Source organism: Dendronephthya gigantea, unplaced genomic scaffold, assembly GCF_004324835.1.
Source record: "Dendronephthya gigantea isolate DGI-Jeju-01 unplaced genomic scaffold, DenGig_1.0 000010F, whole genome shotgun sequence".
In the NCBI taxonomy this organism is placed as follows: Eukaryota; Metazoa; Cnidaria; class Anthozoa; order Malacalcyonacea; family Nephtheidae; genus Dendronephthya; species Dendronephthya gigantea.
The window spans coordinates 939,302-1,075,681 of record NW_021163020.1 but is presented as its reverse complement, the minus strand read 5'-3'; the positions used below and the strand labels follow the sequence as shown (position 1 = coordinate 1,075,681).

Genomic DNA, 136,380 nt, shown 5'->3' with positions numbered 1-136,380 from the left:
TGTCTGAGTCAAGATTACGACGAATGCGGTCAAGAAAATATTTGCGGTGAATATGCCGATTGTCAGAACACAATCGGCAGTTACAAATGTTCATGTCATCCTGGTTTCAGGAAGTTAGAAGAAAATTCCTGCGTAGGTAAGTGTTAAATCACTTGCATGATAACACGTATACAAACTACTCAACCATCAGTTTGGCTCTATAGAAATATTAAAATGCATGTAATAAAATTTCTGTGTCTGAGTCAAGATTTTGAATTGTTTTCAGACGTGGATGAATGTGCTGCAGAAACAAGACACTGTTCCAAGAAGTCTAAGTGTATCAATACTGTTGGAAGTTACACTTGTCGATGTAATAATGGTGAAAAGTTTTGTGAGGATGAAAAATTACAAACTGAAGCACCAACAACAGAAGCAATCACGACGACTAGCAAACCACCAACAACTATCGCTGCGACAGACATTCCAGAGAGTAATCTCTTTAAATCTTTACAAATATGTTATAGAGAAGGCGACAAACATTAACCTTTGTGTTTCTTTGTATTAATTGTCTTTAGATGCACTTCGAGAGCCATGGATCTCTCATCCTAAATTGTGTATTAGTGTAAAACATTACGAAGTCATTCGAGAGATTACCACTGAAAGAGAATGCAGATGGCATTGTGAACAACAAAAGAAATGTGTGCTGATTCAATATGATACAGATTCTGGCGAATGTTGGCTTTGTCACGATCGAGAAATGAAGCCGAAGACCGGTTGTAAAAAGCCACTTGATTATTATGTCAAAGGTAAACGTTTATTCTTAAATTTTGCAATGGTCTTACTTGAAGATAAAATTGGATAAAAAATCAATGGCTGTAATTTTCTGTGTAATTTGTCCAAATCAAAGCATTGTTGCATGCTAAACACTATTTTATTTATTCTAGGTCGAAATGAGTGCGAGGGAAAGAGAGGGAAATGTCATCGTAACGCAGTATGTAAGACAAGCAAAGGTCATCGAGTTTGTCAATGTGTTTACGGCTTCAAAGGAGATGGATGGAACTGTAAAGGTATGTAATATCAAAAGTTTCGTAATATATAGTTTAGCAAGTCTTAAAACAACTACACTATACTGTCACAGATATAAACGAATGTTCATATTACGAGGACTTGTGTGGAGCCAATGCGAAGTGTGTAAACAAAATTGGAAGGTATTCTTGCAAGTGCAAACGTGGTTTTAAACGCGAGGATGGAAGATGCAAGAAAAGTACGTTATTGTTTCGCATTCAGTGTTGTGGGTATAATTTTAATTGACGAGGTCAAACATTAGTGAGACAATTGTGAACTCTTTTCAACTGTCCACGACTTTCGAGCGACTAAACTTTATCACGTACTGAATTAATGCAATTAATTTCTTACAGAAGAAAGTTCAATAATTTCTAAGCCGAAATACGACTACATTAGTCAATGGAAACGAGAACACGAGAGTAATGCGGCGACTTCTGTTTACGCTATTACAGCTTCAACTGCCATCTCAATCGTTCTTCTTCATCAGTTTTTCTCGTTATAAATGTATCACTATACTAATTCGCTCCAGAGTGAGATATAAGGTTTATGGTACATGAAAGGTATATACAAGATACTTAATAAATTACATTTGACTTTACATGGGATGCTATAAATCGTTTGGTACCATAGTTAAAAGAATATTGTTATAGTGAAGAAAATTGATTCTTAGGGTTCACAACAGCTTAATTGCTATCAGATAAGAAATCTTAATCTTTAAAATCTGTTAACTAACGCTGGGATACAATATTTGCTCAATCTTTTGACTGCAGGTCAAACATTTGTTCTTATCTCTGTTACGCCGTTTTTGTTAATTATTTTGCGCGATTTCGGTGTTTTTTTAGCTGAATTGAGTGCAAATGCGACGCAGCTGCTCAAAATTGTATTAAAGTAGTAATGAAGGTTTATTGGATCTTATTTTCATGCTAAACACCAACTGATAAAACAAGCGAGTGTTGAAAAGCACCTTTTGCCCCTACGACTGCACTCATTAGTGTTCATTGCTGCAAGTCTGGAACATTATTTGTGAAAATGGCTCAATTTTTTGGAGTGCTGTTTTTGACATTGTGTCTAGTATATTTTTCTGAAAGCGCGCCTGTCCAAGACAAGGATTTTGCGTTAGTGAGTATTCTTTTCTTCTTCTCCACTTGAGTTTCTAATATATGACTGTGATTGTTATAGGTTTTAGTAAATACACTATAAATGGATTAAAGCAAGGCAGAAAGAAGACCTGACATAGTTCTAGTTCATATTAACGATAAAAATGAGACACTTTGTCCTTCCAAATCACTCGTCATGCAGGTTGAAAGATTCACAATTAAAACCCATTCTTTTTCTTCAGAAATATCTCATGAAGTATAAATACTTGCCAATCGGCAGAGCCACTGGTGCGGACGTCGGTGAAGGAATAAAACGTTTCCAGCAATTTTTCGGCTTACCTGTCAGCGGTCTTTTAGATAAGGCAACCAAGGATCTGATGAAAAAACCTCGCTGTGGAAACGGGGATCTGGTACAAGGTATGTGTATAACTTTTTCAGGTTACTGAATCATTAATTGAACCATAAAGAGGTATTCTAGTCCAGACGTCTCGAAACTCAGGCGCTGGGCCACAGTAGATTGTGTGTCTCAGTGCAGCATTCAAGTTTTGATGATCTTTTGGAATATTTTGTAGTAAACATGAATGGCCAAACAAAGCGCTATGTCACAGCAAGTCCTTGGTCAAAAACACATCTAACGTACAGATTTATAAACCACGGTCAAGACTTGCACTGGATGAAAGTAGAAGAAATAGTTGCAGAAGCTTTTACTTTCTGGAGCAGAGTGTCTGGGCTCACTTTCTCTAAATCAGCTACAAACTCTGCTGATATAAATATCCTGTAAGTGGTGAAGAATGTCGACTGAATTGGCTGTTGAAACTGTTTAAGGACTATGTGGATTAAAACTATGGACCACCATCCCATGGCGGGTAGTGCCTGAGACGATCCATAATCCGCAATACATGATTCGACTTATTCTGAAAACACTCTTTAGATTTGGCCGTTACAATCATGGTGATTATTATCCCTTCGATGGTCCAGGTGGCACCTTGGCGCATGCGTTCTTCCCCTCAGATGGTCGAGTACATTTTGATGAAGACGAGACGTACACTCATCAGACATCTTCTGGTACTAATCTCCTGTGGGTGACTGTGCATGAGCTGGGTCATGCTTTGGGTCTTCATCATACTAATATTTATGGTGCGGTCATGTATCCGTATTACCAGGGATATAAACCAGACATGCAGCTACACGAAGATGACATCCAAGGCATTCAATCTTTGTATCGTGAGTATTCGTTGCAGTAGTAGTAGCAGTAGTCTACATTGTAGCTTGATTTCAGTAGCTTTGACTGGATCTGATCTCTTTTATTGCTTTCTTCTCAGCTCCCACTGGGCCAGTTACAGATCCACCAGCAACAAATCCGCCAGTTCCACCAAGCACCCAGAAACCTACAACTCCAGTTCGTCCACAAACTACCCAGACAGGTTCGTAAGATCTTCAAACCGTGACTATTTTAGTAAGAGTGTAAGACTGATCAGAGCGAGTTAATGTCATCTCCGGGTATGCATGGCAAGATTGAGCCCCGGTTTAGAAAAACACTGCGCATCACTTGGTGTCTTGGTTTATTCATTTTCCTCTTCTTCCAGACTGCAAGGACAGGATATCGTATTGTAGTGATCTTTTGGCGGCTGATTATTGTCGAATTTATCCCGACAATATGTCTTACTGGTGCACAAAAACCTGTGGAAGATGTAAGTAAAGTGAATGAAAACAACACTGGTTGACATGATAATATTAAGGGACGATGAACGTTTTAAGATTTTCTTTATTGATCGATCTTTTGTTCATCCGTTTCCAGGTTGATCAGTTGCATGATGGCAGTGTTTTCTGTGTATGTTGTATTAGTTATCAATGGAAGAAATTTGGGCGATAAATTCATGATATTTGTTGCAGAAGGAAAGAGATAATAAAAAGAAGTCTAAACGATATCTATTCAATAATCTATTCTTTTTTGGTGTCCTAGTTCATCTGTTGTCAGCGAATGTACATGCTACTACTATATAGTACGTGGTAGTCTATGTAGCCTATTAATTTCGTCATTAAGGTGGGAGTCGTAGGGAGGTATCAGCTTTCACCATTATGAGGAATATATTTTCGTGCAATCGTGCGATTATATTTTATGGTCGGCAGCCACTAATAAAAAACATATTTGTGGACAAAAGATTTCACTGATCAATAATCAGAAACAATCACTCTGTCAATGACGGCATTCATCAACGTATGCAAACGGGCCTAATAAAGCGTAACATACTTGAATGACAGTTCAACCATCTCACGAAAGAAATCTTTTTTTCCTGAACATTTTTGTCGTGATTCTTTATTTATATTCCGGCAAGGGGTCGTTACGTTAGTTTACTAGGACTATTGTATATTGACCTCTTCTATCACCTCTATCAAGTAAACTGTATAAGAACCTTATATCTTTCATCATCTTCAATCTCAAGTGCTTTCTGGGCACTTGAGAGTTTTTACGCTTGTTGAATTTTTTGCGCATTTGAAATTCTTGTGCTTCGATGCGTTTTGCGCACGCGTACAACAGATAAATCTGCCAAAACAATTCACGGGGGAAAATGGCCGCGACGAAATAAACGAGAATGCTTCAACGTCTGTCGTTTCGCTACGATATCCTGACCTCTTAATTGCCGCGACAATCGCACAATCCTAAAATACAGGTATAACCTACATTATTCTTTATTCCTGATGGAAAATACTTGTCATATAACGTATATGCCTGTCAACACGGTGCATATTTCTTTACGACTTAGTTCGCCTACTGTGTTGACATGCTTCGCCTGTCGACCTGTAGGTAAAGCCTGCAGCCCACGACCTGACGAGTTTGTTGTATAGATTAATGCCTCAATTTAGCTTTTTACCCGAAGCAACCGACCAAGAGCTGGTTATTAAATTATTAAACGTTTAAACTTTCATTTATACGTAAATAGCGGCATACATTTAATAATGATAATTTTTACTTTCTATTCATGGCTGCAAATGCATTGCTGTTTTAAACTTTAAAGTGTGTTTCCGAGTGTTATATTCTAAGGGCTTCTGTGAATTAAGCGTTATAGTATTACCCCAGATAATTTAATAAAATATTCTTCGCTAACACAATAAGCCGGGTTTAAAACGAGCAGAAATATTTTGTCACGATCATGTGCATGTTGTTGATATTGACTATATTTTATTGTCGTTTTGTCTATTCAAAACTCTTTTGTGATATTGCTAATTGTCAACTTGTATAAGTGTATAACACTCGTGGTTTTGTGGGGCCAAACACCTTTCGAATGTTTCAGATCTCGCTTTCATACAGCGATGTGAACCCCAAATATTTTAACTTTCCTTCTGTGTTGTTTGTGCTTATTGAATCATGGTAATAATCGCATTGAAAATCTAAATACATAAGCCATCAGATCAGATGGAACTTGCAAGAAAAAGTGTTACAGCATTCAATATATGCAAATATTGTAATGTGAAAATTTATGAACAAGAAACTGCAGCAGATCGGGCGAATGAAGCCAATAATCTTTAACCTTTCACTTAAAAATTTTTGTTTTAATTCCTTAAAACCACAATTATTTTGCCCTTTCGGCATTTACGTCTGAGGATCATTCGAAATATATTCCAAATTTTCGTGTGATGTAAAGCAAATGATTAATTGCTTTATGTAAAAGAACCTAATATCATTGAACACAAAGGTCTACGTGCAGTTAAAACAATATTTCAGGATACAGCCATATCCGATTTCACTCTTCAGTAAATGTCAATTGTATAATGTCTCATGATACGTCTATTTGCGAGCGTCAGCGATCAGATCTCGCCGTTCGCTTTCAGGTAGGTAAGATATTTCTGTTCTAATTAGCCATGAAATACGATTCGTGAAGCGATAAAACGTTTCCCGAGACTGGTGTTGTTCGAATTAATATGAAACGTTATATTTTTGTTGGTTGATGTGTTGTTTTTAGGATTTACACTTAATTCCATTGTGTACACTTGACAACTGTTAGAATGAATTTACTTGCATTTTTGACCGAATTCAACCACTTTTGATTAGTGCCAAGGATTATTACCATGGAATCGGTTAACCTCGTACACACGTGGGTTTAAAGGGAAAATTTGTGACAAATTACCGCTAATTTGTAACATTTTCCTCGTTCCATTTGTAGATTTCGTTCGAGGAAAGACTGCAGTGTTTACATATTCATTAACACTTCAGAGAAACTGAGCTCGTCAAGATGTCTATATTAGACGCTACAACCGCTCCAACTTTAAAGGGAAAGTAAGTAAAAGAGCAATTTGAACATTTGTAATTCCATATCTTATCCTTCTGTTTACAAGATATACGCCTTTTAACCTTGAACCATTCTTTGTTTGAAAACTGTTACAACATGTTCAGTGTTTTGATTTTGTTTTGAATATAATCTGGCATTTAAAGCATTTGCCAATGGTCATAAGTAATAGGATAATTGAATTAATTAAATTAAGTGCAATACATGGTACTATTGTATTGTTTGCAAATTAAGAGGGTGACAAAAATACAACACTCCTTTTATTCCAAGACTGCCTCACTTGACATCTATGAATTTGTTCCAATGTCATCAAAACATTTAAATATTTTTGGGTGGTAACGAAAAATTTGAAATCGGCATCCAACTTTTTTTCTAAAAAATATTTAAAACTATTGATTGGTCATGACCTTAAAAGAGCATCATGTTTCAGTATTTTATTGGGATTAACTAACCCAGTTGTTGAGCATTTTTTCAACAAATGATTTATTCCTTAGTATTGAAAATGAGTCTATTCCACGAGATCAGGCAGAGCAAATGCTACAAGATTTGATCAATGAAATGAGTAAGAAAATATAATCTTGATGTTTGATATAGCTGTGCTTAGACCTAATTTTTTAAGAGCTGTAGGATTGATTAGTATTGTATGTAATTTCACATGTATTTTGTTGTAGATGATCAGAATTTTGACTCGATAAAGTATGCATCATACAGAACTGGAGCCAAGCTTTCCTTTATAATGACAAAAACTAATTGTGAGTTATAACAGTGACAGCACAATGGCCCTTAATCTGGTACCATACAGCTCTTGAGTCTTGAGAAGCACATTATTTGTACTAGACCTGAAGAAGGGTGTTTAGATTTCCACTTGCAGAGAAAGAGTTTACTGACAGAATATTTGCATACCTTCTTTTAAATTTTGACAGAATTATAGTAATAACCTAGTTCAGCTGGACTGTTCTCATTTAACAAGAAAATATGCAAATATTTTGCTAGTAAACAGTTTCTTTGGAAGTGGAAATCCAGCCTAATTGATCATTTTTATTTGACAGTGAATCTTGTGGATATATACAACATGATAGAAGCATTCCGAGAGAATAATCTGCATGTATTAGATCATGAGAGTGACATTCATGAATCACGATTGGAAGCCGTACTATCAAGTATATTTTATGCATTAAATAAAAGGATACCTTCCACTACTGATATTGATGTTGAAAGATGCATTGCTCTGGTAAAACACTGGTTACTTTATGCCTATGACAGGTGTGTGGATGAAAGTAAGAAATATAAGAGATTGTGTTGGATGTGATTGAAGTTGTGTTGGCAATGATTGTGAGAATGGACTTGCAAATAAACTTAGATGGTGGTTTTGTAATATAATAGTAATTAGGATAATACCACAGCACAGTTTTGATTAACCTCATCTTTAAATAACTCCTTTCTTTCAGTGATGCAAATGATAGGATAAGAGTGTTATCTGTGAAAGCATCACTTTCAATGTTGTGCTCAGGAAGACAAGTTGATAAGTTGAGATGTGAGTTCTTCATTGCAATCAAATTACAATTCAAAATGATGTATCTTAATCCTGAACTATTTATATGCAGATGTATTTTCTCAAGTGTCAGAGCAGAATGGCAAGTTAAATTTCACCAAATTCGAAGCATACTTGAAAGAAATCTTGAAGGTACATTCAAGTTTTATTGATTGCTGAATAAAACCCGCTAGGTTGACACCATCTTTCTCTTCAACAACCAGCTTCCAGAAGCAGTTGGTGAATCTCCAACATTTGGTTTCAACGAAGATGTAGTGAATTCATTCTTTAGACCAACTGGGGTAGGTAGTAGGCTCATATACACAATGTAAAATCAGTTAAAATTGGGATGGAATTTTTCATGCTATTTGTTTTTGTAGCCTCTGAGACAGGATTCAACAACCTTAGAACATTTTCTTGACTGTATTCTGGCCAGCGATCCTCCTCCATCATTGTTATGGCTCACAGCTTTTCATAAAATTATTTATGCTTCAAGAAGTACGTTTATTTTATTTGCCTTGCCACACAAGTTATTTTCCACACCACATCTGTTTAATACTAGACAATTTTTAGTTGCTTTTGGACAATTAAGACTTGCCTTCTACAAGAGGCCTAATGTAAAGTCATATTTGTTGTACTTAAATATATTTATCTTTTTAATACAGCTAAACATGAAGTTGCTTGCAAAGTATGTAAGAAAACTTCATTCAAAGGTCTACGGTATAAATGTTTACGCTGTGTTGGCTACACTTTGTGCCAGGTAAAAGCTACTTCTATTTTCTTGAATATTTCCAAAGGTTGTTTATTAGAATTTTTTTGAATGGTGTTCATTTTAAGAATAAAATACTTGTACAATTATTATTTGATATGCATTCACTTAATACACAAGCACCACTTAAAATCTCTTTGACATCATTCCCAGGATTGTTTTTGGAGAGGCAGAGTAGCTGGAAGTCATGCAGTTGATCATGACTCAAGAGAGTATTCAACCTGGGTAAGTCAACCGTCCCTCAATGATCTATATCCCTAATGGAACATATTAATTACATTTTCTCTTCATTTTTTCTCCACCAACTTCTCCAGAGTGAAGGTGAAAAGGGAACCAGACTTTCAGCTGGTAAAGTAACAGATCCTCTACCGCCTAAGGTACCTGATTATCCAGAAGAGCCGAATCCTGATCAGACCATGGATATGACAAATATTGTGTAAGTCATTTAATATCCTTGAAATATAAATTCTCTCTCTTAAAGACTCAAGATTGTACATGTTTTATTCTTCTTTCACCAGGCCATCAATTCAGGATTACTCTACTATGAATGGTGTGTCGCATTCCACTCCAAGCTCCTCAGGCAAGCTAAGTGATCCAGACAGTGCAGACTCCAGGTTAGTGGACAGAGTTACTGTATGCCTATATAGTGATCATCATAGGAACATTGTAGTTAATAACTTGAACTTTCACCCTAATCATATCTCATGCGAAGCACTGTATCTATATAACTTAGATTTCACTATGTGGAAGGAATATTACCTCGGGTAGTTTATATAATTTGGAAAACTTCAACATTTAACTTTGATTCTTCTGCTTTTGTGGTGATTCTAGAGTGGATGATGAACATAAACTTATAGCTCGCTACGCTGCCAGGTAGGATAATTTGGATTGTTTCAGGAGATTAGAGAATAGCTGTGCGACGCAACTCCTTTTGTTACGATCCTTTCTACCGTGTTGTTGTTATATACGTAGACATTACTACACGGTAAACAGTATTCCATTTTTTTTTCTTGTTCCGTCTCTTGGAAGATTAGTAAAGAATTTCTTGATTTGATTAGATTGGCTGAGAGCACGGATGGGCCACCAAATGCGAAGAAAACCCCAGCAGAACTAAAGGAAGATCTGGAACAGAACAAAGCTAAGCGAAAAATCATCATCGACCTTCAGGCTACGAACAGGTAATCCTATTTTCCAGTACCAATAGTTGTGGTCAGGGGGGTTCCCCAATGTTCGTGCTAGGGTGTGTCAATTAGAAATCATAATCAGCAATTATAATCAAATTAGAAAATGAAAATAGAAGAAATGTGATAATTCAATCTGGTTCATGATAAGAATGTGTGAATGCGGTTTTTTGTCACTTCCAGGGAGTTACTTGAGGAGATTCGGAATCTTCGTGAAGTACGGGAGGCCGCCGCTGACCAACCAAACGGAGCAACAACGGACCCAGCACAGATGGAGGAACTAAAAGGATTACGTCAGAAGAAAGATGAGCTGGAATTACGGATGAGCGCACTACAAGAGACTAGGAAAGAGTTAATGTCGCAGCTGGAAGGATTAATGAGTATATTGAAGGTTAGTGTCGGGTATTAATGTGATTTGGAAATTAAATCTTGTGTATTTGCACTAGATATTTGAGTCTAAACAACTGCTATTTAAAGAGTATTTTCTGGATTGTGCCACGCTGTTTAAAACAGTTGCCTCTAATCAATCAGAGTTACAACGCCTCTAGGGGGTAGACTACTGGCGGAGGTAGTTAGCAACCAGTGGTTCTTAATTTTTAATTGCATTGAGTGGACAGAGTTGGCAAGAGATTCCTTTCCCAGTTAACTCGTAACTTATTAACCCATTATAATATTGCATTGTAGAGGAGACCTTTAAACGCAGAGAACAAAGTGGATTAATGGTGTTTGAATTGTATTTTATCTTTTCTGCACTCAAATCATTCTGGTGATTCCAAGATATAAGATATATAGAAACCTACAAAGTTATTCTGCACTAAAATGTCTCTGACAATCATCTATAGCCAAATTTCTTTACCATAAATACATAGGTGTGCCTTATTTCTTCTTGTCATGAAATACCCTATAAAATCCTTCGAGCTTATATCACCATTAATCAGCACTGTTCACTGTGTTTTTGTTCCTAAGTTCCCTCAGTGATTGCACATTAATCCTGATACAACACCACCATTTCTCCACATTAATCCTGGTTCAACACCATTTATCCACTGTGTTCTCTGTGTTCCAGGTCGAACATCTTTGAGTTCTGGGACAAGACGGACCCTAGTTTTGGAAGTCACAGGCGAAGATCTTATAAAAATATATAGGAAAATTATCGGCTTTCCAATTGAACTGTCTAATTATAATAATATGAGAGAGCTCAAGCCATAGTTCATGATTTCAGCTCGTAACTACTAATAGATTTTAAAAAGTTACAAAATTATTATATTAATATGTTAATATGTGGTTCATTAGTTTGTAATCGTAAATTCAAAGTGCCACATTTCTCAAGACCTCCCCTCGGAAAATTCGCGGCAAAAGCGTTTATAATTAACGAAAAATATTTCAGGAGTTACATATAGTGCTACCGTAATTATGATGTAAAAAAACGCCTGGCAATATAGCGGATATTCTGATCGTAAACCCACTTGTTTAATTGAGACTATAAGAATGTTTCGCCTAATTTTTATTTGAATATTGATGTATCTATTTTCAGGTATACTCTCTGTGTTCATGTGTTCATAAAAAGCGTTAAATGAGACTCGTTCCCAGGGTCTTTGCCCTTGTGAGAAGGTCCTGGGTACGAGCTTAGTCTTAGGGCATTATTTCACCAACAAACAGACCTTATACATTTACGCATTACCACTCAATATGTTACGCATATTATTCGTTTTAGATTCAAATATTTTAATGTATAAGTTGAATTAGTTTATTACATATAGTGTAGAGTTTATGATTATATAAAAAAGTATTTTATAGGTTCACTTTGTTTGCATTTATGTTGAGTATTCGAAAGTACAATATATTGAATTGTAATAATGGGAAAAATATTTGTTTCAGTCTTTTAAGGCCCGTTTACACTAGCGATTTCTTCTGCGATTTTCTTTTTTTGAGAGATGTGAACGAGTAATTAGTTACGAATGCTCTGATGTATAAGAGGTCTTATTTGAACATCAGTAACTATTCACTCGTTCTCGTTACCGGGGCCCGTAGTTTGATCGTTTATAATGACGTAAAGCACGAAAAGTCTGATGTTATACAAAATTCGATTGGCTCGTTTAATTGGGTTTCTAGCCACGACTTCGCTCGTCGAGTAAACGACTGTTCGAGGGTGATTATGTGGAAATTACTCAAACATCTTAACTTTTAGGCTGGCTCACCAAGGACTCGCTCTACGCCAAGTTCACCATCGACCCTCCCCAGGAACCAGGACTATAAGATACGTTCCCTGCCGAAGCAAAGATCGGGCCAATCAATGCACGGTGACAGCAAAGGTAACCCAAGTCATCAAGGAAGAAATCTTCGTAGTGATTTACTTCACGCTGCTGACAATGTCACGAACGCGATGTCGTCACTTGTGAATGAACTCACTTCAGGTGAGTTTACAGATCAGTTTATTTGAGAGAGAGGGGCCTGACTGGTAATAGGAGTTAGGTTAAGGTACCCCCTCTTTCCCTATACACTTCTCTGCAGTCTGCAGCATTGGATAAACGGACCTTAATTCGAATGAACTTCTGTTTAAACGTCAACAACAGATGTTTTTTACACGATCATATGTTATAGAAGATGACGACGATGATGACGACGATGACGATCTAAACAACAATATCAGGTCTAACGGGATGCCACCAATGATCTCCGCTGACCATACGAGCCGTCCCATCCCGGCAGAAGGGTGAACAGTTAGTATTTCTTGAAGGTATAGTGAACGGCGAAGCTAACTAATCTTTTCTATCGTCTATGTGTTTATTCTACTTTATGGATGTCGCTCTGTTAACAAACTCTTGTGTGACAAGCCTTAAAACATCAAAGCTTTGTTGAGATTTTAGACCCGTTTGAGCAAAGCAAATATTCTATATGTATGAACACGGTTATGGACAAATATAACGCTTCAGATTCGACAATCTTTAAAGCATCAAACCTTTGTTTAAATTTCAACCGTTCCCGTTTAAAGGGAAGCAAATATTGCGTCAATTAACTCGATTACGGACTGCGTATAACTTATATAAGAAGCATCAGTTCGACAAGCCATTGAAACTTCAAGATTTCGTTCAAATTTTCAACCGTGCCTGTTTCGACCGGTTACTTTCGCGGTTTGGCTTGGCTCGCTTTGGTTGAGAATAAACTACACACTGCATGTATGAGAACACTTTAGGCAAATTTTGAAAGAATCGTTTAAAAGAATTAACGTTTGAAGTTTGGCGATACATTCATACACAATGCAAACATTTGCCTAAAATTAAAAAGCGACGAGAGCTATTTGTTTCTCCAATGGAGTGCGGCTCGTTTAAACTTGTCATCTGGAATTCGCTGAAAGTTCTTTCGCTCAGCAAAATCATTTGCCTGAAGTCAGTGAAGTGGGTTTAATAAAATATATAATTTTGTTTTAACTACCTTGGTTTGTTTGGCTTACATGCAGGATGAGAACTTAGGAAATAGGCAAATGAAAATTCGATTGGTAAACACTCTATCTTGGGGGGAAAAAAGGGAAAATTCAGCAAATTTGTCCGACTACAAAAGGTGTCTAATGAAAATTTGTCTAATTGGATGCATGCTCTAATGGCTTTATTTGCTACTTCATTAATTCCTTTAAGTGCCTTCTACACCCAGTTTCAAACAATTATCCTAGCTTTTAGAGATTGTTTATACTAACTGGGCCAGCTTCGCTAACCGATCTAATATCCAAGTCACGAATCTTTCACATAAGTTCACCAGCCACCCGCGAAGTTTGTGTGCAAGCCTGCGAGGTCTGGATTGCATGTATTATGCATGTATAAACTATAGTAAATAACCGACTTCATTTCCTGACGTGGACTTTTTTATTTTCTTCAGCCTAGAGTTAATTCTTGGTCTTTGGTTTGCCAAATTCGTATGGAACTTTTATGTTACTATTAGCCATAAGGATAGGCTTGCATAGGAATATATTTTGTCTTATTTTTGTATGAGATGTCTTTTGTATCGACCGTGTATGTATATATATAGGAAATATATATATGCTTTTGTAGTATAATGCATGGTCATAAGTGGCGCAGAACTTATAGAATATGATCATTTGCATCATCTTTTCAAAACGTACATCACTTTGGCGATGTACGAAATCGAGTACTGTAGTTTTCGAAAGGATGTATTATGCAAGAGTCAGTATTTCGTAAGAAAGGCTTCGAAGTAGAATTTAGAGTTAGATAAAATATAATTTGGTTTTAATATTACTGCGTTAGATCCTTGCATTCTCACCCTTTCCTTTCTTTCCATTCCAATCCTTTAAAACTAGCGGATGAACTATTCAAACTTCATACAACTGGGATCACAGAAGGTAATGTAAAGAACCTCAGCAGAAAGGGCCCCATGCAGTAGGCGCTACATATTCTTCCTAGTTCATTTCCTATACAGATCTGATACGATAAAGATTTGTAGATCGATAACAAGCAATGATTTCGTATAATACACAGGTGTTGGTCAGTGTGCGTTGGAAGTGAAGCCTGCAAGTTGCTGATTAAAATTGCCCAAATCAATAGTTGAAGAGTTCGGGCTTCAATATTACTCTTCCTCATAAGTGGACACTTATAACTTAAAGCGAAAGGCGATATTTTAATAGCAAAATATAAGTATGAGGAAATTTTCATGAAGATATACAGCAATCCCAAGCTAGTTTGCTACTAAGTAAAATCTAAAAAGGGCAAAAAATACAAACCTGCATCCACGCGTTAGAAAATATTATGGTTTGTAGCTTGTAAATAATTGATGAAGAGCGATATTTCGTCCAATTTTTTACCAAATGAATGTTCTTGACTTCTACACAGAAAGTGTCCCAATACACGACAGGCTAGAATATCTCATGCCTTTAGTGCATTTAGCTATTTTCTATCTAAAAATATCGCTTTGAAATGCCGTCGAGATTATTTATACCTTAATGTAATTGTTTCGAGACAACTAAACAAAAATTGCCCTGTGCCTATATATTATTGCTGTATAAGTCAATTTGGATCGTCGATGTGGAATCATGCACTTATATTATCGAATTTCATGCCATAAAGAGAATAGACATTGAATATATTTGATTTGAATATATATGCTAGTCAATTTATACACTTCTATAGTTTTACTCTTATTACTTTTCTATCTTTTTTTTGAAGTCATGGCTTTTATTAATTTAGAAGCACGGAATATTTGGCAGATACAAGGTGAACTCGGATAAGCAATTAAGTCTATACGTGTTAGGCCTCGTTATATTTTGGCGTTGCATAATTGCAGTCGGTGCAATTGTTATATTTTTGCATTAAACTTTAATTGACATGTTTAACCGTTTTGCCTTCAGGAAGATTGTTTTGCCTCCTACCAAGTGCCTAATGCACTTACGTACGTTCCTCATAAATATGCTCTCGTATGAATGAATAATAGAAAACGCGTTCTTAAACACCTGTTCTTGCGGAATAGAGTATTTAAGCAGGTTCGTATATCCGTTCGTCTTCACTTGAAACGAGTTCTTTCCACGCAAGTTACGAAGGTCCACAAGAAATCGTCACAATGCATTTCACACACAGGCGTGGGATGTTAGTGGTTTTTGTTATGCTCGCTTTCACCGACGTTTTTGGAAAGATTGTCGAGAATTCCGAAAGCTCATCCCGCGAAAGACCCTGGACCGGGAAAAGAAACCTGGGACAAAACAAACCGGACAAACCAGACGGTTTTGTATTTACTGGCAAGAGAGAGCAACCCTTTTATGGAAAAAGAGAGAACAAACCTGCCCAAGTCATAACTGGCAAAAGAAACGCGGCAGCAGAAGAATTGTTATCTCTTCATTCGGATATAGAATCAGACGGTGAACAACCCTTCCATGGCAAGAGAGAGCAACCATTTTATGGGAAAAGAGGTCAGGCTGACGAACAACCATTCTATGGCAAGAGAGAGCAACCATTTTATGGGAAACGAGGTGAGGCTGACGAACAACCATTCTATGGGAAAAGGGGTCTGGCTGACGAACAACCCTTCCATGGCAAGAGAAAGCAACCATTTTATTTGGAAAGAGGTCTGGCTGACGAACAACCCTTTTATGGGAAAAGAGGTGAGGCTGACGAACAACCCTTTCATGGGAAAAGAGGTGAGGCTGACGAACAACCCTTCTATGGCAAGAGAGAGCAACCATTTTATGGGAAACGAGGATTGGTTGAAGAACAACCCTTTCATGGCAAGAGAGAGGTAGAAGATAATCAACCCTTTCATGGTTAAAGATACTTTGCTACTGAGAAATCAATCTTACCGACCGACCGTTGAGTGACTGTAAACAAACGTTTTGGCATTTAGTATAAAAATTATTAACATAGAAGTGCTTCCTGCATGCCTAATTGTATAGAACTTATGTTTTCTTCAGCTTTAAACAGTCCAAATAGTGTTGTAGAGCAATCAATGTATGCTTTCTTTTAATAAATTAAAAGCGATGTATACTGAGACTTCATATTATTCTGTCTGGTTGCTATGGGCGATAGTTTTCTTATTCTAAGGAATTAAAGGCTTTGCTCAAAATATTGGCAATTTCGTTTGCAAATTTAAGCTTGTGGTTACTTTGTCATCATAGATTCAATTCATCAATTCTCTGTCATAATAGATTAACATTTTGGCTTTCACAATAGGGCATCTACAACTAACACGTTTTTAATTTCATAGTAAATGAACATTTGTTTTCGGGGCTGCACAAAACTGCATATTTTTTATAACTGCTCGTTAGATTGATTTAGATTGTCTTTTTCTGATACGTTTTTAAAATCATTTCATATGCTGGATTTGTTGAGAGTTCAATGGTTTGAGGTTCAACTTTAGTTGACAATATTTATTGGCATTTTCTGGATTACAAAGCGAATAATTTTTATACTCTAGATTATGTCTATCTGCTATAACAAACTAAAGAATTTTATAGGCATCTTTGAATGACCTATCGCAGAAAACTTCCGAATGAAAGCCTAGGTCCATGGGGTGGCATTATCCAGTAGGTAGAAATGTAGGGTGTGATAGGATTGTCTGCTCCAAATTTGTACGAAAAGTTTAAGTTACTGCTTGCTTGGCTCGCACTCAAGATGTTTGCCAATCATAAAACGTCGATTTTTTTCTTGTGAAACTAATAATTAGCTTAATATTCAGAACCGCAAACCCGGCTTGCGAAATGCGAAGCACAATTCATTTATGTAAAAAATGTTCGTGTAGAAGTGCGAGTTTTTGACTTGTCTGTTCTTATCTATCGAGAAAAACGATGATTAAAACAGTAGTGATGTTTTCAGTCGAAAATTGATCTGTTTTACTTAAACATGAATTTGGCGTCTCCTTTTTGACCGTAATTTGAAGCACATGTCCTTTAGTAGCGTGGGGTAAATTAGTCATATTTTGTTTGCAATAAAAATTTAATTAGTTTAAATTAAATTGAATGGAAATGCGGCGAAATATCTTCGTCTGAGCTAGAATTGTCACCGAAGACTTCAAAAGTGTTGCCATAAGCACAAGCGTTCTTTGGATGGAGTTGAAATGATAGGGTTAGATTTAGTTTGCTACAAAACGATCCTCGAACGCAAACGTACCTTAATGCGTGCCTATTTTTAGTTGGCAATATTGGATCCATTGTGTTTGTATAAGATGACGTACTGAACGTGTGTGTGGAAAAAAAAAAATGGCGATTTTTTTATCGTGAAACTCGCTCCAAAAAATGGACAACGTTGAGTTCACAAAGTTGACTTCACATTGTCGAGAGCTGCCTCCGTAAGTATTCTAATTCTTTCTTTATATTTCATAATGAAATCAAGCAAGCAAAATTCTCTTGTTGAACATGGTGTTACTATTGACAACATATTTGTTTACATTTATTTGTTTGCTTTTGATTAAATATACGACAAAAATGTTTATTATAAATCGAATTGTTAGTTTCATTCTACTTGTCTTTAAATTCTAATAGAACAACTGCATGGTCAATTCTAGTATTTGCCATCCCTTGCAAACGTTTGATTAAGTACAGAACTGTAGTTTATTCTATATTTCATTATTTCTATTCTTTAATATGTGTTTAATGGAATTAGCAGCAAGGTTTAGTACCTTTTTGAAATCTACTGATGTTAGTAATATTGCTGTATTGCTATATTAATCTACCTAAATGCCAGTCTTAAAGATTGGGTGTAATATGATAAATATGTGCTTTCTAAATACAGTAATTTTGTTTGTGCTACTAATGACCTAACAATGCAGTGGTGACAATTAAACAGATTTATCTGAAAATATTTTTGGTTAGAACTTTTCTTAAAACCTATGACCAATAAATCAACACACTATATATAAATTGTATTTGGATCATGCCAGCATAAGTGAATATAAATAAAGGTGAAAATTGCTGGATAAAATACAGTATTTCACATCATGCACATATGACTAGTAGCCTCAGGTTTGTGCCTAAACTAGCAAGTGCCACATTTGTTTTTGCAGTATCCAGGAAAGAATGAACATTCACTTTTCAAAATATCTTCACACCAGAATTCATCAACACATGCTCCTAAATAGGGGGAAAATTTAAAATGAGTTTGAAAATTCTGTCTCTTTGTTAGTTTGTGGTGCTTTTGCTGTAGATCAGCAAATAGTGCAGCAGTAAAAGATGTAATTTCATCTGACAGTAACCTACCTGCATTATTTGAAGCTGTAAGAGAGGAAAACAAGTATTTTAGTAATAATAATACTTCATTAATCTGTTTTAGAGTATTACATTGATTTATCATCATTATTAACAGGGCAACCATCGTCATTATAACAATGATAACAATGATGATCTATATCACACCTCCACATATCATCCTATATATGTCACCCTATATATATCACTGTATATGAATATCATATGTTAGCCTCTGCATATACAGTTGTAAAACAGACTTACGATAAAGATAGGTGATGCCATCAATGTCATCCTGAGAAAGTGCTAGGTCTGTACTATATGGTTGATATTGCGCACGCATGATTGATTTGCTGTCTGTTGAATGACCCAAACCAAGAGCGTGCCCAATCTCATGGGCAGCAACTGACAGAAGATTGACTTCTGAGGTTGCTTGTCCAGTGGTAAACTTTTCATCCCGGTCAAAATGGATACGACCATCTTCGGGGTAAAATGCATGTGCAACTACAAAACCTGGACCGTCAAATGGTACTGAGTCTGAGTGACTACCAACGACAAATCTAAATAAATGTATTAATACCATTCACAATCTGCACATGGCTTCTTTGGACAGACAGCAAGACAATTAAAAAGGTAGATTATGATGAAAATCTTGGGAAAATATTCTTAATAAAGACCAGAAAAGAAAGTTGGCTATAATTATGTCTTGAAACAGACAGAAACTTATCCTTACTCTATATTGATATCAGCTGTTGTAGTTCCTTGAACTTCACTAACTGTAAGCTCAGATGCATCAGTCCAGAATTTAAACGCCTTTGCAATTTCTTCTCGTTGTACCTCGTGCGTTAGATCATCGTCAAAACTCAAAATTTTGTAGGTTAATATATTTTTTCCCCATGGCGACTGAGCAAGATATCTCTTCTGTATTCCGCCTCCTGTTCCAAATGCACCTTTACCAATATCTGGGTCACCACATCGACGTTTTTTTGAAATGCGTTCCAGGATACGCTCGAAGACACGCTTAGCTTCATTCTTGAATATTTTTTTCTTAATATTCGCTCCGTTCCGAACAGCAAAATTCCACATACCCTGTTCAATCTGCTCTCCCTCTGATTTTTGCATCGGCGTCGTTGTTTCCGAAATATAGCCGTAAGATTTTAGGTATTTCTAAGATTTAGAAGAAATGAAAAAAGATACGAGATTATTGTTGGCTATTTAGTCGACTTATTTAAATCGGGTTTTCAGGTTGGGAACTTATTAGGTCAAGTATCCATTTACTACTATGTATTTGGATAACAAATCGAAACTTGGTGATATTTTTTATAATTTCAGCCCTGTTTAACAAACGTTTTTCGCGCCAGAGTTTAATCATGTAACATACTTATTTGGCAACACGACACAATTCTGACATGAATTAACCAACATTCCCTTTAACATAAGGGTAAAAATATAATAAACTTAAGATTGAAGCTAGAATTCACCCGCCTAATAGTCCGTCCATCTGACGTCATATTGACCTATGATCTTCCCGCTATTGTAGATCAGTAAAGAAACCCAGAATGCAACTGAGCTTGTAATCTAATCTAATCTATTCTAATTTCAATTATTATTAATATTCATTTCTTCAGGAACTGATTGCTTTTACGGTTATTAACCCACTAGAGTATTTGCATAGCCACTGATCACAATTCTGTCAGTTATTTAAGAAGGGCCAAAGCCATAGAGCTTGTAGCAAGCGATTGAATGAAAAATATTGCACCTAAGATTCAATTCTACGATTATCAATTTCAAAATACAGTATGTGGAAGGTTCTGTTTTACCCAAATATCTTGTTTTATTTTTTGGTTAACGTTGTTTTCCGTGTCTTCCTGGAATAATTTATCGGCCAATTCTTCATCTGTGGCTTCGTCGCTCACAGGGAAACCGAAGGAGCCGCTTAACAGCGCTAGAGCTCCCCAAATCAGAACAGTTTTCATTTCGTGACGTTCTGGCTTGCTGCACCTACCTTACTTCTGGTCTCTTCGTTGCGCGCCAAACCTTTTATATTCCTCAACGGATATGAATGTCTTTTCAATTTTTTTTCAAAAGCATTTCATTGCTCCTACGTATGTTTACTTAGTGTGGTTCTCACACTTTAGAAACATTGTTTAATTGTCGAATAATTTCTTTGTTTGCGATAAGAATTTGTATATTTCATGCATGAAGTTCTGCATCGTTAGGCCTTGTATGGACATTTTTCTTTTTTTTAAAGCATACAAATCAATCATTCTAATTATCTTGGTACATCTTATTTTGTATGAATAACAATCGGAAGAAATGAAATGCGATAAAAATCGTATATTTCAACAAATAAGTAATATTATCAACTTCTATTGGTGTGTTTACGCAAAAGTTTGGATTTTAGTTCTTGTCACTGAGATTAAGATATATGGATTAGCGTATTATACCGCCCACTGGATTAAGCGTGGTAATAACGCTGAGCGGTAAGTTGTAAATATTGACCATTATCAAAACTCAAGCTCTGAGACGCACCCTTCCATTACCCACGCACACGACAGCCTGTCAAACGCCGAAAACATCTTCTGGGAATCCACAAAATTAAAAGCAAGGCACGCAAGTATATTATATCACTTCAAAACCGCGATCCTCTCTAATGCAATCATAAATATTCATTCATTGTTTTGTACGATTTTTTTGAGCTTCTCTACATTTTCATTTATTGAATATATTCATTTCGAAGCACACAAGTCATATTGAAGAAAGGTCTTCTCTACTGATCAGAACAGCAATGCATGGGTGTATAACAATGGTCTTGATAGCTGGGTCGTGTGACGTCCCTACAGTCATTGCTAATCCTAGTTGATTTAATGCTTCGCCTGTCACGTCCCACGACACAAAATCCGACTTTTTGTCGGAACATGCAAATACTCGCAGCCCACAACTGAGGATTCTCTTCACCACCTTCTAGAACCACATCGCATACCAATCGTCTGTTCCTGTTTATGGTATTATTTGATAGGGAACCTTAAAAATATAACCTTATTGTTAACTCATTTCTAAGATCAATTGTTTCTTAAACAAAGCGCAGGAAATGGCAGTTATTACGTGTACCTTGCAGTACTTTGTATCTTTATCAAAGAGGACTTGTCTATCTGGGTGTGAGTTATCTAGAGAAGGAGACAGGGAGGGAGAAACGAGAATAACCTTTCAATGATTTTGAAATTCCTTTTTTGGATCTATGGGAGGTTCCCGACGTACTGGATGCAGTTCGTGCCATCGTGAGGCAGAAATTGTGCATGTTTAGATAAGTTTGTTTGGACCGCCTTATCGATCAAATATTTAATAAAGCGCTACATCCCACGCGTAAATGCATGATTGTGCACTCTATTTGTATTTTACATTGTGATCTAGAAAGCGTCGAACCATTTGTGTAGATCAGGTTATTTCTCGTGAATAGTTTTCCTGTGGGTGTTTTACGTTTCTGCGCAGTGCATTATTGAAAGACATTTGTAATTTTCCTAATAATTTGTAATTATTTGTAATAATTATTTTGGGGCCGTATATCTACCGTGATGAGAAATGTATCCGCTTTGCCCTTATATAATAAACAAGATTTTTCCTAATGTTGATGCAACCATCACCTGTGTTTCGATAATCTGGGCGCTTAGAATGATGAGGCGAGGATTAATTGTGATGGATGGATGCTTGGCAAAGTGCAGATGAGATGTATTTACGGTTGATTTGCCATTATTTTCCTCATGTATTCAAAACAACTCTCAAGTTAGTGGAGTTTATGTCTGAAATCACTGCGTGTACCAAAGTCGGTGATACAAGTCAAACTGTCAAGCCTAATTCAATCAAAGTTTCCTTCCAAAACGGCCTACAATTCTCAGCGCGCGAGAGATGACGTGTGACTGATCGCTTATCAGTTAGAAGAGACGAAAGAAACGTCTCACGACAAAAATATAATTACTCTTAAGGCAACTTTTCGACTAGAAAATTTTACAACCCATTCATCATCCTTTTCGTGCTCGTAGTTTACATTATATTTTGTGGTTATATTATATAATATACAGTATTTAAATATATATAATCTCACATATATATAGCTAGCCTATTGTTCAGGTTCTGTCTAGACCAACAGTCTCTAGCATACCTGGCACTCTAAAATATTTCCTAACCTAGACACAATTTTTACACGCCAATCTGATAACACAGTCACAGATGATTTTTCAGTTCCTTTTTCTTATCTGCATGATAATAATCTCAAATAGAATTACATATGATGGAAAAATACAGTGATTGGACAATTCTGGTGGATTATGTCAAAGTCATCTGTAATAAAATAGCACATATAACACATGCTGGCGGACTAAAAAGTCTTTGTCTTATGCTAATGAAGGGATGTTTTTGATATTTTTTTGATATGCTTTGTCTGTGATGTAATAGAACGCGATCACAAGAGTAATTTGTGCTATTTGGCGTTCCTTAATCAGCAATTATACATCTAAAAGCTGGTCTTTATAATTTTTTTCGCCACGACCAAAGTCGAATTTTTTTGTTTATACGATATTCGATACATGTAGAAGGTAAAAAGAACTTTGTTGTGCCACGAAACGGAGCGAGGTTTTGCAAAATATGCAAACAGCCAAAGGGTAGGCATACTTTTATAACAACAACACAACTTGCAATAACACTATACTATATATAACATATACAATACTACAATACATGCTCAATGTAATAAATTACACGCGAGGAAATATTTTAAAAAGTCTGAGTGCATATGCAATAAAGCGCGAACCCAAAAGATTGAATTTCAAATGAAATTTCACTCCTCTTAGCTTTGTAATCAACATGAATTTATGTTATAAACATCTGGTAGGATGCTGTGGACCAATATGATAATCGCACTGTGAAAACAGACCTTGCTTATATGAACTATTCTTGGTTTAGGAAGACAATTATGGTTAAGTTATTTCTAACAGGTTATATCTGTTAGTAGCCATCTATACAGGTAGCCTATATTGTTAATATTGTAAAGCTTTTTAATATATTAATATACACTCAATCTATAATGCGCCACAAGAACAATGTGCATTGAAACGCAAGATTCGAGACAGACAAGCTCAACGAAGAGTTAAATATGTTTCGAGCATTGGATTATCCGTCTACACAACACTACACTGTACTGCCCTTGCTAATTTCATTCGTGCGCGGCCTTTATATTGGTAGCCTGAGCACTAATAAGAATAGGTACAAGTATCAATGACAATGACCACTTATTTGTCCTACTCTAATTTAAAGCTATGATATGTATACGTGTATGTATGTACATATTATAAGAACTAGACTATAGATATGTCAGTCACTTGTCATTAATTAAGTCACCTCGAGCATCCATTCTATACATAACAAGATTAAATTTGATTTTAAGATGGAATCCTCATGTATCTATTTATAAATTTAGCCATGTAGTTAGTTCACCATCATTGCTATCACTGTGAGGTGTGGTCGGCTCAGAATGAGGCATTATAACCTTAGGAGCATCAAGCGTCTGACTTGGCCAGAGAGGAAGCAGGTCAGGTGCTTGTTCGTCGTACGATATTGCTCTAAAGGATGATAGTTGGTGGTTTTGTGTTCTTTGTTGAAATTCAAATTGTCTTTCTGACCATGAGTGGTACTGTCCTGATCCACTCTCGTCGTTGGTGAAATTAAATCCAAAAGACACTGCATCGTCACTCAGTGTGGGCGAGGTTAATTTCTAGGTGAAAGTATGATACATTTTGACTTTGTATCGATTAAATTTAACAGTGACATCATGGCCATATTTGCTCGGGGGTTTGAAATAACTGGAATCACCGGTTGCACTAGTTTTGCCGGTCTTCTTAAATTATAAACAGAAGGAAAAACGACGCCGTATCTTTGCATCCGAAATCTTTTTTCTTGTTCGTTCACTTTACCAAACCAAGAAATGGTTAAGTAGCCAGTCTCAAGAATAAAAAAACTCAACAGCATGGGTTCTTTTTTATGCTTATATAGAGACTAATCAGTAACGACCATTTAGACTTCTACCTCTCTGTCTTTAGTAGCAGTAATTATTTCTTTTCGCCTGTGCTCTGGTCTGAAAAACATCCGGAATATTTTTAACCGTATAGATAGTCAAATAAAAAAAATTTAACGAATTTCTTTAAAAAAAATAATTACTACATTTCGATTAATCTTTACTATAGTCATGTTAAGGAAAAAGATGGTCATAATGATTATTAAGGAAGATGTGATCATAATTTGGTAGCGTGCCGGTAATAATAGCAATGAAATATTGTCAACTTGTGTAAACAACAAAATTGATGTTTTAATGACTTCCGTGTTTACATTATTTGATGAAAATGATTGCTTCAAACAAATGATAAAACTAAAGACATGGGGGCAGTTGTATAAAACTCTTTAACTACATTTTACATAGTCAAGTCCTGGTTAACTCTGAAATACACAACTATGATTGGCGGCCAATTCTGTCCTTCACTACATTTCAAAGTTAACTAGTCTTTTATACAACTGGCCTATGGTTTTTAATTCTTTGGTAACCTCGTGAAACGAGGCCACGGGAATAATTTCCTAAAGCCTATTGAGAACTGCTTTATAAAAAGGAGATCGCAAATTCATCAACTTTTTGACTTCCTAAATTAAAATCTAAATTTAGCGAATCAGTCATCAAGTTATCTTCCTGATCAATCTTTTGCTATCCATTATCGTGCTTATTAACTGGACACAAGTCTGATTTAGGGTCATTAACGGCTTTCCAAAATAAATCCAAACCTCAAAGACAAAGCTACACAATCGGTGAAAAAACCATTTAGACAAGCGTATAAAAAAGGTGTCTTTAATCTATGACAAATCCCCGCCCTTCCGTAAAACAACGTCAATAAGGTTAGTGTATTTCAGCCAGGGGAAACGTAAAAAGAAAACTGACTAAATGGTCGATTACTGCAACATCCGAGCAATCCTTGATTAGGTATTGGCCATCATATTATAAAAAAACTTAATGCAAAAAATTGTTGTTGAAGAACAGCTTAGAATAGGAAGGGCTGACCATTTACTATGCAGGAATATTTTGTAACGTTCAATGTGCAAAATGCTCAACCAAAATATGTTTAACTAAACTTTGATAGTGATTTCAAAACTTACAAGTTGTGAGTTTTGATCATCAAATTGCAAGGGGTTAGCTTCATGCAGCTGCGAAAGAGAGACCGTTTCGTTCAATGACGCTGGGTCTTCCCTCTCAGTTGTTCCCATACTTGACGTGAATCCCGACTTCCCTTCGACTTGAGACGTCCACAGTAGCATCGCTGCTTCATTCTGCGATACCATTTTTGTCAATATTTGAATGTAATCGATAGCAAACTTCAGAACATCAAGTTTCGTGCGTATCCTACCCGTATCACAATACGGGATATGCGTCTTCAACATCTCAAATGCTTCGTTGATTTTCCGAACCCGCTCTCGTTCACATTTGTTTGCCAGAAGACGCTTAATTGTTGGTTTATTCTTTGCACGTCTACTCTGAGTTGTGTGACTCTCCATTGTTGGTTCTTATGTTCCGAGAGCTGGTTAAAACTAACATATTTTTATAGCAAGAGAGTATTTAAGAGATCGTTACTATCTTCAGCTTGCTTTCTGATTGGTCGACTGTTAGGTAAACTTGACCTAAGTTTTGAGTTTGCTCACGTGCAGTACGTTGTTTTGTCGCTTGTTTAACCAAAACATTTTATTGTTTTGGGTTTCTTTAACGCTAATGTTGAAAAACAGATTGGTATAATATAGTCACCCCATTCGTGTGGTAGTCATATAATTATATATACACCTAAAGGTTTATGTAATCAACTCTATGTAAATATATACACACAATGTGATAGGCGTATTGAACCATCACTCGACCTGGTGTAAGAAATGAAATTTTATAAAATATTTTATAACAAATTTTTGACATATTTTGCTCAATAACAAAATTCTGCCGAGGCAGCGGTTTTTCCTCTTCACTCAATTGACCGAATCAGGTTGATCCAGAGCTCTTCTTTCTGAAAGCTCCTTAACGGCCTTGGGGCTGGTTGAATTAAACTCCTTAACTACATTTGGCATAGTTAAATCCTAGTTAACTCGTGACTCTGATTGGCCAATTCTGTCCTTAACTACAGTTAAAAGTTGACTTTTTTACTTCATATCATTTCCTTTGCAGATGATCCGATGGACAGAACGGAACAGATCCATAAGATACCAACCCCGCCATCTTCTCGACCTTCTTCGTTACGAAGGCCCCGGACAAGGTTTGTCACCAAGCTGGTAAACCAAGACATCCAACATTCTGGGAAACTTTTTCCCGATCAAAATACCCAAAACGCCGAACTTAATGAGCATGAAACTAACTTACAAAAGTACAAAATTCTTCCAGCTATCGGATCGTCCGATTGTCTACGAAATAATCTTACTGACAGTTGCAACATGGACGACAGAATGTCTGAAAAACAACCTGCCAGGGATAATAAATCTAAGAGATGCTCTTCTCGTGGTTCTTCTGCGAAATTAAATAATACAAATGATGGGTGCCAAGTTTTTGCCGATAATGGAGATTCATCCCATTGTAATGTTGATGAAAATCAGTTGCAGATTGCTGTAAGGTTACCCGATGGAAGCAGACATGAAACTTGTTTTAAGAGTTCCAATACATTATTAGATGTGCTTCGATATTTCAGGGATAGTTCGCTAAATGATGAAACAATTCCTAGAAACTTCGAATTTGTAACGTCTGAAGTGCCACGACACATTTTCTCAAACTTTAAAATTACATTGCGCGAAGCTGGAATAATGACACGAACTTTGCTCTATCTTAGGGAAGTCGATACAGACTAGTTGTACCTTACTTAAGTTTATAGCGACGTTTATTTGATGATAACAAAATGCTGTAATGTTAACCTATACACCGTTATATTTCTTGTTAAGGTATTTATGTAATAAGATAATTTATCTTTGAAAGTTTGATCGCACAATCTGAAATTGCAGTAAAAGAATAGGCTGCAGGGGTCGGTTGTTCTAAAGGTTGATGAAGTTATCCACTGGATAGGGATTATTTCAAACGTTAAAAAATCCTCACCACTTGGGTTAAAGCAAATCTTTACATCAATTTTTTTAATCGCTTGTTTACAAAGTTGAATATTTTTTCCACATTTTAGTTGGCATTAGTTTCAGTTGAACAATACAGAAAAACATAGTTTCATTATATTGGAGCTGACATGACGTACTGAAATTCAAGTTGATTTCCGGTTGCAAGATGGCGACCATTTTGTGCAGAAATGTTTTTCGTATAAATATAAAGCCAGTTTCAGTCAGAGTTTTGCCTCAGCTGTCACGGTTGTTATCAGAGAGTACCGGAAAAGTTGCAGCATTTGATGACCCTCGTGTTCAGCTTTTGTTGAAGAGAATTACTGGGAGAAATTTGGACAAAGTTCTTGCTAGCAGGCATGAACGAGGTGTTGGATTGCCGTCGTATAAACTGTTAACTAATGAGGAATTATCACTGGTTTGTATTGTCTTGGTTTCATATGTTTGCATTTGGTTTAAATCTTCCAGTCATTGTTTAGAAATTGCGATTAGTTTAGTATCAGGCAGTATTAAAGGACTAGGTTTACTTTAGGGCAGTGTGATCATTGTAATATATTAAAATGTACTGAGATGTATTTCATAAATGACTTCCTGATGCACGCATACAGGCTGAAAAGGAAATTGAAAAAGAAGCTGAGAAATATCTTGAAATGCCTGCAATAATGGAGGAAAGGAAGGACTCTAACATTGTGTTAGAAAGCAGACCAGATCTTGAAGGATATTCAGAATGCAATATTGTTTTCACTGATATCAGTCAAGGCACAAATAACAGGGTACGCTTTCTTTGTATTAACAAGATCAGATCCGTTCTCATTTTAGTGAGAATTTAGCATCTTAATCTCTTAAGATGAAAAGAAATTATGCTGGAAAAACAGCGTAATTACGTTTTACACAAACGCAATATGTTAATAAAACGGATACCTTTGGATACATTTTCTTCTAAAGCAATTGATTTTAGGATCGACGCATCGTTGTGCGCGAATCGAATGGCGGGCTTCGTGAAGCACGCTGGGAAGAGAGAGACAGAATGAATTTCTTGTTTTTCCAAAGAGAAGGTCAGAGTTACAAAATGCCTCGTGTACTGGAAGATGAAAATATGCAGGTTTGTGCTTTCAATTAAACAGAGACAAAAGTTTTAGGTTCGACTCTTATTCCGCATGTTATTCTTGCAGAATGCGTTCAACAGAGATGGTCACGTTGGTATCTTAGATTTAGTTTGCGTTCAGTGTGAAGCCGATTCTGCAGAATATATCAAGGTAAGCCTGCAAAACACGCCTAATTTGAACGTTTTGTTGTCTAAGACGTAATGTAGCGACGATCTTTATTGTGAAGAACGTTATTTTAGGTACATCAGCGAACGTATGAGGATATAAACAGAACCAGATCGTTTGACCTTCTTCGTTCAACTAGACATTTTGGAGGCTTGGTTTACTACCTTACCAAGCAGAAAATACTGACTTGGCTCTTGGTTGACATTCTAAAGAGAGATCTGTAAGAAACCACACGATAATACCAATTATTGGTTCTATTCCTAAGGAATAAAACCCTTATCTTTGGGCTACTGATCGCTAACAATGCATATACTGCTTCGTGGTTGCTAGGCTTCATTTCACACACATAAAACACACAGTTTAAGTCACCGCATTTTCCTACAGACTACAGTTTTACAACTTTAAACCCTCCAATATGAGGTGTATGTTTAGTGGTTTATGGAATCCTAATACTATAAGTTTCCTTTAGTATTTCCGACGCTTGTGATGTTATTCAACTATTTCACATACTTCATCCTGATTCAAAAAGTGCAGCGATTGCCAGACAGGAGGGGTTAGGAGGACTGGATTTAATTAAGGTTGGTAGTTTAGCTCTTTCATGGTTTACAAGAAGTCCATCTTTTGACATTTTTATTGGTTCAACACAAGGTTTACCTCGAAGCTGAAGGCCCTCGTGGCTTACTCCAATTTCTGGAGGATGATAAAAAGACCATAAAATCAACGTGACATGCAGTAATGAATGACTGACTACTGTGTTGGTGAATAACGGCGCGTTGATGGGTTTCAGTTCTCGCAAAACACTTGGTCGACCTAGGGCTAACATGCTTCAAGAAAGAACACAAGTTGTATAGCCTCATATGTGCATTTTTTTTGTAACGTAAGGCTAGACGAAGTACGAGCCATGTCACCAGCATAAACATGTGAGGATGTAATAGCAAGTTGTAGAATTGCTATAGCAAGAGATGTAGAATTGATGTAAATAAGTGGATCTCACTTGTAAAAGAAATTTTCAAATATATCGGCGATGAGGTACCAGCATATCAGCCCGAAATAGCACGTGCGAAATGCCATCTCGCAAAATAATTGGAACAGCACGGGCATAATTTAAATTATTATACACCATTTGTTTACGTTCAGAAAGTACTTGACAAACAGCGAGGGCTCAATCGCGACAGAAATCTTCAATTTATGTGACAACTGAAATTAGTTTAGCTAGGAACAAAGCCTCCTTAAATCATGTAATACCGCTACAGATCAATCGTTTCAGCGGTCATAGCGTCCCAAAACTTTGTTCAGTAGTTCAAACGCTACTTTGCCCAAAAGTCACCGCGCTTATTTGCAAAAGATTCGACTGCCTTGTTCAAGATCGTAGATTTGACATGAAACAAGTGCATTTAACACTTCCAATATTCTGGTTTTGCGAAGACAACCAGTGACGTCTATGTTTCATAGTTTTTTGGACAGCCTCCATTAATAACTCCGTCTCGTAAACACCTGTTAGTTTTGTCTGGTTTAATGTATCTGAAAACGCATCACGCACTGAAGAAACATGGACAAATTCCTCTTCAATCTTCATCTACATTTTGTAAAATACAATACAATTTTCGCGTACTTTTCCCTATAATTTTCTCAACGTTTCCAAAATTTGCATATTTCATTTTGACAAACCATGCATTGAGGACAAAGTGTTTGTGGGCATTTAAACGTCTGGCTTAAGATATTTGCATTCATTAAAAGGCTTTCATGTCTACAACGAATATTCATTACCAGCTAGAGTTTGTTTGCAGGAAAACAGGGTTGTCAAGACGCTAAAAACTGAAATTCGAGGACGAAGGATTCAGAAATAACTGAATATAGTTTCGCGTTAAGTTGCCTTGACATTCTGTGGACGTTGAGAAAGTGGAAAATTTTGCAAACGCATTTAAATCGGACAAGAATGGATGCAGATGACAGGGACGTCGTCGTTGACTCGATGTACGAGGTCGATCTGGAGTCTCCTGAAGAAGTGGATGTGGACTTTGGTTATCACTCAATAGGCAGGAATATTGAAGTAAGCCACTTTGTAGGCTATTTGTCAATCTTCCATATAGTTTGTTTACTGTAGTCAATAAGTGATTTCGTTTCAACTGCAATCTGAAGCGGTTCTTTTAATCATAATTTATGTATCCCTATGACATCGGGTGCTTTGATAAAAATATATTTGTACTTTGATGAAAATGTATTTTTGGAACTACGATGGGGAACAACAAGTCACAAGATAAAGGAAGCATGCATAGCCTTTCTTTTTTGTTTACGTAGTAACGAGGGCTCTTGGCAACCAGCCGAGTCCAAGTTTCGTTCATTTTATGCTGCAAACCTTCATTAGTTATCATCTCAGTCTCTCAGACACAGATTTTCATGGAAAATAGAACTTTAAAACTTCCACTTTCCAGCTTTTGGACAGAAAATGCGTAGGCTAGGCAAACTAAACTGAGTTATAAGTCACGTGTAATTACTTCAGTCAATAGAGACACTTTTAACATCAAACTGAAAGTTGTTATCAGAGAGGTGTTTACGTTTATTCTGGCTTTTAATGGTGAGATCGATTAACAAAATATTTCAGACGACGCACACGTTTTTGAGTTGATTCTCTCATCCTGTTAAGGAGCGTGATTAATGATTGCATGTGGGTGATGTTAAAAAATGACATATTAAAATGAGTTACTTATCAGTCAGTGAATATTTGATTTAAACCTTAACTTTGCCTTTTTATATTTTTACCTATTTTGTTTTCTGAATCATCGTAAGTAGCTATTGTTTACTGAACGAAGAATACCTACTTTGATCCTTGTGTATTTTCCGGTGACGCTAACCACAGTCAAAGATTGATTACCCAAAGATTATGTTCAATTGTCCCCTGGGATTAGTGATATTTAGATTTCCCGATTGGCTTCAAAAACGATACGTTACACTCAACCCCTAGTTAAAGAAACTTAATGCCTTTACATACATTGTAATTTGATTTGCATGGGAATACGCTTAACTTAGGCCAGTTTCGTTTGCTAAGACAACTTTTAAGATCTGCTTGCCGTCAGATAGTTCACGGACACAACCAGACTTGTTTATGAGCAAAAGTTTTAGCAGGTACCCAAATATACCCAGCGATACCTTCAAGGTGAGAGAAACTAAGTTTTCAAATTCATTGTTGTTTGGAATACTTGCTAGGCATTTATTTGTAAAAGAAGATAGGACGTGTAGATAATATTATTGTAGCTAATCTTTGACTTTGAAGTTTGACTGCGCTCTCTCTCTCTTACCGTTATTTGCGGAATGGTTTCGACTTCGATCTTTTCAGTTCAATTATAATTGCATGGCCGTGGGCATATGATTCATAAACAAATCAATATTTTCAATATCATCGTAATGTTCCAGCCACAACATACCGTTTTTAGATTTAATTGGGGGCATTTATTACGATTAGAAATTGATATCGCTAAATATTCTAAACAAAACTACGAAAGTAAAATTCTATTCAAAAATCTTTGATTCTCGATCAGTGACTTCAGGCTGGCTGTATTCACCGCTGAGGCGGCGAAATATCTATAGGTTTAAACGATATCTAATGCTTTTGACTGCGTATATTCTTATATGCATTTAAGATTTAAGCTGCGCATTTAAGATTTGAGCTGTAGCCTGTAGAGTTTGTAACATTGATTTATGATTCCCATTTTTTCGGCGTTCGAAACAATTTTGGAATGTAAATTGCAACATCACCAAAAAAATTATCCACAATTATAATTTTGATTTGGACATTTTACTCATGGATATTTAACAAATATTATGCAATAAAATCAATCTTCTAATCATTTGATGAACAGTTTTTGTGCATAAATTCATAGCCAAATTGGTTGATAAAAAGGAAAATTATTACAAAACGCTCGTCTCGCATGACATTTGAACGAGGTCATGCGCGTCATGTTTCCATGGTAACCTACCTGCGGGACCATTAGCGTGGCGTCCTTTCGCGGACGCGTGGGGGTCGTACGCTTCGATTACACAAGTCAGATTGCTTGCGGAAAGTGTTTTGCAAATTGTCGAGGATTTGTGCCGTTTTTCGTGTCCGAACGCTGTAAATTGTTTGGGCTTACATGCTGTTGTATGTTCGTTGCCTCTCGGAGGATTTATTGACCTTTGCGAGGCAGGATTTGCGGTAAAATTTGCGGTCTCGTTGCGGATTGTTGCAGTACCTGCACTCTTGTGTTGTGTTGATAACGAAGACAAAGAGTTGTAAACTTTTTCACTGATACAATCAGGAAAGCCGAAGGTCAACCATGAGCTACCACGACTCGAGAAATGCATATTCTACAACTTACGAGTCACGATTGCCTGGCGTTATAAAGGTTTCCTGTTTATCATTTTTAAAAAATAATGAACGTTTACTATTTTAAATTGTAGGAATATTCTGATACATTTTCGAACACAATTTGCTACAATATTGTGACAAATATTATTCCAATTTTAACCACTTTTTTGTTTATTTTGAACAGAAGCTAGAGGAACAGCATTTGCAAACAGACGAGAAAGGAAGTCACGTAGGGAAGGCTTATGTACCTAGTAAAATTCGCGATATTGTGACAAAATCAATATCAACCTCCGAGCAAAAAATGGCCTCGGGAAGCCTTTCTGACGAGAAACGTGGTTTGGAAAACGAAGTTAGTCGATTAGAAGATCTACTGTCTTCAACTAGGGCAGAGAGAGATGAGATATCGTCGAAATATTTAGCAGTAAGTGAGCGAGTAAGTATAGATCTAGAGCTATCATTCTCGAAGAGGATCCAAGCCAAGCGCTAAATGTTTACTTTGAGGAGCTAGTTGCTTTTGTGCAGCACACGTGTTTACTTAACTCCTTTTCTTCTTTAATTTATTCTAACACCTGACGATCGTCGATTGGTGTAAAATACTTCCTACGGTATTGACAATTAGTCACGTATTATATATTGAAATATCAATTATTTACTATTTTCAATTTGGACTTAAAAATAGATATTGAAATTAAATTTAGATGAGTAGTGTACATTGCCAGGTGTTTTCAAATTACGTGCTGCCAACAATTGGAATCAAATATCCACTGTATTCTAAACAGCTAAAAGATGCTGTAGGAGATAAGTTTCAAATGCCTGTTTCTTACAATCCAATCTGTCAGACCTGAATCTATTCCTGCCAGGACTTTGAATATAATTGTGTTCATCTGTGGTTAAACAACTACCTAAAATGCACCCAAACCTTCCAATATCTCAACCAGAACCTTTGAGTCACCATGAGGCAATTGTTGAATGCAATTTCCTTCTAATTTAGCTTAACGAGCATGTTAAAGGTGGAGGAAAAAGCATAAATGCTGCAGATGCAGGAAGTGATAGTCTTGTTCAACAAGTCTCTTACCTACGACACAAGTTGGATGATGAACATGCAAGTTATAAACGAAAGCTTCAAGCATATCAAGATGGACAACAAAGACAAGCACAGTTGATACAAAAACTTCAGGCTAAGGTTTGATATATAATAAAACTACTATATTCTGTCAAAAATGGCACAAATTAGTGCTAAAATACATTAGATGCCTGGTCAAAGTAGTGAATACCTTTAATACAATTTTATGCATACCTTTGCATTGGAATTGTTTTGGGCATTACCAAAACAGGATGTTGAATAATTCCTGTTTAGTCTAAATTCCCAGGTTTATCAGACAAAGTGGTAATGATCTGGTTCAGCACTTTAACAAGAATAACACTTACTTGATCTCTGCACAGATAACTGAATAATTTTTATTTGAATATAATTGGATTGTTTAGGTTTTGCAATACAAAAGAAAATGTGGAGACCTGGAGACTTCAATGACTGAAAAAATTCAGGGAGAAGAGGATGTCAGAAAAAAGGTAATTTCCTTCACTTATGTCCATGTATTTGGATCAAGGCCTATCCATGAGCCCCAGGAAAAATATTTGGGTATAGGCTCTCAATCACCTTCATGAAAAGCACTGCTGGATTTTGAGCAGTCTTGATCCAGCAGGTATTTAGCCTCTCCTATGGATGTAATATTACTATACATCTTGAGTTTCACAGCTAGCACCTTTCAACCACCACACTGGATGAAATTCGTAAGACATTTTTTGACATTAGAAATGACCATCTTTACTAAATCTTCACAGCTACAAGACGCCAATGACTCATTGAGAGAAAAAGAAGCGAAATTGAAAGAAACTGAAGAAGAACATGGCAATGATCTTGAAAACTCGTTGATTCAGTTAGAACAAGAACAACAGAGGTTTGACTTTTTGTTAACAAAGAACCTACCACAACTAGGGTGTTTTAGTTGTCGGAAAGATGATCTTATTTCAGTTATTTGTATAAATATTAAATACATAGGTGTGCAGGTCTTCAACATGTAAACAACATGCTTCGTGAACAACTGGACGATGCGACAGAAGCCAACGAACAGCTGACTTTGGAGGTGCAGAAAATTACCGGAGAATATGAGAAATTGAAGGAGGAGCTTGAATCACGTGATGAAGAGGAGCACGCGTATTTTGCAAATGAGCACAATCGTTTAATGTCATTGTGGCAGACACTAACTTCCTTCCGAAGGCAGTTTAACGAAATGAAATCCGCCACCCAAAAGTAAGGGTCATTTGTTGTACAATTACGTTTTTGCACGCCGGAACCTGTTCAAACCTCGTGTAAGCTTTGCACGCGACCTCAATCCATGAAAGCAGTCTGTAGCGGATTAATGAAAGCATTCATTTTTAATCTTTAGGGATTTGTCAGTCATACGGAGTGAAGTCAACAAATCTGCGCGCACGGTCCAAGGTGCTTGCATGGATCTGGATAAGAACATGAGAAGCCTTGATTCAAATGTCAAACTGGAACTTGAAGAAGAACGCGAGAAGCGGACCAAGGTAAAAAAATCTTCTATTGGCATGAAAGATTTCTTAAACGCATTCTCTGCAAACGTACGTTGTGTTGTCATGGCAACACTGAGAAGGATTTACTCACTTAGAAGAAATTGTTAATGTGGAATATCGGATTTATCCGAACTCCTAAATCACAAATTTTTGTGTCTTTATCTAGGTCGAATTTTTGCTGCAACGAAAGATTCAAGATTTTACTGATCTGCAAACACAATACGCCAATGATATTGACGCTTATAATAAAAGGTACAGAATGGTTAATGAGGGACTATGTCTCGAACGATAGGATAGATTAAGTTTCCAGATTCAACGAATCAGAATTTTTTGTGTTTAGGATTCAAGAACTGGAAAACGAGAAGAACAGCAGAGATTCGTTGCTAAAAGAAAAAGACACTGATGTCACGATCTTGAAGTCACAGATTCAATCCCTGGTTCGTATGAAATTCGGTGTTTTCAAATAAGGCAATACTAAAACAACCCCATTCAGCCTGACTCTTCTACGCCAACGAGGCTCTGCATTAGCAACTGGGGACTATTGATAGTTAATGAGATTTAATTCGTTTCAGGAAACTGGTATTGCAACGAAGACTGAGGAATGGGAGGTGCAAACAGAGTTCAGTCAAGCTGCTATGCGCGAGGAAACAGAACTTCTTTCAAACACGTTGAAAGAAGTGGCAAAGGCAATCCTTAGAGACACAGAAGATACCGGAAAGTTTGTTGACGGAAGAAGTAAAGGTTAGCCGTTTGAGCACAAATCAGAAATAAATAGAAATAACTGAATGAAGAAAGATAATTGATGTTCATTTTCTTGTCATAATATAGGCGATAGTCTTGATGAATCTTTTACAGCCGAGGCCGTTGAATTGTTCGAGGAACTACCAACGACAATTGCTCGAAGAAGTCCTTCGCCATCCCGAGCGGCACAGATGCGCTCGTTGTCTCCCGTGCGCGCTCGGTCACCGGCGGTTGCCGATAACACTTTGGCTATGGTCCAATCTGCCATCCACAAACGCGGTCTACAGGTGCAGGTAAGTTGACCAGGGTGTATCTCCTTGCGCCTGCGGTATATTTTATCTTTGCGAAAAATATATAGGCATGTATTAGTTTGAAATCTGACGAGTATACTGTTGTTCAAAGAGAACCAGATTAAGGTTATTTAAGGGCTGATACTTATCGGATTACCGTGTTCAAGTATGTGATAGAAAGTCGAAGTATAATACTTGGCTTTAAAGGATATACCTGTAAAGGATCTACAGTGCTGTTTCTCGATGAACCTTTGTAAGAGCTTGTCAAATTACTTTTGTGTTTTCCACTGTCCACATACGTTGCTTGATAGGGTGAAAAATTTCATTCGATTTCTTCAGAAAATGAAAGCAGTTGCTGACGCTGCCAAAGACTCCGCTAACGAGAGTAAAAAGCAGCTGGAATTTAGTGAAGATGAGCGAAGAAAATTGGAGAAAAATCTTAACGCAGTGCGAGAAGAGCTCGATACAACGTGAGTATATGAAATTATGTTATGCTAAGGTACCGCATCTGTTTTTAAACAATATTCGTTCTGTGTAGAAAATACAAGGTTAACGAACTGCAGACAGAAAAAGAAAGATTCCGAGGTCACGCTGAGAATTTGGAAGTGGATAAAACGAACGTAGAGAAAACTCGTCAAAAATTACAGGAGGAATTGGATGACGTTTGCAACGAGATTGATAAACTGAAAGCGGCGAATGTTGAGCTGCAAAGACAACGAGATAATCTCGAAGATGAAAAGGAAGATTTGGAGCGAGAGTCAGCAAAACTTCAAAAGGAATTGCAGCGATTGCATGGCTTGATTGAGCAGAACGAGGAGAAACACTCGACAATGAAGGAAGAATTTGTTCACACGAAGGAACAACTTTCTAGGTAAGTGTGGATTGTCTGGACTACGCCATCCTCCTGATAAGACTAGCACAGGTGTTGAGTGGAACTTAAAATTAGCAAACTGCAACATAATTGGTAGAAAAAGACGAAAGAAACCTACAATAAGGCTGTACTTAGATGTTGAAGATCTTCCTTTTATTTATTGTATAGATCTGTACTCGATAAGGAGGTCATTGAGCAAGAGAATAACCACATCAAAGAACTTTTGTCCGCTGCTGAACTTCAGAGAGCTGAGTTGGAACTGGACTTGAATAAAATGAGATCAGAGGAAATCGCATTGCGTGACGCTCTGGTAAAACTGCAATCTTTGAACGAAGGTTTAGGTATGTTGTCATTGATTTTGTTTATGGTACTATTATAGTTAATAACGCTCGATTTTGTTAAAAATTTGTTGTGAATCCTTTTAACAATATTGGCTGGGATTAGATACAAAATTGCCGGGAATTCGTTCATGATTTCCTGTCGTTCTTTTTCCAGGCCAAGACAAGATCGAGCTGAACAAAATCATCAAACAAATGGAGTACGAACGTGACTCGTTATGCGAAGAGAAACGAGAACTTGAACAGGAGAAGAACAGCATACGAAATGAACTCATCAAAGCTGAACAAGATAAGATCGATCTAGATACGGAACGTTCGGCAACGGATCAGAAACTAAACATCACTGAGCTAAGCAAAGAGAAGACCGAGCAGGAACTGATCGTAGCTTCTCGTGAACGCTCGGAACTCGGTGAGGCACTGAACCAAGCTTTACGCGAGAAATCGGCAATTTCCGACGATTTGAATCAAACCCGCCGTGAACTTGAGCGGCAGAGTAACAACGTAGGTGGGTAAAGATCCAATGAATTTGGTCAAACTACGACCGCATCTTCTCAGATTTTTTCCATACTATAATAGTCTTATTATAATATTCTTTCTTTTTCTAGTGCGTTTGGCTAAAGAGAAGGAAGAAATTACTCGTGAACGTTCTAATCTGACAGTCCAGGTGACCAGTGGCGAACGAGAAAATCGTGTGTTGGCTGAGAACATGGCGAGCTTGAAGAGCGACAAGGAATCTCTCGAGACAGCGCTGTACGAGACGCAGCAGACCTTAGCAAAACTGGAGTCACGTAAGGAAGCACTCGATGCAGAAAATCAGGAAATAACTTTAGCCAAGGAAGCTCTTGCGGTGGACTTGTGTCGCGTGAAGAAGGAACAGGAGATTGAGCAAGCGCAAACGAGACGTAAACATGAAATGGCTGAGCAGAAATTGGGAAGCACTCTAAACGAGCATGGCTTACAACTGAAGAAGGTTGGCACTCTAGGCGTTTGTTTTTGCCTCACTTTGAATTAAACTCCTGATTTCTAGTTTTCATTGATGAAATAGCAATGAAATTACTTTTTTATGACAATTTTGATATCTTTTTTGTGAAGACGGAAGGAGAGATTCGAAGAAGAACGAGCCCAAATGAGACGGGAGAAAGAAAACATCATCGCTCAACTACAACAAGAAAAGGAAGCAGCTTTGAAACGGTCCAATGAGGAGAAAGAAGAAGTTGCTTCGAAACTTGAACGGGAGAGGGCAAATCTCGTGAACGAAATTGCTCTGATTCAAAAAGAGCGCGACGAACAATTACTCATGGCTGAAAGTGAGAAACAGGAGGAACTTCATGTTGCAGCGAACGAGAAGTCAGCGTTAGTTGAGAAACTGAAGAATCACGAAGAGAACTTGGCGGCCAGTAATATTGAGAATGACAGACTTAAACGAGAGTCTTTCACTCGGGCTGAACAAGATAAGGTAAATGAATTATCCATTGTCTTTCTTGTGTGACCGTTCTAACTTTGTTTGTTGAACACTGTTGAACTTTTAAGAAATTTCTCTCCAGCACACTATAGGCACACTCCAACAAGAGGTGAAGAATCTGAAAAGCAGATACGAGGATTCAAAGTAAGTCAACAGTCGTCAACAACTGTTCATATAAATTTACCATTGTCTGCTTTCGTGCGATCTGAAATTTCTAGTCCTAACACAGCAAGGGTATGAAAGCTCAGATTGTTTTGTTTATTATCTCGCCGACTGTGTGCTGAGTAACGAATTTGTTTTCATATTTTTCTTTTAATAGTAAGGTAAACACAACAGAGAAAAACAACTTAAAGACCCAGGTTCAAGACCTGACAAAGTCCAAAGAAAACAACGTTCGCGAGATTGGTGAACTCAAGCTCCAATTAAAACTCGTGGAGGAAACACGTGACAACATTCGTCGGGAGCTCATCGACTCTCAACGGAAGATCCGAGAAGGTGACGAAGTTCGTGAAGTTGCACGAAAAGAGCTTATCGATTTGAAACGACAGTTAAAAGACAGCGATCGTGAAAAAGATGCGGTGCAAACAACAGCTAATGAACTAAGAGGTAATGGTAATGACAGTCAATGAGCTACATTAGGAGTTTTTCATTTTCTGCCATTTGGAAGGGGCATTTTCTGCAATATAAGACTGGGGAAATCGTACGTGGTATTAGGATAAGGGGTGATACAACTGGGGATAGTTTAGGACGTGAGTGTTAATTAGATGTTGTGTGAGGGTTTCGACTTTCGGAATTTGATTCGAGAGTTCTTGTAACCTCAGGTAAAGTGAAAAAATCGGAGGCTGAGAAGACCAATATTCGTCGAAAGCTTGATGAAACCATTCAAAAGATGAACACGTTGGACGAGGCGAAGAACGCGCTTCAAAAAGAAGTTGGTGATTTACGAAGCAGCCTGAGAGAGGTCGAGAAAGCAAGATTGGAAGCCAGAAGGGAACTACAGCAAGTTCACAACCAGGTTAGTGATGGACTGAAAGGAATTTCTTTTTTTTTCCAATCCTTCTAACCCCATCTATTTCCAGGTGAAATTATTGGATGGTGAATGTCTCAAAAATAAGAAAGAACTCGCTGACCTTAAAGATCATCTTGCCAAAGAAGAGCAACTCCTTGAGGAATGTCGTCGTGATAACATGACTGTCAAACAACGTCTGGCAGATACAGAAAACTCAAAGGAAACAGCAACGCGCGAAGTAATCCTGTTAAAACGCAGACTCTCCGAACTTGACGAGGAGATGAGAGGCAAAGAAAAGGAGTTTCAGACAAACATTGAAGCACTTCGTAAAGCCGAACAGAAAGCGGCTGAAAAAGTTCACAACCTCGAGAATCTTTTGGAGAATACGAATCAAGACTTAAGTGATCAGAAGTTGAAGTACTCAGGTGCGGAGGGACGAATCGCTGGCCTGGAAGCACAGCTGGCTCGTTCGGAAGGCGCGAAGAATGACGTTGAAGTGAAATTGGCAAACCTGCACTCAACATTGAGGAGGACACTTGGTATTCGAGCCGGAGGAAATGGGTAAGAAATAGAATTGACTAACATGTGTAATGTAGGCACTCACATGAAAAGTTGCTGAAAAGTCTTGTTCTTCCTTGAGTAATTAGATAGAGTTTTCAATAATTGTTTTAGGTCACCATCACCGGTACGCAGTACCAGTCCCCGTCGCAAAGGATTCCGACGAAGCCGAGGAGCTGATCAAAGCACAGAGAAAGAGATCGACGAAGGAGACTCTTCGCCTCCGACCCGTTCGCTTTCGCCTGTCCGTCGGCTATCTCCGAGCAAAGCCGGTGAGATCCTTTCCGAAATCGACCCGGAAACAGTGCGTGTTGCTTTGCGCGACTTTGCGCAACAGCTGAAAGATACCGCGCGGGAGAAGGAGGAGGCTGAGGCGAGAGTGGGACAACTACAACGAGCATTGACTGATGTTGAAGAAGATCGGGCTCGTATTGAAGGAAGATTACAAGCTCTTCAGAAGTCGCTTGGTGATTCCGACGAAGGTGGAGTAGCTACCAATTTCTTGTCTTTTTTGCGATACATGCATGACCTTTATATCTTTCATTTATTATGATATCATTTTCGTCTGTTCTATCTGGAATAACCACCTCCAGCAAAGCACTGGTCTGGCCATTACATAAATCTAAATATTACATTTTCAGGCCGGCGATCGCTAGACAGTCGTCTCAGCAGCGCCCAGACAGCACTCAGCATGCAGGAGGAAACAATCCGTCGCCTGGAGCGTGATCGCAAGGGACTGCACGAGAAGATCGAGGCATTGGAAGAAGGCCTGGGGCAAGCCGAGGATGATCGAAGGCAACAGAAAGAAAGAGTGATGAGATTGCAACAAAGTGAAGCAAAGAGTGAGCAAGAGAAAGAGGCGATGAGAGTACAGATTGAAAATGCTGAGTCAAGAATTACGAAAATTGAGCTTAAAAAGCGATCTCTTGAAGGTATGGCTTTAAATATTTTCATATAGTTTGTTTTAGGGAGATACAATAGCTTATGTATGTGAAAGAAGCTACTAAGAAACTACAATAATTTGTGTGTACGATCTTTTGAGAAACGCTAATTCTGAAATGATTAAACAGCAATCCCGTCTCTTCCGTCTCAGGCGATGTATCCCGACTTCGAATGCAAGCTGCTGAAAGCGATGCAGAGAAACAAGCTATGAGAGAACGTATCGACGCTTTACTCAGATCTCAACAAGATCTCGAATCCAAAACAACGTCACTTCAACTGACTGTGGATCGACTCACGCTTGCTCTCGCGAAAACAGAAGAAGAAGAAGCCAGCTTCCGCGAAAAAGTTTCCGAACTTTCCGTATCCCTAAACGATAGCAACATGACGACCCAGGGTCTACAGGACCGCACACAACAGCTACAGCGGGCGTTAACGAACAGCGAACATGATCGCAAGATAATGCAGGAAAGAATGGAAGCATTGAAAGCAGCCCATCAGGATGGCAAGAATAGGAATCACATGATGGCTGAAAGAATTCAGCAGCTGCAGAATGAAGAGGCAGAGTCTGAGGTATGATTTCATCATTGTAGCAACTTCATTCGAGTGTTCGGTTTGCCTAATAAATTGTCCATTGTATTCCAGGTGAAACGGGTGGAATTGGAAAGTCAGATTCGTCAGTTCCAACAACTGATACAACAACAAAAAGAGAGCGAGGAAGAATTGGTCAATCGTATCGGGAAACTGCAAGACGAGAAGCGCATGCTCCAGGATCGCGTCGCTGGACTTCAGAAAACCTTGGCGCAGGCCGAGCAGGACAAACGAGAACTTGAACGGGCTCAGATCAGAGTTGAGAAGGATAAAAAAGCTCTAAAGAGCACTTTGGAGAAGGTGAATACGTAGTTTCTTCATTGTCTCGTTTGCAGCTTCTTTTATATTTAGCTCTGGTCCATGAAAGACCTCGAAGTCACTGCCTTTAGTACTAGTCATTATAAAGCATGTCCTTCATCGATTTTAAAATAATTCTAGGTCGAACGTGAGCGTCTTGCGACCGATGAAAAGCTTTCTCGTTCTGAGAAGGAGCGAAGCGAAGCAGAAAGATCGTTTGGCTCCGTCGAGAAGGAAAATCAAGATATGCTGACGCAAATTGACGACTTGCAAAATCGATTAGCGGATACTGAAGAGAAATCTGAACGAAAGTAAGATGAGCAAATTCATAGAATTGCTGTGTTAGTTCTCAGAACTGTATCTATCCCTTATTCTGCAAGCATTCTTCTTGGGACACGCGTGAAGTTGCTATTCTGTTGGGTCAAATTGATTTATGAATTTGTTTAAACTTTGTGTGTTGGTCTTTTGATCAGAATTCTCGAGATCGCCGCAAGCCATCGGCAAGAGATCGAGTCTGAAAGTGAACGTTCAAGAGCATGGCAGGCGCAGATGGAGAAAACCACACAAGCTCGTGAACGAGCTTACAAACAGAAGACAAAAGGCCTCGAGGAGCAGGTACGATCCTTATCATCAGCAGAGTTCACTAAGTTTTTTTAATCTTGTTATTGTGTTCACAAATGGTGATTTAACTATCTTTATCATTCGACGGATTGATCAACGTATATTTCCACCAGGTCGCTACATTGAAGGATCAACTGGGTCGCGAACTGCAGAAGAAGCAGCAGTACATCAAACGAACTGCTGCCAAGAACGAGGAAACCAAGGATCTACGTAGTCAGCTCGGGGAATCACTGGTACGAGTGTCTCGTGATACCGCCTATGAGCCCGCAGTCCTTGATGAAGAGACTCGGCGATTGGATGAATCGCTCGAGTACAGGGGTGGATACAGCAGCCGCTCTCCCACTCGACGAACCAAGTCGAGTTCACCAACGGCTGTGAATGTTAGCAAATACAGCACAAGCACCCCAAGCGGAGGAGGCCATCCTGTGTCAGCCGGGGGGAGAAGGGTCGTTGGCAGTACCCCAAGCTCTGTCAGCCCCCTCCGGAAAACAGGCCGTAAACCAACGAGGTAGATGATGAGGTGATGCATGTAACCGAGAGCCTTTTTAGTTGAAAAATAGCGTAGATAGATACCCTGGTTCTCTTTTTAACATGCCATAAAGTAAAAGCCATCGTTGAACTGAAATGAACAGTGGATGTTGAAAATGACACTAGATGTTGATCTATTTTGGCATCAAAATATTGAACACTTGCTGTGTCTAGTCCCCTGCGCTTCTATGAACTAAGCTTTTGATGAAAGAACAGATTGCAGTCCGTATTCATTTCAGTTCAACTGGAGAAGAAGCTGTTTTAGTCGCATTTGTTGATAGTTAAGTTAATACGTAGCATAGGTAAATAAACAATCACGCATTTGTATAATCAGTTTTACTATGATTTTAATCCAACAGTAATATATAGCCTTTTTATTTTATTTTATATATGTGAGTAAATTATTTGTTTTGACAAAGTGTTATACAGTAACTTTTTAGCAAGTGCACGATAGATCGTGAGTGGAGTCTCTTGATGTCCAAAATGATCTGATGAAAGAATTTCTTCAGTTTCAACCAACACGTCATACATTCGTGTATTTATTATAATCATTTTTATAGATTTTTTAAAATTATTGTGTTTGCTTGATTTTGATATCGTTGTTAATTTATTGATAGATCTATAGATTGTGATTTATCTGATAATAAAAATCCTCATCATATCTCAGAGTATTGACATTGTTAGGCCATGCAGGTCTTCATTTTTTACAGACATTCAGCAAAGCATTGTTGATGCCTGGTAAAAATTGCTGCATCATTGAGCGCCAGTATTGATCTTCTCCACTCCGCCTACCTTGATATGAGTGGTCGCGTGAAGAGTCTTGTCATTCGACTGCCACTCTTATTCTTCGTGGTTTTCTATATTGCACAAAAAGCGCACGCGAGGCTGTTCCCACAGTGATATTTTCCCAAATGAGCGAGTGAGAATGACTCAGGTAAAGAAAAAGAAAAAGAGGACCCGAGAAGAGATATTGTCAATCTAACTTCGAAAAAAATGATGAAAAATCTTTAATTTAATCCTACATCGATGGTTCGTTTACCGGTAGAGATCAAAATCTGTTGTTCAAACACTTGATATTTCGTTTTACCCCTAATATCAGCCTGGTTATTCCTTACGAAATCAGTCAATCATAAACGTGAGAAATTCTTGCCAATCGCTATGACAAATTAATATACTTTTTCGAACTATCAAACGGTGGAGATTTTTAAATTAAACACATGCAGCTGAGTATAAAGCAAGCGTTGGAAACGGTTGAAAACAGTACGAGCATGTTCAGTCCTCGTTTGATATAAAACACTTGATTAAAAAAGCCGAACTATTAAGCAATCCTAGCAATGCTTGACTGGTATCTCTCCACGTATCTATGGTAACAAAACAGCATATTGTTAGGATATGTTAAAACTGAACTGCATGATCATATATACATTATATGGTCGTTGGTAACAGTTAAGTAGAATAACGTCGTGGAGGTGGGAATCTGTACATGAGCATTCAGGTTGTAATTGTTACGACATTATTATCAAGGTAAGAGTGTTTCTTCTATCTTTTAAAGAGAATTTTGCGGACAGTATCTTTCAATCTTTCCATTCATTGTTTTCATGAGAATGGCGCGATTACTGTGCCTGATCTAACGCCCATTTAGACTTTTCCGGCGGTCCTTGCGGGTGTAATACCAAAATTGTCTTAACGCATTCCCTAAAACCAAAAAACAGGAAATTTTATGCAAAGCAACTATTGCAACACGTTTATTTCGTAATATAAGCATTACTTTTGTATGATATTTGAAACGTCTGATTGAGAAACGTTTGCGATTTTGTTCGAAATAGAAAAATGTATATTTGGATTAACTTCATTTACTTTTTAAAAATTACACCACGTTTCTTGAAAGAATTCATTTTTACGCATTTTTTATCCATGTTTCGTTTTTTTAATATTGCTTATGTAATAATTATTTGGTCGTAAAATTATAAATTTCCTGTGCTTGAGCGTAGACAAAGAAAATCATATACCAAACCTAGCGATTACGTTCATTTAAAAGGATTACATCATAACAAATGCCTTTGCCCCAAGTCAACACGACTTGAATAAGTTATATTGAAAGGAAAATACGAAAGCATTTGAAAAATGCTAGCATAGAATGTCACGGAATATTAGAAATATACTAATATACAAACTGCACCATGGTGTTACGGGTCAACAAACAAAATTCAACAAACTTCCATAGACTTCTCGACCATATTTGGTCAGACTGTAGGCATTATCAACTGTAGTGACAGTATAATCAGGTAGGCATACATATCCTCAGTATATATATAGTTTGTTTATTTTTTGTTCTATGCATGGAAAAGATGAAAGGAACAATTATTCTGATCCTCCTAATCCAATGTTTTGTCGCGTATGGAAAACCCCGTTCTCAAAGGTATGAGCTACAATTAACTTTTGCAGTATGACTTCATTGGTAACATATTCATCGATTGTATGCATCGAAATCGCAGGAATTTTTGTTTTACATCTTATACATTTTTTTTCATTCCAGTCTATTCTTCTTCGTTCCCCTCGAGCTACGCCTGATAAGGCCAGATTATCAAACGGATATGCTAAACGAGTTTCTTTCTTCATCTTAGGCTGGTGAAAAGACAAATTAATCCAAGTTTTAATTTAGCAGCATACCTCCAAGAACAGTTAAACCTTCACAATCACTACCGACAGCTTCATGGAGTGCCGCCATTAGTTTTAGATCCTGTGTAAGGACGTTTAATAATTCTACCCAATTCATGCTATCTTAGAATCGAAAAACTCGATGTCAATTGAAAAACTAGGCGAAACTAATCAAATTCAGGGTATATATACATAAAACAGAAGAGCAAGCCCATTCATTTTTTTTGAAATCCTATTTTTTCATGTTTGGCCAACAAATTTTCTTTAACTTCACCTTCAAGATTGACGAAAGAGGCGCAAAATTACGCTGATAATTTGAAAACAGATAATGTGTTTCAACACTGTGGTGCCACCGTATGCAATCCAAGTGGAGCAGGAGAGAGCCTGGCCAATGTGCTCAATGCTACTGAACTCTGGTAAGTCAAAATAGAAGGTAAAAATAGAGAGATGAAGGTATAACAATTGAATGCTTGGACCGCAAAAGGCAAAAAGGATCACAACTTTGCAGTATTGACGAAATTTTGTGGATGGATTATCTGGGTGCGATTATACTAAACACTTTTGATTATTTTCAAATGGGACGATGATATTTATCAGTAGTATGTAACACGATAGGATTTAAGTCATAATCCTCCCCCCCCCGTCTCTCTGGGCTATTAACACTTTAAATAACTAAGATAGATGAAAAAATAGTTGGATTAACTAAAAGAGACTGGATGACAGGAAAGATTTTCTTATAGGTATAATGAAGTCCACGATTATAACTATTGCTCATTTCCGCAAGGAAGAGCAACAACTAGACCTGGTAGTGAAGGAAAGATGATATTTCATTTCACTCAGGTATAATTATTATCATATCCCATTTAGATGTCGTTTGTCAATTAGGTCTCTTCTGGTTAATAATCAATCTCATGTATCATACAGTCTTGTTTTTGTTGGTGATATTATCCTAAATGAAACCATCAGTCTCTAAATAAATATTTTATCTTTACCATAAAAATACCACTATAAGGTGTAAGAAAATAATGACTACCAGTATCACGTATACCAAATTTGCCACAGCTACGATAAATACCACCATTAATAACAACAATCACAAAATCCGGCATCATCTTCCTCCATCAATTGTTGATCATGGTCATTATGCATTCTTTACCACAATAACCATAATCACCATCCACCTAGGTTGTGTGGGCAACAACCAGAAAGCTAGGAATAGGTTTTGCAAAGAGTGCAGATGGAAAGAAAACCTACGTTGTTGCTCGATATACACCGGCTGGAAACTTCTTCGGACAGTTTAAGGAGAATGTACCCATAGCAGCATATCTAACCAGCAAATACCAACCAAACTGTAATGGTAAGTTTGGTATGATTTTAAAACCATCATGAGCCGGTTAGCGATTGTGTAAAACGATTGACTATTGTTGATGAAATTACTCAATAAGTCATTTTTGGGTCTCACACCATTTTTTATCGTTAAGGTGTGAGTGGCGGATTAGGAGAATGGTCTCAGCCAGGAAGCTGTTCTAAGTCATGTGGCAAAGGAATACGATACCAAACGAGATCTTGCAACAATCCAAAGCCATCTTATAATGGTAGAGATTGTTCAGGAGTAACTAAAAGAATCCATCCGTTTTGGTGTAACTCACAGGTACAATGAATATTAAAGTTATGACTTGAACTCAATATGAACCATCTGGAGAAAAGTGTTGGGTTTTGAACGGTTTTGATTATAGTGCCATATTTTATGATAGTCTAAAGTAAAGATGATTCAGAGGCCGAAATATTGTGAAAGGCTAAAGTTGGTAAACTACCCTTTACTTATTTTGTTTTTTTTAAGGCTTGTGCGGTAACAGTTAACGAGAGAGCAGAGGAGTGTAAAGCAAAAGGATATTCAGCACTCTCTTACAACTTTGGCGGAGCGCGTACGTTCATCTCAAATTTCGTTTATTTTCGGAATATTACTTAATCCAAGAGATTTTGTATCTTCATATATTCAATAACTACATCAATATATTATATATTAGCAAACAGAAATAAGCTAATATATATTCATCAACATAAAGATAATGGCCTCTCATTTAAATACAACAATATTTCATCTATCTTAGACGATTGCACGTTATTTTGCCTGGAGCCAAATTTGAGCAACTTTTACTATCCAAGGGGCAAAGTCAGCGATGGTACACTTTGTAAGGACGGCAGAGGCGCGTGCATTGACGGAGTATGCGCTGTACTTGGCGATGAGCCTACCACACCAGCCCCTGCCACAACCTCGCCTCCTGTCATCACCCAAGCCCCTGCAACAAACGGACCTGGGACAACACAAGGCCCAACTAACCAACCAGCAGCAGGTTTATCGACAACTCCACCTCCAACTACACCAGCCTTGACCACCACCCAACCTCCTACAACAACGAGCCCGCCGACAACACCACCTACAACTTTCCCACCTCTCCGTAAGTGTTTATTTCCTTCGTGATTTTTTCTAAGAAAATGCATAACGACTTACGGAAGCGTCTGGCGATAATATATACAACAAACTTCGTTCTTTTAGTGGTCAATGGTGGTTATTCAGAATGGTCAAAACCAGGTCTTTGTTCAAGAACTTGTGGCGGAGGTGTTAGATTTAGGACGAGAACATGCTTAGTTCCACAAAACAGAGGAGGTTGTGTGGGTCCTGCAAGAGAGGCTTACAAAGTATGGTGTAATGCACAGGTATGGCAGTGCAAATAAAAGGATCTTAAAAACTATTTGATATCTGCGTTTGATGAAGCTCTTATACACCAGCCTCGACCGATTTTTTTAGCCATGCGATCCTCCTATACCACAACGCAATTCGCAGTGCCAATTGAGAGGGCATGAACCTGAGGGACACAATTTTGGTGGTGTTGGTAAGCGTTGATGTTGTAACATAGTTGTTATACATATAACCATCCTCCAGTCATCACCATGCCAACAAATACTTCACTCTTCATATTTGCAGATGAATGCTATTTATATTGTCGAGATTCACAATCTGGTTACTTCTTCTACCGTGGAACAGTTGAGTTGGGAACACCTTGCAATAAGAGCGCTGGTGCTTGTGTTGATAACGTATGCGTACCCATGGCGTACGAACCAGGTAGAGAACATTATATGAATACACTGATGACTGATGAGAATAGATTTCTAACCTATAATTTTGAAGTAGGAGAGAAATTAAAGGCGAGATAGCGAAGGAAAGATGTGAAATATTCTGCAAGATTATCTTCATACTTTTCTTTCCAGGCACGGTAATTTCAGGCATCTATACGAATGTCCCTTCAAGTGAATACTGGAAAAATATAATCGTCGCGGTTCCCAATGGCGCTACAAACGTCCAGATTATTCATAACAACCATGATGCAGAAGCTGGTAGGTCGCCTACATCCATGTGATCAGATCAGTGAACTTACCATTGTCGCGTCAAAATATACTCAATATATTCGGTTCATTGATGAAACTAAACCATCATTGTATTTCTATGTAGTGGTTGGATATCGTTCAAACACAGCGTATGGTTATGATGCATCAAGTGTGGTTAAAGGAGTACGGGTCAGATACCATATCAACTCAGACATCACGATAGATGGTATATATCGATCTCTGAACAGTTTGTTACTTGAATCAACATCCTACAAAATACCAAATGTTGATTATCTAACTGGCGTCCAGAACTGGAGCCGTCTAGAACTTATTTTTGGAGCTGCGTGTTGTGTTGTTAATCTGCAAGGTTCAAACAACATTTTATGAATCTACTTTTTGCCTTGTTTAGGTCCTGTTCGACCGACACCGGGACACCAAATAATAGTGTACGCTCTTGGTGAAACTCAAGCAGACATCGTCTTCAGGTACACTCCTCCAGCAGTCAGCTTCGTATAAGAAACATGTTTTCTATTTCCTAACTCTAATCCTCAGCCAAACTGTATTTGGTTATCCCATTTTGGTTGTGTGAAAGAAGCTAGGAAAGCAATATGGGTTCAAATATATAAAGTGTACTCTTAATTCTTAGTACGAGAGCTTTTATATAATAATGTATGCAAATTTGTGATAAATAAATAATAAAATGTTTTTCAAACATGTGTATATATGTGTTTTGTCACTCTTCTTTCTCTCGTAATGCTCAAAGTTCTCAATAATCACAGCGGAGCTAGACTCTCCGGGGAACAGTCAAACAATGAAACAAAACACGAGTAAAACCAACTCTAAGTTTAGCTAACAAATTATTTTTAGCCTCTGTTCCTTTGGATGCGTGAGGTTCAGTAACATGTTGTGACGAAAGGGAATGTTTGATGGTTTCCAGGTGAGGTCAGGTTGTTCAAACAATATATGCTGAATTCAATGATGTTTACAAATTTTTGAAGGGCGTATTAAGGCTTTGAGGTGAACGGGACTGGATTACGGAGGTGGATCTGTGCAGAAAAACGATTTAGTTAAATCAGGGATAATAAAGTCTATCCATGGTTAAATTGGTAGATTCACACACATTTGAATTGACCCGGAGACCGCAAGGCTCACACCTCTCGTTCTACTTTTCGATACAAATAAGTTTAAAATTCTTCTCTGTAGTTTTGCGGCAAAAGATGCACTTCACATTCTCTTGAAATGTTTCAAAAAACCGCAGTTTTCGTTGCGTGATGGGTGAAGAAACTGGGTGATGGTGATGTTTGTTCCCAGTCTCTTACATTTGTTGACCGAGGTTTAAAGGTCTAAAATTTCATCACAAAGTGAATTTATAACTTGGTTGAACGTGGAAATCATTTCTTTTTGTCGATTTAACACAAACATCTGTAGCATTTTGTGATCTTTTGTGACTCTTTAAAGATGTCTAGATCAAGTCAAGCTCACCGAAATGTTAAATAATGTGTGTTTGATAGATAGAACAGTATAACAGTTCACAGAAGGTATGTTATAGGTTTTTAAATACCCATAACAAAAAGTATATTTAGATATCAACAAATTAACAATGTCGCCCAAATGTATGTATAAAATCATGTGTATGTTCAGTTTAGTAATTCTTTAATTTCACACATACACCAACCTGCAATGACAAGTATCTGACACTACATTATATTAATACTAAATTTCCAAATCCTTGCAATATATCACAAGATTCTTGCATTTTATAATACATGGAACCTACATAGCAGAGTTATCCAACTATTATCCAACTCTTTTCCTAAACATTATAGCTATAAGCCATGGCTATGCGTGAACTTGTTGAAGGAGAATGTGGTGGTGCAAACCCTTTGATGAAATTTGTCTCCCATTATACTCAGGACAAGGCTTTGAATGAGGTATTTTTAAGACTATATTACATAGTTTTCATGTACAATATATGTATTATATGCATTTATCCCTATGCTTTGCAGGCTGGTCTTAGAAATCATGTACCACCAAGCAGCAGCCATACTCAGGTATAATATTGGATTATTAATGTGATAATTGTACTTGTTGGGAAAATTGGATATATTTTTATGTTTTTTAACCTGGTCTTTTTAACTCAAGGATCGCAAAGCTTTTCATGATGCAACAGAACAAGAGGTAGCAAATAACTTCATGAAAAGATTACAAGAGGCGTTCCTTTAATTGATTTTGGAAAATGTGTTAATTAGATCATTATATAGCATGCAGCAAAATAAAAGATTATATACATACATTCCAAATAATTCATTTTAGCTTGTTGGTGAATACTTTCATGATCTGCAACATCATTATGGTGCTCCGCAAACATTTTGTATGGACAGTTTGTTACATGAAATAAATCATGTAGAGTCACCAGATTTGTTACATCATGCAATGCCAGGTGGGTGATGAACTTAACTGTTTCTAAAATGCATAAGAAAATTATCTGATAGTGTTTTAATTGAATGGTTCTAGATGACTGGACGGATGAATACCTCACCACAACTCATGCTGGAGCGCAAGGTACAATATTTTTAGATTGTGGACATTTGCAATTTAATATGAAATTTGAGAGACATCAGCAAATTTGCAAGTAGGTCATCATTCATTTATGATTGAAACTTGTTCCAGGCTGGATTGAAGAATATAATGAAGATGAAGCTTGTGTGTACCCTGGTCAACATGCAGGTACAAAATTGCAGCTGGTTTAAATAATTAAATGCTATATTGAAAGTCAAAAATAAATTAAAGAATCTTTCTTTCAGCACAAGCAACTTTTCCAACAAAATGGGCATCTGAATACCTTGAAGATTTGAGGTATGGGTTTATAATTGTTGTGACATTGTGTTGTCTGAAATATTTACTCACTCGGGCCATGGAGTTAATTGTGTGATTTGTGTTTACATAATTCTTTTTCTCAGACCAGTTGAATTGGATAAGGAAATAAGGTTAGGTTTTTCTTGAAATTTGGTATTATATGCTTAACTCTACAAGTTTATAAGAAACTGCATGGTCTATATGCATTGCAAAATATGTAGACTAAATATATTTCTCCCCACTGCAATAGTGAAGAGTTGAATAGCAAAGAATTACAAGATGCTTCTGATTCTCTTTTGGATTGTGCTGATGACCCCAGATTTGCAAACTCCAAGGTAAATTTTGTATTGCATATGAGAATTCAAACGCAGTGTTTAGTTTATTATTTAATTTTAATTAACATTGAGTTATGGACTTTACATCAAGTTGCTCTCCTCAATTTTGTATACAAGATGTGATGCATATATTTTCTTTTAGTTTTTTAAATTTGTAAAGAAATTGAGCACTGGAGAGTATTTGATTGAAGATAACAAGGCATGTTTTTGGATTATCTGATTTCAGAACACTTTCACAATGCGTACCTGCCCACTACATATTTATATAATAATATACAAAGCAATGGCTATACTGCTATAGTACATCAGCTTATATATATTGTACATATTGTCCACAAGTAGTCTGTAATACACAAAACCATATATATTATTAATGCTGTGCTAGCTGTTCTTGAAATTACATTTAAAGAAAGTACACATCAACAATTCAAAACATGCATACACACTGACTTGACTGTTTAGAGCCAGGGGTAAGTTACTTCATGTTATCATTTCACTGCAGGTGATAGATGCTCAAACTGGTGAGGAAGTGAAGTCTGCAGAGGAGGCGGACCGCTGGGTGGACGAATATGAAGCGACAATCTCAAGTGATGAATATAATCAATGGTTAGGAGAATACACAACAGGAGAGGTACTTATATAATACTCGTTTCATTGAGCACTGTATCATAATACATATTTCATGGTGTGTATACCCTGAGTTTAGTTAAAAAGTTTATCACTATATGATCAGATACTGATCTAAGACAATTAATCTTGACAATCAATCAAACATCAACATGTTCACATCACACCAATGACATTTGTGTATTCCAGGCTCATGATGATCACGGTCAGTCTGCAGTGGACCAGACAGTCAAGGTAAATGATTCATCCTCCTCAAACATTTTCTTATGCTACCACATAAAACATTCACCATTTTTTTATGACTTGAAACAGGCTGATGGTGATTTTTGGGGTAAACTTGAAGAGGAGTGGTATCATCTTGCAAGGTACATTGAATTACTCTTTCCATGTTATCTAAACCTTGCAGGAGAATATACTTTATTCCTGCAACTATATTTAGTTGTTTTCTTTGACATGGCAAGAATGTATAATAATTACAGCACTTCTTCTCCTAGAGATAATATTGATGATCATCCATGGTTGGCAGAATATACTTCTGAAAAGGTTTGCCTCACAAGTTGTTTCAACAATTCCTAAGTAGAAACCTAGACTCTTTAGGTAGAAACCTAGACTCTTCTTGAATAAAAATCTAGACTCTTCTTTGCCAATTACATCTGCACCATCTTACATTACATGACTTTGGATGTGCTTTATTCAGTATTAATTTCAATGGGATTTTGACTAAGGATATTTCTTCAGACATACACGTTTGAGGAGGACAATCCAATGATGGATATGCCAAATCCTTTTGAAGAAGGACTAAAAAAACTAAAAGAAGGGGATATTATTAGCGCTATACTTCTTTTTGAAGCTGAGGTAAATTTTGTACATTTTGTAATATAATTCAGAAGTGATACAGATATTGTTATTGTCACCTATAAAGGAATAAACTATCTAGGTTTCGAATGTTATAAATAAAGTCGCGAATAAAGTAGCCTAAAAATGGTCGAAAAAAGTTGCTATACTTTACTATATATCTATACATATATCAACAGTAACTAATAACTGAGTAAATTGTAACCATTTACTGCTTGCTTCGCATAGCTTTTTATAAGGCATTATATAATTTTGCTCTTTGTTTTTTGTAGGTTCAACAACGCCCAGACCACGCTGAAGTAAGTTTTAATTAAATGAGCAGTTATCTTACGGTATTGTAGGTAACATGGCTTGGATATGTGGTGTTAAAATAATCCTGAACTAATTAACTCTTTAGGCGTGGCAATATCTGGGTACAAGTCAATCTGAAAATGAGCAAGATAACCTAGCGATTCCTGCTTTGAACAAGTATAATCTTTTCCCCTGCATATGAAGTTCTGTAGTAAAATATTTTTGGAAAGGTGGTCATTCACTTCAACCTTTTTTCCCGTTTTAGATGTTTAAACCTTCAACCTGACAACCTTGTCGCGCTCATGACCCTGGCTGTCTGCTACACTAACGAGTCTCTCCAATCACAGGTGAAGCTAAGTTTTTTCTAAGTTTCAAAACATAGGATAACGTTCATTTGGAGCTCAATAAAGTTGTCTTCATGTCTGAATGATCCTTTTAGGCGTGCGACGCTCTGAAACTTTGGCTTAGTAGAAACCCAAGGTATGGTTAAAGAATTTTCTCTTAAAGACAAACTTTTCTCTCTCGTGTAAAAAGCGTGATCTTTACAAGGAATTGTGTATGTAGGTACAGCGGACTATTGACTAACACAGTCACTGAAGAGCCTTCAGCTCGGAGCCCAACATTAAAAAGTTCAATGATGTCAAACTCAATGTACAACGAAGTACGAGAATTGTATATCAAAGCTGCCCAACTTGCTCCTGAAAACGATATCGATGCTGAAGTTCAAGTATGATTTATGCGTTTTGATAGAATAGAATGCTAAAGAGAATTCTATCCTCATATAACCTAATACCTCCCTGACTTTAAGGAGAATGCTATCCTCATATAACCTAATACCTCCGTGACTTTAGAGAGAATGCTATCCTCATATATCTTAATACCTGCTTCATTTTGAGCTTTCAGAAGACTTGAGTCTCTGATGCACCAAACCTTTCTCGTCTTACCCGGTCATTCATTCCTAGATTGGTCTTGGTGTTCTCTTCAATCTCTCGGGAGAATACGACAAGGCAGTGGACTGTTTCCACGCTGCATTACAAACCAACCCCCATGATGCTCTTGTCTGGAATAAACTTGGAGCGACGTTAGCAAACGGCGGACGAAGCGAGGAAGCCGTTGATGCATACCGTCATGCCTTGGAGTTGAGTCCAGGTTATGTCCGCGCTCGCTATAACCTGGGAATTAGTTGTGTAAATTTGAAGGTTTTTCGGGAGGCCGTTGAGCATTTTTTAACATCTCTAAATATTCAGAGAAAAGTAAGTCAGAGATACTGTTTTATAGACGTGGCTGCAGTTTGAGCCAAAAATCTCTGCACCTCAGATTCATTTGGGATTTTTTTTCGATGTAACTGTCATATGAGTTTCAACGTTTTTCGAATGTTTTTCCAGGGTGCTCGTAACGGTCGTGACAACACCTCGACAATGTCTGAGAGTATTTGGACTACTTTAAGAATGTCTTTATCACTCATGGGAAAACCTGAGTTTCACGAAGCTGTGGACAACAGAGATTTAGATTATCTGAATGAACAATTTAATATACATGTAATAGAGGAACCAAGCTGATTCGTCCAGCACACGCGCGTTCAAATCGCGATACAAGAGCTGAGAAATGGTCGGCCAAAGATTTTAGAAATAAACAGAGAAAGAAAACAGCTGAATAAGAGTCTCGTGGATGGTTTATATTGTGTATTTTACATTTTACAAGACTGGGACACGTATTTGTGGTAATGAAATCGACAACATATTTTTGCTGAACTACAAAATAAAGTTTGGGCGCTAACTCGCTGTTCTTATATATAGCTAATCTTCTTTTAGAGCACTTGCGAGTTGCGAAACTCATACAGTACAAACGAAGAACCGCTTTTTAAAATGAACGAATTCCGTGATTTTCCGACGCGCTAATTCAGTCTGCGAGCAGGCTAGTACTTTTAGTACGATGGTCAAAGCTCTGTGCATATTATGCTAATTAACTCCTGCCGTGGGCCACCTCACTGGTTGATTGCTCAACAGGAAGCTTATTCACACCGTATTGACTGTTTTATTGAGTTACCCTGTTGACACATTAGGAAACGGCGCTGGCATGCATGCGGCGTCGTACAGATGATGTCTATCATGTGCTGTTTTCGTTCTGTGTAAATTATTTCTATTAAGAATAGGAACACAAGTAATACACAGATCTTATCCGCCATGAGTATCTTATCCAATTACAACATAACAATGAACATAGTAAACAATGTGACCACCATTCATTTCGATCCAAGGATACCACTGTTTATCCAATCATGAATAGTTTGCTTACCTGAGAGAGTTCAGCGTGTTCATTTTAGCTATTATCTTCATCGTCGCACGGAAAGTTTTGGGTGTTTCAATTTCCAACAAAAGCGATGATTTACGGGGAGTTTCATTTCATCATGTTAAGTCTTCTTGATCTCCTTAAAAATATTTCCCTCAAAACACAAGCATACCATAAATAATTTACTCCAAAGATAACATGCAGTAATACGATATACTAATAACAATTATGTTTTTGTCTAAAATTAGCTAAATATTATTAGTATCTTGTTTAGATTCTTGCTTATTCTCATGGTTGAGGTGGCGTCCAGCCAAAGGTCTCGAGGACCATTTATTAAAAGACCGAGGTGTTTAAATAATTTGAATTTGCGCAGGGCGTTTGCCAAGCCCATGAGATCCCGTTATTTTGATATTGTTAAGTATGAGATCATGCTTTTATCAGCCAGTACCCTGAGAGAAAGGTTTCGAAAGAACTCATAGCATTTAATAAATAATCCGACTAATGACTCCGTCATGTCAACCAGGATATCGCCTTACAGAGCTTGAACGACTGTGGTGCTAACCTTCACTAGTGTTGCCGATAATTCACAGCGGGTAAGGATCTTTGGGAGGGAGCAACGACTGTTACACCACTTCTTCAAATCAACATAGCAATTGTCCTGACCAAAAGAAAGTCGTCGTCTCAGAGGTGAAATTTAACAGTAAGTAAAGAGCGTATAGATTTCTTATGAAAATTCCTGACCAAATGGAATTGAATCTGGTGGCAGCGGTATTGTCGTTATGCCAAGTATTATTGCATACTGTTACTAATTATCAATGATGTTTTTCATCATTTGCGAATCTAATCTTATATGGTGAAATTTCTTATTTCCTCACTAATCAGATTGTAAGGTCAAGAAAAGCGTAAACACAGCTACATACATCACAGGTAAGAATATTCTACTTCAATACTATATCTTACTTAGTAATACTTACTCCTTTGTGTTGAATCTTTACGTTGCAAAAGACACACATTGTGTTTTTGGTTGTAATAAAAAATCGGATTTGATTTCCCTCACCGCTCACTCTCTCGTGAGTGATATTTTACCTCTTGCGATTCTGAGCTGCGAAGGCGAAGATTTTGAAGAATTTCTGCCGGCGACCGGTGGTGAGTTTGTAGAATTCAGCTCTCAAATATACTGTTCCCGTGACACAATTTATACCATTTTCCTTTGATATTCGCTATAATACGCCTCTTACATAAATACGACGTTAATTCTTTTGTTTGTGCGATGGTTTTATTCTACTGTACGGTCTGTACCACTACATACCGAGCTACATACTTTGTTCATAAACGATTGTGTTGAAATTTTTTTGATTAAAAATGATTATAATGTTGTCAGCTTTCATCAATAATTTGATACTTTGAATACATCAGGACGAAATATTCGCCATAAACATATTTCACATACTTATGGCTATAATGTATTGCGTTGGCGATGTTAGTACGCCCCTCTACTAGAGCCTACGAAAAGTGAAAAGCGTGCTATGAAAGGTGTACATTCAAAATATGCAAAGGCGAACTAGAGAAGTCCTAAGATTTAGCGGGACAAGATGTGTTGTTATTCTACCTGCGCGCTAACGTATGTTTATTGCAAATCCCGTGGCAATATAATTTCAGGCTGTTTCAACTCATCACCTTTATTCTGATGGGCACTTTTATTGTAGTATTGCGTTACAGATAGATCACGAAAGATAATAGGAACTGATTTCAACATAAGAACGTCAAATCCTTGGCCTTCCCATTTCCTTATGTGCGTACTTACGGCATGAAACGTACTCTATTTTTTTTGTTCAACACTGCGCTAAAGAAAAAAGAATATGCTTTCTATTTTAGTCGATTCCTCAGATTGGAAAAACCATTTATAGTCTGATATCGTGTTTCACATCACGTTCGGTGATCGTCGCCGGATGTAAATGAAACAAATGCGGACCCGGAAATGAAATGATGAATAAATTGCGCAAAAATATACGCGCGCAAATGATTGTATAATGTTGTGCGTAATTGCGAGTAACCTTGAAATTCCCGTCGAGCTCTGGTATCCGTGATGATGAAGGTTTAGTTTTGAGTCAGTGATGCAAACATTATTGGAAAGTGTACTTTATCATGCTCGGATTGGATTCTAAATCTTTGCATAGATATCATATGCGTGACTATGGTGTATGCATTCATGGATAATACAAAAAGTTGCTGACATACACATATGTGATTACTGACTCCTGTCGAAACGGCGCCTGATGTCTACATAATTACGTCATTTTCATATGATCATGTATTTAGGAGATCGATCATGTGTTCAACAAATTGACCACTATCATAGAGGTGGAACAAATAGGAACAATTCTGGTGCATGCAGGTTTATGCAAAAACGACTTCTTGCATGTTCGGCCTTTCACAGCGTTTCAACTTTCAAATGTCCCTATCTTATCACTTCAAATGGTTCTATCATTAATATCTCATTCTCTTTTGTAATTTCGTCAGTCCTCGTGCTCCGGAGATAGTTTTCGTTGCATTTTGCTGAAATCACATGAAGTTTCATCAATTTGAAAAAAAGATAAACCAGAAATTAATATACTTGTTTTGATACATGATACTTCTTGAAGAGAGCAGGTTACGTTCATTTCTTCAGGTTAATCATTTTATCTTCAACTCCAGTTTGAAGAATTTCGCATAGCTTATCTTCTTCGGATTATATTTAACAACGTCCATTAAAGAAACGTCTCGGTAATCATTACATCTCCGAATGCGATTTGTAATTATCATTGATTAAACATCAATCTCTGTGACATGAGCCACAAACCAGCTTTACACACCTGTACCCAAAATTGAAGGTTTGCATGCAAGATATAGGTTTCAAAGAAGAGCTTTGTCCAAAGTCTAGATAGCTGTTTACAACATTTTTGATGTTAAATATGTTGGATACTTGTTTTGGAAGCTACAAGTGCTTTTACACGACGGGACCTTTTGACCCAATTAGGAGTGTCATGACGTAGACCAAACTATCAATCATTTCCAGATTTGTAGCAGTACAACCATGAATCAAGGACTATTTTTCGTAGGAAACAAACAAATTATGGTTTCCCGAATCTTGCCGTGACATAAAGAACAAGATGCAGGATTAGGTTTAAAAACAGTTCTATATAGCGATGCCTACCTCCCCTGTGGTGAAATCAGTTGCATTTAATCCGGAGCGGGAGATTAATTTTCCTAAGCCAGATAACAAATCTACTAATCGTACAACTATTATCACACAGATAAGTGAAGCTGAAACATCCAGAAACGATATGAAATCATGTTTGTTTACTATGTTCTAGGTATACCAGATCATTAAACAGGAATTACTGCAAGTTCATACTATTTGCATTAACGATGGGATTGTCTGGCCGTATTGGTAAGTTACTGAGTATGATATCGATAAATTTCCACGAACGAACGCTATAGTTCTGGAGCCGGTTGTATCAAGCCTTTTTAGCTTAAACGGTGGTTAAATCAAAATTAAAATCTTAGATCTCTCTTGAATGAGTCAACTTGAATATTATGCACTGAATATGTAGTTCAGTATCTTTGTATCAAGGTTAAAAACATGTAGTTTGCTGGTTGAATAAAACAATAGACTTGCTTTCTATTTTGAATCCTTTAAGCTAAACGAGCTTGATACAACCAGACCCTGTTTACAAGTACTAACATTTTAGCAACCAACATTTTCAGCAATGATTTTCTCTCTATTTTAGCGTTCGCCATGTCTGTGCTACTTTTTAGTTTTGTTTTGATGATTGTCGGTAGGGTTTTTTTCAGTTTTATCATGTTTTTGTCGTTTGAAAGCTTGAAGCTGATCAGATGTGACGTTTGTTGAGACATCATTCTTCTCACAAAACTTTGAATCTTTTCATTTTTACCCAGGCGCAATCTACATATACGACTGTCCAGTGGAGAAAAACATTCCAATATTTTTAGTGGTTGCAGGAACGACAGGAATCCTTCTAGTTTTGCTGTCGTTCCTTCAAAGCTTCTGTTACGACGAAGACAAAGAATCAGACCTAAGCTGTTGGCGAGTTTTAATACTCTTAATTATGGTGTTCTGGTCAGCATGGCTGATTGCTGGATCTTTTTGGATTTATTCAAACTACCAGCCGAGTTACAGCAAAGCCACGCAAGAGGAGATGAAGAAACATTGTGACAAAGTGCTATATTTATTCTCATTCTGGGCCATTAACTTAATATACATGTTCTTTGTTATATTCCTGATTGCCGCTGTGTTCTTGTACCTATGTATGCCAGATATTTGGAATCAGATCTGGGGTTACTGAGATGTAGCCGTCAACACAAGCTCTTTCTCAGGCGCAGTGTTATTAACAACCCGTTTCTTTCAAACGGAATGAGTAAATTAAACTACATTAGTGAGCAGAGCGTGTAAATTAGAATTTGTTTAGAACTCTAGATAGTTTTATACTAATATTGCGTTACAGCGATGTTTTCATAATATGCGTTTCGGCTCATTGTAAAGAGAAGCCGCTATATTGTGGTTAATATAATGGTTATGATATATGAGTCAAAGTGAATAAATATTTAGATTTAGGGTTACATTGTGCGATAAACTATATCCTTTATCTTTAAAATGTACTTTCTCAATCCTCCCACGTCTGCCCTGATCACTTTTATAATAATTATCAGGCAATTTCAAACGCTCTGCATGCAAGTCCTGCAGGTAAATTCGGTTACACTTTTTTATATTACTTAATACCTTTTTGGTAGGATCTCAAATGAAATAACAATTTAAATAAGTTCACTTTATGTTCATGATTGATTTTCTCGTCTAAAACGCACACAACCTTATATATAAAGCATGCCCGTTCCTTAGAGCACCATCTTTCCATGCAAGGAGATATGTATATTCTCTTCCCGTTCCATGCAGCTTTCCAGGTCCTCTTTATTCCAGCTTCTTTCTTTCGTTGCATTTTTAATAACAGAGGGAATAGTGAGACAAGCTCACGAGGGCACTGGAACTGAGATTCAGTTTCTTTACTGCTAAACATTTGTTTTTGCCCACGTCGAGACGACGTAAAAAAATGCGTAGACAAAATGGGACCATTCTTTTTTAAAAAGAAATAAAAGTAAGTTTACATATTTGGAGCCAGTAATCTTCTCTAATACGTAGTCTCTTTCGAACGAAGACAATGACATCGTTTTTGTATCACCTGTCGATCAAATATGATCAAATCTAAAATGAACATAATTTCATAATGACTCATAAATAATAATTATATCAGTGAAGCCCACGGTACACGAGAGCTATCAGCTGAGCTAACGACCTCGCAAGGCAGTTATAGCTCAGCCCGAAAACCATCCGCACACGAGAGTAACTTACTGAGCTAACAGCCACGCGAGGTCTTGCAGATGGCTCTCGTGTGCGGCGGGCTTAATAGGCCATCGTTGCACAGTGTAATTAAAATTTGCTGTTGAGTTGCATGGTGGAGTAATTTGATGATAAATCTGATCTCCAGCATGAAAACAACAATAAACTGCAATAAAAATCTCTTTTTGCTTCCATGCTCGCGGGGAAACACAAACAGCGTAAGATTTCTGTCAAGATAATAAAAATGATTGCATGTGAAATAATATTAAATCAAGTTTACCCTGAAGACGTGAAGTGATGAATTGCCTGACGTCATAAAGGGCACGCATATAGGAAGCATATAAAGTTGAACGACGTAAAAGACAAAAATTAGAAGCTTACGAGATTTATTACAGCATATACGTTCATGCTTAGGCAGTGAACGAACTCTTTACATACTACAACATACAGCAAACGAAAGCTATACAATTCATAACAGGTATGCATCAATCCTTTTGAAAATTAATCATTCATATTTCGCACTTTTATGGTAAATTTGTAACGAGAGCAAAAACACAGTGTCAGTGTCGTCTAGTTTCATGGTTTATTGTTTTTGAGCATTTATCTATACCTACGCATGTTCATGTTTCAGAACACAGAATCACTGATGCCAACATAATAAAATCATTGTGTGATTGTTAAATTATAGTCAGATAACTCCTTAGTTCTTATTACGTGTTTTCTTAATTTTTTAATAAGTTTTCAGTTTCCTTTTTTTCTTCATTTAATATTTGTGCTCACGTTAGCCTTATGAATCATTTTATTAATTCAATAAATATATTTTTAATGAAACAATCATTTTAGGCCATGAGCATGCAAATTGCGAATCTCAAAACAAGATCGCACACAACTGCATGATTTCGAAGGTTATAAAGCCAAAATTTCAGCTATGAAGTAAATTCATGGAAGTTACCGCATGCAACAAAAGAAGTGTTGACGACAAAATATGATATCTTCCAATAAATAGCTATAGGGACTTAATAATATATCATATTTGCAAATTTCAAAGTTTTTCGTCAGGATATGATTAAGTTCGGCAGGTGAAACAGAAAAAAACCTAGCTAGCCTCATCAGAGTTTGCAGTTGCCTCATCAAAGTCACGTTCGGTGTAGCTACATGTTTACGCCGACCTGAAATATACAGAAATTTAATTAAATATAGCTTTCAATTGAAAACGGATCAATAGAAAGAGTCAATTTATTAATTGTGGGGTTTCTTAATGACATCAATCAACGATACAGCCGAATTTCCATAATTTAATAAATGAAGTATAGTTTATATATGTATATATGTATAGTATATAGTATTGTATATATATATATATATTAATATATATATATATATATATATATATATATATATATATGAAGTATACTGTGAATATATATAAATATGCTAACCTTCTAAAAATAACCTACAGTGGGTCGTGAAATGTTTGAGCTCGTTTCTAAATAGAAATCGACCAAGCAGTGGAGGCTTTGAAATTTTTGTTCCATTTTTTTCTTTGATAAAAATAGCTCTTAATTTTACGTTACGCGTGATGTTAGCGCTTATATACGCATGCGTAATATACTTACTGCTCTGCATACATGTGGGGAGCGACAATTTTTCACTCAAATGTCGGAAAGATGGATCATTAGAGCTATTTTTAATTTTTATAGCAAATAAAATCTGATTTATTGGTATAGATTTCAGTGTAGGTTTTATCAGCTATTAAAGAAAAGAAATTGTCAACACCAGGTGATATAAGATTGGACTAATGCTATATAATATATACGCGTGGTGATTCTGGCCGAGAAGGTTAGAGTCAACAAAAAATAGAAAAATCTTATTGCGCGCGAGTATTCCACTAACCGAACATCAGACCATGCAAAGGCTGCTTTCCACTGTCACGTTTTTTGTACGTATACGTATGTATACTCACGTAGAAGTTTAAGATAATTTAAACGATATACTTGGATTCTGTTTATGATTTGCTGTGTTTTTCTGGCATTAAATTGATTATACAACAACTTAAAACGTTTTAAGCTTTTACGTGCATGTGCGTACGTGCAAAAAACTTGAAAAGCAGCCGTAATTAACAGTGCAACTATATGTATAGTCAGTATGGATATTCTCACTTTTTATTAGATAATGAAGCAAGCGACAATAATCTTATTCTTTCTTTCTGCCACCTTGGCGGCTGTTTTTAATCCCTATGCCGGTAAGTGTATATTCAGAATTATTGTTTTGAAAACAAAGAAACATTTTTCTGAATGAATGTGATCGCAATGTAAAAAATATAAATTATTAACAAGCTAAAATAATTAATTTCTTTTTAGAGAACGCAAGCAGCCATGAATATTTGGAATTATACAACGATTTTCGTCGTTTCGTCATAAGTATTAGTTTGGCAAATTTGCCGCAGAGTGGTAGAAAAAACAAGTTCAGATTAATAGAAGACCTGTCAACTTGCAATGAAACATGCGGTGAAGAAAGATCACACACATTTTACACACATTGTGATGTCAACTGCATGCTAACTCAAGACTGTAGTTATGATTATTTGAAAATGTGAGTTATGTCAGGGGCGCAGGTGTTGAGGTTTAGGGGATGAGGAGTTCACTAGGCTCCACCATGGCTGACCCCTCCTGGCTTCTGCTTCTTACCACCCTGAAGTTTAGCTTAAATGAGAATGTTGAACCTTTCTTTCTGATGCATTTTTGATGCAGTACATTTCATAATCCATTTTTATATGTGGATATCATCCTTACCGCAACAATCATTTCATATTCTATAGCATATAATTTATCCCCCCCCATATTTATAGATGTAAACCCAATAAAACTATCAGCTGGGCAGAAAGAGAGAAGTGGCGGTGCATCAGCGACCTGTATAAACACCACAACCATTATCTGGCATGGGTCGACGGCAGGCACGCCAATGGTCCAAGAATAAAAGGTCATATGATGATCGCATCTTGTCCCAATTGCTCGCAAGAGCTTGAAGAAAAGTGCTCAAAATCAGACCATAGTAACATAGCGGACAACATGCCTGTCGAAGGACCCGATGGAAATACATACAAGAACAAGTTTTGTGCTTTGGGCTATGGGATTGAGCATAAAAATATAAAAAGTTGGCGGTTCCAGCTTATTTGTCACAAGATGGGAGGGTACAACCAAACGAAGATACAAAAAATAATAGACAGTTGTATAACGAATGAAAATCAAAACTGTCTTTGTGAGGACAAAACATTTTTACGGGATAAATGCACACAGTACTTCGCACCACCTTTGAATATCACAAAAAATCACACAGTGTGTTCGCCTGTGAAATCTTGTCCCGAAACTCCAGACACAATGATAAACATGACCGTCCCTGAATATACCAAACTCAGCCTCAAATGTCAGGCATACATGCGAATCGTCTATCACAATGGAACCTACTACAAAAACCCTCACTGCGCACTGTGTTTTGGAATTAAACCAACAGACTTACAATATCCTCCCGATATCACCGGGGACCCTACGATTGCTATTTTTTTCGAAATCTCAAAACCCAAGGAAGATCGCATCAAAGAACCTAAGACAACGTCTGAATTGGAATTCTATTTTAACTTAATTGGTTTATCTGTTTCCACAGTGACATTATTATTCTTACTGGCGCTATATTCATTGTTTAAAGAGCTTCGAACAACACCAGGCAAGATTATCCTTAGCTTATCCACTTCTGTACTGATTTATCAAACAGTGCTGTTAGTGAGCCCCCAGTTTACTAAAGACGCGGTAGCATGCAGCATAACTGCAGTAATTCTTCACTTCGCCATCTTATCATGCTTTGCTTGGATGAGCGTCATGGGTTTTGATGTCTGGAAAACCTTCGGTCGAAACAGTAAGTGAAGCTGTCAAGTCGCTTATTATTCTTCACATTCCACTGATGCATTAACCTAATCGTCATTGACTTTAAAAAATTAGCCATTGAATCATTGTCCCTCAGTCAACGGTGTCACCTTCAGCCATCAATGTCACCCATAGTTACCGTTGTCCCCCATAACGTGTCTGAGGGGGAAACCAAGTGGGTACCCACGATAACAAATAGTTTCATATGTCCACGAATTTTTGTATAGACAAGACTTTTTTGTTGAGAAGACACATTACCATTTTTAGATCATCAACGGATTAGAAAAAAGAGCTCAACCTTTCTCCACTATTTCTTTTACGCCATCATTAATCCGCTGGCTATTGTACTGATCGCGATATCTCTGGACAGAGGTGGAATCATGCTGGTATATTGGAGACATGGTATAGAGAATAATAAAATATTACTATCTCAGCAAAAAAACAACTATAGCACAGACTTTTTTTTGTAGGTGATTCGAATTCCTGCTGGATTATGACAAAATCATTGTCCCACACCCTCTTCTTCAAAATTCCAGTAGGAATATGTCTCTGTTTGAACTTCATTGCTTTCATCTGGACGGTGTTTCGAATAACAAGTGTGCGCAATGTATGTTAATCAGGTTCATCGAAGGTGATACTTTTTCAATTCACTGAGCTCTACTCTTTTGCTCTGAGCAAACTGGAACCTAGTCTTAATATAGCTAAGCCAATCAATTTCTGTCATTGAAAACAACAAAGGCAATTTCGATTTCGAGGCATAGCCACCTGAGGGGACGAAACTGCCATTAATTTAAAATGACGTGTCTAACACTCTATTTCGTTCTCTTTTAAGAAAAGCATGAAGTATGGTTCAACAAACAACACCCGTGGAACAAGCAAGAACATCAAGATGTACTGGAAAATGAGCGTCGTGATGGGATTAACATGGATACTGGGGTTCTTTATGGAGTATTCGGTTACCCTGAGGTTAATCTACGTGATCGTTAACAGTCTGCAAGGTATTTATAATACGGGTAAAGAAACCCTAAAGAAATATAGATTAATGATTGAATCCGATCAGTAAGTGAGCTTTCCTGACTCTCATTATCCTGTGAGTATATCAATCTCATAATGTAACCTAGTATTATCAACGCAGAATGATTTTTACTCAGTACTAAACAAAAATTTAATAAAAGAGCACTTCAGTGTAATAAAATAATACAGTTCAGTTGCATGATTGAACGAGTTCATATGATGTTTCCTCCAGGGTTCTTCATCTTCCTCGCTTTCGTCACAAACAAACGTGTAGTGGAAAAGTGCCGGGGGGCTCAAACCTCGTGGGCTACGCGAAGTCACTCACAAGGTTCCAACACCAGGAAAACATCAGCGGGAAGCAACATGTAATATAAATATCAGTAGAAAAACTAAGCAAGATTATACTTTAAATAATCGTAATTCAGGTAATGTATTATATATATGCCATCAATCATAGTTTGGCATTGACGTCACATAACTTTATTTATTAAATGCATGCATTTCTGCGGGGAAATATCAATAAGAAATACGTATATCATGATAATATAAACGTGTAACTGAAGAAATCAAATGAAAAAGTAAAAAATAGGAGCTAAGATTCTTGACTTGCTTTATCTAACGATCTACACTATAAGTATTTCACTGCCTTTTGTCATGCCAGCAATGCCAGCAGATCTAGACTGTTGCGTTTAATGCAAATTCCTGTGGTTCGCCCAATCACAGACCGAGTCGGCAATCAATATGGCGGACATGGTGGGGTTCGGATTTGAAGGGAAAGTAAAGCGACAGACATGCACTTAACCGTTAAAGCCACAACCAATTTTGATTTGTTAGTGTTAGTGATTTGTTAGTGGTAATTGTCCCAACCTTTTTGAAGGAGTAGGTGCAGCCTTTAAACAAAGAACTGGTTTCGGTGATGCTTTGTGTGCTGAGCAAGACATCAAGTGTCCACAATGTTTGTATAAGTGTATAATGGTCTTGGTTAATTGTCTTGACGAGCCTTCATTAAGCGTAGAGATGTTGAAAAGCATCCCCCTGTGGCTGGCCTGTGGTGATGTTAAGTTTGGCTAACTCTGGATTCAGCGTATATTACCTGCGTGGTTTGATTCACTGTGGAGAGGAATAGAATGGTCGCAGTAGGTTTTTCCGCTTTTGCTACAAGTTCCGTCTCGAAGTTATGTATTTGAATTAAATCAAAGTTGGATTTTATATGTAATCAATTGGGGATAACAATTGATTGTGCTTTTCAAATGGCCATAAACATGCCGTGTTTCTTGTTGTGGAATGAAAATTTAGCTACAGAAGAATTCAGGGTGATTCATTGAGATAATGGTCTACCATTGGGATATAACCTGGATAACCATACTGCACTGGTATACCCAACAATGGTGGAGTCTCTTCGTTCTACTCTCACGGATCAGTATTAATGAATAAACTAAGTCCACAATTAGTAGAAAATCTTGAGTTGTTTTCAATGTCAGATATTTTGAAATATGAATTTGAAAACTCGCAGGGAAAGCCAGGGGATTTATCCAGACTTTTGATTGACAGCTCTCGGGCTGAAGGCACTAATGAGAACGCAGAGTTGATTGTCTGAATGTCTTTGTCGCTGTTTTACTGCTGTAAGGTTGATGAAGATGTTTGATGTTTATGAATGATTTCTGCTATTGTACTATTGTTTAATTCAGAGACTCAGCCATGCAGAGACTGGGGAGAGTATTCAGGGGTTAATTAAGGTGGTTTTTAGTCGATATAATTTTTTTTTCGAACCATATCCGTTCCATATATGTTTAATACCAGTATTTTTTTGTATGTAAAAGAAAAATTTGGAAAGCATGCCAAAAAAAAAATTTTGGGAAAAACACCCAAAAGAGATCATCCAGCCTATGCCACAATCTAACCTGGTTATACAACCGGCTGCAATATTCAGCATAGTTACAACTACGAAAGGTGCAAGGACAGTTGCTATAGGAAGAACTCCCCCCCATAACTCACATCTTAACGGCCGTCTAAGGGGGAGATGCACTACGGCCCCCAGACCATGATGTATGTGCACCTAACCGTTACGTCTCAGTGAGAAACAGAGTATGCATCGCCACAAGCCTAGCGTCATAGACGAATCAGCTACAGTGGCTAGCTACAGTGGCCCTGAGAGCGACGATAAATTTAACGTATTTAAGCCTTTCCTGGTCTCGGGGGGGCGGTCCCTAACAAGTATATGCACAAAAAAGGACTAATAAGGCACACGATTGGAAATGTCAAGATTTAAACGCCTAAACGTTTTTTAAGTGTTTTTAGCGAGAAATTTTAGTGTTTTGATATTCTTTTAGTGTTTTGAAACAATCCTTGTTGGTTTTTAACGTCAAAATAATCGTCATTCTGAAAAGGAAACTCAATATAAATGACTGAACGGCTTAGTTTGCTAAAATGTTTTGTTAATTTTGTGTTTAGTATTGCCGCTTGATTCGCCGGTACAATTTGGGCCTAAATTGTATGTATTTATTTCACAAGTTTTTATTTTTTATCTTCGTTGATTCTGTTGTATTTTTCTATTTTCTTTCTTTTTTATTTCATTTACTAGGGTCCCTTCCTGGCCTGGCCGGGATCCCCTTTAAAGAAAAAGTGCTGACTCAGTTGTTGCAATTCAATACTCGAGATTCGACAACTATTGTGTAATCTCTTGAGCGTGGTTAATCCAGTGAACTCTATATATAGAGTTCACTGGGTTAATCCGATTGGTCGAAACCGGGCGAAACTTAGGGATAATTTATTCCAGATAATAATTATCATTAAAAATATAAAACTCTCGAAGAAAATGTAAGCTTTTAACACTTCTTATAAAATAAAAACGTTAAATAAGGACGATGGAAAGGCTATCTGAAAGTGAAAAGCATAAAGTTCGATTTAAAGTCGAACTTCATCGATCAGGATCGCCAGGGAATGGTGAGGAAATTGAAGGAAAATCTGGGGACAAATCCGCGGAGGATGAATGCTTTGTTCACATCGATTCATCAAGTAACTTGTCATCTCTTGCCTCCAAATGTTTACAACAGCTTTACGAACAGGGTAGAGTCGAAGGCCAAGATATACTTAAGGCTAGCAACGTCAAAGGTAGGCAGAAAATTGCGTTTATTATAAAATGTGAGAGGGGTTCCATGATTGTTGGGGTATTGTATTGTGTCCATTCAAGCCCTACACACCAGACTCTAGCTTATTAGCTATCACCTAAACCTGAAGCATCAATACCCCTGACTACAAAGATCTGTGTTGTTTTCATCTTGTTGATTGTTTCAAATAATTTCTTTTATATATATTTTTATTCTAGTTCTTATTCAAGTGCGACCAACATGGAAGCCCCTACCATTGTCCAGTTTTGTTTACAAGCAAAGTGAGTCTGACCTGAGTTTGGAAACTGTTTTTGGTCCACTGTTGCATGTTGAAGACAGCAACATGGTTGTGCATTTACACCTTTGCACTGAGTAAGACAAATATTATATTTTCATTGATAAATCTCAGTTTCACAAGATGTGATTAATTTTAAACTTACAAAAATCATTTTCAGCAAAATATGGACAGATGATAGTGTACGTGAAGTTGTGAAAAAACTCTTGCAAAAATATAGTCAGACCCAACTTGAGCGAATGAACTGTCCTTTTTCACAAGTGAGTATTTTGACCAGTCATTTCATTACTGGTCAGTTTGGTAGATGTTCATTCATAAGAGTAAGTAGTGCTAACCATTTAACTAATTGCTTATCAACTGATCTGGTGATCATTTTGTTGAGCTGACTTATTGTCAGCTACACACGTAAAATGCTCAAGCTGATGCAAGTTGATATAAACAGGATGGAGCAATATTGTGCTGCCCACATTGTTCAGAGTTGTTATCAACATTGAACAATATTGTTGAAACTGAATCAGGTGTAACAATATTGTTCAATATTGATAACAACTCTGAACAATGTGGGCAGCACAATATTGCTCCATCCTGTTTATATCAACTTACATCAACCTGAGCGTTTTTACGCGTGTAGTCTGTTATTCACTTTTCTCTGTCAGCAAATTAGTTTTGCTTCATCTTACACAGGGCATGCTGTCCCAAATATCCAGAGACCAATATTACTGTAAAGTGACAGCTGAAAAAATCCGTCTTTTTGGCATATGGCATGATGCCTTGATGCACTCAAACACAAAAGATATGGGTGAAGATGATGAAATTCCATCAAGACATGGTTCCTGCCTGGTACAACGAAGCAAGAAGATTGTTTTTAGCCCTAAGAAAGAGTTGCCCATTCTGAGAGCCTCGTTTGAAGCCCAGTCTCACCCATCAACACAAAAAATGTCTGAACTTGCTGATGAGTTGAACAAGAATGAGTTTCGTGCCACTCATGGACGAGAGAAAGTAGATATTCGTCATGTGAACAATTGGTTTAAAAATGAGCGGGCCCGTGTTAGAAAGTTGAATCCAGAACATTCACAAGTTGCTTACAGGACAGAGTATAGTAAGCCGGAGTCTGGTACCGAGGACGAGGACGTCCAGTTAGCTATAGAGAGCGAAGAAAACGGAATAAAGAGAAGTCCAGTATTTTAGATCCTAATCTTTCTGAGAAGATCGTCCACCGCAAACAGCGTAATTAAAAGATAGCTGAAGTCCTTGCTGGTACCTCAATATCGCCACAGATACCTCTGTGAACCTTGTAATCCCCCAAGTCTTACTTGAGGACAGTGGAAAAATCCAGGCCGTGATAAAGAAAGAATGATAATCGTTGTTGTTTTCGAAGGACAACACATCATGCATTCAAATCTTTTTAGCAAATCTTATCTTCTTTTGTTTGAAACAATAGATAATAAAACGATTAATGACGCTCATGTAAACTAAAAACGAAGTACTAAGGACCTTAGAGTCTTCGACTAATCGCTTGCAACACGAAAATGATCTCATCATATTACATCAGCTGATAGTAAAGCCGTGAGCTTACTGTATATTGAACTTGCGTGACGCATTCAGGCCGTTCGAATGCTCGTGTTCGCTTTTTTTAATTCAACATCTTTAACACAATCTACTTTATTATAATCAATACTGACGCTGTCTTGGTAACAGGGTTTTGTTTATATACATATGTTTAATACATTGTTTGTCTAGCTTGCTAGTTGTGGCTGAGACTTAAATCACTTGTATATCTTGGCACAACCCTCGGTTAGCGTTTGTTGACAATGTGACCTTGCGGTTTCTGAGAACGAAAGGCATATCATGTCTGGAGAAACGAATTTCAAACGGGGCTGTTATACTGACAACTTGTTTAAGAAGGAATCGAAAGGAAAGGTGAGTGATTTGCTGCTAAGAGTATATAGCAAGAATCAAATGTACGAGACGCAAGCTCAGATCATTTGCGTATGAGCTAATTTATGAGTCTCTCAAGACCAAGTATACAGACACATTCGTGCTTGGCTAGCTTGACTTGGCCTTGGATCTCTTTGAGCACATAATTTACTGTGATTTTAAAAATTGGTTATAGTGGACTTCCTACTGGGTTGTTCTCGACGGAAGGTATTTAAAATTTTATGAGGAAAAGGATAGAGAAAAGGTTTGTTTGTAATTTCATCGTATACAATGGTCTTTATAGTGTAAATTCGTGCATTGCTATTTGTGCAGAATAAATTCATTAAAGTATTGCATGCAGATGTATGCTGTGTTGTGACCTGCTGTGTATCAGGATTAATAATGATCAATGAATAGGGGAGATGATATCGGGGATCTTAGTAAAAATATGACAGATATATTTTGAAAGCCGTCTGTGTCTTTCTTAAAGTACGAGACACGTGTCTTGTGTTTCAGGTGTTTGTACACAATATCAAAGACTAGTATTGCAATAATTATGTTGACGAAAGATTATAACTGTCGAGTTACTCGTGTCCCGGCAGCATAAGACATGTGGGAGTTTTCAGTATCAGGTCTTGAGCCGAAGTAGAACAAGACAATTTTCACAGAAGACCGGGATAAAAAGTTCCATCTCATGAAAATGTTAACAGAACTCCTTCAATCCCAGTCCGACTTTAAATACTCAATTTCTGTCCGACTTTAAATATTCAATTTCTTTAAACTTTAAATTTGAAGCTATGGGTTCTTGTATAAGTTGTATTCATCTTTAAAAAGTACTTTTATTAAGGAAGCAAGCCTCTCAGCAAATATCATAATCGAGCCTCGATTATCGAGGAGCTCTCTCTCTTTATCTGTTGTGGTTCGTTATGCTGTGTTTTTTGTTTAGTTAATAGGAAGTGTCGAAATTGGAGGCAAAACTAAATGTGTTGTTTCACAACGCAAGAATTACAGTTTTCCATTTATGCTTTTCGCCGCACATGGCCGACATTTGCTTAAGGTTTGTGGTTCAGGCTAATATTTTTTATCAATCCACTCCAGTGTTATGATAACCCCTGTCGGAAAACAAATCTACACAATGTGTCGTATTTATTCCATTCTAGTGCGAATCATCTTTACGACGACATCGCTGGATGACAGCGATCTCCCAAGCCGTCGAGGTAACCGATTTTACCAATTTTTTCCCCTTAAATGCAATAACGCGTATATATTCATCCTGTAAAGAACTTCCTCTCTCTCTCTCCTTCTTCATGCAGTTGTTAAGATTGCCCTCATCTCACGCGGAAGAAAGCGACTTGAAAATCTGCAGCTCGGAAAATCAAGCACAGGATTACGACGATGAGAATGAAAATGAAGAAGGCAGTTTACCTGAAAATGTTTTGCTTGTTTCGTCACTTCCAAATGCGCGGGATTCACCAACTTTACCTTTCAAACTTCAAAATCGAGAACGAGCCGTTTCAGAAAGTAAGCATTCATTTATTTTATTCATCTTTTCTTTAGGACTGTGGACATGCATTTCACTGACACCACATGAAAATTTCACCACATTTTTCAAAACTTCCAATAGGCATGAAAGGTATAATTATGCCTTATATTATAAATAAAACACTTGAATATTTCCCTTAGATCAGGATGAAAAAAAATCAAATGCAAAAAGCAAAACTGTGGTTTATCCTTTCGCTCAAAACATTGGACAATCAGTCCCACAAATTTCCAAACCAAACTTGCTACACGCCTCGTCATCCTTTGATAGCAACTTTACACCTTCGCCTCGCGGAGTTCGGAGTTTTCCGACGACGCCCGAGAAGGGTGCGACGACCCGAATCGGAAGTCCATTGACTTCGGGCGCGTCATGTTTCGGAATGTCCAGGTCATTCAGTTCTCTGACGTCATCTCGAATGGACATGCGGTTTTCCCGTCATATGGTCAGCGACAGTCATAGTGGTGATACCGAGGTGTAGACAAATAATATTATACAGATGTAGGAATTACAATGATAAATTTAAGTTATTTATATAAATGAATGAGACTATTAGAATATAAGAAATATTGTAGTTAGTATTTATCAATCTAATCATGATATGGTTAGTTACTCTAAATTAGAAACTCGCAGCAAAATTTGTCCTGGCGTCGAGTGTTTAAATATATTTATCTTAGCCGCGCGACACCTAATTTTATGCGAGCGACGAAAACAAACATGCACTAGATCAGTAAATTAAACAATTTCCCACAGCAAGATTTCTTATCAATACTGGGGCAGGTTGTTTAGAAGTCTTAACTCCATTTTAAGTAATTAAATCGTAATAATACTATTCTAATTGTCCTATTCTATCGCTAATTGTACTTAACACCTCCTTTTTTTACAATCGACCCCAACCAAAGTTTATAGGTCATTTCATAAGCGAGAAGATTCGTTACGGCGCGCGTTACCCTAACATATTTTGAAGTTTCCTAACAAATTCTAATCGTAAAGACCTGCAGTTTATTGGGTATTGTGTGAGCAAGAATTTAGTTACACCCATGCAATAGTTTCGCTAAGTTTATATTGCGATCTTGTTTTCCCATGTATTGCATTCGCGTAGGTGAAGTAAAATACTCCAAGTGACTCTTGAGAATTCAATTGCGCGGTGCGTTTGATTTAAAACACCGACTTCGACATCCCAGGATATTTTCTAGTAAGTTCAAAGATTCTTTGAATAATTATCCTAAATGAAGTCAATTTATAGAGTGTCTCAAATGTGTCCTGTTTATGGAGTTGACGTCAAATGTCCTGGGAATAGGTACGATATTGGCCTACTTTTTTGAAATTTTTTAATTTTGTTTTTGATTCAATGGTGAAAATCTCACCAAGAGTTACCGAAAAACAAACACGTCTTGACACGCAATTTCGCCCGCCATATTTGGCAGGAACAATTAATCTGCAAAATGACATTAAAGAGACCCGGAATGGTTTCCTGACTCCATCATGTTAGTAAATTTGTTGTTTGACATCAGTTTCGCATTCATGCTTGTTGAGGCGACAGAAAAAAGGATTCCTTTTCTGTTATAAACAGCGTAAGATGAATAGAGATTTTACTGTTGACATCTATATATTGATAAATGATGAATTTCTAAATATTGTGGGTGAAATATTTTTCCGGTTAATAGTGCGTCGGCTATATAATTATATCTAACCTTCAATGACATCGGTTTAGAAGTTATAATCGCCCAAATCAGGATTATTTTCCATGCATGCACAGCACCATTTTTGGATACAAACCGCCTTTCCCCGTATCAGGACCAAAGCACTGCAAACTCATTTTAACTTATTAACTGCATGAACCATTAGATATAATAATTATGGGAAAAAGTTAGAATGATTCATTTTTTACAAAGATCCTGTTTGTTCGAATACCCCCCTAAGAAACGTTCTCCAAGGAGCTAAGCCGCCTGATTTTTTGAAATCTCGGCAAACGGAACTTCAACACTTTTCTTCCATGAGCTGATTCAATGCACTTTATATTTATTAACTTGTGGTTACACCGTTAAGAACCATAAAAGGTCATACTTTATCTAATGTGCCAGCGTAGGCGTGACGATACCACTCGAAGAGGGGACCATAAAAAGGCGACGTTTTCTTCAAAATTTCAACAGTTCAGCTCATTTCGTCGCTGTCGAAAGTTAACCGCAACGAGATCCTCCTCAACTATACTTTGAAGTATCTCACAGTTTCAGTCGGTGTAATTTGGCTTTTTTTGTGAAGAAGTCATGAAAAGTGCAGCGATTACTTTCCTTCTTATCCATTGCTTCCTTGTTAGCGGGCTACCACGGCCCAAAAGGTATATATTTTCTACAAACCATGTTTTCTATATATGCAGTCAATATAACATCCAGATCAGCCTAAGTTTATCGCAGGAAAATGAATCGTTATTTCTTTTTTATTTTAGATTGGTGAAAAGGGCAGCAAATCTCAATCCCGGTTTCAATTTGGAAGCGTTTCGTCAAAATCAACTGAATTTACACAATCACTACAGACAGTTACATGGTGTTACTCTTATGACTAAGGATGACACGTAAGTAAACCTAAGGTTCACCGACCTAAATTCTACATCAGTCGATATTATCCTTCCAGACATGAATAAAGTGTCTCCTTAATGATGCATGCTTTCCACTTATAGGCGTTCTTTATATAAGTGCACGTACGGAAAAGTTTAAAGCGTTGAAAATCTACTAATTGCATGAATATAACTCTAAGAGATATATGATTAAGTTTAGTTTCCGTGTTATTCAGTGTGCATTTGGTGAGGTATTTTGTGATAATATACAAACTTATAGAATGATTTGAACCATGCATCTCGTGCCTACATGCACGTATGTAAATCGTTCAAGTAAAAAGCAGCCTCTTCAGTTTCTGTCGCGAGGCTTAAAACACTAGATTTACAATAAAAGTAGCGTGGGAAAGTCATGCATGATAAGTACAGCTATACACATACATACTTGCCTGCCCTGCAGTTGTATTAATGACAACAAATTCTGATATATTGCTCTAGGTTAACCCAAGAGGCTCAAAGCTACGCTGAGTATCTGGCAGCGAATAATTTGTTTCAACATTGTGGCCGTGGGGCATCTTGTAACCCTGGCGGCGCAGGGGAGAATTTGGCATACGCTGGCGGGCACACTGGAGTGGAGACCAACGCAACATTAAGTTGGTGAGTAAGAGAGATCAAAGAGGTCAGAAACTAAGAACGACAAACAACTCATTGTTCCACATGTTTTTTTTCTCGTTAATGGCTACTTGTACACATTTATAATATTGCACCTTCTCCGTAATGAAGCTCTCGTGCGATAGCGATGAGAAGGCTACATACATTAATGGATCACTCTGTCGTCGCATGTTCGATCACGACGTGTCCTTAGAATCCATGGAATGGGAAAGACGAAAGCCTATATAAACATAAGCATATTAAGGAATTGCCCAAATATCTCTCGTAGGGTTTTAAACTCTCTAACGATGGTCGAGTAGAATAAAACATGGTGTATTTAGAGCTTAACGAACGCTAAGAAGCAGTCTTTATATTGTTAGCTATATTTTTCTATCAGGTATGGAGAAGTCTTTGATTATAACTACTGTACATGGCCCAGTGGACGCGCCACAACGAGGCCTGGTCGAGAGGGAAAAATGGTCGGCCATTTTACTCAGGTGAGTTTTATCTGGGAAAATAAGTTCGCAGTAATTCAGATCCAAGTCCTCTGAATTTCCAAGTTGAATTTTTCCTTGTGACAAATTGTAGATTGTGTGGACGACCTCCGTGAAGCTTGGTATAGGATATGCTCGCAGTTCTGACCGGACCAAAGTCTACGTTGTCGGTCGTTACTCTCCTGCTGGTAACTTCATTGGACAGTATGATGAGAAAGTACCGAAAGCTTCTTATCTATTAGACACATTCCAAGACAATTGTAACGGTTAGTTCAAATATGTTCTATGATATAAAAGATCTTCATTTAAAAGCGAAATAGAATTGAAGCGGGAATTGAGTGGAAGACATTGAGCATTCTACGTATGCATTTGATGATGATAAACAGACATGACTTTATATGACTCTTTAGGAATAAATGGAGCATTCACTGCATGGTCAGAACCAGGCCCTTGTAGTAAAACGTGTGGCAAAGGGGTACGATTTCAAACAAGATCATGCACCAATCCTAAACCTTCATTCAACGGCCGGGATTGCTCTGGGGAAACCAAGAGGGTGCATCCGTACTGGTGCAACACTCAGGTAAGCCTGGGAATATTCATAAGACTGTTGATATTAGTAGTGATAATGATGATGGTGATGCTGGTAATATGATGATTGTGGTAAGGATGATCTGATAGATCTTGTTTCTTTGATTTAAGGCATGCGATACAGCAGTAAACGAACGTAATGAGCAGTGTGGAGCACGAGGTTATATAGCACAAGCACTTAACTTTGGAGGATCAAGTAAGTTCTATGGACAGTTTGCAAGAAGTCGCTATATATGGGAACAAATATTGACTAATTAAATGAATTTTTCGTAGATGAATGTAATTTGCACTGCCGTCAGTCGCTCGAAGTCAATACCTACATTCATAGAGGACAAGTGGATGATGGGACACTCTGTAATAATGGGGCTGGAGCATGTGTGAATGGAGCATGCGTTCAACTTCAATACCCGCCTTCTACCACTAGTCCACCTACCACCACCAATCCACCTACCACCACTAACCCACCTACCACCACCACTAACCCACCTACCACCACTAACCCACCTACCACCACTAACCCACTTACTACCACCAACCCACCTACCACCACCAACCCACCTACCACCACTAACCCACCTACCACCACTAACCCACCCACCACCACCAACCCACCTACCACCACCACCAACCCACCAACTACCACCACCAACCCACCTACCACAACCAACCCACCTACCACCACTAACCCACCTACCACCACCAACCCACCTACCACTACCAATCCACCTACCACCACTACCACTACCAACCCACCTACTACCACCAACCCACCTATGACTATTTCACCGGGAAATGGTGGCTATTCAGCATGGTCAAAGCCAGGTCCGTGTTCTAAATCATGTGGTGGTGGTATCAGCTTTAGAACAAGAACGTGCACACTGCCTGGTGGATGCGAAGGCCCGAGCAGAGAAGTTGTTACAACCTGGTGTAACCCTCAGGTATGGCTAAATAAGCTTATACCCTGTTTCTTTGGTAAATTTCAAACAGCCCAAAACAGTCTTCTTTCTTTGGTCTCTAAGGAATACATGTGAAAAATAATGGCGTTTATGTATACATCACATATTATGATATGATCTCTGACAATCAATTATCACTGTTTGTTACAGCCGTGCCATCCCGTGTCACAAGAAAGAAACGATCAGTGCAATGCAAAAGGATATCTTCCTAATGCACATAATTTTGGCGGCACACGTAAGTTTGCATTCTTGCTCAAACTTTCTCACTGACAATTGCAGCAGCAGTAAATAGAGAGTAGCAATGACGCATATTAATATTTCATTTCCTTCCAGATGAATGTAACTTATTCTGTCGAAGTCCGTTTTCCTTTTATTACTATTATCGTGGATCAGTGGATGACGGAACACACTGTAACAAAGGCACTGGTGCATGTGTTGATAATGTTTGTGTGGCAATGAGCTTTCAACCTGGTAAGGGACCAAACAGGGACAAATTAAATGTATCTCCTTCTTCATAGGAATAATACAACAAACTATTTCAGATTGGTCTTGTTATAAATTTTGAAAGAATTCTGTTTTTTTCTCAGGCACCGTAATTCAGGGTACATATAAAGTAGTGCCTACAGGTTCATACAAGAAAGATATTGTCGTTGCCATACCAAATGGCGCGAGTAACGTACAAATTACCCACAACAGCCTCAGTACACATGCAGGTACGCATCAATAAATTATGTGATGATCAATAATTCCACCTTCGTTCGAATATCATTTAACTTTAATTACACAATTTCTAGTGGTTGGTTTCCGCTCAAGCACCTCTTGTGGTTATTCGTTTTCAACAAATGTCAAGGGCGTTGCTGTTACGTATCACAGTAATTATGACATCACCATACCAGGTAACCATTCATGATGAGTTATTCAACCAGTAATTCAAAATCTAATTTCGTCAAAGGGGCACGGTGTGAATTAAAGATTTCGTAGACTTATCAGCCTTGAATACCCATCTGAATGTTTATATATATATATATATGAATACCCATCTTGGTACAAAAAACTAATTTCAATGGAATTTTTTAGGTCCAGTTCAGCCTTATGGCGACAGTCAAATCATTATTTACGCTCTCGGTACGAGTCAAGCTGACATCACTTTTAGTTATACTCCAGCAAGTTAGATGGAAAATAAGAAGATAAGATAGAAAGAGAGTTGTGTAAGCTGTTGTGGTAGAAGAAATATCAATTGGCCAGTCAAGTGAACAACACGAAGCACAAAATTTCGTGGAAACACTTTAATGATGATATTTATCAATTTGTACAGTAAATTTAATTCATCTCATGAATGTATATCCCTACGTGAAAATATAAGACCTTCACGAATATGTTGTGTCATATAGCGAGTGCTTGTAGATCTAAAAAATCAGTCACGGTGGTATTGTCACTAACTATATTTTGGGTTTTTTGTTCGCTTTTTTTATTTTTAATTTCTTGCCGTTTTTCTTCCATTCTTCTTGCTTTTTTTTCCTGTTTCGCAAGATGTTTTCGTTTGCGGCTGTTGGATGTCTAAAGAAATACCAACACTAGTTAGCTACTAATTTGATGCTTTCAATGCTCGTTTTGTTTTGTTTTTCTAAACTCAGCCATCGTGGTGCTGGACATTTTCTCTCCTCTGTCAGAAATGAAAAAAAGTTTACCGCTTGTTTCGTCTTGGGTATGGCTCCACCTTTGGCCATTTTTTCCAAGAGTTCTTGATCAGCGACGTTGATCGTGCCTGGAGGACTTTCAATCGCTTCCATTTTTTCCTTGTTCAGAACTGATGTATTCTGTTCATTGGTTTCTTGGTTTTCAACATCATTTTCAAAATTAGACGCCGCAGCGAGGCCCTCTGTCGGTACTGAAACGAAATTTCTGTTGATAAGTTCACCAGATTTTTTGGTATTTCCATAGTTAATTTTGGGAAATTATACCTCAGTGACATAAACCTACCTTCTACAGTGTTAAGCGACTGTAGTTGTAAAATATAACTTATTGTACTGTCCAGATCACTGTCACTCTCTAGTAATGTCTGTTGAATCAATTCTAAATCCTTAAATAACCAGAACTCAATGTTATTTTGATTTTTACTGTTCTAATATTAATCAGGACTACATTACCGGTTCTAATTGAGGTATGACGTAGTTCTAACTATCACCTGGCAACCTGTAGCTGCTTGTATGATAGCAATGTCGCTTGTTCCGTCTACAGCCGTAGCCTCGTCGTAAACGGCCGTATTGACATTCTTTGTTTTCTGTTTATTGGGACGTTTTGCCTTATCACCAACTGACCCAACAGCCTCTTTTGTGACCTGGATGGAAAATGAGCGGATCACTGGACGCTGACGCATTCTTGGTTTTTCTGTATACGTTTTATAAGAATTAATCTTAGAAATTTAATACATCTAAATTAACACCTTATGCTGGTTATTAAACAGCCATGCAGGACCGTCATCGGGATCGGAAATTCTACGAACTGACGAATAATGATCACCATTATGATACGAGATGTGCAATTCTCTGAAAGGATCTCCTGGTTTCTTATATTCTTCACCGTGAATGACCCAACATCGCTCATTGAGTTGATGAATAACAATATTAAGACCGTAACATCGTGAAAACGCGACGATCGAATCATTCCCACCAAATGTTCCTGCCTTGTTGAGTTCTCGAACTAAAACGAAATTACGCAGGGATAAAAATACTCGAGCTTCCATCAGGATAGAGAGAAGAAATTGACTGAATTCATTTTGTGTACCATGCTCATCAAATGTTTTGTTGTCTTCTACAAAAGGTTCATACTCTTCTCTATGATCTGCGAGATATTTTGCAATGATTCTTCGATATCTTAAATGGCCATCGTCCGTGCCATCCAATTGGTCTGCAAGAGCTCGAAACAGGCAGTTACTGGTAAAAATGAAATAATGTAAAAGTTTCACGCGTATTCACTTCGATACCTAATCGCGTTACTCATATGGTAAACTTATAACAAACCGAAAATATTTGGTTGTAGTTATAATATATCTTTCTTTATATATGGCAAATGTTTTATAATTTAGGCATAAAGAATCTAACCCATCTCCTTTGATATCCTTAATCTTATACCCCAAAGCTTGTAGCTGGTTAGAAAACGAAACAAAGTTCTCATCATTTTCGAGGTATTCTTTTGCTTCCCTCTCTTTTCTCAATGCATTTCTCCTCGCTCGTTCATCTCGCTTTCTTTCAATTTGGTCCTTCGTGTTTCCTCGATTTTTCCCCTTGTTACCCTTAGTCATACCCAAAATTACTGCCTGAGTATAAATTTAATATAAATTTCTAAATACACGGCCAAGAACTGAAGGTATTTCTAGTTTTTCTTGGTTTATATTGAGAATATTCAAAACCCAACTCTTTGTTGTTGACGACGCCATATTTAAAACTTTTTTGCTTAGTCAGCATTTAATTTTCGACTGTTTTTGCATTGAGCCCGCGATTCAACGAAATGCATCCCGAGATGCAATGGTGTATTGTATTTTTGCTTATTCAGCAAATAATTTCGACTTTTTTCGATGTTTTCGCAGTTGAGCCCGCTGAACACAACGCTGAACACGAGGAATTCGTCCCAGAATGCAACGGTGTATTAATTTACATTTTTTTACAATCCGTCGTGTTATTGTTGATTGCTAATATTACACTCCACAAAAGCACAGTATTAAGTGCCTTTATGTCTCTTAATTTTGATGTGATTGCCTGAAACTTTACATCAGAACGTCTGGACAACAATCCTCTATCATTTTGAGGTGAATTTGTCCCGATTCTCGCCCAAAGATGGAGGTTTTGCATCGAACAAAAAGTGGTAAACGGGGTGGAAAGGACATGTCGACAGTCATGGACGTCGAGGAAAACTTCGTTCCTGTGAACTCGCGCGAAGATATTGAGAAAGTTATGACTAATTCAGGCGACAAAAAGAAATTAAAATACTTTAAAAAACTGTTTCGGTTTTTGGGTGGCGGTGATAGTCCAGTTGAAGCTATCGAATTAGCCTTGGGCAGGGACACAACTTTGAAGGAAACACAATTGACTGTTTTGTCTATTTTTTCCCTTTGGGTGGATGAGATAAATTGTCAAACAGTGGTAAGATACTAAGTTATTTTTCCATATTGAGTTGTTCAATATTAGCACTTAAGAAAAGCTTTAATAGAACCAACATATTATTAATAGCATATTAAATAATATATATCCCCACGATATTTTACAACAAAGGCGCAATTATAATAATAAACTTGTATTTATAGAATTGAGGACACGGATAGGTTGTTTGACTTGTTTCTGCTAGAGAAGTGTCGTCAAAATATAAAAAATAAGGAAATTTTCATTGCATATGATCAGTGACTTGTGAACTATATATTGTCTAATAAATTTTTTTTTTGTTGAAATTTACAGGCTGGTCATAATGAAAGAAAAATGCTGGTAAATTTTTTATCAGACTGCAATATTGTGAAACTGATCATTCGCTTGATCACATTAAAACCTGCAGAGTCAAAAGGAAAAGAACTTTTTAGTAAATACCTTTACTATCATTGCATAAACATTTTGGCACATGTTACAAATAAACGATACATTGAGAATGGTTTGGAGCGTGTTCGAAATATGAAAACTATCAGGGCATACCATGCAGTTTCGAGACTTGCAGAATTTTTGGATCCTCTGAACAATGATCCCTTAATAATATATCAAACATCGGAGGTCTTGAAACATTTGGCAAAGGACAAACGAGATATGTGCCTTCAAATACATAAAGCAGATGGTCTGCGAAGATGCTTACATTTCATGTTAAGGAAAGAAGCAGACAAAATGTTTGCTGACTACATGAAGGAAAATTTTTCATCAAAGTTATCCATGCCTAGTGAGGAGGTGGAGATTCTAGAAAAGTTTTATACCGGAAAGAGATATGTACTTAAAAAAACAGAGCGTTACCCACAAAAATCAGGGGTGGATCAGAGAAGAGAGTGTTTTACATATATGTCTGCAGAATTACAGGAAAATTGTGCATTAATTGTGTTTGAGGTATGTATCATGTCAACATCTAAGGTTTGGTATACATCATTTATTTAGCATAAAGAAGGAAATTGGAAAGAACAAAAGAACCAGTGTAATTAGATTTACTCATTTGTGTAATGTGCATCTTATTTTAAACTTTAGATAGTATCTAATCCTAAAATTTCAAAACCAGAGATCTTGAAATTGAAGTCTTTTATAAAGGTATTGTTGCTTTCTCCTATCCATCACATCTTAGCTAAATTCCAACCAGTTTTTTGTTTTGTGTTTCCTATTTCCAAAAGTAATCCTTTTAATGTCTATGCTTGTAGGTGTTGAACAAATGGTTTACAACTGCATGTATTTGGAGGCCAGAGAGGACAATGTTACAGGGTTGCTTTCACCTATTGCGAGGTGTTTTGAATGATGAAAAACCAGCTTTGACAGCTGATGAATTCCTGAAGAATTATGATATTTTGGATTTACTAAAACAACATAGTAAGCATGTATTTCATCATGTAAAAATATTCAGTAGCATTGAATTATATTCCTATCATGTTAAAATATTATATAATATCAAATGATAATTATTCTTATCTGCCTGTTGTGTTCTATTTTGTAGTGTACAATCCAGACAGCGAAGTTTTATCCAGTGTTCTGATGCTGTTGTCTGAGCTCTCAGCACAATATCCTGAGTTGAGGAAAAAATTCATTGCCTCTCCGGTAGGCCATTTTTATGCATTATCTACATGTATATACTGGTAATATAAAATATACCTGCTGTTTTCACCTGTCACTATGTCTGTGTGTTGTATATAGGAGATAATTATCTCAAATTTATAAAGCTAAATTTATAAAAATCTTTTAGGTCTATTCCAAGCTTCTTCCAGTATGTCTGCAGTCCTTTGATTCACAGGTAGAAACTAGGAAATTCTTGTACTTCAGAGCAGGTTCGTAGGGTTAATACTGACAGCTATTATTGTGTATTGTTTTAGGTTCAAATTTGGGCTCTCCAGACCCTTATAACCTTTGTTCAGAGCAAGTCTGCAGCAAAACATGTTCTCTCCATTGGAGTAACTGCAGAAAAGCTGTACCTGCTTACAGAATATAATTCAGTAAGTTTAAATTGTCTATTATGTCTTTTGAAGTAATATTGTCATGAAAACAAAGTTGAAAATAACCTGTTGAAACCCTTTTATACTTTAGTTTCCGACAAATGAACTTATTAAGTCTTTGAAATCAGAAATGGAAAAGTACTGTCCAGCGTAAGGGAGATTCATCAATTGTGTATTAAATGAAATGAAGACAAGTAATATGTCATAATAACTTTGAGTGTTTGAACTGTAAATAGCCTCATTTACGTTCTCTTTAGCGAGTGGAAAATTAGTGAAAAGATCTTTCAGAATGATATGTTACCTCAGAAATACAGTTTAGAGCGAGCTCAAAAATACAAAGAAGAGGGAAACTCGAGATTCAAGCTTGAGGAATATGAGTCTGCATTGAAATGTTACACCTTAGGATTGGAGAGTATCCCCCCTGTTGAACACTTCTCACTGAGCACTTCTTACTCTCGTGACTCGAATTTCAGACCATGGTACGTGTTTCAAATAATAGCAGATGTATTGTAAGAATGTGATGAATATCATAAAATAAGAATGTTCGGAAATGGGTAATTTATGTTGATTATTTTAAGGTATGTTTTGCCATCAGTCCTGTTTACAAATCGAGCTCAGTGCTATTTGTCAATGAAGAAGTGGGTGGAGGCAATTGATGATTGTACAGAAGCCATTGTAAGAAGTTATGAAGGTAATCATAAATCACCTCATTGTGTGGTTGGAAAATAGCCTATTACAAATTAGAATTTTTCGAATGTTTAATTGTCAATTACAGAGTAGATTTTTGATACGAATATTATGCACTTTAGACAACGATGAGGCGAAGAAGATTTTGTTCAAGACCGTTTACCGACGAGCCCGTGCTTTCTCGGAATTGAAAAATTATCGGAATGCTCTGAATGATATATCTTTTTGTTTACGGTTTAATCCGGCTGCAACGAATGTAAGATTGTTTTTCCGGGAGGTAGGTAACGTTTCAGAAAAGGAGGAATCTTTGACAATGTTCTGGATATGTCATTGTGGAGTGTTTCTTCCAAGAGAAATTAGACGTAAATTCTCTACTATAATTTAGACCTTGACGGCTTATCGGAAGGAGATTGGGATGGAGTCACTTCGACGTTGCGGCACTTGTATGGAGGGAGTGGGAATGAAGTTGAAGCGTTGTGCAAGATGTCCAGAAATGTATTGTTCTCGTGAGTGTCAGACTTACGCTTGGGAGGAAGAAGGACACAAACAGTTCTGCAACTATACGCTGGATGAAAATAACAGTGAGTGAACGAACATGGAAAGAAATGAAGGATGGAAAATGGAATGATGGATGAGGGAAACTTGTGGATGATGAAAATTAGGAGTCATAGTGTTACTCTGAGGAAAATAAGTGTTAGACAAAGTTTTTAGCAAACTGTACACAAGATATTGTAATTTTATCTTAATAGTTCTATATTTAGCTTTCAGTCGTAGTTTAGACGGATGGCGTATACATATAGTTTGTTAGAAGATGGCGTAGCTATATGTATTTCGCTATATAAAATAAGCTTTTAGGTGTGTGTTTGAGGCTGAGATTAGTAATTACTTGTGATTCTATAAATGAATTGTGTTTTTGGTTAGCATTGGGTGCCACAAAGATTGATTACCCGACGTGATTTTAAATTCACCGGAAATGATTGGAGTTTGGTCTTGGTGTGTTTTACCTTCACCATTTTCCTTGGAGATTGTGTAGTATGTATTTAGAGTACCCAATTATTAGCACCAACCTCGCAAGCCAGGCTTTTTCCTTTTCACGGCCGTATGGAGCGTAGGCAGAAAAGCCTGGCCTGCGAGGCACGTGCACCAAAACTGTTTAGTGGCCTTGGATTAGTTTAAATAAAATGATGAGATCTACGATTATGGAAGGTGATAAATTGTCTAAGATGATTGGTCTGTTTCATGCCAAACATATATATCATAATCCAAATAATGATAGTGTAGTCTCAAGTGTGTAAAGTGATAAATATTGGGTAAATAAAAGTCGTATTGGTTTCATGTGCCTGATACATTGCTGATCATGTTCGTATTCCAGTTTTTTTATGTATCATCGTCACATGACGTCAAAATGTGAGAGTCGTTTCCTCCGCGCTCGCGTTCGGTCGTTCCAAGAACTGCAATACTTTGTAGTTAAAGTGTTTTTTCACTAAATTGCGGTGCTTTAACGAAGTAAAACGGCTTGTTGTGTGTTGTGATATGAAGTGGGAGTATAAGGAAGAACATGCTTTTGAAAAACGGCGAGCAGAAGGCGAGAAGATTCGCGGAAAATACCCTGATAGAGTTCCAGTGAGTGGGATATTTTATTACGTTTATTGCACAAGTTCACGTCTTCACATTCGCCAACTTCATTGATTGATTCGAATTGTAAAATTTGCCACTTTGTATAAATTTGTAAATTTATATTTTTTAATGATTTTGAACATGCAATATTTGAGTGTTTCGCGATTTGTATTATTACTTTATTTAATACCGTGTGCCTTTAATAGTCCTAACTAAATCCCAAAAATGATGTCAATTTGTCTAGTTGATGTTCCTCTTACCACATTGAAATCGCTTGTTTTAATCTATTTGTACAAAGGTAATTGTTGAAAAGGCTCCCAAAGCCAGAATTGGAAATTTGGACAAAAAGAAATATCTTGTGCCTTCTGATTTAACAGGTAAACATAAGCTTCACTTGAGGTTGTATAGCATACCTCAGACTGGGTTTTAGGAAGTGGAAAGAATGTCATTTATAGAGGGAATAGCCACAGTCATTACACCATTGTCACTATTTAAGTCCCTGGTATCTCCTGTCCTTTATTGGACATATAATACAGTACCTTAGTACCTTGTCTTCCTTTAAATTGCTTGGTTTATTAAGGAGGTCATGCTTTTTATATAAATGCTCAGCAATTTTTAAGATGATCAGCTTTTTCAAGGTATGAGTGTTATTTAAGACACTGTTTTTTATAATTTAGTTGGCCAATTCTATTTCCTCATTCGAAAACGTATCCATTTACGGCCAGAGGATGCTCTGTTCTTCTTTGTAAATAACGTTATTCCACCAACAAGTGCAACAATGGGACAGTTATACCAGGAACACCACGAAGAGGACTTTTTCCTTTATATTGCTTATAGTGATGAAAGTGTTTATGGCAGCTTTTGAATGATGTGAAATAGCATTAACATTTTGTATATAGTACAATGACAGATAGCAATAGTCTTTGATTGATATGTAATGATAAATAGGGAACCCAGTCGTGTTTGCAGTAGAATAAAATCAACGAATTTATTCTGTTTTGAATGACTTCTGTGAGTACATTTTAGGATACATACAGTACATATTTATCAGTTTAATACAACAGGTTAAAAAAGTAATTTAATGTATGGTTTATCATCTATTAAGTATAAATGACACTGCCTATTGTTCACATTGTGTATGTTGAATTTCTTTGCTTCATATTATTAAATACCTACATAAAAACAGCTGTAAAAACAGTTTTCTTCAATAAACCACAGTCACAGGTATATCATATGCAACCTGTGAATACAAAGTAGGCATAATGGAAGAGAGAGAATCGTTCAAAGTCAACAAAAACAATAAAACATTGTTATAGAAAAACATACTCTACATCCTGAAAACTAAGTCACATTCACACATATAGGTAACAAATGCTACAATTAAAACCTCTGCACTTTGTATTGATCTAATTATCTCTTAGTTCTTGCAATTACAGGTTTGTGAAGTTATTGAGAGGGAAATACATACAAAGCTTTCAATATATCAAATACATACAAAGCTTTCAAATAATTGAACGCTTTGAAAATACTGTAAAAGACCAAAGATAGTCTGCCTAAAACTATTCTACAAAGCTCCCCATGTGAGTCCTTTCTCTGTATTTTCTATTTAAAGTTTGAATGAAGATTGTTGGGGTTTAGTGAAACCAGTTTCCTGTGTTGGTGTTGGTCAGAAATTGCTCCAGTCAACTGGTTCGTTGATGCATACGACTCTTTTGACAACTTGGTTTGTCGTCTGGTGCTGTGGCAGTGACCACTATTATTTCGCCACATATTCATCGTTCTCTTGTTTAAGACGAAAGCCACAAAGATGAAGACACCTGTTTAGTAAGAAGTGAGTTGAGGATAAAAATAAACTTGGCAAAACTCGTGCAACGACGAAGTCGGAATTTCTAATGAGGTTAGTAACTTACACTACTGCCATAGATTTTAAAGTACAACATTGGGGAAATAAACTCTCCTTTGGCCAGAAAGTCTAGTGCAAGACAGAAAGCAATGAAAATGTTCTTACTAGCAATTTCGTACCTTGTAAACTGTTCACAATAACATAAAGATATGCGACAATAGTGTTATGTGCAGCACCAAACCCTAGGAGCCAAGTCACGCCCATCACTGTTGATAGCTTCACGTATATCTTCACATTTTTACCTCGTGTGTCGGATTTAACAGACTTTTGAACATCTTTTGTTATCTGGAATTAAAGAAGATACTGGATTTAAGTTTAACCGTAATAGAAGTAATAGAAATAGAAGACAGTTTACCATTTTGTGGTCGGTTTAATTGTGCTAGAGATTCGAGCATTAAATAAGATAGAACGACCGACCATCTGTTGAAAATAAAATGATTTCAGAAAGTCATAGAATTTGAGGAATATTTACCTTGGTGACATTACGAATACTGAAGATAGTCCATACCAAAGACACAGCGTTAAACACAAGCATGATTGCCACAGGAACATAAAAGAATAATATCAATGATAGTCGTTGGCCAATCCAACAGGATGATGATTCGCCTAAAAATTATGAAAATATGTTCTTGTACACCTTGATGCAAAGTACTTTCACAGAAGATTCCTCCATTTCACTGTCACTCTGTCAGACAAGCCATCACAAGGTAAAGGTCACAAAACTGACTTCTGATCTCTCTTTTTATCTAATCATAACTAGCTACTGCTCTAAGTCAAACATATCTCCATGTTTGTTTATCAATACATCTTACGAACCATATCCAACAGGAATAGCTTCAGTTTCCCCCAGAATAAACGTCAGCGTTACAATGCCACTTGAAATGGACGTGGCAAATACGACGTAACGGCGAAAACCAGAACTTGAATTCCCATCAGAAGCTTTGCCTGAAAAAACACAATTATATGAATTGTTATATAGTTGATGAATGCGTTCATTTCCAGTAACGATGATTTGTTGACGGATGGAGAGCTTTAGTTTTGCGCATTGAATCTTCAATTTTTTGTTAACAAGCAGTATATTATTTTTAACGTGAAATTGAACTTGGGTTTTTTTTGTATCACCCACCTTTTTCGGAAAACGTTTTGGATACGTCGTAACTCATAACAGTCATCCAGGCAAATGACGAGATTATCATCAAGTGTAACGCAACTGCTATGGCTTTACACCCTGGAGTTCCTGACGTCATATATGGACTAGCCAATAGGAGAGCTTGATATGCCAGCAACGACAGTGACAACGCGAGCAAGACGAGGCCTGGAATTGTTCTCAACGTTGGAAATCGAACGTATGTCATTACAACAGCCAGTAGACACGTGATTGATAAAGAGAGACCAATGACGGTGACGTAACTTGGAATGACTTCATCCAAACTCTCCCCAGGTATCGTGTCTTCATCTTGCTCACCTTTGGACCTTTTTGAAAGTGATTTGTAGTCGAAAAAGAGAGTCAACGAAGGCAATTTAGTAATAATAGTTATTGGAGGCCTTTCGAATTCGCTGGCGTTTTTTCCGTTACACGAGGCACAATGAAAATTTTTGTATAAAACATTGTCTGCTACGACCAATTGGGAATACACTTTACATTTGTTGATAAGATCATTGTATTGGGAGTTCTCTGCAGTGCTTACCAAAGACTCGCATAAAGTTGACAAAACACAAGGAATTGGTGACGTTGCGCTTTTATTCTTTGGGGATAAATACCAGGTACAATTCTCTCGTAAATAAGAGCTCTCAAGTGTAAGATTACTCCCAATAGTTACGTTATTGAAACACGAAACCATTAGACCCCAGTGTGTGACGTTGGTAATTCCATGACATCGTGCACAATACTCATTTCTGTAAGTCTTTCCATCTTCGCCTGTCACCGGAACACGTTCGGTTAGGTTCGTAGGGTCGCTGTCAGGTCTGATGCAACTTCTCGCCCTCTGATTGGTTAATATGTTCGTTGCGGGGCAGCGATTTATCATCATGTATGCAATGTTTCCAATGCTCAGGTTATTTTTTGCTTGTCTAAACTTGGAGTTTACACAATCCCACTTTTCTTGCAGAGAAATATTAAATGGTTTTGATGTCACGTCACATCTGTATGAACAAAGAAAGACAGCTATATTGACTGTATTTTGTTGAAGCGTCTATTAAACTTTTTAAGTCATTTTAGCCGCAATGTTACTCTGCATTACCGATTCTGCCTTGATCTGTACACTCCTGTTAGTTTTTTAAACATCAAGAACGAAAGATGTCACCTTTTCGGAATTTGATCTACTTTGTATTTACCTTGTTATTTGTCATTCCGATAAATCTTATACATAACAAACTCTGTAAACTAATTAATGTGGTTGTGCGGGAGGGTGCATTTGGTTGTTTAAAGCTGAGTTATTAAAATGAATCGTTTTCATCGCTTTCTCGAGTATCTTTCATGTTCCGTGGAACACAGTATCTTCAGTCTCATACAAATCAAGAAGGAACGACCACAATTAGGAAACCTTACCTTCGCCAATAATCATAGCAGCAGTCTCTGAAGAGAGGGCACAAGCTGTCGCAATAACAAAATGTAGTATCTCTAGTTTTATTGCAACGGTCTTCACAAGATCTTTCTTTTTTCTTAAGAATGAACTGAGCACGACCAGGTATCTTATCAAAGTTTGCGTCCATAATTGCAATTTCAAACTTTTTGAAATCATCACGTAATTCGTCGTAACGCTCGGACGACGGATCATCTGAAAAAGTATGAAAAAAAACTAATCTTGAGCTGTAATGTACAGCCAATAACAAACGTCTTAAAATTCTAGTCATCTGAGAAATAACGAAATCTTCACTCTCGTCTTCTTTTGATCAAAATCTTACCGTATTCCTTGGCTTCCTCAGACATCTTAATGAAGCTTGCTAACAGCACCAGGCAACCAAGCAAGTGTAAGATAGCGGCCATTTCTCACGATTTCAGCTTCTGTAAAGTTGCACGAATTTAACGTTTAATACCTCCTTCACGAATAGAAATTCTTATTCCTGAAAAGCGCTATAATCAGCCTATAGTTTTAACTTTATCTTGAGGTGCGATCACTTGAGCTGATTGAATTCGCTTGTCCTCCTTGATTGCAAGAAATCGAGTAAAGACAAAAGATGTTAAAACCCGTGCTTTGCGCTTCGTGATTAGATTGGTCCATATAAATTAATTTAAAACGAAACATCGCCTGAAATTAGTAACAGATGGTTGTCGCATGTCAACGTATTTGCATTTCATCCACACTTAGTCACCCCATCAAGTTTCACTATCATTTTATAAGAGTAAAATACGTGACTCGTAATCGTGTTCACCCTGGCAGGACATCTCGCCCAGTTTGCCGACTTCTTGATCGATCGAGTAACCGTTTTTAAACGCGTTCAAGGACTGAATCAATTAAAACTGGTTTCCCATTAGCTATTTATTACATTTATTATATCGCATATTCAAATGCATGGAAAGACAACATTAATTTGGATAACTTCTGTGTGCGTTTTGCGAATTTATTTACTAACCAAATACAACGGTTAATTGTGTCAAGCATATTAATTAAAATGATAATTATTGAAATTCATGGATACCGATTGCTCGAGCAGTACACGTGCATAGAATTGGTAACGAAGCGTATTATGACACGAAAATCACGTAGACGCATTTTTTAAAATAGACGCGAATCTTTTTCTGTGGAAATCAAATTGGTTGTGCCAGCAAATGCTTTGTTTAAATTTCGAACTTCTAAACTTTTTAAATACAGCGTGTTGTCTGAATATTTAACACCATTTAGGGGAAATTTCGGCTATTTTTACATCAGGATGCCTCGCCTTGCTACGTCAAAACATGCAGAGCTGATGCCAACTGACTAGGCGTCCACTCTAATTTTTACGGCAGATTGGTTTTCACAAATAATCACCTTTGTATGATTATACAAAAACAATTATTCACCGAAAGCGTGGATAAATATCACTGAGTAAAAACCTCGACACTACGTCTCTGGTTTCATTCAACGTTATTCATCTCGCTTTTGTGGTGATTAATTATCAGATAGTTAATATATGGATAATCGAGTGTTCTCGAAATATGTCAGTTGCAAAACAGGTCGATACTAGTTTAGGCGACCTTATTCAAGTCTATTATCAGCATTATTCTACAGAGCTCCCCTAAGTCCCAATGTGATTCCTATTTTCTGTATTTTTTATTTAAAGTTTAAACGAAGATTGTTGGGGGTTAGTAAAACCAGTTTTCTTTTGTTGGTGATTGTCATGACTCGCTCCACTCAGCTTGATGGTGGATGCGCACGACTCTGTTGCCTTTGATAACCTGGTTTTTCGTTCGGTGGTGGTGCTGTGACCACCGCGAGTAGATGTCTTTTTACGCCACATATTCATCGTTCTCTTGTTTAAGACGAAAGTCACAAAGATGAAGACACCTGTTTAGTAAGAAATGAGTATAGAGGATAAAATTAAACTTGGCAAAACTCGTGCAACGACGAAGTCGGAATTTCTAACGAGGTTAGTAACTTACACTGCTGCGATAGATTTTGTACAACATTGGGGAAATAAACTCTCCTTTCGCCAGAAAGTTTAGTGCAAGACAGAAAGCAATGAAAATGTTCTTACTAGCAATTTCGTACCTTGTAAACTGTTCACAATAACATAAAGATATGCGACAACTGTGTTATGTGCAGCACCAAATCCTAAGATCCAAGTCACGCCCATCACTGTTGATAGCTTCCCGTAAATCTTCACATTTTGACCTCGTGTGTCGGATTTAACAGATTTTTGAACTCCTTTTGTTAACTGAAAGGGAGGAAAATACACGCGTGAAACAAATTTAACCGTTTACCAACGTGTGATTTAATTGTGCTGAAGATTCAATAGTTAAATAAGATAGAACGAGCGACCATCTGCTGAAAATATAATGATCTCAGAAAGTCATAGACTTTGAGGCATAATTTACCTTGGTGACATTACGAATACTGAAGATAGTCCATATCAAAGACACAGCGTTAAACACAAGCATGATTGCCACAGGAACATAAAAGAATAATATCAATGATAGTCGTTCGCCAATCCAACAGGATGATGATTCGCCTAAAAGAATTTTTCTTCGTAAGTAAAAGTCACAAAAGTCACTGCTTTCTTTCTAGCTAATCACAAGTTTCATACAAATGCCCTATCTCAAAGATATATCGATATTTGTTTAGCAATACATCTTACGTACCATATCCAACATGAATAGCTTCAGTTTCCCCCAGAATAAACGTCAACGTTACTATGCCACTTGAAATGGACGAGGAGAATATGACGTAACGGCGAAAACCAGAGCGACTTGAATTTCCACCAGAAGCTTTGCCTAAAGAAATACGGACAATTAATTGCATGGATTGTTACTAGATAAATGTTTTCATTCAGTCCAGAGACGATGATGTGTTGATGGATAGAATTCATAGAAAGCTTTGCTTTTGCGCATTGGAACTTCATGCAGTATGTTATTTCTAACGTGCAATTGAATTTGGGTTTTTGTATCGCCCACCTTTTCGGGAAAACGTTTTGGATACGTCGTAACTCATAACAGTCATCCAGGCAAATGATGAAATCATCATCAAGTGTAACGCAACTGCCATGGCTTTACACCCTGGAGTTCCTGACGTGATATATGGACTAGCCAATAGGAGAGCTTGATATGCCAGCAACGATAGTGACAACGCGAGCAAGACGAGGCCAGGGATTGTTCTCAACGTTGGAAATCGAACGTATGTCATTACAACAGCCAGTAGACACGTGATTGATAAAGAGAGACCAATGACTGTGACGTAACTTTGAATGACTTCATCCAAACTCTCCCCAGGTATCGTGTCTTCATCTTGCTCACCTTCAGACCTTTTTGAAAGTGATTTGTAGTCGAAAAAGAGAGACAACGAAGGTCTTCTAATAATATTTATTGCAGGCTTTTGGAATACTTTGGCGTCTTTTCCGTTACACGAGGCACAATGAAAATTTTTGTATAAAACATTGTCTGCTATGACCCGTTGGGAATACACTTTACATTTGTTGATAAGATCATTGTATTGGGAGTTCTCTGCAGTGCTTACCAAAGACTCGCATAAAGTTGACAGAACACAAGGAATTGGTGACGTAGCGCTTTTATTCTTTGGCGATAAATACCAGGTACAATTATCTCGTAAATAAGAGTTCTCAAGTGTAAGATTAGTCCCGTTAGTTACGTTATTGAAACACGCAACCATTAAACCCCAGTGTGTGACGTTGGTAATTCCATGACATCGTGCACAATACTCATTTCTGTAAGTCTTTCCATCTTCGCCTGTCACCGGAAGACGTTCGGTTAGGTTCGTAGGGTCGCCGTCAGGTGTGATGCAACTTCTCGCCCTCTGATTGGTTAATATGTTTGTTGCCGGGCAGCGATTTATCATCATGTATGCAATGTTTCCAATGCTCAGGTTATTTTTTGCTTGTCTAAACTTGGAGTTCACACAACCCCACTTTTCTTGTTGAGAAATATTGAATGGTTTTGTTGTCACGTTACAGCTGTAGGAATAGAAATAAAAGTAAATATAAATTTTTTTTTCATTAAAGTGTCTACTTTTGAAATTTGTTTTATTTTGCGTTTCCTCTACTTCAGATTTTTTAAATTGATGATATTACACTAGAACCTTTTCGATGGTTTTAATCTTTCACTTATACCTCATGGGAAAGGCCGGAAACAACGTATAACTGAAATTCATAATACCTTGTCCAGTAGTCGTAGCAGCAGTCTCTGAAAAGAGGACACAGTCTGTCGCAATGACACACATGAGCAGTATTTCTAGTTTCATTGCATCGGTCAATACATTTGTCTTCTGGTTTTAAAACGTACACATTACGAGGAGGTCCCCCGAGACCGACGCCAGTTTGAAAGCTCGCCTTTATGATCGCTTTTGTAAACCGTGTTAAATCGCGACCCAACTCTTTGTATTTTTCAGACGCAGGATCGTCTAAAAAAGCAGGAAGTATGAGAATAGTGGCAATACCCAGTAATTCGCGATAATTACTTGAAATTTTACTTCACTGAGAACGAAGTTTTCAGCTCTCGTCTTCTTTTGCTCATGCAAAACCTTACCGTATTCCGTGACTTTCTCTGTCATTTTGATGGAACTTACTAACAACACCAGGCAACCGAAGAAGTGTAAGATAGCCGCCATGACGCTTTGTTTTTGAACTTTTTAACTTCCTACAGGCGAATAGAATTTGTTATTCTTAAAAAGGTGTTAATTTTGCAGTGTGTTGGTTTCGCTCAGTTCCAACTCAATGAAGATACGGTCATTCTTCTCCTTGATTTCAAACAATCGGCTGGACACGAAAGAGATTAAAACCTCTGTTTTACGCTTCGCGATCAAAGTCGAACTAAAAGGAAGGTTTCCTTTTAGAAATGGTACGAATCTAGGTGAGTACCTTACTCAGTAATGTGTGGACTATTTCCCAATAAGTTATCTACAGAATAATATCGAACCAGTCAGTCATAACATATATTGCATGGACAGTCATGGTGAATTATAAACTTTGCCGTCAAACTATTTTGGCTTTAAAAGTTAATATAAAATAGCATGGCTAGCAGCGAGGCCAGCAGGCTAGGGTCTATTTATTATTTCTCACATTGTTTGTAGTTATATCATGCATGATCATCTTTACTTGAGTGGTGATTTACGGAAACGCTAGCGCTGCATTCATGCATAAAAAAAAAGTAAAACCGTTGAAGTGAGACGTTTATATAGGCCGTCTCTGCATCGTAGAAAGCAGTTTCGCCTTTGATAGCTATCATTGCACACCTGAGTTTCCAACAAGACACTGCCGCGACGGCGGTTGGTCTGTAAGAAGATTTTTTATCGTTTTTCTCTCAACATAGTTAACATTTTGCCTTAAATTTATCATCCTTTCATCAGAAATTTTGAAGCCCAGCAATATCATAACGGCCCAAAACATTAGTTGAAGCATTTCATGCAGTTGGTTTATAGCCAGGATTCTAGAGCTAATGAACCAAGAAATACCTTTTTCTTGGCAAGGCCTCTTATCTCACTCAAATTTACATTTCTATACTTTCCGAGATCAAATCTTCAATATTACTACGATATAACTTAATCATTTGGTTTATATTAGTTTATATACTGGCCTGATGGTCGAGATTTAATGAAGTGATGAATTTCCGGCAATTTTATAACTTGAAATACCTTTTAGACAATGTTGGAGGATCTGAAGGATTAAATAAGTTCAACTTAATACCAATGGTTGTCAAGTCTATTTCGATATCCGCCGAGATTTAGCAACCTCTGCTGTTGTGTTTGATTTTTATATTTACTAAACATCAATTATTAATGAAAAATGTGCTGGTTAATATGATTTCCAGTTTTGGGGGGATCTTATCAGCGTAAATTGATATTTAAATTGAAAACTTTAATCAGCTCTACGCGTATCATCATGGATTTAAAGAGGTCTAGCTCTTTCTTGACTTTCATAAAGCTTCTCAATCTTGAATTAGTCGTAACGAGTTCAAATTAAATTGCACTTAGTAAGTCTAAAAGTCATTTGTGCTTTTTATGACTCACTGCAAGGCTCTCTCATCTAGACCTCATTCTTATAATAACAAAAAGATCCGACACAGCGGTGGAAAAATTTAATTTTAATAAAGATTAATATCACTATAAGATGACATTAGTATGGCACTGAGTTAATAGATCAGCTGCGTGCATCCAACTAAATCTACAAAATGTTTTTACCCTGTTGATATTGATGTGGGAAATAAACAGACAGCAATGCAAGCTTAGTTATTTCTTCCATTCATTTGCCAACCACTTCTGTTTGCTTTTTCGTATAAAAACATTGTCTTTTACGAAGAGTTTACAAAAATAATCTTAACTCATTAACTTTTAATTAAATATGATATTGGTGTATATATTATATAAATATATATGTTATATTATATTCAATTGCACGGGAAGACAATACTGCAACCGAACGTAGATCGGTAGATATAAAGCTATGAAAATAGGGATACCTGGGGCAATGCTGAATTGATAACTGAAATGAGCAGAGGTTTGCTAATGACATACATAAAATAAACGCTCCGCTAAGAAGAACACTAATACGCTTTCACCAGTCAAACAGTGTCCTCATTTTCCAAAGAATTTTTTTCCAAAAATCCTGATAAAATAAGTGATAAATATAGTCTTATTCGTAAGTTCCTTTTTCTTGCTTTTCGAAAGCTTTATCCACCGGAAAAAAACATGCGTACTAAAATATGACAGCTATACAGCGCTAGATTCGAGCTTGCTTCACGCTGCTCAGATGATAGCTTTCGTGTGCGATGGGCTTTATAGGTGGGCAAAAATTTCATAATAAAATTATGTTCATTTTAGATTTGATCATATTTGATCGACAGGTGATACAAAAACGATGTCATTATTGTCTTCGTTAGAAAGGAAGGGTAGTACGTATTAGAGGAGATTACTGGCTCCAAATTTATAAACTTACTCAGTTTTATTTTTTTTAAAAAAGAATAGTTCCATTTTGTCTACGCATTTTTTTACGTCGTCTCGACGTGGGCAAAACTGAATCTCAGTTCCAGTGCCCTCGTGAGCTTGTCTCACTGTTGCATCTGTTATTAAAAATGCAACGAAAGAAAGAAGCTGGAACAAAGAGGACCTGGAAAGCTGTATGGAACGGGAAGTGAATATACATATTTCCTTGGCAACCACAGCAAAGGTGCTGATAACCAACCGAGCAAAACGGACGGGCGAAACTCGCCGACCAAGTTTCTATTATTGCATAGTACTGCGCATCATCCGAAAATGCGAATAATTAATTTCTTCTTTCAAGTCAAAGAATCAACCGGAGTCACCGCTAAATTCTTCTTCAATTGAATAAATGAAATAATCGTTTTATGAGATTCAATTTATCTCGCATAATTCGTCGCGTAATGAAGTAAACATATTTTAATTAGGTAAACACACTACAACAGTCCTAACCGACAGAAAGAGCTGAAAAATTTTGCGAAGTCTGTGCAATATATATAAAAGAGCTTTGAACAGATTATTTGCACACCGTATTCTCTGGATACAAGTGGTTTATGGGTCTGTATCCGTTTCCTCTTTGCCTTTGGTTTTATCTATCAAACAGCTGGAAGCGAGTATTTGCTAGTAATTTGAGCTTTGCATTCCGACATGTTTTGTGCAAGCATTCCATTGCTGCGGAGAAGTTTATTTAGTGTGTTATTCCTATCAGATTTAGGATGGTTTTTGATACAATAAAGTTGCGTATTACAGTGGGGATTTCAGTGGAGTCTACACGACAACATGACGTGTGATACGGGGAGTTTAAACATGGGCGACTTTTGTTTAGTTCGGCCAAACTCCGAGTTTCGAGATGTCGATTCAACGGAACAACCGACGAAGTTTATCATTAATGTATCTGGACTACGCTTTGAGACTTACAAGCATACTGTGGAACAGTTACCAGACAGTGTGCTGGGGTCTGCGTCCAAACGAAATAGGTTCTGGGATTGTGAAAATAACGAGTTCTTCTTTGATAGAAACAGAACGTGCTTCGAGGCAATCCTGACATATTATCAAACGAAAGGTATCTTAATTCGGCCATCCACAGTGCCCATGAATATATTTGTTAATGAATTGAAATTCTTTGAGCTTGGGCAAGAGGCGCTCTGGAAAGCTACAGAAGGATATAATGGCTTTGAGGAGCATTATGAAAAGCCAAAAAATAAATTTCAGTGTAAAGTGTGGGATCTGTTTGAACATCCAGATACGTCAAGAGCAGCCAGGGCAATTGCCATATTAAGCATAACAATTATATTATTATCTGTTGTTTTATTCTGCATTGAAACGCTGCCTTCGTTTCAAAAAATGCAGAGTAAAGCCAACGATACAGGCAGCGAAGATGGAGACGAAAAACACTACACGTCTGGAGCTTTTATAATCGAAGCATTATGCATCAGCTGGTTTACTATCGAGTACGTTGTACGGCTCCTCAGTTCACCGAATAAATGGAAGTTTGCGACATCTATTTTAAATGTGATTGATTTAATCGCAATAATTCCATTCTACATCGGCATAGCGATGGCTAATTCTGAAACTGATGTATCCTCGTTTGCTATTCTGAGGGTTGTTCGACTAGTTCGTGTGTTCAGGATTTTCAAATTATCTCGGTACTCAAGAGGCTTACAGATTCTAGGCCACACGCTGAGAGCAAGTGTGAAAGAGCTCGGCTTGTTATTGTTTTTTCTCTGTGTGGGTAAGCACATCAAATTGGGCAGATAGTTATGGGATTATTTTTAAGTCGATTATTGTTATTCAATAGCGAAAGTGATTTTTCTATGCTCCCCGTGGTTTTATTGTCTATGTTGGGAAATTGCTCAGGAAAACACGTTTTCTTTAAATTTCCCGTCTAAACAATACGACTGAACGAAACTGACGAAAAATCAATATTTGCAATATTTGCAGCACATCTGTTTATTCTAAATACTTAATTGTAGACGCATGTACCTCGATACCTTGTTTAATTTTTTTTAAGAGTGACTACAAGGTCGTCTGTAAAAGCTACATCAAGTCAAATCACGTATTTTTTTTTTCAAAGGCCGGTTCTTGTTCAGCCTTGGTCATTCTGAAAACGATATTAGGAAAATATTAGATGTCGGAAATTGTCTCTCGATGTCGCATGAATTCAATCCCATTGACAGCAGGCATAAACACCTTGATCTTTCTCTTCACTGAGGATGAATCACGCTGGTCAACGTGCGCAGTACTTAGTGTAGTTTCTGTCATAACTTGTACGACTTTATGCTCAAGATAGTTCACAAGTAATATGCATTTATTTATTCCCAGGGATAATACTGTTCTCAAGTGCCATCTATTACGCCGAGTTGGGCTCCAATGAGAAGTTTGTGAGCATTCCAGACTCTTTTTGGTGGTCTATTATCACCATGACAACAGTCGGATATGGCGATTACGTACCTATTACTGGAGGTATGACGTAATGTTTCTAGTCTTCGTCTTAAATTATCTCTAGCTTGTTTGAGAATGGTCAGATACATCGCTTTGCTTCAAATCACTTCCCATGCAGCAAAAATATTCCATGATCCCATGCTGCCCTCATTCGTAATCATATTTTCTTATTTCAGTTGGTAAACTTGTGGGCTGTTTCTGTGCTATAACTGGAGTTTTATTCATTGCCTTACCCGTTCCGGTAATCGTCTCAAATTTCGCTTACTATTACTCCAAAGAGCGCAACCGACAGATGACCCGGGATATGTCCCCAAAGGAACAATCTTCGTCGAATTCCGTTTCTTTCCGATCATTACTATGCTGTCCGACGGTAGGCGAACGAAACGACTGCACTGGACGGCGCTACGATAATGCAAAAATAGTTCGTAAAAGTTGCCCTGAGAAAGCGGGAACTTCTGATATTTTGCTTGGAAATAATAACGCAAATTATGGACAAGGTTCTCCTAAGGTCATCGAGAGCAACGTATAAAGAAATGTTTGGTATCATTTAAACTGGGGAATTATTGTGCTGGGAGGGTTTTTTGGGGAACGTTTTTTTGAAGTGTATTTGTCACACAATTACGCTCGGTGGATATTAAATGATGGATGCAGAATAGCGTCAAGAAGAAGGTCGATGCAACTCAACACGAGTTTTTTATCGGATGATAAATGAGATCTATCATCTGACAAGGAGGCAGGGATATCGCTGGACCAAGATAGTCGCTGGAACCCGTTTCATGAAAGCATCCCTGATGATTTTTGAAGTGGATGTGAAACTCTCTAAAAAAGGGAGCATGTCAGGTACTTTCCAGTCAGCCACCGAAGTACAGGCATTTGAAGCCTCGCCTTCTATCATGAACAGTAAAAGAAGGACAACAAATGATATAAAATATAAGAGATAAAGGGCCGCGCAAACCCCTAGGGCTATGTTTGTTCCCCAGGGCTTGGTGGCCTTACTGCGACTTCTTCACCTTGCGTAGAATAATTCCAAAATCTAAAAAATATTTTCAAATTTGACATGCATGCTATTAGAGACATCTAGAAAGAGAATATATATTTGTTCCAATATAATCAGGGTATATTTGAATTACAATTTCCCACCTTTTTTAAAGTGGTATCAACATTATTGTTTTATAAGACAAAACACGTTTATCTCTAGGTCTTAGGTAAATGATAAGACAAAATAGATCAGCACTTTGACGGCCTTTTCCAGAATTGTTTCTTCACTCTTCATGTGAACTTAGTAATAGAAAGTAGTTACACTTCAAGCTGAATAGTGACATCTGGATTGTAGTAGGTTTGATAGATCAGAATGCCACCAAAATATAAATCGCAGCCAGGTAGCCATTCAGTCTTGCTGTTCGTGATGGCATCATCTCAATATTACGTTGTCGAAAACACTTTTCCAGGTCAAAAGCTCCTCGAAGAGTAATGAGGGGGAAAACAAACCCTAGGGAACCTTTAACAAGCATTGCACTGAAAATAATGTAAGGGGTAAACAGTAGGATCAGGTAGAACATGTAGGAACCTTGATGACCTAAAATCGTAGCCGTTGTGACGTTGCCTTGGCCTTCGTCCTGTTCCAAATCTTTTACATTCTCACTGTGAAAAATGGCTTCCGCATTCAATGCGAGGGGAATAGCGTAAAGAACTGGTTTTAAATTGAATTCTCCACACTGAGCAACATATGAGAAAAGGACTGCAATTGGTCCAAATGAAATGATAATAAGCAAATCTCCAAGTGCACTGCGACTTTTTTGGCTCCAACCACCTAAAGATAATTTGTTAAAGTTTAGCCAAAACACCTAGTTGATATGTCGATGTTTTCAATGTGTTTACCTGTGTACAGAAAGGACGCGGAAAGTCCCCCAAAGAACAACATCGCGAGGTGTTCAACTTTTGCAGGCGAAATACACATGACCCCAAGCATTGCAATACAAGCCATTATATAAAACAAAACGCCAATTCGAACCATGGCTTTAGGACTGTCTTGAGGCCATTTTTTGTATCTCCTCCAAAGTTTATCTCGATTCGAGTAGACTGCATTGCTTGCTGCATGGACACACAATACGACTATGGTTGAGAGTACAGAAGTGGAGAAACTGAACTGTGCCTTTTCGCGCCAGGATAAAACGTTCCCCAAAGCAACCGGAGCGAATGAGATGGAGAAGGACCAGGGTTGCATAGCCATAACATAACAGGTGGTAACTGCTTTCAACTTTTGTTTAAATGAGTTTTCGGCCTTCTCATTAAACTTGACGGAATATAGCATCTTGGGCATGAAGGATGAAGACATGAATATGAAGACCTTGGCCTTTGAAAAACGACACTGTTGTCTACCATTGTTGTTGTAAACTACGCTTTCAGACCAAGCTGTGTGGATGATCAAAATCAACTTACGTCAATTATGAAATAGGAGGCGTTGTAAATTTCGAGTTAGTATCTTTCAAGGTTCGGTCTTGAACGATACTGAAAGCGGTCATAAATTTCTCGTGTGGTTCAAAAAGGGATAAAAGAGAAAGACCACAGGAAGTTTGGAAACGCAAGTCAAAATCTTTATACCGCAAGGATGTGGTAAGAAATTTGAGTAGTAAGAGGATGGATAATAATCTAGCAAAGTCGTAATTTTATCTTACTCCTCTCATTCGTATCGGCCTGTTCCTGGTATCAAGGGGATAGTTCTGCATGTACATGGTACAGATTGGTTTAGACACTGATATACAAAAAGCTTGGGTTACTGAGGTCAGGCACTCTAGTCTTGGACCAGTCAAGGGGTTTGTATGCATTTCATTTAGGGCAGATTATCACAAATGTTTCAAGGTAAAATTACGATAGCATTGTACGTGAATCTAGGACTTGACAAGTCCTGAAGATGGCCACAGCCGCTTCCGGTGTTGCATAATTGAGATCGGTTTTGCGCAGCGTGGACTGGTAAGAAAATTTTTTTTATTTTTTTAATATTTTTTATTTTCTCTCAACGGATCGCAGGCTCTGGCTTCCCCCGGATGGATCGCGGGCTCTGATTTCAAAAGCTATTTTTCCTTCAGCAAATGATGAAAGTTTTTGTGTATCTTCAGCAACAAAAAAATTCAGTTAAGTACTGTTCAATTGTAGCCTAAAATGGATAAGACGAACGGATACATTCCCGAAAGCAGTGGCGTAAAGATGGAGCCGAAAGAAACGAACATTTATCGGCGAAAATTATCATCTTATATCATCGCTTTGAGACCATGGTCGTTCTCAGCAAGCATGACACCTGTCGCGTTAGGATGTGCTTTGTGTTATAAGATGACGAGCCATTTCGATGTATTCGTCGTAGTTTTGACTTTTTTAACCATACTAGCAGTCCATGCTGCAGGAAACTTGGTTAACACTTATTATGATTACATTAAAGGAATTGACAGTAAAATATCCGATGATAGGACATTAGTTGATCAAGTTTTAACATCCCATGAAGTGGTCCGCCTAGGTGCATTGTCCTATGTTGTTGGATGCATTGGTTTATGTGGATTGGTTTTCATGTCTTCAGGTTCATTGGTGCAACTTTCGTTGCTTTTCTTTGGCGGCCTTTCTGCTTCATTTCTGTACACCGGTGGATTTGCCTTGAAATATTATGCCCTTGGTGATCTGGTGGTAGTTATTACATTCGGACCTTTGGCAGTGCTGTTTGCATACGTGGCCCAATGTGGTAGTTTCTCATGGATGCCACTGTTATATGCTATACCACTTGTGCTAAACACAGAATCTATCTTACACAGCAACAACACAAGAGATATAAAACAAGACCAATTGAAAGGAATTGTAACTCTAGCTATTATACTTGGTCAACATGGATCATATATTTTATTCATGTTTCTGTTGTTTACACCATATGTGGTATTTGCTGTACTAGCTGTGAATTCTAGTTTTGCTTTTTTCTTGCCGTTAATCACATTAAGAGTCGCCTTTGACTTGGACAGACAATTCAGAGAGCGAAACTTTGAAACATTGCCTCAGAGAACTGCCAAGTTGAACTTGTATTTAGGGTTAATGTATGTACTAAGCATTTTACTAGCAGTTCATTAAAGTATTTATTGTATTATTGATGCATAACCCTTATTATGTCAGGTGATAGTATTTTATTATTATATATGTGCTATGATTCAAGCCCTGTTTACATGACACCCAATTTATCGGCACGAGACGGCTAAAATTGGTACTCTTACTCAATTTCATTAGCGCTGAGGTTAAAGAACCACAACAAAGACCGAGCACGGATAAAATGGGTATGGGTATGGGTAGATTTTTTTACGTTTTAGTAAAATCAAATGCATTCCACGAAGTGATGAAAATTTCACATATTATATATAATTGTCATATATATCTCAAAGAATTGCATTGATATTAAATAGTTAATAATCGATTACTACATTGATACAAACTGACGAGGTGACAGATATTAGCAAACATTATGTTTTCATTTTACAGTTCACATATTTTCAGTTTCAACTGTTATGGCAATCCATGCAGATCAAAATGAGTATACAAGCTTTCGGTTAAGTTAAAAACTTCATCCATTGCTATGGAGATTTCACCTAAGATTTTCTTCGCTTCATCTACATCACTCAAATCACCTCCACATTTTTCAAGAAGACTGCCACAGGAACCAAGCGTGTACGTAGCTACACCAACACCTTTTCGGATCAACCACGGATGAAACTGAGCCAACGTTTCATTATAAGAGTCGTAGGCAATGTTTGATGATTTGTCTTGTAAACCTGCTTCGGACAATCTCTTCATGAACAAACTTGCAAATGCGAGCGCTCTGTGGAGCCGTAATAAGGTCCTCGACCCACTGGGATGCTCGGAGCTTACATTAAAGTCCTTTGAGATTTCATATTCCATCATCGATTTAACTGTTCTGTAGAATTCGCTGATCTCCTGGCTACGATAGCTCTGCAAAATGGCCACCTTTTCATTTATATCCGAGTTAATGTAACCAAATACGGTGCCCAAAAGATCGAAAAAATGTGTGAGTTGTACGTAACCACGTACGTACTCGTCAATAACAACTTCCTCGCCTTCTTTTGCCTTTTTAAAAGCATCTAAAAGTTCCTTTGGATCAAATTTGACAACCTCACTCATTCTGTTCTTCTATAGAGTCTAAATAGTGCCCCAGTCTTCCCCCCCTGATCAAATCCTGCTAGAACGTGTTTCCACCTGGGTATATATATTTCAAACCAGTAAAAGTAAAACTACACGTGGTTTATATATTTATTGATGTTCACAGTCTGATTTAAACTAACAAACCTTTATACAAACTACAGTAAGCAAAGATTTTGTCTGTTTATTCAAGGCTGCAGCAAGTGAGTTGATTAAATTTCTAAATTCTTGGTGAATGAATCTTCGATGAAAATTGTACAAAATTGTTTTAATCGTTATTCTTTCTACAGGTTTTGTTTCAAGACTTTGTTCAAAGAAAATTATTTGGTCTATGGCTATGCTAAAAGTTAAAGATACATCTTATGGTAATCAGGTAGAGTGGCATAGTGCCAGTGACTGGCAGTGCTAACTTTTCAAAATATTGTCTCATGAAATAAATCTGGAACCTGGACAATATACAAGAATACAGCGAGGTCAAAGTTTTGACCTCATATATAAACTTCTGATGAAGTGTGCAGTTTGAGACTAGCCTCTTCTGCAAGCAATATATCTTTAATGGATTTAAGAAATATTGAATATGAAACTTGTGAGAATATCACCAGGGACATCAATACCATTTGAGATGCCTGCGGAAGAGGCTATAAAGTTGAAATGTTAAAATGTTTCTTTCAATGGCAGTTGATGAAATGGTTTCATCAAAACATGCATAGCTATACCAATCATCTTTGCCACAAAGCAATGAAATGAAAGAAGATATGGCAAGATATCATCAAAATTCAAAATAGCTTGAATGGAAACTATTTATGCATACACTTCTACTTCACATAATGTAAGATGTTTTCCTGGTCCAGGAATAATAATATTCACATATCGTCCAATCATTGGATTGGGACACACAATGCTCTTGGTTTCAGCCTTCAGTGAATGATATCCGCCACATAAAGGATTGGAATTACCATCTGTGTTATTAAGGGTAGCACCAATCCTGATCTCGAAATTTGAAAGTCTTTCAGGACAACAGTCTGAACGATTGGTGATGATCAGTTTTCGAATGAAAAACTATAAACAAAAGGAAATTATAACCAATCAAAAGTCAGGGGTTTGTTTCCCGCCAGGTCAAGCAAATTCAGAGTAACCACACCTTCACAATATGTTCAACCCTGGGTTCAATTTAGTATGACCTCATGCAAATGCCTATTTCATATTCAAGTATGAGGATAATAGTTTAAAAGGATTATTTTTAAAATTTACTTACAACATGTTGTAGATCCACTCTCCACCATGGGGAGTTTGTATGTGTATGAGTACATGAACCTTGTCCCCAATTTGAACTTCTTATGCCATCAACAGCTCTTTCTGCAACACCTCCAGAACCTGTGGTTGTTTGAATGACAGGCTTGTTTTGAGCTAGATTAATGGTACTTGGGTCTAAAAGAAACGAAAAACAGGGGGTTCTGCATCTGCATCTGAATAAATTATTATTCACTTTTAGTTAGCACTATAGGAATGATTTTGTTTGCAAGGTACCTTGCTTTATGTAACAGAATACTCTCATGGTAACCCAGGATGTCTGTTCGGAAGCTAACCAGTATTCACCATCGTTGTCATGACAACTGCTGATGTCCAGACAAGATGTGCCTGGGTTTTGCTCTGATCCATACACCTGAGAAAAAATATTGCCAATATATAGATTCCCTGAGGAACATTTATTGTCAATCTCTTACAAACAACTATATAAGCATATTATAACCCCTGCAATCTGAATATTTCTGATATTCTGCATTTATTCCAACCCAGGGTGTTGATAAACGGAGTTAATTCATTTATCATTCACTCCGTACGCAAAAACAGTCAAGTCAGCTGTGTCAGCCAAGCAAAACAAGAAATATATTTCGTCGAGTCAGCTTTGCCAGCTTACTATTCTTTCACTTTGTATTTCGAGAACTTCGTTTTTTACTTCCTTTTTTAATAAAAAGGAAGCGAATCGAGCAGAAGCCATTTACAAGACAAAATTATTTTTTAAAACCTTTATTTTTTTTAAATTGAGTTCCAATTCAAACGAGTTACCGCTCAAAAGTACGCAGGCTTTTAACCAATAGGCAATAAGAATACGCAATATATAATACAATCTTTCTTGCCTTCTTTTCAACGACATTCATTTCATCAAAATATCCATGGCCTTCTTTTATTACCATTGCTTTCCTCAAAGGACATGAACTCATCGTCTTGTTATTCAGCTCACAAAGACCAAGTTTTCCTTCATTGTTGTACGAGAGACTGTATTCATAGTTGTAAGATAGACATTTTTTATTTTCGTAGCAATAAAACAAACAATCAGCTTGTGAAGTTACCCAGTAACTTGCTATAACGTTGTCTGTCAACACCATGTCTATAATTTTGAACTGACACGTTAGATTCACATGACTATAAGAGTGTATTTTCAGGAAATATCAACAAACTGAATTACGACTGTCTTTTGTTAAAGCGACAATTTATTTTTATCAATAGCTTAATATCAATAACTTCCATAACTTTATTTAATGAAACAGAATTGACATGAAACAGAAAATTTATTACTAAAAGCGGCACAGATAAATTAAGACGTTTTCTTTATTAATACCGCTATAGCCTATATATATATTTTTATATTTTAAATAAGAATACCTTATTAATATTTGGCTTTGTACTGACACAAAATGAAACGAAGTACGAGAAATAGCAACTATGTTTTTGTGTATATATATATCAGAGCCTATATAACCGTGCTTCAAGTGCGACTTACCTGCAAAAATTAATTGAAACGCGATCGGCTTATGGCACGAAATATTCCCAGTTATAAGTGATGTATTCTGAATTAAGATGATGATTGTAGCAAGTATATAATTTCCTGTTTTCCAAGACATTGCATTCTTTATGTTGCAAGACGAATTGTCGAAATGGTTGGCATTTAATTCAAAAAGAAATACCCGCATTAATTAGTATTCATTTATACGTACATTACCAACCAAACTTTTCACGGTTCTGACCACAAGTCACTACCCAGTATTAACCGTTCCTGCCTTGTATATGATCTCCACTCGAAATAAAGACAATTTTAAACTGACACGTTTGTATTACATGACTTTAAAAGTGTATCTACCTATTTTGAGGAGATATCAATAAAAATTACGATTGTCTTTTGTTAGAATCGACTCTTTATATTATCAAGTCGTTTAAATATTTTTGAACCGGCAACAACAACATGTCGTATTTATATTTAAATTTTTGATCTAAAAACAACAAGGCAACACAGATTTTAACCATAGCTATATGTCCTTAATTTTCTGCGCTTTTGCGCAAAGAAGCATCACGTTTCCCACTCGCGTGTCACACATATACTATTTTACTTGTAAACGATGATTAACTAGCTAAGCATCTGTTACAAAAAAGATGTCAATTTCGAAGGGAAAAGCTATAGACCAAATCGAAAGCAAAAAACAAGAATGAGAACCGTTTGTTTGGGCAGACGACGAGTTTCAGGTCGTCGTCGTCTTTCAGCTGCTAGAGGTTTTTTAAGTGATATATGAGATGGGTAATACGTGTTATACTGGTTGATTAAGCGGAACTGACAGATAAATTAAAACGTCTTTATTATACACACCTCTTTTATGACTTTATACTTTAAACACAACTACTGCATGTAACATTTAAAATACGAGAAATAGCAACTAAGTTTGTTTGTTCGTATTTACTTGTAACGAACTGAAATTTAGTCACTTGATGATTGCCAAACTCAGGGAAGCGATGCCAAATTTTTGAGAATTATGTAAATGAAAAAATATATATATATATAAATATAGAGAGCCTATATAATTTTTCATGACGTTTAAACAAAACCGTGCTTCGAGTGCGACTTACCTGCAAATATTAATTGAAACGCGATCGGCTTATGGCACGAAATATTCCCAGTTATATGTGATGTATTCTGAATTAACATGATAATTGTAGCAAGTATATAATTCACCTTCTTCCAGACATTGCAAACGATGTCGATGCTCTTTTTTCCAGACATTTCCATTCTTTATGTCGTTTGGCGAATTGCCAAAATTGTTTTCATTCAATTATAAGAAAAATGTGCTCGCGTTTATTAATGCAATTAGTTAAAAGTAATTAAAGCTTTATTGTTTTCATACCCAGTCCCAGGGAAATAGCATGTTGTTTGGTTTAAATATAGGCACAACCTCGTACCCAGGGTCTTTACTCGTGGTATGAGCTTGCTATAGGCATAGCTGTCAGTGGTGTGTTACTGCACATAATATCAAGTCTCGATATCAGTATATTAAAATATTACTCTTAAAAAAATGATTTTTGTATTGTTATTATTGTTTAAACGCTTTTAGAAAAATTGAAAGTACCCCCAAATGGCGGATATTTGTCATCGTGATCGAGAAAGGCTTTTTTCTAGCGACTAGATATCGTTCCTAAGATACTGTAAAAAATTAGGATTTAGGAATTTCATATTGCAGCTAAATTGTTTTATGAAGGATAAAAATAGTAAGAAAATGGCGTATGTTTTGAAAAACTGTATTATGAAATTTTAAATAGACCCTTTCTGGCGCCAAGTTAAAGTTAAAAAATTACGATAACACATAATATAGCAATAATGGAGAGCTTCATAAGAATAGGCCTTATTGTCAAATAACGGTATGTTTCCTAGCTTTCACTGAGAAACGTGGACAAAAGAAATAATATAAGTGAGATATAAACAGAATGTCTTAGCTATATACATACGCATGCTGTTACGCATACGCATAACGTAGACAGGTGTAATGAGCCAGTTATTATTGTTCGGCAGAAACTTCAAACAAAAGTGACCTGCTGAATGTTATCATTTTAGTTTCGCATGCCAGTGATATCACAAGGAACATTGCATTAAGAAACTTCATAGGTACACTTCTACTTCACATAATGTAAGAATCTTTCTTGATCCAGGAATTATTATATTCACATATCTTCCAATCATTGGATTGGGACACACAATACTCTTGGTTTCAGCCTTCAGTGAATAATATCCGCCACATAAAGGATTGGAGTTACCATTTGCGTTATTAAGGGTTGCACCAATCCTGATCTGAAAATTTGAAAGTCTTCCAGAACAACAGTCTGAACGATTGGTGATGATCAGTTTTCGAATGAAAAACTATAAACAAAAGGAAATTGTAACCAATCAAAAGTCAGGAGTTTGATTCCCGCCAGGTCAAGCAAATTCAGAGTAACCACACCTTCACAATATGTTCAACCCTAGGTTCAACTTAGTATGACCTCATACAAATGCTTATTTGATATTCAAGTATGAAGATAATAGTTAAAAAGGATTTTTTTTAAAATTACTTACAACATGTTGTAGATCCACTCTCCACCATGGGGAGTTTGTATATGCATATGTATGAGTACATGAACCTTGTACCCAATTTGAGCTTCTTATGCCATCAACAGCTCTTTTTGCAACACCTCCAGAACCTGTGCTTGATTGAATTGCAAGCTTGTTTTTAGCTAGATTGATGGTACTTGGGTCTGAAAGAAACGAAAAACAGGGGGGGTTCTGTAAATTATTATTCACTTTTAGTTAGCACTATAGGAATGATTTTGTTTGCAAGGTACCTTGCTTTATGTAACAGAATACTTTCATGGTAACCCAGGATGTCTGTTCGGAAGCTAACCAGTATTCACCATCGTTGTCATGACAACTGCTGATGTCCAGACAAGACGCGCCTGGGTTTTGCTCTGATCCATACACCTGAGAAATGATAATGTGAATAAATAGATTCCCTGAGGAACATTTATTGTCAATCGCTTACAAACAATTATACAGGCACATCATAACTCCTGCAATCTGGATATGCCAGGGTCTTCGTACCCAGGTTTTTTAGGTTCAGTCAGCTTTGCCAACGTCTTCTCATTAAACCAGTAAGGCTTTCGTACTTTTTTCTTTCAGTTTGTCATTTTGAGAACTTCGTTTTTTACTTCTCTTTTTTAATAAAAAGAAAGCAAATCGAACAGAAGCCATTTTCAAGACCTAATTATTTTTAAAAACTTCCTTTTGTTCTTCATTTTTTCAAATTGAGTTCCAATTCAAACGAGTTACCGCTCAACATTACGCAGGCTTTCAAGCAATAACAATACACAATATATAATATAATCTTCCTTGCCTTCCTTTCAACGACATTCATTTCATCAAAATATCCATGGCCTTCTTTCATTGCCTTCCTCAAAGGACATGAACTCATCGTCTTGTTATTGAGCTCACAAAGACCAAGTTTTCCTTCATTGTTGTACGAGAGACTGTATTCATAGTTGTAAGATAGGCATTTTTTATTTTCGTAGCAATAAAACAAACAATCAGCTTGTGAAGTTACCCAGTAACTTGCTATAACGTTATCTGTCAACACCATGTCTATAAAATCAATTTTGAACTGACACGTTAGTTTCACATGACTATAAAAGTGTATTTTCTTATTTTGGGGAAATATCAAGAAAAATTACGATTGTCTTTTGTTGAACCGACAATTTATTTTTATCTAATCGTTTATAGACTTAATTTCAGCCGGCAATATCTGTCGTATTTGTTTATTCATAATTTTGATCTGCAAACATGCAACAAACAACGCAACTTTTAAACGATACATGCCTGTTCTTTTAATTTTGTGCTCTCTTTGAGTTTTGGAGAAGAAGAAAAGATGTCTGAAGAATACCCTGCCGTTCATATATGCTGTTTTTCCATAACTTTATTTAATTAAACTTCTTGACATGAAACAGAAAATTTATAGCTAAAAGCGGCGTAGATAAATTAAAACGTTTTCTTTATGAACACCGCTATATTTTTTATATTTTAAACAAGAAAACTTTATTAATATTTAGCTTTGTACTGACACAAAATGAAACAAAGTACGATAAATAGGAACTAAGTTTGTTTGTGTGTGTATATATAAATTAATACGAGATAGAGCCTATATATATCATGATTATTAGGACAAAACCGTGCTTCGAGTTCGACTTACCTGCAAAAATCAATTGAAACGCGATCGGCTTATGGCACGAAATATTCCCAGTTATAAGTGATGTATTTTGAATTAACATGATGATTGTAGCAAGTATATAATTTCCTGTTTTCCAAAACATTGCATTCTTTATGTTGCAAGACGAATTGTCAAAATGGTTGGCATTTAATTCAAAAAGGAATACCCGCATTAATTAATATTCATTTATATACGTACATTTACGGTATAACCACAAGTCACTTAACACTTACTATAAATACCCATTATTTGTAATGTAAAGTCGATTTCCCGTCATGCACTGATTTCTTATGTATGTTAAATCGATCGTTCATCAGCCGACGTTTAATTAAGAAAAAAAAACATACTCTGAAGAAAAAACTTTGTAAACTTTGTAAACTTAAGGAAGATTTAGGGATTCCTATATATTTATATCATGCATACGGCAACGGAGTTTTCTCGTAGCTATTAAAAGAATCCCTGAGGTTTTTTATTTTATTTATTGAAAAAATATTTATACATGCAGGAAAACCTCTTCAATTAAATATAACTGCTATAAATGAAGGTCCCGATGACTAATTTATCCCGGATACTGGGTCCTATCGCAAAATACTGCAAGGTTGTCTTGGCACCCCGGCATTACAAAGGCGTAAGTTCGATACGTGCACGAGGACTGATGGTTTTCTCAACCGTTCCTGCCTTGTATATGATTTCCACTCGAAATAAACACCTTTATTAAACGCTTTTCTAAAAAATCTAGTATATTAAAGGTAAACTATTTAATTTCAGGTGAATTACAGGTGGAGTTATAATAATAACAACACATAATATAGCAATAAGAGAAAGGTTCATAAGAATAGGCCTTATTGTCAAATAACGGTATATGTTTCCTAGCTTTTACTAAGAAACGTGGACAAAAGAAATGATATAAGTGGGGATAGAAACAGAATGTCTTAGCTATATACATACGCATGCTGTTATTCTTAATTTCTAGAGAAAATAACATAGACAGGTGTAATGAGCCAGTTATTATTGTTCGGCAGAAACTGAAAACAAGAGTGACCTGCTGAATTTTATCATTTTAGTTTCGCATGCCAGTGATATTTGAAGGAACATTGCATGAAGAAACTTCATAGGTAGACTTCTACTTCACATAATGTTAGAACCTTTCCTGGTCCAGGAATAATAATATTCACATATCTTCCAATCATTGGATTGGGACACACAATACTCTTGGTTTCAGCCTTCAGTGAATAATATCCGCCACATAGAGGATTGGAATTACCATTTGCGTTATTAAGGGTAGCACCAATCCTGATCTGGAAATTTGAAAGTCTTCCAGAACAACAGTCTGAACGATTGGTGATGATCAGTTTTCGAATGAAAAACTATAAACAAAAGGAAATTATAACCAATCAAAAGTCAGGGATTTGTTTCCCGCCAGGTCAAGCAAATTCAGAGTAACCACACCTTCACAATACTAAGTTTAACCCTAGGTTCAACTTAGTATGACCTCTGTAAAATTAGACACTCGTCCAATATAGTTGACAGTGACAAGCATCAATAGTGTTAATTATCCAAACATAAATACGTTACAAATAATATGTACTCACCCGAGTGGGCAGAGTATGTTTATGCTAATTATGTCACAACCTCATGCAAATGCTTATTTCATATTCAAGTATGAGGATAATAGTTAAAAAGGATTAATTTTAGGATTAAAATTAAAAGGATTAAGATTACTTACAACATGTTGTAGATCCACTCTCCACCATGGGGAGTTTGTTCCATATGTATGAGTACATGAACCTTGTCTCCAATTTGAACTTCTCCTGCCATCAACAGCTCTTTTTGCAACAGCTCCATATGCTGTGTTTGTTTGAATGGCAGGCTTGTTTCGAGCTAGATTAATGGTACTTGGGTCTGAAAGAAACGAAAAACAGGGGGGGTCTGCATCTGATTAAATTATTGTTCACTTTTAGTTAGCACTATAGGAATGATTTTGTTTGCAAGGTACCTTGCTTTATGTAACAGAATACTTTCATGGTAACCCAGGATGTCTGTTCGGAAGCTAACCAGTATTCACCATCGTTGTCATGACAACTGCTGATGTCCAGACAAGATGCGCCTGGGTTTTGCTCTGATCCATACACCTGAGAATAATAACGTCAATAAATAGATTCCCTGAGGAACATTTATTGTCAATCGCTGACAAACAATTATAACCCCTGCATTCTGAATATTTCTGATATTCTGCATTTATTCCAATCTAGGGTCTTGATAAACGGAGTTAATTCATTTATTATTTATTCTGTACGCAAAAACAGTCAAGTCAGCTGTGTCAGCCAAGCAAAACAACAAATATATTTCGTCGAGTCAGCTTTGCCAGCTTACTATTCTTTCACTTTGTTTTTTGAGAACTTCGTTGTAAAGCAAATCGAGCAGAAGCCATTGAGCACAAGGCAAAACTATTTTTTAAAAACTTTCTTTTGTCCTTCATTTTTTTAAATTGGGTTCCAACTTCCAATTTAAACGAGTTACCGCTCAACATTACGCAGGCTTTCATCCAATAAGAATACACAATATATAATATAGTCTTCCTTGCCTTCCTTTCAACGACATTCATTTCATCAAAATATCCATGGCCTTCTTTCATTGCCTTCCTCAAAGGACATGAACTCATTGTCTTGTTATTCAGCTCACAAAGACCAAGCTTTCCTTCATTGTTATAAGAGAGACTGTATTCATAGTTGTAAGATAGACAGTTTTTATTTTCGTAGCAATAAAACAAACAATCAGCTTGTGAAGTTACCCAGTAACTTGCTATAACGTTATCTGTCAACACCATGTCTATAATTTTGAACTGACACGTTAGTTTCACATGACTATAAAAGTGCATTTTCAGGAAATATCAACAAACTGAATTACGACTGTCTTTTGTTAAACCGACAATTTATTTTTATCAATAACTTTTTTCCATAACTTTATTTAATGAAACAGAATTGACATGAAACAGAAAAATTATAACTACTGAAAGCGGCACAGATAAATTAAGACGTTTTCTTTATGAATACCGCTATAGCCTATATATATATTTTTATATTTTAAACAAGAATACCTTATTAATATTTGGCTTTGTACTGACACAAAATGAAACAAAGTACGAGAAATAGCAACTATGTTTTTGTGTATATATATATCAGAGGCTATATAACCGTGCTTCAAGCGCGACTTACCTGCAAAAATTAATTGAAACGCGATCGGCTTATGGCACGAAATATTCCCAGTTATATGTGATGTATTCTGAATTAACATGATGATTGTAGCAAGTATATAATTTCCTGTTTTCCAAGACATTGCATTCTTTATGTTGCAAGACGAATTGTCGAAATGGTTGCATTTAATTCAAAAGAAATACCCGCATTAATTAATATTCATTTATACGTACATTGGCAATGTCATTGCCAACCACGCTTTTTACGGTTCTGACCACAAGTCATTAACACTTGCTATAAATACCCAGTATATTAACCCTTCCTGCCTTGTATATGATTCCACTCGAAATAAAGACAATTTTGAACTGACACGTTTGTTTCACATGACTATAAAAGTGTATTTTCCTATTTTGAGGAGATATCAATAAAAATTACGATTGTCTTTTGATGATCTATTTATATTATCAAGTCGTTTAAATACTTTTCAACCCGCAACAACAACATATCGTGTCTATATTTAAATTTTTGATTTAAAAACAACGAGGCAACACAGCTTTTAACCATAGCTATATGTCCTTAATTAGAGAGAGAGAGAGCCTGTAAAATTTTTCATGACGTTGAAACAAAACCGTGCTTCGAGTGTCACTTACCTGCAAAAATCAATTGAAACGCGATCGGGTTATGGCACGAAATATTTCCAGTTATAAGTGATGCATTCCGAATTAAGATGATGATTGTAGCAAGTATATAATTCACTTTCTTCCAGACGTTGCAAACGATGTCGATGCTCTTTGTTCCAGACATTTGCTTTTTTTATGTCGTTTGGCGAATTACCAAAATTTGTTTACATTTAATTCTAAGAAAAATGTTCTCGCGTTTATTAATGTATTTATGCAAAGTGCCAACCCCCTCTTGGTTATTAACAATTAGTTAAAAGTAATTAAAACTTTATTATTTTCATACCCATTCCCGGGGATATAGCATGTTGTTTGGTTCTGGGCACAACCTCGTACCCAGGGTCTTTACTCGTAGTACGAGAGTGAGCAGAATAACTGTTTTATTATATACACAAACTTTGTCGCCCTTTCCATGCATTTTGGTGTGCTATTATCAACTAAAGCTCTCTACTAGACAGATATGAGCTAATATCTGTCTAGTAGCCAACCAATGAAATTGCAGCATATACCTCATATCTGGCGCTTGTGTATATAATAAAGGCATATAGCTGTCTGTCAGTGGTGTGCACATAAAAAAATGGTTTTTTGTATTGTTATTATTGTTTAAACGCATTTAGGAAAATTGGAAGTGCCCCCCAAAATAGCGGATATTTGTCATCCTGATCGAGAAAGGCTTTTTTCTAGCGACTAGGATTTAGGAATTTTATATTGCAGCTAAATTGTTTTATGAAAGATAAAAATAGTAAGAAAATGGCGTATGTTTTGAAAAACTGTATTATGAATTTTAAATAGACCCTATCTGGCGCCAAGTTATAGTTAAAAAATTACGATAACATATAATATAGCAATAAGAGAAAGCTTCATAAGAATAGGCCTTATCGTTAACGGTATGTTTCGTAGCTTTCACTGAGAAACGTGACAAAGAATGATATAAGTGAGGATAGAAACAGAATGTCTAAGCTATATACATACGCATGCTGCTATTCTTCATTTCTGGACAAAATAGCGTAAAGACAGGTGTAATGAGCCAGTTAATATTGTTCGGCAGAAACTGCAAACAAGCTAGTGACCTGCTGAATTTTATCATTAATAATTTTTGCACGCTAACCTGCTCGAGTAAGCGAAAATCTGTTTCCTTCTTACATGAAATATCCTTCACACCAAATGAAATTTGATCCCAATATCCAAGAGAAAGTAACCAAGTTATATAAGCCTTTGATTTTATTCATCTTGGCGATAAACTGTGAATTTTTTAGAGGTTTTATTAAGTGGCATTGAAGTCATAGCCTTTGACCCGTTTTAAAGACGTTGAACGTTTCATGAGCCAAGCCTATTGTGTATTTCGGCAGCTGAAAAGACTAGAAAAGTTGTCGTCTAAAACAGACCTAATATGCATGCTGACATCCAAAGTTATGATTGGACACAACTTTACGAAAGGGGCGTAACTTTACACAACCTCTTTTAGGTTATTTGCGCGTGCTATATGAGCGACGTTTTAGACAACAAGGAAAAAGCACGAAAGCATGCATTCCTCGATGCATTCCAGGTTTGTATTCATTTTGGCTGCTGTGTTTAAGACCATATCACGCGTATGTGCAAAAAGTTTTAAAAATTAAAAACAGATATTTATTTGTATTTGTAAGTCAGATTGGTTGAAGATTTATTGCCTTTTTATAGGGATATATTAATGACATTACAATGTATTTTAATGAAGCATGCATGGAGATCATATAGTATTATAGCAGATGACACGGGCAGCTGTGTGGGCGAGAACAGCGAGACTCTATTAATATAGGGTTCGATAAAGCGAGCGTTTATTTAAATACAAATAATAAAAATGATAAGATATGATTATTGCTTTAGGTCCTCCAGATAGTGGGAGATACGATTAGATGTATATAGCGTTTGGAACTTTAGAATGAGTGTAAGGTCGAGCGAATACGGGTTTTCAATGCAACGGCAACAAGCGATTTTTTGTTCAGATTTAAGTTGAATTGTTTCAATGATTTTTTAAAATTGTCAGACTTTGTTATAGTCCACTTTTCATTTAAACGGGAAGGTTTACTTTCCTGATAAATGCACATGCAGCAGACTTCTTTTGTAGCTATTTGTGATTGCTGTTGGGTTTTTTCTCATGAAGAGGATATTTGAGTTATGAGAGGGAATTTTGCTCATGAATGAATTGTTAGACATTTTTTTCTTCCGTAATCGGCAATGATCGAATTGTTCGCAACATCTTGTTCCTGTGGCCGACAAGGCTTATACCCATCGTCTTTAGATCATTGTCCAGTAATCCGGCGAGATCAGCGACATTTTCGTAGCCAGCGGCTATGAAATGAGGCACATATGAGCTCATTTTTATATCATCCAGCCACTCCTCAACGGTTCTTTTTGATTCCTTGCACGTAGCTTGCACGTAATTGCTAGGAAAGTAAGTACCAGCTTCCGGTGAAACTCGGAATTTTTAGGGGTGTCTAAAAGTTGGGGATATTTGAGGACTAAGGTTGCATGCGGAGGATTCTAAGGAATAAGTTATTATCTTAATAGTCACACAATAGTCAGTCAGCCAGTTCTCTATGGGCAAAGAGTCTACAGTAACTCTTAGTAAAGTTAGATGTTTACGATGAAAAGTCTAAAATATATAGGCCACATACTTTGTGTCAGGTTTGGTTGCTGGTTGATGAAGAACCTCTGGCGTTTCAATCCATTCGTTGATTGTTACGAGGATATTTCTAAAACGAGGCCGAAGACTTCGCTCCTTTTCCCAACATTTTAACATCAACCCGTGTACTGCTTGGGGACAGTTCTATAGAAACATTCACAACGTATATTGCATTTTAAGATGGTACATGTTTACGATAAGAGTGGTGTTTTTGTATAGGATGAATGCGTGAAATATACAGACCACAGGAGACGGCAATCGGAATCCTTCTTCCACACGCTGCATAACCTGTTTAAGAAGAAATATTGATTTTTTCCATGTCAGTGAAGGTGCTTGTGAATAGAAACCCAGGATATCTCTGGAGTACAGTCATTTACAGATGAGGAATTTGAGAAACCCACAATGAAACTGGTCTTTATAGATATGGGGCAGTACTTGTGTAAGCAGTATAGAACACGAAATTACTTTAAAATTATCCCAGTTCCAGTAAGGTCGCTGTGCAGAGGACATGATTTCCCAGAGCAAGATTCCAAAACTCCAGACGTCACTTGCTGTTGAAAACGTGCGATATTTGATTGCTTCAGGAGCTGTCCATCGCACAGGAATTTTACCACCCTGAGAGAGAAGGAAACATTGCATGCTAAGACTCTCCAACTGGGCAAGAGACGAGTTTTAAAACACATTGTTCTAGGATTGGTTAAAATATGCTGGCTTCCAGGGGAGGTCTGTCACTATTTAGATGTGTGTGTCTGAACTGGCGGGAAGGAGGTGAGACTTCAGGAGTTAATTCTTAACTATGGTGGATGTTTAAGAGGAAAACCAAAAATTAAAACTTCACACTTACTTGGGTAAAATATTCTCCTTGGGACGAGTCAGTCGTTTCCAACTCTCGAGAAAGACCAAAATCAGCAACTTTGCAAATCATATTTTCACCAACCAATATATTGCGTGCTGCCAAGTCCTGCGTGAAAGTAAACATGGATTGTGGGCGAAGAACAGCCGGAAGTGCCTTGGAGAAGTTCAGTGAGAGCCGAGATGATTTTGCATGGAAAACACACGCCCTACTTTTATTGTGGCACAACACCTTGTATACTGAATTAACCCATTCCTGTCTTGGAAATTATTTTTATTGTTTGTTATGGTGGTTATTAACAAGTGGACACAAGAAGCAGTGTCTGCATGGTGAAATGGTATTTGAAATACAAGGATTAGGAAGCTGCTAATGGTGGTTATACTTACTCGATGAACGAAGTTTATTTCAGCCAGATATTTCATACCAGATGCGACATCACTTGCCATGCTAAACAACTGGATTGCTGTGAAACCACCATCATTTTTCTATATCCACAAATATGATTAAATCATTCACTCCGATGAATCGTGATTTAACTATCAAACGAATTTCCTACCTTTAGAAAATTATCCAGAGATCCATTTATCATATACTCAACGACAATCATTTTTGGAACGGCTTTGGTTAAAAAGAAATTAGATACTTTAATAGACTCGGTACTTTTTTAGTCGCAGACTCGTTTACGAGATTCACCATTATGCGAACCTTTGCTTACCTTTCGTTATAACTCCTTCAAGATGGATGACATTGGGATCATTAAATTGCCCCATGGCAGATGCTTCCATAAAGAAATCTTGATGGCTTTTCTCGCTAGAATTGGGCTGAAAACAATCAAACATAAACGGAAACTTTATGATCGTTTTGTTGAGGAATTTGATCTATCCAATTCATCATGAATATCAGAAGACAAATCTGATGTTGTAGCTTAAAATACCTTTAGCGTTTTTGCTGCAACCAAAATAGTTCTTTCATCTTTCAAGGTTAAAGTCCCTTTATAAACATCGCCAAATTCACCTGAGGGGGTCAAGGTAGAACCAAGAATTTAATGACTGATGGTTTTGAGTATATTTTTGGTTTAATGGATATTTAGTACCTCCACCGATATGTCTCTCAAGGGCAAGTGATGCGATATCAATCTCGTTTGCAAATTCCTTTAAAGCTGTCTCTGTATCGACGTAGTTCATTGGATCAATGTACATTTTATGACCTGCTTCAGGCAGTTCGACTAAATATAACGAAGGAAAGCAAGCATAGTTTGGATATTATATGTAATTATGATATAAAAAAAGCGACAAAGTTTAAAACAGAATGTCTATGGTCGTACTTCCGTTATCTTCGAAGTCACATTTACTATGTCGGTGGTTGTGACGTTTTCGTCTAAATGAAATACAAGATAAAAACGGGTGGCAATCATAAATAGAGTTTAAATTATTACGCAGCAAAGCTAATTTGACGGGAACTGATAGATTGATGTGAAACTAAATATGTACCAGTACCTTAAAATGCAAACAATTGCGATCATAAGGGCTAGGATAAGCAGAGTTGTAAATGCTGCCAGAAGTTTATATTCCGTCTTTAGGACGAATTCATCTCTTGAGCTGTGTCTTTTGTCTATGAAGCCAACAACATCTCGCTTAATATTTCCATCTAGCTTTTTAGTGAAGAGGGTATATTTGTTGCATACTTACTGATTTTAAATGTTTTATTCGCAACTGCATTGAGTCCCCCATATATAACACTTATTTCATTCTTCGAGTACACTTTAAAGTTGTAATATCTACCAATGATCAAACCGGAGATCTCTACTTCAGTCTTGCTCAAGTTGTTTTTTCCAGGAGAAAACTCCAATTCGCACTGATTATCACAAGCTACGTCGTATCTTAGAGAGTTTGGCATTCCACCGTCGTTTGATGGAGGTTTCCAACGTAGTGTTATTGATCCACGTCCACGGGCTACAACATTTTCAACTATTTCAATCAGTTTAACCTTTGATGGAAAACCTACAAAACAAGAATATAGTTTGGGATGCATATTTGATATGAAATATGATCAATTCATCAAGGCTTTTAATTGATTTGCAAAATGGATAGTTTAGTACCGTAACACGGAGCAGTGTTTACTCCAGATTGTTTGGGTAGCCTGTGTCTCTTTTCACGACAGTTGCATCCAGTCTTTTTCCTGTCACTGGTGCTTCCAGACGGACAACTCGTGCATTCTTCATTCGATATGTTTGGTTTGAAGAATCCTTCAGAGCAACCTGTAAGTGAGGATATCATATCTAAGCATGTATATCTGCATATCAAAGTTAACATAAAACAGGTACGAATGATAACAGTTCGTAAATTAAAATATATAGTTAACGGTCGATTGATAACTCCAATGGGGTTCTTAGTTGGTATTCGAATGTTGAAGAAGCCAGCGACAACTTGTTAAGAATCATGATTCACTACCAAAGATCAAGCAAGAAAAGATCGCACAAAATTAAGCTAGTAACAAATCGCATCGCCTTCTGTTGTGTGCAATCGTGTCATTTTATACTTACGTTCACAAATACGGTCGTTATTTTGGCCCTTTCTATAAAACCCAGGTTGACAGAAACACTCCGTGTCATTTCCAATACTCCAGGTTCCATTGCGTAAACACAATCCATAAAAACTGGATTCATTTTTTATGGAAACTGAATTATTTTGGCAATTAAGCACCGTTACGTTTTTCCACTTAGTAGCAGGTGCATAAGTTCGAGGGAATGGCAAACCGTTAATGAAAATTTCCTTGCAATAATAGTAATAAAATTTCATCTTTTCCAATCTGCCTTCTATTCCTCTCGCTCGAATTCCGAACCATGCATTTGTTCCATTGTGGAAAAATTGAAAAGTATCAACAGGAGAAGGTATTAACACGTCATGTAGCTTCTTGAAATTATTTAAAAGATAAATACGTTGTTTTTTCTTTAATTTATTTTTGTCCGGTGTATCACGTATTCTTGGAATACGAGGCTCCTCGGTACCATTGTAAATAAAGATTTGAAGAGAGCAATTTGGTTTTAAACATCTTGTTTCTTTAGTTTCAATATCCATGTAATGATATGAAACATGAAGTTGTGCCACACGCTGGGTTATGGCCCATGCACCATATATTGGATCTGGAGCTTCAAATTTGGTTAGACCAAGTTCCCACTAAAATTAGATGAAGTGGTGTAAATTCTTAATTCGACCTTCCGCTAAAAGACAACTTTATTCAATATTCAAAGGTTCTGATGCCCTTTTCATAAAATAAAACGAGACATGGCCTACCCCCGGAGCTCTGATTGTAGGACTTGTAGCAACATCCTGTCCCCACCAATCCTTTATACTACCTTCTTTGACAATTGCTAAAAGAAAAAGTAGAAAAACACACGTCTTCTAAACAACGTTCTCCATTGGCGCCCATTGACGCGATAATCTGTATTAGTTGTTGTATCAGAATATTATAATTTGTATACAACTCTCGGTTGATTTATGAATGAGATCGAATATTTCGAGTCATCTTTTACAAGATAATAAGCAGGAGTATGCAGGTGCTCAAGGCTCGTTCAATACGAGTATTACCTTCTTCAGCAAATGTTTGTTTCACTGAGCTGATCAACAAGCAAATGGATATGATTAATAGAAAGCTGGCCATTTCAAGATCTTTGTCAACAATTTTTGGAGCTTAAAGAAAAAGGAATTTTTATAAATCAAAAGTGACTGGATCGATCGAGCATATTAGTATTTGAGACATAGCTATGGACAACTCAGAAGAAATCGATATAGTCAAATTCGACGAGTGGTTGTCAGAGGTAGCAAGTACTGACATTATGTTTATCAATCCAGTCATATGTTTCAACTGGAAACATAGACAAAGCTGTATCGTGGCTTTCACGTCAAGTACGTTGTCAAATACAGTCGAGCGTTTAACTGATATGTTGCTGTATGATGCAAACACAGCTTGGGTTCAAGTGTGTACTATTAGCATTTTGCCGACAGGAAAAAATAAATAACCAAAATGACTATGTCAACAATTTAGTTGAAAAAACACAAGATGGGCATTTAAGTCAGACGGAAAGAAAATTTTTCTCATTCTACATATTTTCCTATATTTAAAAGTCATTTACGAAATATACTGTGCACTGGTATAAATTATAATTATGTTTTTTATCAAAATGATATGAAAAGCAAACATGCATGTTTCAAATAATTAGCTTACGCTGCACATTGATGGAACTCATAACCGTATAATCAACATAGGACATTGTGATTCAACAAGCCAACATCTACAGACGTATTTACAATGGTATAAATTAATTTTAAATTCATATACAGTAAAACCAAGGCTATCTTTGAACCTAAGCATCAGTATATGCCATTACTTGGTTATCAAAATTCGTCCATAATACGTTGACAAACAACGGTACATTTCTTCAGTTGCATTTAATGTTCTCTGCTTGAAATCTTACAACTGGGAACCTCTATAAACTTGAAATTCAATTTTTTATTACCTCTTACCTTTTTATCTTAGGATCGAGGATAAGAAATCTTTATTCCATCTTCTTTACCAATACGAAATTCCTCATTTAATTTTGCAACTTTATTTTTACACCAACACTAACAATTAGGCAAGGTTCCGGTGGGTTTGTTTTCACTCAAAACTCAGCAATTTACTGACAGACCTTTGTTCTGTCTAATAGACACTGACCATATAAGGAGTATCTTGCAGTCCCGTTCAGAAGATTACGAAATGGTTCGCTCACGTAGGGAAAGCTAACCATGCATGTTTGGTCAGGTTGTTTCTGCAGATATTTTAAGGTTGGCATAGTGAGGTTTAAAAGCTACCACCTTCGCGTCGTTTGAAAAGCAAACACAGCTTTTTCCCGCTTTAGAGTTTTCTCTTCGTAATGTATAATATAGGAATGCCATATAATGCAATAGCAAAAATGTTTCGCGACACTTTGACTTTAATTTATATGAACCTTCAACGCCTTCAATGTTTTCTCCTATACTCTTGGGGATTAATGATTGTATAACTCATATTGAAATTTAACAATTAAAAAATTCTCGTACAAAAGTTTCTTTTATTTGCTTCACACCTCATGATATTAAATCTACAATAATGTTATCAGTAGAAATCATGTCTGCCTAATTTACATTAGTATTGTCTAGCTGATATCAATAATGTGACACACTCGATATTTTGTTGGAAAATTAGCTAGCTTTAATAAAAATGAACTTCATGGTATTATGCAGGATCTCTCCCTTTGATAAACATCATGGTAATTTCAGAAATTATTCATATCGATACGAACATTATCATTTTTAACATATATCATTATGAACGTATCCTACGTATAGAATTTGAAGCATCAATTTACAAGTATATATGTACACGGATACAAAATCAGTAGAAAAGTAATGCTTTAAGTCATTTAAAGTTTTAAAAAATTCATAAAAAAGAAAGCTAATCTAATATAATTTCCTCGATGAATCTTCTGCCTGTGCGGTGTAAATCTTCAATTTAATAAAATCTTTTTAATAAAATTTTTGCGAAATTCTACTGCTAAGTTCAAAGATATATTAATGGATGTCATTGCTAGTGTTGTTGCTGTAATCCTGTTAATAACTTCGTTCGTCTTGACCGACGAAGATCAATCGATCTCTCCCATTCATAAAGCATACATGAGGATCCTCGGGATCATTAAACCGCAGTTCAAACTTTTAAGGACCCAGCACGCTTCCAGGGGGAATTTATTGACTGATCAGTGATGGAAAGGGAACGAATTGTACGCAGCATTTTATTACGATGACCTATGAGACTAACACCAACCACTTGTAGATCATTGTCCTGCAATCCAGCAAGCTCAGAAATCTTCGTAAAGCCAGCTTGCGTGAAATGAGGGATGTATGAAGCCATTTTGATGTCGCGCAGCCATTCGCTTATCTCAGAGCTAAAAAAATGAAAAGAAGAACGCCTCAGTCCTAGAGTTAAAATAGTTCTAATTCGAGTTTAGTTTTACGGTTCACGACATTCTTATTTGCAGTTCAGTTATACCGACAAAATTGGACGGCTTCCTGGATGATGTGTAACCGGGGCTCAAAACTGCTGCTATATCATTTCATTTTTACTGAATAATTGTAAAAAACTTTCTAACGAACTGTTCTTGCTTACGGGGGTCTTTTTCTAATTGGACTTCCTTCCTCAGTGATGGTCTCCGGCGATCGTATCCATCCATCCATGATTCTTACAATGTGACCAAAATCCGGTCTATCGTTTCTTTCATTCTCCCAACACAACAGCATCACCTCATGCACTGATTTTGGACAGTTCTATTGATAGAATAGATCGTCAAGACGTTGTTACGTGACCGTTCGAGGTATATACCGTCGTTTTATTTAAGATTATTTTCACCCATCGCAATGTCCAACTTTCAAGCTCACTACAAGGGTTTTCATCTAATGAAACTATGAAGATGCTTTCATTTTGATTTAAATGAGACGCATGCACTCACAACGAGCTTGTGAGTAGGTTTTATCGATGGGTAAAGCCATTTGACAGTTCATTTGTACAAGAACATCATTCATACCTTTGGGGCCGGTAATCGATAACCAGCGTCAATTCGTTCCAGTACCTACGATGAAATGGAACATCGGTTTTAAAAGTCTTCTTTCCCTTACCATGCATATTTTACTTTATGAAATTTTTAAATACATTTTACCAACCTTAAAGTTGTCCCATTCCCAGTAAGGTCTCTCACCAAACGACATGATCTCCCAAAGCAATATACCATAACTCCAAACATCACTGGCTGTTGAGAATTTACGATAATGGATAGATTCTGGTGCTGTCCATCTCACTGGGATTTTCCCGCCCTGTGAAGATGGTATAAGAGAAAGTCAGACAAAAATATGCAGTATTTCAGTTATATTCTAACTGTCTGAAAGGACTTCAAAATGGTACGGTTGTTGTCGATGTATTCAAGGCATAATAGTATAACAAACCAAAAAAGAAATTAGGCTTAAAAGAAAGTTTGCTGGCACATCAATTACCGTGGTACAATATTCTCCTCGTGAAGAGTCGGCTGTTTCCAGTTCTCGCGAGAGACCAAAGTCTGCGACCTTACACAACAGCACATCGTTGACCAAAATATTACGAGCCGCTAAATCCTTTACAAAAAATCGTACATCAAGAAACGAGAACTGACTACTGGCAGGCACCATCTCTGTTCTAGCTGTGAGGGTGTTTTCTGAAGCAATACACATTTAGTTATCATACCCGATGCACAAAGTTAATCCCAGCCAAATATTTCATTCCTGAGGCGACACCTCTCGCCATTCCAATCAACTGTAAAACTGTTAATTTCTCGTCATTTTGCTAAAGAGATTTATATAACATTAAAGAGACCAAAATTTCACCGCACTTCATACCCACTTACAATATGAGTCGTACCTTCAAGAAGTTATCCAGGGATCCGTTAGACATGTATTCTGTTATGATCATATGTGGAATAGCTGAAATGAAACAAGTGAAAGTCCTAAATACCGTACAGTTGAAACTCGCCACTGCACGGGCCACCGCACTCTGGCTCTTTTTAATTCAAACTCTGAGCTACCAAGCAGAAAAATGAGCTTGATCACGATGGTAATCGAACCCGCAATCTTTGCATGGTACCCCAATGCTCTGCCAACTAAGCCACAAGGTCAAAATACATGATTCGAATGCGTGATAACGAAGAATCACTATATGAATGCATTTGATATCATTCGTTAAACTGTGATTTCATGCATCCAGTTCTTCTTTCATCGTCGAACTTACTTTTGGTTATAACTCCTTCTAAATGAATAACATTTGGATCATCAAATTGACCCATCGCTGAAGCCTCCATGAAGAAATCTTTCTTGCTTCTTTCATCGGAATCATGCTGAAGAAGAGGTTTGAAAAAGAGAAATATATTGTGAAAAAAAAATGGATATACAGTAATGGTGCGATGTAGCATATGCACATTTCTATACTTGGAGAGTTCTTTCACTAAACCTATTGATTCATCGATAAAGCAAACTTTTCAGGCAACACCTCCGGCCATTCACATCAAGATATAACGATATAAATTTTCTGGTTTCACATGTTTTCCGGGTTTGTACACGGAGCAGTTTTAACGAACCTTCAATGTTTTTGCAGCAACTATAATCACTCCACCATCCGCATTTTTTAATGTCCCTTTATACACGTCACCAAATTCACCTGAAGAGAAGAGTGTAATTACAGATTGCATCGTACGACATTGCAGAACAGTTAAAATTCCAGCTCTGACAACTCATACTGGGAATAGTTGTCAATTTATGTCAGACCTCTATATATAAATAAAATTTCCACAACTGAATATATATTACGAAATTTGAAAACGAATTACGGAATAAATATATAGATGCAGCAAAACGGTTTCTAGTAATGCCATGCCGTGCATCTTCTTTCGCAATATTTGCCACAATTTGTGAAATTACGTATTATGAAAAATCTTCGGACCGTTACCTCCTCCAAGTACTCGCTCCAGAAATGATGTAGTATATAGAGATCAGGAGATCACGACGTCATGTGTACATATGTAATTTTAAGAATATAACGAGTTTTCCTATTACAGTTACCTCCTCCAAGTACTCGCTCCAGAAATAAACTTTTCGGAGAAATTTCGTTCGCAAAATCCTTCAAAGCAGCCTCTGGATCATCGTAGTTTGACGGATCAATGTATGTCCTTTGACCAATCGTTGGTAAAGCAACTATCATGATCAAACAAAAACAATCATTACCATGTGGAGAATATTGTAATCTTTAATTTACTCTTCGTTTCCAAGGCATTCTCACATAAGAAAGCGTGACAGCGATGAAACCAATTCTCTAAATATAAGGAAACTTAATATTGTCAGCCATGTAGCTCTACCTACCACCCTCAAATCCACGATTATCCGTGCCAGATTTCTTCGATTTCCCTCTAAGTATCATAAAAAGAATGAAGATTTACTTCTTCCAACCTCATTCCTAAAGAATTCCCTCTGCTCAAGTCACGGTCTTTAACTAATGAAGTATATAGTCATTTTGGAGCTAACAGGAGCTAGGGCTAGTACGTTAATCAATTAATTACAATATAATTGGACGCTATTTTGTATGATTCTTTGGAATCACCTGCAGCGCGCTTTCTATATAGTAGATTTGGCGACAATTTTTAAAAAAAAAACAGTCTTAAAAGTTAACCTAGTAAACGAGAAATGGAATCAATGGTTCACAAACTCACCTTCGGATTCTTGTAACGATGATAATAATAAATAGAATAATGACCACAATTCCACCACCCGTTGGAACAAAAATAACGACGTATTTTGTCACTGGGTCTTCTGGGTCTTCTCGGTCTTCAGTGGTGGGTCGTGGTCCATTGTTGTTATCTATATATAATAAGTCAATGGTTGTTAGATAAAATGGAACGGATGGCAGGTTTTAGGGGGCAACGCTTCTATAAGTTTATCGCCATGATAGTTCGGATACAAGCACTTAAAATCGTCGTTTCGTGTAAAACATGCAAACGACGTCGTGTGTATGTTAAACGGGACTCTTATTATACAATTCCAACTAAATTGAAGGTACCATTTGTCTTCTTATCTAACGGTAAATTCGTTTAAAATTTATATGATTGTTATAACATATGTCCATAGTACTGACCTGAAAGTGTGACATTTACTGTGGAAAATCTCCAGGTGACATTTTTTAGACTGTTCATTGAAAACACCTTAAAAGTATAGGACCGTCCAGGTTTCAGCCCAGAGACATTTACTAAGGTTGCCGTAAAGTTTTTCTTCGCTGGTGAGAACATAGCGTTTAAATTGCAGTTATTACACTCGATGCTATATGTCAATTTTCCGAAGTATAATTCCCCATCTTTATCGTCAGGTTTATCCCAAGTCAGGTTCACTGACGTTTTTCCTGTGTTACCCAATAAATTCGTGACATTCGATGGAACAGCTGATAAAAAATGAGAAAAGGTTTAGTGAAGCAGGAACTCCTATTGCTATACTATATACATATTGCTATACGTTAATGTATTGAAAGGCAGCTAGCATGATATAATATTTACTATCTAAACTTTGTGTCTATTTTCAGTGGTCAGGAAGGGCTTCTCATTGTTCTTGCTTGTCATAATGCTCGGATTTTATGATATAATAAAAAGTTTCTGGTTGCATACCATAGCATGGTCCATTGTCATCATCTCCCAATGCATGATGATCCTTTTTGCATTTACACTCTGTGTGCATCGAATTATTTGTTTTACCCCCAGGACACTTCTGGCAAGATGAATTTCCAACAGTATTTTTGTAGAAACCGTTCTTACAACCTTTGATGAAAATAATTAAAATGACAATAATTTGCTAATACAGCTAAGCCACGTTACATGACAATGAACGCGGAAATAACTTGCCAAAGACCTTTTTTCGTTCTAAACATCCCCCAGATTTCTATATCAATATGGGGAAAGTCAATACAGCTGTCTACCTTCCCTCTTTCCCGTCTTTACCAGTTCCTAATTCCCTGTGTTCTTTTGAAAGAGAGATATCTTATCTCTCTTCTTATATCATAGTAAATAACGCGGTAATATCTAACGTTTCAATTCGTCAAATATTCAGTCAATTTAATTATTCAGTTTTATAAAATATATCAAAGTCTTTACTTACGTATACACGTAGCAGAACCTTGAAACCCTTTTAAACAATCACATGTTTCATCATCTAAGTTCCAGTCTCCTTGCGGTGTGCACTTCACTGTTATGTTACTTTTATTTCCACCGTTGCTTGAAACAGAATTATCTTGACATTGAACCGTTTTATCGATGTCTTCTGTGGATGAGTTCACTCTTCTAAAAGTTGTGTTATATTGAGTCCTCTCTTCACAGTAATAATAATACATGTTGATAGAGTAAATAGTGAATCTGCTTTCCTTTCCTGATGACGATGACGGAATTCGTGCAAGAATACGTAAATGAGAGAACAACTCCGTTGTGTTGATTGTGATGTTTTTCGTAGTTTTTTTATTAAACGTTGCATTTTTTATAGGTTGGAATTTGCTGTTCTTTACAGAACTATAAAACGGAAAAAAATACAATTACCTATTTTTGCGAACCATGCATGGGATAACTAGAAGGTAGTCATACAAGTTAACTTCATCAGTTCATTTACCTGGGTATATTTTAAGCTATATTTCCCCTACGTTCAGTAGTGTAGCTATAGTCCGACGATTTAGCGTCGTTATGCTGATATTTTGGTAAATTATTAAACAATTTCTAATATAATTAATTATTATATAATCACTTAAAATTTACAACGCGGGACTAAATAGTCAACCAGGCCACCAGCTACGACACTGTTAACGTTTGTCACAAAACTAAAGTCTTTCCCGAACAATTAAATTACGGCTACACTTAGAAAAGCTTAGTATTTTGTTATCTTGAATATTCACGTAACAGCTAGTACACGGATTTATCAAACATTTATATAATAATATATAATAAAGGAAATTACCTGTCATTTTGTCCATAAAGTTCTAATTGGCAATTAAGTGAGCATGATGCTGATATATTGAGATACGACGTTTTTGGTAGATCCAGTTTCGGTGTGATGAACCAGCTTGCACCACCACCTTTACCGGCTATTGTAAAGATTTCTTTGCCATCGCTCGAGGGACCCAACTAAACAAGAAAAAAATTTAATACGAGATTTTTGCATAAAAAGAATGAAGATATATCGAACCAATAAATGGCCGTTACCGAAAGTTAGTAGTTAAAACTAACCGCGTCTTTCACATCGCCTTGTTTGGCATTTGCCTCTCTCCAATCATCCAAAGTCATATGATTCTTCGGTGTAATTTGCTCTGTAAAATAAAAAACAAATATAATACGAAGTTGCTGCAAAAATATGATTCGTCCCCGAACTTATATAAAAGAAGATAAATCTTCTAAGAACCATTTAAGAAAAGCAAAAACATGCAAAATTTAAGAATTTCTAATATTTAAAAACACATTCTTTTAGGAATATTCCGTAAAATAACTTACCTTGCTTAGCCAAAACCATTTTTAGGTGCGAACGCCATAAAACTAGAGCACAAAGCACCCACCAAGTGTTTGTGTTAGTCCAGATAGATGTGTAGTACATCTAAAATAGAAAATAGTTTGCCTCCAAAGTTCGTCTTAGATCGTATAAAAATTTGTTTGCATGTGATGAACTAATAACTACCACTCGAAGTAAGTCAAGTAATTCGTAGAGTGATCCACAGTCTGCTATAATAACAATGGCCAACATATCATAATTAAAGAAACCTGTAAGAAAATGCAGTAATATGTATTTTTATTTGTCCCAGGATGATTGACGGGTTGCTCCATAATTGCTTATAGACTTGGCGTCTGCTTTCCTATATTTTGAACATTTGCTTTACTACACCAGTTTATTGATCCATGCAATCTTGCAACCGTATTTATAGACCTATTCTCTTTTTGACTGCAAAACATGTGCAACACGAACTTTGCCTTTCCTTTTCTTTGTGTCTTGCAGTAGTCAGTAGTTGTTGTGAAAACTCGTGTTTCCAAAATTGCACAAATGTAATATCCACGTTTCTTACTTCTGCTCTGATATAAGTTAAAACTGGAAAAATCTATGCATTCTAGACATAGATATGGAGCATATCTATTCACACGAATTTATTACACTATAGATATAAAATTCGAGGGCTACTAAGTTAAGAAGTTACACTAAATGTTGTTAGTGTAACTCCCTTTAAGTATATTTTTCGTGTATAACTACGAAAAACCATCCCAGGAAAATAATTAAGGTTGACATATAACAAGAAGAAGTTTCTTAAAAGGAGGATTATACGAGAGAATCACACCCAAGATAAAGGAAATATTATGTATAAACAAACGGACGTGTGTCAAGGTGATGTAGATAAACATTATGTAAATCATACGACCAAATTTGTTGTATGATATATTAACTATCTCGCGCTCTCAATCACGAACAAACCTAATTAGTTTCACGCTATCTCTTGCTCTCGCATTAAAAAGTATAAACTGAATCTTCTAAGAAAGGGATCAAACCGGACGTGTACGTTTGAATATTTGTTGCTATAATGCCAGCAACGAGGCGTTTTATCCGACATAAAACGAGTTTATGAGCGTGAAACTATTAAACTTGCTAAGCAGGGCTTTGTGAAACTACAGAGATATTACTAGTACCTTTTTCGTTGTCTAAAGCACTTTTCTTGCCTCAGCAACTGATCGTCGTCATCTCTACAAAGCGAGGAGTTTATAGGATTTTAGACGGTCTTGTGTTGCAATGATGTGGATTACTAAGTCGCGAGTATGAATACCAGGGAAGTCTTCTGTATCTTGAGATTCAACCAGCTTTTTCTTCCAAATTTCTACAACTGAGTTCTTCAAAGGTATTCTCAAATGTTCTTCTGAGATTTTCACTAAATAAACTGGTAGTCTTGAGTTTTTTAGCGACGAAGGGAAGGAGATTCCGTCACGTACCCTCGACAAAGCTATCTGAACACCGCACTTTTTAAGATGTCATAATATGGGATATCAGGTTACATAAAAGGAAGTAACTGAAGATGAAGTATTTATCATGATAATACAATGCAACTGCATGGCAAAGTAGGCAACAAAAATTGTGTATTTAATTCTTACCAAAGAATTCTCAACTATCGTGTAGAGTTTTGGAAAATATATTTTTCCACATTTCAATTTCCGGCATGTCACTGTTTGTTAGAAAGTGCATTAATTTATAATCCACATGAAATCTGGTTTAGATCATAACAGCTCTCAACTATTCAAGAATCGCTGTGAATAAACAAACATTGACACAAAATTAAAGATTTCAAAGTGGGACTTTGAAAAGGGATTATATTGGGGATGAAACAGTTGAATTCAGGAATCATGTGAACCTTTCAAAAGAATTATTCCTCGTCTTTGGTTTATAAACTGTTTTAGTATAATATTTAAATCATCTTCATTCTGGTCAGCTCGTTCAAACGTTACATATATTACTGCATGTTATCTTACAAGAAATTGTAACACACTTCCTTAACCAGTTTTTGTGATGTAAATTATTATTGTATGGCGGACAACAGTCGATCAGTTCCTCTTCAATGACATGTGAACACTGCACCTGAACACCGTCATCTCCTCATTTCTACACCCACTTCGTCTCGAAGCTTCCAGAAACATTTTTACATTCGCTGACTTTTCACTTTTTCTCCTTTAAATGGTTGAATTCGTTGCTGGAAGAAGCAGTCCAATGTTCTTTACCATATCAATGCCTCAGACACTTTCATTGGCTTCCATTTCAACATTAATAACAGGCCTTAACGCCATGGCTACAG

The 136,380-nt window shown here is 36.9% G+C and overlaps 22 protein-coding genes and 2 long non-coding RNA genes across 32 annotated transcripts; 13 read left to right on the top strand and 11 right to left on the bottom strand.

Moving 5' to 3' along the window:
- The first annotated feature begins 2,048 nt into the window (after positions 1-2,048).
- LOC114518333 (matrilysin-like) lies at positions 2,049-4,059 on the top strand. The gene is made up of 7 exons (XM_028538310.1): positions 2,049-2,163; positions 2,384-2,558; positions 2,714-2,918; positions 3,073-3,365; positions 3,464-3,565; positions 3,728-3,832; positions 3,940-4,059. Exons 1-7 carry the CDS (start codon positions 2,074-2,076, stop codon positions 3,942-3,944), a joined length of 975 nt encoding a protein of 324 aa, XP_028394111.1. The 5' UTR covers positions 2,049-2,073; the 3' UTR covers positions 3,945-4,059.
- A 626-nt stretch (positions 4,060-4,685) lies between these two features.
- On the top strand, positions 4,686-14,152 carry LOC114518033 (dystrobrevin beta-like). 4 transcript variants are annotated; one of them, XM_028537925.1, is made up of 19 exons: positions 4,686-4,813; positions 6,305-6,417; positions 6,922-6,989; positions 7,099-7,179; positions 7,477-7,690; positions 7,876-7,961; positions 8,032-8,111; positions 8,183-8,260; positions 8,339-8,456; positions 8,624-8,718; positions 8,881-8,952; positions 9,042-9,163; positions 9,246-9,341; positions 9,559-9,600; positions 9,786-9,905; positions 10,092-10,299; positions 12,097-12,322; positions 12,513-12,645; positions 13,779-14,152. In XM_028537925.1, the coding sequence occupies exons 2-18, from the start codon at positions 6,374-6,376 to the stop codon at positions 12,623-12,625; spliced, it is 1,863 nt and encodes a 620-aa protein (XP_028393726.1). In that variant the 5' UTR covers positions 4,686-4,813; positions 6,305-6,373; the 3' UTR covers positions 12,626-12,645; positions 13,779-14,152. The 4 variants fall into 4 exon arrangements, with proteins under 4 accessions (XP_028393726.1, XP_028393724.1, XP_028393728.1 ...); XM_028537923.1 differs by having other exon boundaries at positions 12,510-12,645; XM_028537924.1 differs by lacking the exon at positions 4,686-4,813 and adding an exon at positions 4,867-5,972 and having other exon boundaries at positions 12,510-12,645.
- Positions 14,153-17,754: 3,602 nt separating this feature from the next.
- On the bottom strand, positions 17,755-20,937 carry LOC114518479 (matrilysin-like). Its single transcript, XM_028538479.1, has 5 exons — positions 20,403-20,937; positions 19,316-19,749; positions 18,847-19,142; positions 18,595-18,609; positions 17,755-18,468 (listed from the first exon to the last, which is right to left on the bottom strand). Exons 1-5 carry the CDS (start codon positions 20,556-20,558, stop codon positions 18,374-18,376), a joined length of 996 nt encoding a protein of 331 aa, XP_028394280.1. The 5' UTR covers positions 20,559-20,937; the 3' UTR covers positions 17,755-18,373.
- A 6,970-nt stretch (positions 20,938-27,907) lies between these two features.
- On the top strand, positions 27,908-30,098 carry LOC114518480 (28S ribosomal protein S22, mitochondrial-like). Its single transcript, XM_028538480.1, has 7 exons — positions 27,908-28,156; positions 28,347-28,511; positions 28,697-28,840; positions 28,911-28,994; positions 29,084-29,229; positions 29,479-29,587; positions 29,658-30,098. Exons 1-7 carry the CDS (start codon positions 27,908-27,910, stop codon positions 29,733-29,735), a joined length of 975 nt encoding a protein of 324 aa, XP_028394281.1. The 3' UTR covers positions 29,736-30,098.
- Positions 30,099-30,732: 634 nt separating this feature from the next.
- Positions 30,733-44,845, top strand: LOC114518482 (rootletin-like). The gene is made up of 28 exons (XM_028538481.1): positions 30,733-31,059; positions 33,536-33,784; positions 34,343-34,534; positions 34,837-34,920; positions 35,194-35,309; positions 35,411-35,662; positions 35,799-35,940; positions 36,113-36,198; positions 36,287-36,383; positions 36,519-36,687; positions 36,775-36,980; positions 37,317-37,447; positions 37,516-37,848; positions 38,017-38,189; positions 38,344-38,691; positions 38,792-39,156; positions 39,286-39,642; positions 39,731-39,792; positions 39,968-40,254; positions 40,470-40,663; positions 40,728-41,218; positions 41,330-41,697; positions 41,857-42,147; positions 42,309-42,727; positions 42,800-43,045; positions 43,184-43,353; positions 43,516-43,657; positions 43,777-44,845. Exons 1-28 carry the CDS (start codon positions 30,946-30,948, stop codon positions 44,173-44,175), a joined length of 6,483 nt encoding a protein of 2,160 aa, XP_028394282.1. The 5' UTR covers positions 30,733-30,945; the 3' UTR covers positions 44,176-44,845.
- Positions 44,846-45,636: 791 nt separating this feature from the next.
- On the top strand, positions 45,637-50,915 carry LOC114518343. The gene is made up of 15 exons (XM_028538320.1): positions 45,637-45,715; positions 46,540-46,610; positions 46,816-46,935; positions 47,131-47,265; positions 47,590-47,689; positions 48,035-48,206; positions 48,331-48,500; positions 48,690-48,774; positions 48,961-49,308; positions 49,407-49,567; positions 49,659-49,743; positions 49,836-49,973; positions 50,120-50,245; positions 50,361-50,462; positions 50,646-50,915. The coding sequence occupies exons 2-15, from the start codon at positions 46,540-46,542 to the stop codon at positions 50,750-50,752; spliced, it is 1,920 nt and encodes a 639-aa protein (XP_028394121.1). The 5' UTR covers positions 45,637-45,715; the 3' UTR covers positions 50,753-50,915.
- Positions 50,916-51,585: 670 nt separating this feature from the next.
- On the top strand, positions 51,586-57,519 carry LOC114518180 (peroxisomal targeting signal 1 receptor-like). Of its 2 annotated transcripts, XM_028538124.1 has the most exons (23): positions 51,586-51,774; positions 52,063-52,167; positions 52,243-52,287; positions 52,379-52,414; positions 52,550-52,676; positions 52,751-52,798; positions 52,907-52,963; positions 53,041-53,092; positions 53,197-53,223; positions 53,343-53,427; positions 53,570-53,626; positions 53,930-54,058; positions 54,244-54,288; positions 54,367-54,419; positions 54,549-54,597; positions 54,793-54,909; positions 55,182-55,208; positions 55,307-55,377; positions 55,466-55,547; positions 55,640-55,680; positions 55,765-55,927; positions 56,163-56,453; positions 56,586-57,518. In XM_028538124.1, the coding sequence occupies exons 2-23, from the start codon at positions 52,072-52,074 to the stop codon at positions 56,757-56,759; spliced, it is 1,872 nt and encodes a 623-aa protein (XP_028393925.1). In that variant the 5' UTR covers positions 51,586-51,774; positions 52,063-52,071; the 3' UTR covers positions 56,760-57,518. The 2 variants fall into 2 exon arrangements, with proteins under 2 accessions (XP_028393925.1, XP_028393926.1); XM_028538125.1 differs by lacking the exon at positions 53,570-53,626 and having other exon boundaries at positions 56,586-57,519.
- On the bottom strand, positions 54,246-59,006 carry LOC114518183. Its single transcript, XR_003686455.1, has 4 exons — positions 58,464-59,006; positions 57,496-58,147; positions 56,145-56,435; positions 54,246-54,861 (listed from the first exon to the last, which is right to left on the bottom strand). It is a non-coding gene; the product is annotated as an uncharacterized LOC114518183 (long non-coding RNA).
- On the top strand, positions 58,100-60,889 carry LOC114518182. The gene is made up of 3 exons (XR_003686454.1): positions 58,100-58,189; positions 58,372-58,416; positions 60,843-60,889. It is a non-coding gene; the product is annotated as an uncharacterized LOC114518182 (long non-coding RNA).
- Positions 60,890-70,676: 9,787 nt separating this feature from the next.
- Positions 70,677-72,402, top strand: LOC114517934. Its single transcript, XM_028537787.1, has 4 exons — positions 70,677-70,923; positions 71,138-71,291; positions 71,375-71,474; positions 71,899-72,402. The coding sequence occupies exons 1-4, from the start codon at positions 70,677-70,679 to the stop codon at positions 72,400-72,402; spliced, it is 1,005 nt and encodes a 334-aa protein (XP_028393588.1).
- A 3-nt stretch (positions 72,403-72,405) lies between these two features.
- Positions 72,406-81,238, top strand: LOC114517933 (cell wall protein PRY3-like). The gene is made up of 18 exons (XM_028537786.1): positions 72,406-73,134; positions 73,328-73,396; positions 74,078-74,188; positions 74,292-74,348; positions 74,445-74,652; positions 74,815-77,006; positions 77,115-77,240; positions 77,718-77,876; positions 78,268-78,367; positions 78,459-78,630; positions 78,775-78,944; positions 79,064-79,148; positions 79,226-79,890; positions 80,059-80,143; positions 80,242-80,379; positions 80,496-80,621; positions 80,703-80,804; positions 80,986-81,238. The coding sequence occupies exons 6-18, from the start codon at positions 76,936-76,938 to the stop codon at positions 81,078-81,080; spliced, it is 2,094 nt and encodes a 697-aa protein (XP_028393587.1). The 5' UTR covers positions 72,406-73,134; positions 73,328-73,396; positions 74,078-74,188; positions 74,292-74,348; positions 74,445-74,652; positions 74,815-76,935; the 3' UTR covers positions 81,081-81,238.
- Positions 81,189-83,347, bottom strand: LOC114518113 (OTU domain-containing protein 3-like). Its single transcript, XM_028538039.1, has 7 exons — positions 83,010-83,347; positions 82,693-82,841; positions 82,352-82,608; positions 82,094-82,246; positions 81,889-81,988; positions 81,597-81,796; positions 81,189-81,465 (listed from the first exon to the last, which is right to left on the bottom strand). The coding sequence occupies exons 1-7, from the start codon at positions 83,207-83,209 to the stop codon at positions 81,292-81,294; spliced, it is 1,233 nt and encodes a 410-aa protein (XP_028393840.1). The 5' UTR covers positions 83,210-83,347; the 3' UTR covers positions 81,189-81,291.
- A 234-nt stretch (positions 83,348-83,581) lies between these two features.
- On the top strand, positions 83,582-88,107 carry LOC114518434. Its single transcript, XM_028538425.1, has 12 exons — positions 83,582-84,047; positions 84,357-84,980; positions 85,116-85,175; positions 85,283-85,448; positions 85,573-85,673; positions 85,819-85,866; positions 85,946-86,065; positions 86,157-86,215; positions 86,323-86,544; positions 86,644-86,756; positions 86,875-87,029; positions 87,138-88,107. The coding sequence occupies exons 1-12, from the start codon at positions 83,742-83,744 to the stop codon at positions 87,339-87,341; spliced, it is 2,178 nt and encodes a 725-aa protein (XP_028394226.1). The 5' UTR covers positions 83,582-83,741; the 3' UTR covers positions 87,342-88,107.
- Positions 88,108-88,170: 63 nt separating this feature from the next.
- LOC114518218 (gamma-aminobutyric acid receptor-associated protein) lies at positions 88,171-89,497 on the top strand. Its single transcript, XM_028538173.1, has 3 exons — positions 88,171-88,375; positions 88,668-88,746; positions 89,047-89,497. The coding sequence occupies exons 1-3, from the start codon at positions 88,286-88,288 to the stop codon at positions 89,232-89,234; spliced, it is 357 nt and encodes a 118-aa protein (XP_028393974.1). The 5' UTR covers positions 88,171-88,285; the 3' UTR covers positions 89,235-89,497.
- A 338-nt stretch (positions 89,498-89,835) lies between these two features.
- On the bottom strand, positions 89,836-91,518 carry LOC114518454 (G-protein coupled receptor Mth2-like). The gene is made up of 5 exons (XM_028538441.1): positions 91,399-91,518; positions 91,089-91,217; positions 90,745-90,878; positions 90,392-90,557; positions 89,836-90,186 (listed from the first exon to the last, which is right to left on the bottom strand). Exons 1-5 carry the CDS (start codon positions 91,466-91,468, stop codon positions 89,972-89,974), a joined length of 714 nt encoding a protein of 237 aa, XP_028394242.1. The 5' UTR covers positions 91,469-91,518; the 3' UTR covers positions 89,836-89,971.
- A 2,355-nt stretch (positions 91,519-93,873) lies between these two features.
- Positions 93,874-97,160, bottom strand: LOC114517932 (adhesion G protein-coupled receptor E4-like). The gene is made up of 6 exons (XM_028537785.1): positions 97,078-97,160; positions 95,863-96,875; positions 95,551-95,682; positions 95,287-95,420; positions 94,961-95,126; positions 93,874-94,756 (listed from the first exon to the last, which is right to left on the bottom strand). Exons 2-6 carry the CDS (start codon positions 96,761-96,763, stop codon positions 94,527-94,529), a joined length of 1,563 nt encoding a protein of 520 aa, XP_028393586.1. The 5' UTR covers positions 96,764-96,875; positions 97,078-97,160; the 3' UTR covers positions 93,874-94,526.
- A 3,080-nt stretch (positions 97,161-100,240) lies between these two features.
- On the top strand, positions 100,241-103,498 carry LOC114518439 (potassium voltage-gated channel protein Shaker-like). The gene is made up of 3 exons (XM_028538428.1): positions 100,241-101,624; positions 102,215-102,355; positions 102,511-103,498. The coding sequence occupies exons 1-3, from the start codon at positions 100,673-100,675 to the stop codon at positions 102,861-102,863; spliced, it is 1,446 nt and encodes a 481-aa protein (XP_028394229.1). The 5' UTR covers positions 100,241-100,672; the 3' UTR covers positions 102,864-103,498.
- A 37-nt stretch (positions 103,499-103,535) lies between these two features.
- Positions 103,536-104,645, bottom strand: LOC114517931 (ubiA prenyltransferase domain-containing protein 1-like). The gene is made up of 3 exons (XM_028537783.1): positions 104,213-104,645; positions 103,902-104,144; positions 103,536-103,612 (listed from the first exon to the last, which is right to left on the bottom strand). Exons 1-3 carry the CDS (start codon positions 104,643-104,645, stop codon positions 103,536-103,538), a joined length of 753 nt encoding a protein of 250 aa, XP_028393584.1.
- A 760-nt stretch (positions 104,646-105,405) lies between these two features.
- Positions 105,406-106,540, top strand: LOC114518167 (ubiA prenyltransferase domain-containing protein 1-like). Its single transcript, XM_028538111.1, has one exon. The coding sequence runs from the start codon at positions 105,494-105,496 to the stop codon at positions 106,436-106,438; it is 945 nt and encodes a 314-aa protein (XP_028393912.1). The 5' UTR covers positions 105,406-105,493; the 3' UTR covers positions 106,439-106,540.
- A 220-nt stretch (positions 106,541-106,760) lies between these two features.
- On the bottom strand, positions 106,761-107,515 carry LOC114518475 (ceramide-1-phosphate transfer protein-like). Its single transcript, XM_028538476.1, has one exon. The coding sequence runs from the start codon at positions 107,495-107,497 to the stop codon at positions 106,865-106,867; it is 633 nt and encodes a 210-aa protein (XP_028394277.1). The 5' UTR covers positions 107,498-107,515; the 3' UTR covers positions 106,761-106,864.
- A 299-nt stretch (positions 107,516-107,814) lies between these two features.
- On the bottom strand, positions 107,815-111,239 carry LOC114518216 (fucolectin-like). Of its 2 annotated transcripts, none has more exons than XM_028538171.1 (5): positions 111,156-111,239; positions 109,654-109,904; positions 109,043-109,178; positions 108,771-108,943; positions 107,815-108,574 (listed from the first exon to the last, which is right to left on the bottom strand). In XM_028538171.1, exons 2-5 carry the CDS (start codon positions 109,900-109,902, stop codon positions 108,317-108,319), a joined length of 816 nt encoding a protein of 271 aa, XP_028393972.1. In that variant the 5' UTR covers positions 109,903-109,904; positions 111,156-111,239; the 3' UTR covers positions 107,815-108,316. The 2 variants fall into 2 exon arrangements, with proteins under 2 accessions (XP_028393972.1, XP_028393971.1); XM_028538170.1 differs by lacking the exon at positions 111,156-111,239 and adding an exon at positions 110,298-110,575.
- A 4,378-nt stretch (positions 111,240-115,617) lies between these two features.
- Positions 115,618-116,808, bottom strand: LOC114517930 (fucolectin-like). The gene is made up of 4 exons (XM_028537782.1): positions 116,767-116,808; positions 116,567-116,702; positions 116,297-116,472; positions 115,618-115,937 (listed from the first exon to the last, which is right to left on the bottom strand). The coding sequence occupies exons 1-4, from the start codon at positions 116,806-116,808 to the stop codon at positions 115,680-115,682; spliced, it is 612 nt and encodes a 203-aa protein (XP_028393583.1). The 3' UTR covers positions 115,618-115,679.
- A 3,658-nt stretch (positions 116,809-120,466) lies between these two features.
- On the bottom strand, positions 120,467-123,904 carry LOC114518096 (ephrin type-A receptor 4a-like). The gene is made up of 13 exons (XM_028538018.1): positions 123,645-123,904; positions 123,453-123,567; positions 123,281-123,333; positions 123,050-123,181; positions 122,891-122,970; positions 122,672-122,777; positions 122,513-122,574; positions 122,343-122,441; positions 121,948-122,064; positions 121,569-121,718; positions 121,347-121,391; positions 121,096-121,247; positions 120,467-120,864 (listed from the first exon to the last, which is right to left on the bottom strand). The coding sequence occupies exons 1-13, from the start codon at positions 123,850-123,852 to the stop codon at positions 120,627-120,629; spliced, it is 1,557 nt and encodes a 518-aa protein (XP_028393819.1). The 5' UTR covers positions 123,853-123,904; the 3' UTR covers positions 120,467-120,626.
- Positions 123,905-127,031: 3,127 nt separating this feature from the next.
- On the bottom strand, positions 127,032-135,578 carry LOC114518095 (ephrin type-A receptor 4-like). Of its 4 annotated transcripts, none has more exons than XM_028538017.1 (20): positions 135,364-135,578; positions 134,481-135,283; positions 134,054-134,153; positions 133,793-133,872; positions 133,524-133,690; positions 132,681-133,084; positions 132,194-132,343; positions 131,674-131,973; positions 131,252-131,399; positions 130,905-130,951; positions 130,608-130,739; positions 130,127-130,206; positions 129,781-129,886; positions 129,415-129,476; positions 129,241-129,339; positions 129,015-129,131; positions 128,688-128,837; positions 128,552-128,596; positions 128,137-128,294; positions 127,032-127,915 (listed from the first exon to the last, which is right to left on the bottom strand). In XM_028538017.1, the coding sequence occupies exons 3-20, from the start codon at positions 134,151-134,153 to the stop codon at positions 127,678-127,680; spliced, it is 2,583 nt and encodes an 860-aa protein (XP_028393818.1). In that variant the 5' UTR covers positions 134,481-135,283; positions 135,364-135,578; the 3' UTR covers positions 127,032-127,677. The 4 variants fall into 4 exon arrangements, with proteins under 4 accessions (XP_028393818.1, XP_028393816.1, XP_028393817.1 ...); XM_028538015.1 differs by having other exon boundaries at positions 135,230-135,283; XM_028538016.1 differs by having other exon boundaries at positions 135,230-135,578.
- Positions 135,579-136,380: the final 802 nt, after the last annotated feature.

Coding starts and splice junctions, on each gene's coding strand:
- LOC114518333 (XM_028538310.1), top strand. CDS start 2,074: ATGGCTCAATTTTTTGGAGTGCTGTTTTTGACATTGTGTCTAGTATAT. Junction 2,919..3,072: donor TCTGCTGATATAAATATCCT/GTAAGTGGTGAA, acceptor AACACTCTTTAG/ATTTGGCCGTTACAATCATG. Junction 3,566..3,727: donor TCCACAAACTACCCAGACAG/GTTCGTAAGATC, acceptor CTCTTCTTCCAG/ACTGCAAGGACAGGATATCG.
- LOC114518033 (XM_028537923.1), top strand. CDS start 6,374: ATGTCTATATTAGACGCTACAACCGCTCCAACTTTAAAGGGAAA. Junction 8,112..8,182: donor ACTTGAAAGAAATCTTGAAG/GTACATTCAAGT, acceptor TTCAACAACCAG/CTTCCAGAAGCAGTTGGTGA. Junction 8,719..8,880: donor TTGGCTACACTTTGTGCCAG/GTAAAAGCTACT, acceptor CATCATTCCCAG/GATTGTTTTTGGAGAGGCAG.
- LOC114518479 (XM_028538479.1), bottom strand. CDS start 20,558: ATGAAAACTGTTCTGATTTGGGGAGCTCTAGCGCTGTTAAGCGGCTCC. Junction 19,750..20,402: donor AAATAAAACAAGATATTTGG/GTAAAACAGAAC, acceptor TCTAAATCTTAG/AAATACCTAAAATCTTACGG. Junction 19,143..19,315: donor ACAGCTGATATCAATATAGA/GTAAGGATAAGT, acceptor ACATTTATTTAG/ATTTGTCGTTGGTAGTCACT.
- LOC114518480 (XM_028538480.1), top strand. CDS start 27,908: ATGGCGACCATTTTGTGCAGAAATGTTTTTCGTATAAATATAAAGCCA. Junction 28,512..28,696: donor GTCAAGGCACAAATAACAGG/GTACGCTTTCTT, acceptor AATTGATTTTAG/GATCGACGCATCGTTGTGCG. Junction 28,841..28,910: donor TGGAAGATGAAAATATGCAG/GTTTGTGCTTTC, acceptor TTATTCTTGCAG/AATGCGTTCAACAGAGATGG.
- LOC114518482 (XM_028538481.1), top strand. CDS start 30,946: ATGGATGCAGATGACAGGGACGTCGTCGTTGACTCGATGTACGAGGTC. Junction 31,060..33,535: donor CAATAGGCAGGAATATTGAA/GTAAGCCACTTT, acceptor TATTTTGAACAG/AAGCTAGAGGAACAGCATTT. Junction 34,921..35,193: donor AAGAGGATGTCAGAAAAAAG/GTAATTTCCTTC, acceptor AAATCTTCACAG/CTACAAGACGCCAATGACTC.
- LOC114518343 (XM_028538320.1), top strand. CDS start 46,540: ATGAAAGGAACAATTATTCTGATCCTCCTAATCCAATGTTTTGTCGCG. Junction 48,501..48,689: donor CGTTTTGGTGTAACTCACAG/GTACAATGAATA, acceptor GTTTTTTTTAAG/GCTTGTGCGGTAACAGTTAA. Junction 49,309..49,406: donor TACAACTTTCCCACCTCTCC/GTAAGTGTTTAT, acceptor TCGTTCTTTTAG/TGGTCAATGGTGGTTATTCA.
- LOC114518180 (XM_028538124.1), top strand. CDS start 52,072: ATGGCTATGCGTGAACTTGTTGAAGGAGAATGTGGTGGTGCAAACCCT. Junction 55,378..55,465: donor GCGATTCCTGCTTTGAACAA/GTATAATCTTTT, acceptor TTCCCGTTTTAG/ATGTTTAAACCTTCAACCTG. Junction 56,454..56,585: donor CTCTAAATATTCAGAGAAAA/GTAAGTCAGAGA, acceptor ATGTTTTTCCAG/GGTGCTCGTAACGGTCGTGA.
- LOC114517934 (XM_028537787.1), top strand. CDS start 70,677: ATGGAAAGGCTATCTGAAAGTGAAAAGCATAAAGTTCGATTTAAAGTC. Junction 70,924..71,137: donor TAAGGCTAGCAACGTCAAAG/GTAGGCAGAAAA, acceptor TTTTTATTCTAG/TTCTTATTCAAGTGCGACCA. Junction 71,475..71,898: donor TGAACTGTCCTTTTTCACAA/GTGAGTATTTTG, acceptor CATCTTACACAG/GGCATGCTGTCCCAAATATC.
- LOC114517933 (XM_028537786.1), top strand. CDS start 76,936: ATGAAAAGTGCAGCGATTACTTTCCTTCTTATCCATTGCTTCCTTGTT. Junction 78,368..78,458: donor TGGTCGGCCATTTTACTCAG/GTGAGTTTTATC, acceptor GACAAATTGTAG/ATTGTGTGGACGACCTCCGT. Junction 79,891..80,058: donor CAACCTGGTGTAACCCTCAG/GTATGGCTAAAT, acceptor TGTTTGTTACAG/CCGTGCCATCCCGTGTCACA.
- LOC114518113 (XM_028538039.1), bottom strand. CDS start 83,209: ATGACTAAGGGTAACAAGGGGAAAAATCGAGGAAACACGAAGGACCAA. Junction 82,842..83,009: donor AAGGATATCAAAGGAGATGG/GTTAGATTCTTT, acceptor CATTTTTACCAG/TAACTGCCTGTTTCGAGCTC. Junction 81,797..81,888: donor GTCGCTTAACACTGTAGAAG/GTAGGTTTATGT, acceptor ATTTCGTTTCAG/TACCGACAGAGGGCCTCGCT.
- LOC114518434 (XM_028538425.1), top strand. CDS start 83,742: ATGGAGGTTTTGCATCGAACAAAAAGTGGTAAACGGGGTGGAAAGGAC. Junction 86,216..86,322: donor ATGGAAAAGTACTGTCCAGC/GTAAGGGAGATT, acceptor CGTTCTCTTTAG/CGAGTGGAAAATTAGTGAAA. Junction 86,757..86,874: donor CATTGTAAGAAGTTATGAAG/GTAATCATAAAT, acceptor TATGCACTTTAG/ACAACGATGAGGCGAAGAAG.
- LOC114518218 (XM_028538173.1), top strand. CDS start 88,286: ATGAAGTGGGAGTATAAGGAAGAACATGCTTTTGAAAAACGGCGAGCA. Junction 88,376..88,667: donor AATACCCTGATAGAGTTCCA/GTGAGTGGGATA, acceptor ATTTGTACAAAG/GTAATTGTTGAAAAGGCTCC. Junction 88,747..89,046: donor TGTGCCTTCTGATTTAACAG/GTAAACATAAGC, acceptor TTTATAATTTAG/TTGGCCAATTCTATTTCCTC.
- LOC114518454 (XM_028538441.1), bottom strand. CDS start 91,468: ATGATAATCTCGTCATTTGCCTGGATGACTGTTATGAGTTACGACGTA. Junction 91,218..91,398: donor CAAAACGTTTTCCGAAAAAG/GTGGGTGATACA, acceptor GTGTTTTTTCAG/GCAAAGCTTCTGATGGGAAT. Junction 90,879..91,088: donor AGCTATTCCTGTTGGATATG/GTTCGTAAGATG, acceptor CATAATTTTTAG/GCGAATCATCATCCTGTTGG.
- LOC114517932 (XM_028537785.1), bottom strand. CDS start 96,763: ATGATGATAAATCGCTGCCCGGCAACAAACATATTAACCAATCAGAGG. Junction 95,683..95,862: donor CAAAACGTTTTCCCGAAAAG/GTGGGCGATACA, acceptor GTATTTCTTTAG/GCAAAGCTTCTGGTGGAAAT. Junction 95,421..95,550: donor AGCTATTCATGTTGGATATG/GTACGTAAGATG, acceptor AAATTCTTTTAG/GCGAATCATCATCCTGTTGG.
- LOC114518439 (XM_028538428.1), top strand. CDS start 100,673: ATGACGTGTGATACGGGGAGTTTAAACATGGGCGACTTTTGTTTAGTT. Junction 101,625..102,214: donor ATTGTTTTTTCTCTGTGTGG/GTAAGCACATCA, acceptor ATTTATTCCCAG/GGATAATACTGTTCTCAAGT. Junction 102,356..102,510: donor TTACGTACCTATTACTGGAG/GTATGACGTAAT, acceptor TTCTTATTTCAG/TTGGTAAACTTGTGGGCTGT.
- LOC114517931 (XM_028537783.1), bottom strand. CDS start 104,645: ATGCTATATTCCGTCAAGTTTAATGAGAAGGCCGAAAACTCATTTAAA. Junction 104,145..104,212: donor CGCGTCCTTTCTGTACACAG/GTAAACACATTG, acceptor AATTATCTTTAG/GTGGTTGGAGCCAAAAAAGT. Junction 103,613..103,901: donor TACGATTTTAGGTCATCAAG/GTTCCTACATGT, acceptor TCTATTACTAAG/TTCACATGAAGAGTGAAGAA.
- LOC114518167 (XM_028538111.1), top strand. CDS start 105,494: ATGGATAAGACGAACGGATACATTCCCGAAAGCAGTGGCGTAAAGATG.
- LOC114518475 (XM_028538476.1), bottom strand. CDS start 107,497: ATGAGTGAGGTTGTCAAATTTGATCCAAAGGAACTTTTAGATGCTTTT.
- LOC114518216 (XM_028538170.1), bottom strand. CDS start 110,487: ATGCGGGTATTTCTTTTTGAATTAAATGCCAACCATTTCGACAATTCG. Junction 109,905..110,297: donor GTTTCAATTAATTTTTGCAG/GTAAGTCGCACT, acceptor TCAAAATTATAG/ACATGGTGTTGACAGACAAC. Junction 108,944..109,042: donor ATTCTGTTACATAAAGCAAG/GTACCTTGCAAA, acceptor CGTTTCTTTTAG/ACCCAAGTACCATTAATCTA.
- LOC114517930 (XM_028537782.1), bottom strand. CDS start 116,808: ATGCAGAATATCAGAAATATTCAGAATGCAGGGGTTATAATT. Junction 116,473..116,566: donor ATTCTGTTACATAAAGCAAG/GTACCTTGCAAA, acceptor CGTTTCTTTCAG/ACCCAAGTACCATTAATCTA. Junction 115,938..116,296: donor GAGTGGATCTACAACATGTT/GTAAGTAATCTT, acceptor TTTTGTTTATAG/TTTTTCATTCGAAAACTGAT.
- LOC114518096 (XM_028538018.1), bottom strand. CDS start 123,852: ATGCCAAACTCTCTAAGATACGACGTAGCTTGTGATAATCAGTGCGAA. Junction 123,334..123,452: donor GCAATTGTTTGCATTTTAAG/GTACTGGTACAT, acceptor TATTTCATTTAG/ACGAAAACGTCACAACCACC. Junction 122,971..123,049: donor TGAGAGACATATCGGTGGAG/GTACTAAATATC, acceptor TGACCCCCTCAG/GTGAATTTGGCGATGTTTAT.
- LOC114518095 (XM_028538013.1), bottom strand. CDS start 134,300: ATGTTGGCCATTGTTATTATAGCAGACTGTGGATCACTCTACGAATTA. Junction 129,887..130,126: donor TTGCTGCAAAAACATTGAAG/GTTCGTTAAAAC, acceptor CCTCTTCTTCAG/CATGATTCCGATGAAAGAAG. Junction 129,477..129,780: donor AGAAGGAGTTATAACCAAAA/GTAAGTTCGACG, acceptor GTTTCATTTCAG/CTATTCCACATATGATCATA.